General features: G+C 43.1%; 4 protein-coding genes across 5 annotated transcripts; 2 read left to right on the top strand and 2 right to left on the bottom strand.

The window, feature by feature from the left end:
- Positions 1-33627: 33627 nt before the first annotated feature.
- On the top strand, positions 33628-50974 carry APCDD1L (APC down-regulated 1 like; the record flags this gene model as incomplete). Its single annotated transcript, XM_082490918.1, has 4 exons — positions 33628-33664; positions 46008-46137; positions 46562-47120; positions 49526-50974. The coding sequence occupies 4 exons, from the start codon at positions 33628-33630 to the stop codon at positions 50288-50290; spliced, it is 1491 nt and encodes a 496-aa protein (XP_082347044.1). The 3' UTR covers positions 50291-50974.
- Positions 50975-57754: 6780 nt separating this feature from the next.
- Positions 57755-92854, bottom strand: VAPB (VAMP associated protein B and C). 2 transcript variants are annotated; one of them, XM_082491034.1, is made up of 6 exons: positions 92536-92854; positions 76434-76586; positions 69090-69193; positions 65601-65681; positions 63870-64046; positions 57755-61558 (listed from the first exon to the last, which is right to left on the bottom strand). In XM_082491034.1, the coding sequence occupies exons 1-6, from the start codon at positions 92591-92593 to the stop codon at positions 61400-61402; spliced, it is 732 nt and encodes a 243-aa protein (XP_082347160.1). In that variant the 5' UTR covers positions 92594-92854; the 3' UTR covers positions 57755-61399. The 2 variants fall into 2 exon arrangements, with proteins under 2 accessions (XP_082347160.1, XP_082347161.1); XM_082491035.1 differs by lacking the exon at positions 63870-64046 and adding an exon at positions 64102-64155.
- An 8278-nt stretch (positions 92855-101132) lies between these two features.
- Positions 101133-118088, bottom strand: RAB22A (RAB22A, member RAS oncogene family). The gene is made up of 7 exons (XM_082491009.1): positions 117925-118088; positions 116102-116181; positions 111128-111209; positions 106928-106999; positions 106675-106781; positions 104702-104811; positions 101133-103320 (listed from the first exon to the last, which is right to left on the bottom strand). Exons 1-7 carry the CDS (start codon positions 117958-117960, stop codon positions 103223-103225), a joined length of 585 nt encoding a protein of 194 aa, XP_082347135.1. The 5' UTR covers positions 117961-118088; the 3' UTR covers positions 101133-103222.
- Positions 118089-122518: 4430 nt separating this feature from the next.
- LOC309678019 (serine/threonine-protein phosphatase 4 regulatory subunit 1-like) lies at positions 122519-142593 on the top strand (the record flags this gene model as incomplete). The annotated part of the gene is made up of 19 exons (XM_082490932.1): positions 122519-122528; positions 124451-124583; positions 124934-125040; positions 125665-125807; positions 126319-126465; positions 128108-128215; positions 129364-129429; positions 129998-130156; positions 130681-130874; positions 131235-131671; positions 133550-133782; positions 134842-134934; positions 135453-135638; positions 135925-136086; positions 136702-136802; positions 137950-138070; positions 138781-138915; positions 139690-139831; positions 140842-142593. The coding sequence occupies 19 exons, from the start codon at positions 122519-122521 to the stop codon at positions 140994-140996; spliced, it is 2832 nt and encodes a 943-aa protein (XP_082347058.1). The 3' UTR covers positions 140997-142593.
- Between the last annotated feature and the right edge of the window lie 1586 nt (positions 142594-144179).

Raw genomic sequence — 144179 nt, forward strand, 5'->3', positions numbered from 1 at the left:
AAATCATCAACAGGCTCCTTTAAACCACTGGCTAATGCCTCTGGTTGACATTTAATACTCTGCATTAAGGAAGAAATAGTTAACTGAAATACCACCTCATTTTTACAGTCAGGCAATATCTTGCACTTATTGTCATTGTCAAAAATTATTTCCACTTAAACTATGGGACTGCAGCACAGGACACACAAAAAGGAAAGGATTTACTGCTGAGTGCTAAGTCATTCTGTATTTTGCTATTTAAGGAACTAATAGAATAATGTAATATAGAGAGCACAGACTCAAATAAAAGTTTGTATGTTACTGCCAACTCCAAGCAATTTAGTTTTGTGACTCAGGCAGCATAATTGTGAAATTGGCTTAGAACTCATTACGCTGTTTTATTTTTATCTGTTTGTATGTTTAAATGCATGCTTGAGCTTCATTGCGTTTGCCTTAGCAGCCAAAGGTTCATCTCCGTTGCATGTTGAAGATTTTCAGTGTATCGGTATGGCTTACAAGGCTATTTTTTATTGCCGAGAGCAGAGATCCTCTCACAATTGTCTGTAAGCTTTGGACTGTAAGTAAAATGGTAAATGCAGCAAAACACAGTAAAATGCAGAGGACATGGGAACCCTTAACACGGACACACTGCGGCTCTGCCCCATCGAGCCTCCCACCCACCCTCTGCGCCCACAGTCTGCAGGGCGAAAGGGATGTGCAAAATACGTGAAATGCATTTCCTGAAAGGACAGTGCGTATGGACTAAACTCAGCTTGTCTCCAAACCCAGAGACAAAAAATGTGAAATTCTAAAACATTAACTACAATGAGGAGGGTGACAATTCTGTCTCGTGTTGGGTGCTTCTCGTAAGACAGCCTTTGCGACTGCGTGCGGGTGCTGAGTGTGTTCAAATGTAAATCTGATGGCAGGCTGCAGCCCATGTGGTAGATAAACAAACCGTCTTTTTAAACACAGTGTGAAATGTGGGGGCTGATGTGACCATTATCAGAGCCTCACGCGTGAGTTATGAGACATCATAAAATATTTTCATATTGCAGCAATGAGAACCGGAGCTGCGCTGTGGTAGGCTTGTTTGATCTGATAGCTCACCCGGCGCCCGTACTGGGTCTAGTGGGACGGAGAAGAGTTTCTCAATTTCTTACAAAGAAAAACCTTTCTTATGGAATGAACAATGAAGAGTTGGCTGTTAAGACAATGCAGGTGACACTTTCAGGGATTTAGGGACATTCTACCCTGCCTGTGAACTGGTCACCTTACTCAGGCTGAAAGACTTGACATGAGTGTAAATAATTAGGTCATCTCCTGTTATTAGATAGTTAATTAAATTATTTTATTTTGAAAAAGCATTCCTAGGGGTTCTTCAGACTCATGGTACGTGGCTGGATGGAGATAACAAATACAGTCATTTCATCTCCTTCCAAATAACCTGTCTCCACCTGACTTTGAGACCAATTCTGTAAATTCTCAATGCCACAAAGTTCCTTTTCCTTTGACAGTCTCTTTCATCTTAATTTATTCGATTGCATTCATTGTGTAAGTGATTATTCTTATTCTTATTTGCATTGCCGGATTATAGTTTACAGAATACCTGTATGTTAGGGTTAGAGTCTGGGTGCGTGGGTCTTAAGCGATACGTTTCATTCCTCCCAGTGACATTGATTTCCTGAATGATCTTGAACTAATCATCTGATTTTGCTGTGTTTCACTGCTCCTGCAGCAGATATTCTGCAAACACAGGAGACTTAGACATCTCTGCACTTCTCCAGACTCCTGTGCAAGCCCTAGTCCAGGCCATTCCTCCCAGCAAACGTAAATGCCTCCTTTCATAAAGCGAAGCGTGGGGGTGCGTGGGGCAGGGAAGCCCCGCGGTGCCGCTGCTGCCGAGATGCCCTGCCTGGCCGAGGCGAAGCAGGGGCATGCATCTGTGCCAGCGTCATGGGGGCATTTCGCACTCCGGTCAGCGGCGACCAGGCGTTGGCAAGTGGTCTTGGCACAGCTCCGGCCAACTTGAAGCGGTGGCAGCGTGTGGCCGGGTCTGAAGGGCCGTCGGTGCAGATGTGCCCACGCGACCGGCCAGTCCAGCTCTGTGGTTTCTGGCACTGAGAAAGCGACTTCATTGGCATGAGCCCACGGGAAGAGCTGGACCTTGGAGGGTATTGCCAAGAGCCTAATTTGTCTTCCTGTCATGGGCATGAGGCTCAATTACTTTTTCCCCCTTCGCTCTATTTATTGAAGAATATGATGAAAATGCATGCAAGTGGTTAAATATTGTGAACTTTTTCAGTTTGGCGGAATATCCTTCTCTTCTTGTCTCCACAGCATTTTACTCTGGGGACACACAGGGGGGTTGGAACTCGATGATCTTCAAGGTCCTTCCCAACCTAAACCATTCTATGATTCTATGACACACAGGCACACTGAATTCATGTCTGTGGTGCCGCTGCACCGAGCTGATTCCAGTCACCCTAATCACAAAGCTGGGCAAAGGAAAAACTGAATTTTCAAACTGATGACACATTTATACCAGAATTGTAACTTTATAATATTAATGTATCATTTAACTTACATGTATACTTTGGAATGTTTATAACTACTGTAAATCATAGGCGAGAGCGGCCAAGAGAGTGCCACACAACATTCCTAGCACAACTCGTAAAATAAATACAACAATCGCAGAGGAACAACATTCCCTGTTATGAAAGGGAATGCGTAGCCGCTCTGCTGCAGATGGGAAACATGCTCGGTGAAATCTTCTCGAAGCCCGCGCACAAGCCGGGGCAGCGGCGCGGTGTTTCCCCTGCACTGCCCCCTGTGCTCCTGCTGTGGTCTTCTGCAGAGGTGCCAAAGGACAGCACGCCATCGAGCCAGTGCCAGCGAAGTGTTGTGTCGCTGGGAGATGACACCAGACGTTTGCTGGTGACGCCACTCGCCATCATTGTTTGCTTCAGCGTGACAGCCCAGGTGTTGTGACACGGTCCTCCTCCTCCCACCCCAAGGGATGCCGAAAAGCCACCCCCACGCAGCGCACAACGCGCTGACCTCCATCCACCTTGTCCTGCAGGGCGCCTTGGAAAGAACAAACCCCTACTGTTTCCTGACCCATAAAATCCTGTGGCTGATTTCTGACCTATTAACCTTCAGTTTTTCTTTTAAGGTTTATAGGACTTTTATGACTTGACCAGTGGACTGTAAAATACACATTTAAATGCATTCAACTCAGATAACAATCTCATCATTAAAACAGCGTAGCTTCTTTCTTTGAAGTTAATCGCTCTCAAATTCTTCTGGATTCATCAGCACACTTACCAATACCTGTTTTTTCTCCCTGAAGTTGGCCACATAGCACGACACAAAGACCTTCCGTTCTTAAAAGACAGTAAAAAAAGATTGCAAATCTTATTGAAAATTCCCCTCAACTTCAGAGCAAAATCTACAGAAAAATGAAATCCCGATTTGAATTCGGGACGCCTTCAAACATTAAAAATGAATCAATTTCTGAGATTCAGGTGAAAGGATGACTTTTTCTAGTTTTATTATGCTAAAAATCCAGTTGAGCAAGCAAGCACAATGTGGTAACATTGCACAGGCAGCAAAATACCAAAATAACACCAAGGACAGGAGACTGTTTTACTGTACTTTCTGGTAAGTTATTTAACATGCTTTTGTTGGCAGGGCAGATGGTTTGGGGCTTTGGATCAGGCCTGGATTACTTAGAGCAGGCAGTAGGCAGTGCCTCTCACGTAATGGTTGTTCCCAAATACAGCTGAAAGCCCGTGAAATGGGACACTCAGTTCTGTTTCTCTTCTCTAACACTGACACCACGAGTATCCCAGCGCGTCCTTAAGTTGGGAAGAAACAACCCCCACCATTTCTCTGCAGCTGCAGGTGCTGACCTGGGTTCCTCATCTTACCAAGAGGTCCTAACTGCAGGAAAGAAGGACGGGACCCAGAGCTCTGTCCTGGGCTGCAGAAGCCAAATGAGTTATGCGGAAGCAGAGCTGATGTCAGAAATGGGTTGGCAGAGCCCGGGGCAGGCAGGTTTTGGCACTGCTGTCGGCCAAGGGCAGGTGGAGAAGAGCTGTGTCCAGCAGAACCAGCCCCTCCATCTGCTTGATGTAGCTGCTGGGTAACTTCACCCTGGAAACCTTCTGCCAGGTTAACGACCCAAAAAATGTGTTTCCTTTTCTCCCCAGTTGGATCATTTCTTGTTATGGCCAACAACTGAAAGTTTTATTTTAACACATTGCTGGATTTATAATGGGCTCTGTCCATCATACACAGAAATGCTCATTTTTTGAGTCAAATATAACTGTGCCTGTGTTCATACGCTTTCTCTGTGCAATCCTTGGCCTCTGCAGTTAAGAAACGTGACCCTAGGAGGTGTTTATAGAAGTCTAAATATAGGTTTATCTGTTCTAGTCTTTCCATGAAAGATCTTTTTCCTTCAACACATGGAGATTAAATACACGGAGCAATATTAGTTAACACTTAAGTTATGGCACTCTGCAAAAAACGCCAGGAAATTCCGTTTTGAACTTGACATTCCAGTCCTAACTGCTGTTGACTTTATATTTCTTTTCTCTCAAAGGCATGAACTGAGGATAGGGTGTCGCCTGAGGCTGAGTGACGCTGCTTCAGACAGGCGTTTGGAGAGACACCTCGCATTAATCTCTTTAGGTGCGCCCTGCGGGTTCATTCAGGCCATGGTGGAAAGCAAGAGCAAAAATCCCACTGTTCTCAGCAGCCCGGAACCTTTCGAAAGCAATATCTGCGAGTCCATTGTATTAAGTTAAATAATTGAGTTAAATAAAAGAAAATGAACCAAACTTGAGGGAATTTACGTCAGAGCAGCTGTTTGCGTGCATCTTCTGCTGGTCTTAACTCTCACACTTTGGGCTTTCCTGTTCGCGTCTACAATAACATTATTGCATCATGGTCCTAGTGTTTAATATTCCCTCTTTCAAAATATGAAGTTGCAGCTGACTCCCTGTATCCTTCTGGGATAAACACAGAAAAAGCTTTACTTAACAGCTGCTCTATATTATTATTATTACCTATTACATCATATCTTATTACAGCTCTATTTCAAGTTTCCCCTAAAATCTAATCACATTCTGAAACTGTTTACAGCGAAACTAGAAATGGGCTCGAGACATAAAGTTCACATCCCAGCATGGGTCTGAACTTTTCTGCAGTTCAGATTTATCCAGACGCAGTATTTAACTCTCTTGCTCCTGAAAGATGGGACCAACTGCAAAGTTTGGGTGTGCGGCGCAGTACCGCAGCTGTGGGCATACGCCGGGGGCACCTGAGATGTGCCTGTTCAGAGGGGATCTGACGTGGTGGCAGCTGACACAGGGTTTTACTTTCTGGTGTGTGCTCTGAGACCGAAAGGCAGAGAGACAGGCACTGAAATTCTGGTCCCATATAGGTGAATAGCAAAACTGCCGTTGATTTCAGCATAGCCAGAATTTCACTCAAGCTAAAGAGATGGATGACAGATAGACCATTGGGCAGATACTAATTATTTAACTCATTTGAACTAAGTTAGGCTTATTTCTTTAAAATGCAAGTGAGCACTAAGAGAAGTGCGTCACTGTACCTATTTTGAGCTGCTTATGGCGTGTGTCCAGGAGCCCAGCACAGGGAAGGACAGCGGGTTTGGAGTGGCTTGAGCCTCCCAAGATACAAAGTTCTTCTGCGCTCAGGTCTGCCGACTGAAAAGGGTCCGGAGCCTGCCTGAACCCCCAGGGACCCAGTCCAGCCCCTCGGGAGATTCATCACGACGCCCAAACTTCTCTCCCCTTCCCCTCCCACCCTCCAGCCTTGTGCAGACTGTGAAACAGCCCCTTGGCAAGACAGCAATGGTGCTGCTGCAGGGAAGCACCCGCACGGCTTCTCGTACAGGAGCAACTGCTGCTACTGTGGGTAAATCTTCACAGGATGGGTCCCTCGGCAGAAGTGCGTGCTCATAATGGTGGAGTAAAAACAATCCAGGTCACTAGCCTCATCCACACACTGACATTTCTATACATCGTTGCTTTACAGCTATGATATTAAGTAGTTTGGCTAACGTTTTAGAAATGTTACTATTTTCTCGACAAAATGTCGAGTAAGTTTTCAGGGGGGAATACTTCATAACTGAAGTATGTTTTCCTAAGGGCAATAAACCACTAAGAAATGTACTTTTTTCCCACCCAGCCTTTGAGCCAAAACTTTCACATGTTTTTCAAAGAAATAAAATTATAGGTGTTTTTCTGTAGTAGGGTGAAGTACCACCTGGGTGGCAGTGGTAGAAAGCTGGGCAAACTTTATAAATCTAGAAGGGGGAGATTGTTTTGGCATGACTTAGGGTTACAGCCTGGGTTTCCTATGCATAATTTTAAAAGGAATGGCTCAAAGCATCAGGAAACTCTTGCCGGTACACTATGCCCAGTGTACGGCTCTTACCTCTTTAGAGCCATGGAAGATTGCCATGGCTGAAGAGAGGACTTTTTCAGTGCAATGAACAGTGGAGTCAAGAGGCAGGCTTTTAATTGTTTCTGTTTCTGACAAACCCACACCCATGCACATACTGGTTTAAGAGACCAGAAGAATGTAGAGTGAATTGAAAATAATGAGTTGGTCAACATGGTTTAATTTGGCTTCTGTTCTGAGGTCGAGGTGGGTTCCCATCATCTGCTGGCCATGAGGAGGGCAGCACTCAACTGGTGTCTGGGACATCTCCAGTCTAATCTCAGCTCTGCAAAACCAACGGGAGAGTGTGAGGGATTTTTAATAATTACCAGTAAATAGCTGAGGGGTTGGAAATGCACTTTTGTTTTCGCCATTTTAATCTCTGGCATCACGCTGCTCAGAATGTGAGCAAATACTTTTTTCTGATTGAAGTAATACAGAAAATTAACACCAGTTTGTCCACAATCACTTTACATCAGATGGAGAAGGTGAGCAAAGGTGAAGGACAAAGAGACTTTTGCTCACATGTCTGAGTGGTGCAAGCCCACTCAGAGTTAAGAAGTGCCTCGCTGGGCTGCCTGGCACCCCGACCCAGCAAGCCAAGCCCCGAGTATTCTTTTAAATATTAAAAAACAGGCAACATAAAACCTCTCTCCTGGAAATCAAACAGAAGGAAAACTAAAGTAAAGCTACAAAGGAAACCTCGTTCTTTGGCCTGCTCTGCCTGCTGGCTTCCTACGTGCGGGGCTGGGGAAACTCTGAATCCTGTGGAAGAAATCCATGGAGAGGAAGCAACAGCCGTCGCAGAGCGTAAAAGATGGGGCTGGTTTTAATCAGGGCTGACTCTTCACAAATAACAAATGGGAAGGAGAGGTTAAAGTAGGGCATAAGGCTAAGCCAATAAAGCCTTTTTTGAGACAAAATAAGAAGGGCGTATTTCAATATGCCACAGTGGAGAGCGAGTCGAAGGAACTAACGTGTCCAGGATGTACAAACACTGCCTGACGCCAGCCTTGCGCTGCCTGCCCAGCTCGTGGCGAGCAGCACGCTCCTAATGTAGGAGCTCAGTAACCCTTGTCGGAAGGCGAGTCCCTTTGTGTAACCCGGCCAGATCGTAATTGAATTAGACATCTAAAATTAAACAGTGTGAACATCCATGCTCCCCCGACCCCTCCCCACCCCCTCAACATGCACATGCATCGCTTACCTGGGAGCCTCCTAGCATTTCTCAAACTTTATTGGGGGAACATAGGTTTTTCAGAATGTCAAATCAGTGAGAAAGGTGTGAATAAGAGCAGTGTTTGGCTCTGCCTGCATCCAGGATGTGGAGATCTTTCCTGCTCGGGTGGAAGCCGGGGTCTCCTGCCTGAGCGGGGTGGGTGAAGGGTGCTACCGGTGCTGCTGGTGAAGGCTTCCAGTGGATTTAAGTGTGATATGGATCCAGTGCACAGTTCTCCTGCAGCCAGCATCTAACACTAGCCCTTAAATTGCCATTCTCCTTTTCCTGAAATTCTGGTGTGTTCAGAGACTGGATAACCAGGCTGGAAACAAGCTACTGCTGGTGACAGAAGGCAAAATTTCAGGAGGTCTCGATCTGATGGCCACGTGGGGGGCTGACACTAAATCACTTCGTGCTGCAGCACCAAGGCTAAAAAATGATTCCAGCAAGCTGTGTAAATGCCTCGGGTACAAGCGGATGTCAGGGCCAAGGGAAAAAACGACTTTCTGGGTTTCTATAACAGACATTGGCAGCGCCTAGAGCAGAATCTTCCAAGACCACAATAATATTTTCAGTGCTTACTGGATTTTTTTCAGCATAAAGCTGTGGTTTGTGTGGGTTGCTCCTTAGTGTCTTTCAAGTAACTAGCCTGCTGCTAGGCAAACATTTGGGGTATGCAGTGGCCTGTGTGGATGCTGTCTTGATTTATAGTAAACCCTGGGAAGAACTCCTCTAGCACCTGAAAGCGATCTTTCAGCAACTCAAGGAAGCAGAGTTGACTTTTAATTCCCCAGTGTTCAGTAAGAAAGCAGGAAACCATTATATATATTTTTTCATATATATATATATGTGTAGATATACGTGTGAGATAGAGAAGGGCAGGGGAGTTATGAAACCAGAGATATTTAACATGCAAGCTATTAAAATGCACCTATTACTGGCTTCTAAATAGCAGGTGAGATCTTTTCTGGGTATTGAGGTATATTATCGGAAATTTATTCCACATTTTGCAACACTGGCTGCTCCATTAACTGATCTCACTAGGAAAAAATCATCTCATAAAATAAATATGACCCCATGGCGTGTGCTAGCCTTTCAAAGACTGAAATCAGTTCCTCGAGATCAAACAGTTTTCATAAGCCTGGAATTTTAAGGTCCTTAGAGGGTGAATCTCAGCGTCAATAATCTTAAATCAGGATCAAAATTAGCACAAAATTTAAAAGGATAATAAAAAAAAATCCACGTTTGCTTGATGTCTGAAAGAAGTGGAATTCCCTACGTATACAGAGATTTTAATAAAGTGGATCACAGCATTTTCCTGGAAGGAATTATATGCCACACTAAAGCACAGGTGGTTAAACAACAGGAAATTCAGAAAGCCGAGCAGAAAGTTAGCGATCGTGGAATGTTATATGGTCAGTTTAGCAACTCAGTTTTGCGTCGGACCAGATATACCAATGAACGTATTTTTCTGAGTGACTGAGAATAAAGGGATTGGTTTCTCGTAATGCAATTGCTCTTTCTGAATTTGATTTGGAACAGAACTTCCTAAGTATAAATCTTTTATTAAAACAGAAATCATTAAAAAATGATCAGATACCAGCTAGAACTCTTGCAGTGAGGTGGCGTTGCCTGTGATTTGCAGGACACCAGAGATCACCCTGGTCTCCTCCGCCGTGGTGACTCTCCAGTTTGCCAGAGCCCAAAGGCGTGACTCAGAGTGCAACAAATGAGGCATGCAAACAACTATTCATGCAGAAAACTCACTGGTGTGAGATTGTTTCCTTCAAAGAAAAGAACTTTTCCAAGTCTGGGTTTCATGATTCTTCACTCCTGAAGCAAACAATTTTCAGCAATAAAAAGAGGGAAAAACCAAGTTGGTCTGGAATATAATTTTCATTCATAGGACTGAAGGATGGACTCAGCCAAAAGAAAAAAGATTAAATCTGTCCTGAAGGTGGAAGGAAAGTGTGCAAGTGACACAAGCCAGTCCCTCACCTGCTCTCCAGCAGTGATGTGCACATGCTGTGGAGAGAGAAATCACAGGCGTGCTGTGAACCCACCATGCAGAAGGTGGGTTCCCAGAGCCCTCGAGGACTCATCTGAGCCTGCATTTTAGTCCAGCTGAACCAAGCTGTGTCCTCAGTCTGAGAAACTGCACTATATTAATTCCTATCATTAATCTTTCTCTGCATCTCATGTCTTAAGTGATTTCTGAGGAGGTTTGGTTTGGGTTGTTTTTTTCCCAAAGAATACAGCTTTGCACAGCACTAAGGAAAACATTCATCCAGCAACACCAGTAATTGGGATAGCGGCTCACACAGCTCCAGCCCTTCCAGTCTCTACCTGCCGCTGCACAGAGGGAAGCGATACGTCCTTGGAGGCAGCAGCTCTCCACAGAGTTACAGGCGCTTTTCACCCTGGCCGGGAAATCTGCACTGAGACCCAGGTATTAATTTAAGTCTTCGCTTTTCTGTGAACTCAGGTGTCCAGCTCACATCTGAGCCCAGGTGCTCTACGTGGAGAGCCAACTGGGGTTTGCGAGGGGGAGCATGAGGAACCATAGGTGCTGGGGAGTGCACCCACGGTTTGCACTACCCCTTTGCTCGCCCGGGACCGAGCGATGCTCCCCACAGAGCTGAGGACGCCCTGCAGCACTAGCAGTGGTTCAGTTAAGGTGTTGTTGAAGGAGGGAGACTATTTGCTTTTATCCTTTGGGTATTTGCACTGAAAGGGTTTATCCAAAAAAACATGGAAAACCAGCTAACTTCTACACCGTGAATAAAAAAATCCCTCGCGCTGCTCCTTCCCTCTGTGAAACATGACATGTGACCCGGTCATCTGGTTTTCCATCCAAAAACCCTGACCTCAAGTTCTATTTTCTTAGGCACGCTTACATTTAATTAAAAGGAAACTATCAGACGTAAAAGTAACCCTCTTAGATATGCTGTATCCAGTCCCAGGTTAGGCCTGTTCCTGACTTCTCCATGTACAATTTCCTCCAGGATTCCACCCTAAACTGAGACCCAGTGTGATGCAACACCACTTTCAGCACAGAAGATAGGGTAATGCTGGCTTGACAAGTGAAATTAATTATTGCATTCCATTAATTTTGAGTCATGCGCCCAGCCCATGGAAGCTAGGAGAACCTTGTGAAAAACAAACTCACTACATTGTACTGTAATATTATTCTTGGCTGGAGTTTCCGACAGCCTGCTGGGGTCCTCCTGAGCGCAGGACTAGCATGGGTAGAGCAGCTGCTGTCTTCAGAGAGAGAAAGAGAGGCTCAATCTTCATCCAGGACTATAATAAGGACAGCAAGGGCCTCCTCGGGATCTATAAATGCAAGCATGACTTGGGAAGGTGGTCATGTTGGCTCCTGACACTTTTGAGTGTTGAACTCCAATTACATATTTACTTGCAATTGCTAAGTGACTGCTTTGAGCATTTTCTGTGCAAAACCAAACTCCTGGAGCATGCCATGGGAATGGCTGCAACAGTGAAGGGACTTTGATCCTCCTGAGGACAAGGTGACCTCCATAAAGGCCTCGTGACAACTTCGTGAAATCTTCTGCACCACAGCATTCAGCTGAAACCCCACCGTAGCATCTTTCCAGTCGAAAAGAGGAATGGTTTAGTGTGACTCAGAGCAGAAACACGGCCCATCCCAAATGCTGTATTAAAATTTTGAGCGTGAGTCAGCCCGGTTCCCTCTGGGGAATACAATTACTGTCAGAGAGCATCTGCTAAGCAAGGCCCTGCTCAGGGATCACGTCCATGGGTTTCTCCCATGGGAATCTGTGCTGGAGACACCAGGTATGGCGCTGGCTTGGCACTGCGTCGGTAAGTCCGTGACTCATGGCGGCGGCTGCCTTGCAATACTGAGTTCATCAAACCACGGGGAGCTGATGTGGATCTACCAGACTTCAGGAGAATGGGATAAAGCAGAGCTTCCCAGGCTCAGCTGTAGGCTGAACTCATGTTGTGATGGAAAGATGGTTCAACACCTTCTCCTTCAGAAAGGACAGTGGCTAAGTACTGAGGAGACAAGACTAACGGATAAGCCTTTTGCACCGTTACATCAAGGAGCAGACACCATGTCCGTGGCCTGCAGACCGTGCCCGTCCCAGTCCACGCTCTTTTCTCTTCAGTCTTTTTCCTGGCAGACTGAACCAGGCTGGGCCTCTACATTAACTGACTTCACGTACTTTGGAAATCTCTTGCCCCCAGCTCATGCTTAGCAATTCTCTGGGTCCTTTCCGCACGTGCGGCTGGGCTGAGGAGACGCAAGCCTTGCCCCTCTCGGAGAGCCGGGACCTGCGACAGGCGGCTGCCCCAAGACCACCCAGGAGCCTCCTCGCTCCCCTCCACCACCAACGTCCACAGAGCGCTTCCCGCCCCACCTCTTTCCCTTATCACCTGCTTTCCCTCTCTCTCTGGCAGATAATGAAGTATATGAGTGCTGTCTCGTTTCGGGCATCTGTCTGGGGCATCAAAAAATCCTCCCTGCTGTGAATGGAGGTACTTTGACGCAGCTGAGGCCTCCAGCACGCAGCCCTGCTGGCTCTCCTCCTCACCAGCTCTCTGCGGTCGGGCTGCTCACTTTGTGTGGGAAGAGAAACGAGGAGAGCGGCCACGGAGACAAAATGAAGGGCACAGGCAGGCTGAAAGGCCTTTTGCTGAGCACAGGGACAAAGCCGGCAGGATTTATCAGTGGGAAGGCAGCAGTCGTGATGGACGGCGGTGATAAACCACCTCCATCTGCCCCGCTCGACCCCTCGGGGGGCACAGAGGGAGGAGGGGGATCCCTGTCCCCCCAGCACGGCCACCCCGCGCCACGCGCTCGGCACCTTCGCGTGGGGGCTCCTCCAGGCAGCAAATAGGCAGCGCGGACCCCTGACGTGGGAGGCTCAGAACGGATCCCACCGACACTGGCTTTCAGTGGAGAAATTTTGAGTTAGGAGTATTATTTTAAGGAGAAAAGTTCTCTTCTCAACAGGGTCCCACCTTTCTGAGAACTTAAAAATCTTTAGTCCTGTTTCTCCATTTTTTGAGTATGAAAACTCTCTGCAGGAATCTTCCATGGAAACCACTGGTGGTTTCTGTGTCTCTGGCTGCTTTTATCTGCTTGTCCTCAGAGGAAGAAGAAACAAAAGGACAACTTCCAGAAAGATAACAGGAGCTTCTTTTTGCTTTCAATGTCCCGAAGCAGGCTCTGCTCTTCTGGCTGTGGAAGATGCTGCGCTTGCATGCAGGGTCAGACCCCGCTCCTCAGGAGAAGCTGAAGCACCGCAGTAAAGGCCACACAGGGCACGCGGCTGTCGCCCACACGCCAGCAGGACGCACAGCCACGTGGGCTCTCTGTCTTTTCTGTCGCACCAGGGTGAATGATACAAAAGTCATCCTTATTTCTTGACTTTTCAGCTGAGCATCTCAAAGAAAATTTCACATCTGGACGAATAAAATTGCACGCGCTGTCTCCCACTTCGCAGCCAAGAATCTGAATCTGAAGATGACAAACCCAAACCACACGGAAGACTAAAGCCTGGCTCTTCCCATCACTGCACTAACCATGGAGCTGGCAACTGCCAGCCCCACAGCGCAGCCCTGATAGGAAATTCAAAGTTATAGTAGCTCACTAACAGTAGGGAGCAACCCAGTCTCCTGGGTGTGAAAATATGGGTCATAAATATTAATAGATCAAGGCTCTGAGAACAGCCAGGGAAAACAAGTCAGAGACATTTTGCAGAATCTCATTGATTAAAGCAAAATCTCATTTAAAATAGTCGATAGCAGTAGTTCTGCCTTTACCATTTCATTTTAGTCACATCAAAATGCTTCAGTTTGGTAAGAAAAAGCACCTTTATTTTAACAGTCTCAGTTGGATTAGTTCTGACTTATGTTACATATCAATCTTAGAGTAGGTACCTTTTTTGTTGTTGTTTTGTAGGAAGAACTGCAGTTTTCAGTATGCTGAGACAAATGTCATTTTCTGACTTTGCAAGCTCGTGCTTTGTCCAGGGAGGAGCCAGGACCACATTGCCCCTGGTAATTACAGACCTGCGACCATCCCGCCTGGGGCTGGAGCAGGGTTTTGCAGAATGTGCTGATGGATTTGGTAAATATTTCCCCCCATGCTGTGCAAACCACTGCAGAGAACAAACCCGGGGAACAACCGTGATGGAGTGACTGCCTGTTCTCTGACGACTCCTCACAAATCTCCACAACCTCTGTAACCACTGACCCAAACGGTGCCCATCTCTAAGGCCTTGGAAGACTTTTTGGGACATACAGTGGGATGTCCCTTAGTGGTTCCTGCAGCGAAACCCCGGCCTCTGTCTTGCCAACCTCCCACGCTCAACCGCCCACTGAAGTCGGTAGGAATTTAGCATGCCGAGGTCTCGTAAGGTCAAGGCTAATCTGGGTTTTGATCCGTCCTAGTCCCAGTTTTCAGGATGGAGGAGGCACCAGCTCACTGGACTGTTGGACACACACGTATGAGGCAGCACTTCACCTGGAAAGGTCCACAGAGGTGCCCACAGTGACATGCTGTTGACCCTTTTATGGGATATAAACATATTAGACTGTTGTGCAGTTGGAACTGATGGCAATAAAACTTGATGTATTGGGAGGACAAACAATTTTGCAACAGCCTGTGAGAAAAAAATTGTAGAATGACACAGATTTTACCAAAAGACTTGTTCTTGTTAAGTCTTGCAGAGATAAAGGCTCTGAAATAGACGGTGCGTACTGTTTTGAAAAAGGAGAAGATCACAAGCTACATTTTAAAACTTATCAGTTCAACAGCATCCTTGGTGCAAAGCAGCGTGTTATATTCATTAGCAGGTAGTTCCCTGGGATCACTCATCCAGCAACTGGGCATTTGAAGCAAATCTTTGACCGTAACAGACTGTCTCTTAGACTTCTTCCTCATGTATATCAGGCTTGAAAACACAGCTAATAAAGGCCAGATGGCTGCAGGCTCCTTCTCACACCCATAATATTGATGGGAACATTCTGGAGGGAGTGGATTCTGCCTGAGTCTTTGCCTTGTGCATGACATGATGATAACCACATTTCAGCCTTTGCACTGTTTGGTCCTAACTCGATGCAAATGTTTCCTGGATTTCTAGCAAACGAATGAAGTGCAGCTCAAAAGAAAATATATCCAGCCCTTATTAGAAAAGGTTGTACTCATCACGAACCGTCTAAATATCTCATTTCTGACAGGGGGAAATCCTTTTATTACTGGGTTGGTTTGGAAAGATTTTGAGTAGTTCATTATAAAATTGCATTCATCTCTGCCAGAACATATAGAAACCAGCCAAAGTCCAAAATCTGGCCCTGCTCAAGTCCATGGGATTTGGCATAAAATGGCAGAACTACTGGGCAGAATACTTTGACCTGGAACAAAGGAGGACATCTTACCTGCCGATGTAACCCACTGAAGTGTGCTCGCCAACACTGCAAAGGCCTTGCAGTTAGGTTCTGTCTCACTACGCTAATTAAGAAAACTAATTAATGCCAAAATATAATTCTCTGGAATGCTGCAGATAGCACAGATATTTCACGATTGCACAGGATATTGCTCAGGATTAGATACTGTCTCTGTTGGTAAATTCCTCACGGTTAGTAATCTCATCTTTTATATTTAGTTTTTAATAAGGAGCTGCCTTCATTCTGAAGCCAGCTCTGTTTAAAGCTGCAAGAAAAAAAGTAATTAAATCTGACAGGACTCGCTTTCATGACACGTATTGCAGGCTATCTCATGACACGGAGCTCTGGTCATATTTTCATTCTAAGGAGCTGATTTATTCTCACCAAGTATCTCTACTAGAATCGGAGTTTTCCTGAATTCTGTATTTCTTTGGCTCGACAAAACCCACTGCCTGTCTCTGGCTCTGTGCTCTGCAGCACTGCTGGCTGCACACCCTGTGTATGTTGACATGTAATGGTTTGAACATTTGACATTTACGTGTAGCTGGCATTCGTTTCCTTGCCTTGCAACCATCTGGTTCCAGAAGAAACTCATAAACTGGTCTTGAATCATGCACCCACCAGACAGCAAACAGATAGAGCTGTAGGACTCTGACTGCACATTGATCACACTCCTGCGACAGCCGACACAAACACTGCCCTGCACTGTCTTCTCCTGTCTCTGTCCTACAGCCCAGCGGGGTCTGCCTTGTAGAAAGAGCAGTTGATTCTTCGCAGCAGTGGGAGCTTGGGGCTTGCACTGACTTTGGCACATCCGTGCTTAGGCTCCCTGTGAGCCCGTGAAAGCGCTGCATGAACCAGCGTGTGCAACTGGGTCCCTGCATCTGGCAGTGGTGACAAGTCACCTTCCAGCCCCAGCTCGAGGGGACGACTCCAAAGCCCAGATTTTGAGCTGCATTTTTCCAAACTTTGGAAATACCAGGGGGCAGATTTCAAGTCAGAGCCTTTCACACTTGCGCATGAAAAGAAAATTAAAAATGTATAGCCCGTGCTGATTCTGGTGGTGGTGTGTCCTCAAACCAGGACACACACCTACAGCAAGGGGACTGGTGGTGACCTGCCATCGTCCCCTGCCTCCATCGCCCAGGCCAGAAGCAGGGCGGGGGGTGGGGGGGGATGGGTGGGGGCCAAGCCAGCCTGATCAGGTTTCTGCAGGACAGATACAATTTTGTCCATAATATTCTTGCCACGAAAGCGATGTCGTTTATTGTCAAGTGCTTTCTTGAAAATAGAGCAAGGAGAGTGCAGTTGCTTTTTTCGTGGCTGCGGTTTATTTAGGAGGACAGTGGCTCCCCTGTCATTCCACTTGCTTGTCCTCTCCTTTTTATTTCCGGTTCCTAAATCCCTGACATTGGTCTTGTGTCCATGGAGCAAAGAGATCACTTTTCTCAATAAACAAGAGAACTGAAAAATGCGGGAAGACCAGGTTATTAAATCCTAAGAACTTTTACTCACACATTATGTAATACCAATTTAACGAGAATCTTGTTCTGTAATTAAATCCCCATAACTCATCATATAACTGGTACCTCCTCTTTCCAAATTAAACATTGCTTTTCCTATAATTGGGTAATATTAGAGTACTACAGCAGTTTGGGTTAAGATTTCATCATTGGAATAATTTTTATTTTAAGCTTCCATAGATGCATGCACAAAGACACATTACATACTAAAGCAAAAGAATGACTTTTACTCTACAAAATTCAGCAAATAATAGTAGCAGTCACTGGAGGGCACCTGCCTCAAATTCTTACCTGGCTAAATATGCCAGAAAGGAAAAGTACTTAAGATGACTGGAAATCCTTCCTTTTCAATTCCAATTCGAAGTGCCTGCAAAAATGTTTTACTGCGTTCGTACTGGTTTTGTGAATTTTTAAGATATAGGTGTGTGCGGCGCGCATGCACTTGTGTGTGTATCGGTGATGGGAGAGGAACCAGGCAGGAGATCTGAGCGTGCAGCTGAGTGTTCAGGCCGGGTGACCACGTACAGAGCTGACCAAGGACAGCCAGGTCAGCACCTACACGAGTATTTACTCTGTTCGTTATTCCTATGTTAAATAAAAAAAAGAAATATGAGATCTGTAGGCTAAGGATTTCACAAACACATAACAAGAAGCCATTCCCGTGCCAGGCATCCTCATATGTATATGGACAAGACAGCAAAGGAGAGGAGGAATACAGAGGCAGTCACGGACGCAACGCAGGAACAGAGCTTTGTTATCAAGACTGGTCTGACCTTGACAGAGGCAGTGATTTTCAGTGCCCTTTAATGGTATTGGCTCTTCAGGGAGGGCTTAAAATCTTATTCCTGAAAAGCGCATCTCTGTAAGGAGTAGACAGAAATAGAGGCGTTGCAAAGAGCCAGGGAGCCGCATCCTTTGCACTATTTACAACAGCTCACAAGAACGTCTCTGCCTTCTGCGCTCCTTCAGGGGCGTCTGCCTCCTGCTCAGCTCAGCGCAGGGAACAGATTTGGTGGGTTTACTCTTTTACATCCTATACCAGAACAGTGCGGGTCACAGCACAGCTCATTGATGCTCCAGATTACACAGGTGTGAAATACTGGGCTGTGTAAATGTTCAGGGAGTCTTGGACACGTGAACTCTCCCAAATCTAAGCCATAAGAATGGCGTGTCCTGCTCTCTGATACACCCTGTCTCTCCACAAACCGGAGTTCATCGCATCCGGCATCGATAGACTTAGATAAACAGATAAAAGGGGCCAAAAGGATTTTGCAGGAAGAAAACTATTGCAAGGCAAGAAAGAGTGCTTCAACTGAAGGACATTGACAAGTTGAGTTCTTTGGATTTTGTTTTTATTTTAAACTATTGATCGACTATTTAATTTCTCCTAGTGCAGCAAAAAATGCACTTCTTTATTCTGCACACATACATTGGAACAGAACACTTATTAAAAAGCCAGTAGATGATTTTAATAAGCAGGGTTATTTGGCAGAATAAGGTATTTTTAGGGAAAAAACATGTTTACTGCGTTAAGATTAAAAGCTGCATATTAGTGTCTGGGATGCTGTGTGGGTCACCACTGAGATGTGCAGGAGGCATTGCTCGTACTTCCACAGAGCACAAAGTGCGGTATGCTTTCTACAGCCTCAGACAGGCACAGGAGTTCTGCCTGAACTGAGACTACGCTTCACATAGCTTTATGAAAGAAAAGCACTGAGAAACAGATATGGCAAGCAAATTAGGACAATGACTGAGCATCTGCTTCCATGGGAGTGTAGCGCTAGTGTCTGTGCTGCGGCTCCGCTTAGGCAAGAGGAGATTCGAGCCTGGCTTTTCCAAACGCCAAACCAAAGCCTGGATTCCTCTTGCACCACAGTTAGGCACTGGAGCACCTACACTTCCCTCCTTTCTACTTTTTTCTTCTTCAGGTGATGTTGAGCAACTTGGTTTAGCCCTTCCATGTAGAAGAGCACCAAGCAGAACTGCCCTCACCGGTGCCTCGTGGCCTCAGCCGTCTCCCACTCAGACTGCATTGAGAATATCCTCAACACCAGCTATATCATATTTTTTTCCTGGCCCCTCAATTTATTGAAAACCTTTGGTGAAACTCTCGTCACAGAGAAATGCAATGAAATGACTATCCACAGGGAAATTATTCATCTTTAAAAAACAAACTGAAAGGAAGGAGCTGTGTGAAACAAAGTTCTGGGAACTATTGATACGTCTGAGTTCCACGTGGCTGTAGCTGTCCCAGCGCTGGAGAGCTGGAAATATCTTTGGGTAACATGACAAGTTAGAGCAACCAGGACAGAGGGGAATTGCCCCAGCCCATTTTCCTCTGATTGCCGAAACTCAATTGCTCACTAGGAGGAAACCGCAGAAATGGGCATGTTTTATAGTGTTAAGTATTAGAAACCTATGTTTTATAAGCTTCGCACTGGGAACCATTATTGTCACTGCCAATACATCTTAGAAGCTGTGACTAAGCGCTGGAGTGGCGGCGGAGCGGTGATCTCTGGCGCGGCAGCGAGGGGCTCAAGAGGGAGCCGGCTCATGGCAGCGGCACCATGGGAAAGATGCCGCAGGTGCAACAACGATAACCCCCCAGCGGCGCAAATTCCTGCCCGGAGCAACGCCGCGGCACGGGGCTCTCACTCATGCCGTCGCCCCGCTGGCCGTGACGCCTGTTGCTCAGTAGCTCTCGGTCACTGAGGGATTCCAGGGATCCCCCTGCGGATCGCAGCAGCATTTCCCAGCCGAGGCCGGCACCGCGGTCTCTCCGCGGGCAGCACAGCTGGCGTGTAGACGCACAAACGCTGCGAGAGGATTTCTTGCTGTTTGCCACCGTGACATGGCAGACACACTGCGGTCCTTCTCCAGAGAAGAGGGAGCATTTCCAAGGAATTTCGATGCAGTGGCAAACCCCTCTACCCTGACTCTCCTCCTCCCTCTCGGAGGGTGTGTGAGCAGCAAACCACAACCGGAGAGGAATACCGGTCGTGAGGAGAGAAAAAAGACCGGTCTGGAGGCTGCGGTGCGGGGGGGCTGTGGCCGAGCCCTGGTGCGTGCCCCGCGCCCCGCGCGGTGCAGCGCCTGCGGGACCAGGCTCCCGGAACGCAGGGCAGCGCGCGGCCGTTGCACGGAGCTGGGGGAGGAGGGCCGCAGCTGGCGGGAATTTCTGAGCTCAGCCTGTGCGCTCTTGATGCTCTGCCGAGGCAGGTTACTGTGGAAATGCTAAACTATAACGTGCCCACCGCCCCGTGACTGCCACAGGGTCCCACACTCCCCAGGGGACGGACCCCGCGGTCTCTGAGCAGCAGAGCCAGCACAGCCCGCCCCAGTTAAACCCAGTTCAAAAGAAAAGTGGGATACCAGTTACCGGCTGGGACATGACTGTTATGCATGTGTCTTTACGTATGCATCTTCTCTTATCCTGTAGGCAAGAAAGCTTTAAAAATATTTATTGATATTTTGTGGTGATCCTTCCAAAAAAGTTACGCTCCTGCAGAATCCTTGTTATGGCCATGTAACTTTGGTACCAGAAACGTTTTGGTTTATTATTATCTCACTGCCCAACTCATTTCTTTTATAAGTTTCCCCTGCTGTATTTTTATTTATTTTCCTAATTTTTCTCTGGCTTTGTACTGAAGATAACAAAGATCAATGTCTGTCCAGTCTCCAGTAACCTAATAAAATATCTATTGATGCAAACAAAGGAGAAGTAAGTTCCGGATTTTTTTTTTCACGATCTTTGCAAAAGGAAAGACTGCAGTAATTTTTAGAAGTTGTTTTGTGTTTTTTTTTTCCTTCAGTTAAACCAGCCAACACAAAAGTCATTCTTAGGTAATATTTAAGGAGATCTTTCACTCAAGTTCTGAACACTCTTGGAATGTTTTCAAAGGAGAAAATGAAGGAAAGTCCACCATTAACAGGCAGTTACAGAAATTTTCAGATTACTTTCAGTTTCTTACTTATCTTGGCACTCCATTAAAATAATTACATTTGCTGTAGCAACAGAGAGATTGATTAGACTGAAATCTTTATTGTTAGCGTGTTTAACGTTATATTTACCCCACTTAGCAGCTTTTGACTCAGAGCAAGGCACTGCGTTGGGTGCATAAGCCTAACAATAAAAAATGGAAACTAATTTCTATGAGGAGGCTTCAATTTTAGCAGCTTCAGTCTAATCACTATAAAGGGGAACTCTGGTTTAATCTAATTTTTCTTTGGATTAGAAGACTTTTAATTATTGCTTGGAATCACGCTTTCTAGCCTTGCATGAAGCAACACATTAAAGCTGGGATTTTAAAAGAGCCTAAGGAATCCATCTATCATTAAAATTCAATGACACTGGCAGCTGAGCTCCCTGCCTCCTTTGAACATCTCTGAGTTTCCTATTAATAAAACAACACCTGTGAAATTTAGAAAAAAATATTAATTTTGACCCCCTCTGGATTTTAAATGGGCATATTGAGGCGATGCAAACCCATCCTCTGCTCCCGCAAGCCCTTCCTGCACAGTGCACTTTCCTGTGAGCAGTTTTCTTTAGCCCTTGGGGAATTTTTACTGCAGCCCAATGTTTCTTCAAAGTAGAAAACTTTCAGGACTGTAGTGGGTGGATTCTCTGATCATTTCCAGAGACTGATAGAAATGAGCATCAGCTTCGGTCAAGGACCACATGACGAGATGGCTGCAGAGCATCACTGAAACGTTTGGTCCAGAATGTGTCCAAGGAGGCAGCAGCGAGCGTGTGCAGGAGAGCGAGTGAGTTTGGAGGACCTGAACCTATGTTGGTGCTAAGGTCTTAACAGATAATGGTAATTTTACACTCCTGGTAAGTCACCCTCGTACTCCAGCAGACGCTCCCAAAAGCAGGCCAGCACGCTCCTTAGGCAATACTACTGCTGATCTGAGACCGGTCCCCAAGGCTGTGCTCTGCTAACCCCTACGAAACTCGCTTAGACAAAGCTTCTGCACTAAAAGTGGCATTTATCTGTAATTCCTTCTCCCCCACAGTTTCCACTGGATTCCCATTACAGGCAGAAAATTGGCAACTGTTCAGATTAAACACCAGAGTGAATTTCCTTGGCTCCAAGGAAGACATTTCTGTGTCGAAAGCTAAATTATGTTGCTGTTTTTCCACCTGTTAACATAAAGATTATATAATAGAGACAGTTTTTCAATTTATTTTTTTTTCTTCTTATGACTGCAATGATGTAGAAGGTGCAATCTTCACAGCTGCTTCTTTGCTTCATAGAATAACGCCAGTGCTTTTGTCAAAGAGATCAAAAAGTAATATTTGAAACCATGAGGATTTTGCTTGCTGCTTACAGAGCTGTTTTTAGTGGTAAATCTTACAGAAATTTTAGTCCAAAGCCATTTTTAAGGTTTAAATCTTTGGCAATACAAGTGCTCAGTCCTAAAATTTGGATGGTTGTGGGTAGCGCTGTTGCAAATCCAGATGCGTGGGTCCCAATTTGCGTGAGTTTTGGGATGCCTTGATTTCAGAGTAGCCAGCCTGCAACATCCTTTGAAACTCCCGACTTCCTGGGATGGTGCGGTCAGAAGATCTGAAGACCAGTCCCAGCACATAAGAAAGGGCAAGTGCATGTAGTGAGACCCCCAAGTCAACGGTCCTGACTTGCAAGTTGATAATGGGCTGTGTCTGATTATTTCCTGCAATGGACTCGAGCTACGCACACTGGAGCGGCGTGGATGTCGCATACTGCGTCCACTGATGCAGCTGGGCTTCATATTTTCAGACTGCTGTTGAATATGGAATGGCAATTTCTTGTTACTTTTTAATCTCTCGTTGAACAAAGTCATAGTTCTTACACAGTCACCTCTGAGACAGGGAGAGAAATATTTTCCTAACAATTACTGCAGTCGGCTTAGCTGGGCATTTGAAAGCAACAGACATTTAAAAATATACAATAACAGTAATCTTTAAAAATACTTTATTTTAAAAATATTGTTGGGGAAAAAAAGTCCTTGCTCCCTTTATTCAGCAGGAAATGCCACACAATTATCTTTATTTTCTTACTGTTTGTGGGGTGAACTGAAAATCGCTGGTTTAGATGAATTTACCTACCAGCAATTAACATTTAATTTCCTTTAAAAACATAGAAACAAGATTAAAATGCCCATTGGGGTCATTTCTCCTCGATTAAAATTTAGAAGTAACCAAAAAAAGTTGATGTTCAATGCATGAATCAAGAAATAAGAGAATGAAAACTTATATTTGATGTTCCAGAAGTGAACTCAGAAGTGGCTCAGAAACTGTTTTAGCTTATTTTTGTTATTAGAGAAGTAAGTGCTTTGCAGGCACGTGGGGTGACCATAGCCCACTGCGGCAAACAGCAGACTTTCCATCTAACCCAGTGGGCCTTGGATTGAGCACGGTCAGAAAAGTGGACTAATATTTGCACAATCAGCATTTTGTGTTTCATTAGATGTTAAAGGAAAGAAGGAATTCAAATGTGATAACCTGTGAGATTCAAATTCTAATATTACTTATCATGATCTGTATTAGTATATTATTTATTACTATGATTATCTGACTCTAACCTCCTTGTGACCCTGCAAGTCCTTGTCCTGGAGTTGCCTAGAAAAGGTAATATTTCTGTGCATACTAGAAGCCTTTTATCTCAAAGGCTCAGTGGGGAGATCCATGAAGGCCATTATATTCTGTTGTCACTTATTTAGAAGCCTTACAAACAGAAATAATAAGAAACCATCCCGTACCAATTCCAGAAGGAACTATGTCACTACTGAGCATAACGATGCATTAAGTAAGGTGGCACTGCCAGGATAAAGAATGGTATTTTTCAAGGGAGTGTATGGCTGCACACCCAGCAACATTTATTTATTTAATGAGAAATATGAATTTTACACCTTCCTAGTGACCTAGCTGAAAGTTGGAAACAGCACTTACAGTTGAAAACAGCATCTCCAAGCCTAAAAAGTTCTTAGAGGGTGGTTATGTCTTCACAGCTGCATCGTGCATGGCAGTCGATGCTTATCTCCACATCTACTGGTTTGTGCACAAACACTCACTGGGCCATCCAGGGAGCAAACACCAGAGACGTCAGCATGGCTGAACCCAGTGCTTCTTCTGCTGGAGGGACTTGTGGCAGAGGATTGCTGGGGGTTTTCTTGTCAAGAATATTCACCTCTCTGATTAATATATTGCTGACACAGTACCTGGATGAAGAGGCTCCTGTTAGCAGTAACTATGGCTGAGCAGGACGTCCTGAGCCAGTCTGGGTCGCGTCCGCGCAGGAACGCCCATCGATGGCAAGAGGCCATTTGCTGGAGCCAGTCCTCTCCACGTGCAGTGAGAGAGACGAAAGCAGCGCTCGGGCTCGGAGGCAACGCAGAGGAGAGTCCTCTCACCTAAGCAAGCCGGGGGCAGCTCACAGAGACAGCCAGAGGCTCTGCAGTAATGTCCCCGTCTGGATGCATTTTCAACCGAATGTGACCCCAGTTTAGATCAAGGAGCACCAACTTTCAGGTCATGCCTTTAGATCCTACGCATTAAGTCACTGAGATTTTTACCAGCTAAAGCAGAAAAAGAGCTTCTTCCTGTGTTCTTGTGTTGTCTTTCACAAACAAAAATGCTTTTGCTGACCGTATTGTGTCTTGTACACAGAGTGCGCTGTGCTCCAACAACCGTCTTTTCCATGCTGGTAGCACACTGGTATGCAGTAAACACCCCCGGGCCACTCCGACTTCTTCACTGAACAGTGACTGGATCTGTTTTAGCGCTGCCCATCTCTACAGAAACATAGAGGTGTGCGGCTCGTCCCCGTTTCTGCTCTGCCGGGACCCCGTGCAGCTCTCTGCACGAAGGACTGGGACCGCTGTGCACACAGCAGTTATGGAGTGCACACATAAACACGCAGCGGAAAAAAGATGGAGACAGAATCATGACATTTTTATTGCATTGTGACTCTTTGCAGATTGTCCGAATAATTTGGAACCTGGTCCATAAAAAATAACATTCCAGATTGTTCAAAATGCTCATGTAGTTGAATAATCGGTTCATATGTCCAATTATTTGACTTGTGAGTAGGCTGGGTAAAACTTGGAGCATGTTTTCCAGCATATGGCTGTACTTGTTTGAAACTTTCAGCTTGTTTGAAAGAAAATATGACCCAAAATCCACATAAATAACTGTCCCACCGTTTTTCCTGTCTGCCTAATTTTGTCTATTTTCCCCACTAGCAACCAGAGATCCAATAAACTATTGGAAGCTAAAGGCTGATGTAACTCCGTTTTTAGGGCAGTGATTTCAACAGCAGCGACTGTGTAAGAAGAGCTTTTTTTGAACTTGGGAAGAAGAGCAAACAGCTAGAAAAACAAAAATGTAAAGTGCTTATGCAAAAATCTGTCATGGACATCTGGACCACCCTTGTCCAGCTCAGGAAATGTAACACCAGCCATGCCTCTAAGTGAAAAGAATCGATTGCACTTTCTGTTTTCAGAGGATCAAAGGTGCCCCCGTGAGCTCTGCAGTTCCGCTGGGCAGTTGCTCCCAGAGCCGGGCCCTCGGTGCGGGTCTCCCTCCCCTCCCTCCCTGCGGCTGCAGCCTCCTGCCACCGGCGTCGCGCGGTGGCTCCAGCGTTTCTGTGGCTGCCACTTCTCAGCGTCCATGCGCTCGGGCAGCCGCATACAGCGCTGCAGGGGTGATGCAGAAGAAGGGAAAGGCTGGCACTGGACGTCACACAACTCACCTCCTTCTGCGAGAGCTTGGCTCCTGAGCCCGGCGATATCATTGTTCGCAGCATGTGTGCAACTCACTGAGATCCTGAGGTTTAAATCTTGCTTCTGTAAGCGCAGAGTATCTCTGCTTTGTCCCTAAGGTTTTGGGACATGCGGGTACAGAGGTCAGATTTAAAATCATCTTCTTTTTGGAACACCTACACTGTTGCTGAAGCGATAGACTGTATTGGCTCCAAAGGAGTATAACTAAACAGAGACACCATTTGATTTAAGATTAGACACTTTTGTAAAAACAAAGCTTTACAAAATATAAGATGGGGGGAATTTCGCCATATTTAGAGTTCAAATACCAAAGAAATCTCTCTCCCCAACACTACTGGGTTTAGACATCTGTTTTTCATGCTTAAAATACAAATGCTGTAACAGCAAACCAGTTCACAACTGCAGGAATTGAAGCTGTCTAGAAACAAGAATAAAAATTACTTCGCCTCCATGGCAAGAAAAAGCAGGAGGAAAAAAGCCTCTTGCAATTAGTGGTGGAAAACAAAATCAGGTTTTCAAAATTGTTACAGCCGTATGTAAGATGGACTCCCTCACTGCTGAAGCCACAGGGAAAACACAGTCTGGACTACTCTTCATACACTGATTCCTAAATAGCTGGGAATGATTGGGACTTTTTGGGTCATAAGGCTCACCGCTATCCCATACAACCACATCAGACAACGCCAAGAGAGGTTTTGCTGCCCCCAGCCCCCATTCCCCCAGCAGAAGGCCGCACATCCAGTCGAAAAGCAGTTCCAATCCATCTCCACCTGCCCGAGGTTCCATCCATCTTCTCTCAGGTCTGTGCTTTTTACAATGAACTATGCTCTCTGCTGAGTTAATCCTCATGAGAGTAATTGATTCACAGTTTCAAATGTAGCATGGATAACATGAAAAGAATCATCTATAAAAAAACACATACGGCCAAATTCACTGGCAAACCTGGACAATGTTCCTTTCAGTTTAAAGCCTCTATTGTGCTAAATACCCAGATGTTAACAATCTCTACTGGAGGCTATTGAATGCAGGAAGGACATGTTTTTAGCAATTAGAAAAATAGTAGTACGCTTACACATGGCAATATTTAGCAGAGCTTGTTTGGTTAACAGGCCGGCCGTTGGTGGCTGTTCTGGGGCAGCAAGGAGGGTTTGTGCAATGAGACGTCCTGGCAAGCACACGGAACAGCCACGTGGCCACGGGCCACTCGCAGAGGAAAGCGAGCTATATAATCCAAGGGGCTCAAAAGATACCCCTTATTCCATTGTTTCCTTCTACCTTTAAGAAAAAAGAAGCTTTGAAAACCCCTTGTGATGGGTTTGAACAGTGGCAGGGAAAGTGCACGTATATAAACCAGAAAAAATGCACGTGGTTGAATAGCGCTTGGGGCATATGAGGGAGCTACCTGTGTAAGTCTATGAACTAAAGTTCATAACCATAAATACTTTTTGGGTAGAGCAAGAATTAAGTAAGTGATTAAGCACCTTCCTGACGAGGGCACCAGCCTCGGCTGCTGTGTGCAGACCCTGTCGAGGGGCTCCTCGTGCTGCGCAGAATGCCCCGTGCGAGGGACGGCTCTCGGGCCGTCAGCAGGTGCCCTCTGGCACTGCTTCCCGAGTAGATGTGTGTCTGCCGCAACGATTTATGATGCGTTCCTCACAGTAGCATGAGTTTGGCTGGTGGCCTTTGTAATTTATCTTTGACGATATCATTATGTGCCTTGAGAACTTTTATCTTTCTAAATGTAAAGAGTAAATGATTGTTTTAACGAGGAGAAAATAAGCCTTATTAGAACAGCCCTGGACTCGGGACCACAGAAAGGCTTGGATTTTTAACACACTCCCATTTGTTTTAACAGCTGCTTATGGTTACTATAGCCACTGAACAGAGATATGGTTATTTTACCTGTCTTTATCGATGGCCCAAGTTCCCTCTCATTTTCTCTTTGCAGAATGGCAGAGGCTGCGCCTGGAGCCACAGACCTTTGCAGTCAGCCAGATCTGTGCAGTTTTCTGCATGCAGTGCTGCAATTGGCACTTCTTACATTGAAATCTTACACTGAAAATTGGATTACATCTCAGGATACAAAAAAGGAGCCATATCCAATCCAAATAATCCATCCATTGATCTCAGTGGTGGTTTCCAGCCTTCTAGGATTCATGGACCCCGATGGAGTCGCTGACAATAGATCTGCTTTTCTCGGTTATTTTTTGCAGAACCTTAGAATCAGTTCACAGTCGCCACAAGGCCTAGGGAAAACATCCATAAAATCACACATCTAAGGTGTTTATAAGATGCTAGCACCTAAATTCCTACAATCCGAATGGGTGAACACCAGTAAACCTTGAGGCAGTTTTATTACTTGCCCAGCAAACAGACTAGATCTACGACCGTGCCTGCTTGTTCTTTCTAAGCCACATGCTGCCCTAGAGAAACCAGTCTCAGCCCAGACTACCTCTGTACCTATAGTAGCTTCTCCTCTGGCAAAAGGCAGAGCTAGTGGTGATTTTGCAATCCATAAGAATAAAAGCAATTTCTTTCCAGATTGTTATTTTTCTCCCTTCCTGGGCACTGGAAGAAAGAGAGGAGACCAGGACCTCCCACTAATCTGAAAAAGCTAAACCCCAGAGAGGAGTAAAATGAAGTTTTGGTGAGGAATGGCATCTTCGGAAGTGTCACGTGTTAGAGTATGACGGTCCCAGCTCTCATGCCACTAGAAGGGAGAATGGAAATTAACGCTGGGCTGCTGGGATTGTGAAGGAAGCAGCATAACCACAGAATCGGCACCAATTTTTTTGAATACAGGCCCGGATTTTGCTCTGGAACAAGAACTTGGACTCACATGAATTGTGTGAGGGCTTGGCCTTGAAAAATCAATGGGTGCTCAGTATCTGGCAGGATCAAGTCCATGGTGAACAAGAAACTTGGCCCAGAAGTGAAACAACACTTCTTCTGCTTTCCAGCCCCGTGGTGTAACCACCAGACCACAAACGTCTTTCCCACTTTTTGCTGTTAAGAAGGAAGCGTCAGTTTTCAGGCTTGGAGAAATGTGGTGGACTGAGGGCAGGAAGGATCTGTCATTCATATGAAAACGTGGGCTAGACTTTCAAGATCTATTTAAATTTTAAATTTCCTTAATGCTGATAGAGTCCGGGGGCAGAAGACGGTTCCCTTGCCTGTGGCTCTCGCTGCAGCGTGCAGCCGGATCTCTGCTCTAGCTGCCTGATCCCAAACTAATCACACACTCAATTCCTTCACACTGGAAAACAGTGGCACCTTGCACCAGATAGAAAGCTGGCTCATTTTTGATTCTTTCTTCTTCCCCTAGCCCCAAAAGGGACCTCGAATTAATGCGCATTCCTGATTAGCATGCTGATATAGATCACAGCTAGCAGCTCTCACGCCGAGATGTGAAGGCAGCGCTCCACGGTGCCCTGCAGCGCGCGTATTCTCCACAACTTGCAGTGCAGTGAAACCAAATAAGCGCTCTTCTGCCCTAATGTGCTACACAAACTGTTGCAGTTATCTCCAAGGATGCGGAAGCTTTATCTGCTTCAAACCTTTGCTCTCGGGCATTATGAAGTTAATTATAAAATTTGCCAAGGGGGAGGCACGGAGAAACCTTGTTAACCTTTTCTTTCTGTGGTTTTCCCCCCTCGTTGCATTTACATTGGCCTTGAAGAACTGGGACATTTTGCAGATGGTTTAGGGTCTATAAATTCCTATTTAAATCATCGCGAGCCAAGTATAACAGGTAGCAGTCCAGACTTCTCTAGAAAGGACAAACCCCAGCTAAGCATGTAAATAATACCGCTGTGCTTTTTAGCATATAAATACATACGCTGAGCCAGGTACGCTGGAGGGTTTATTCACGCTTTCCTATTGTTACTCTGTGAAGTGCACTGGGTATGCACCGTATGACTCTGCAATATTTTTTTTAAACGCTACTTCTCCGTGAATAGCACAAAGTGACGGGCTAAAGGAAGGCGGTATTTCCTCGGCTGCTCCGCGGTCAGAAGGTGCTCAGCTTGGGCGGCTGACAGACACCATCTCTGCCCGCACCCACCCGCAGCCTCAATGGGCAGCGTGCGACTGGGCTGCCGCCGCCATGGAGCCGCCAGAGGAAAGTACCCGCTCGAGATCAGGTCGGCGTAAGAAACGAGAGGTGATCAAGGAGGGCAAAGTCACATCGTCTGTACTGATGGTGAAGCCTGCGGCAGCACTACAGCACGTGGCACAGCGCGGAAGGGCTGTTCTGTGCTGAACCGAGAGGAAGGGGGTGCTCATCACTGCACATGATAGCCGGGAGATGTCCCGAGACAGGCACCGGTGGCACCATCTACGTGCCTGAGCAAATTGCATCATCCCTGGCCCCTGTGTCCCTGTGGGGAAGATCATGCTGTCTTCTTTTGGCCATGTTATGAGAGTTAATGAATAAAGGCTCTGTGCATTGTATTTTTGTATGAGGAATCCTCTGTACATATTAACTGTTTTTATTTAAGAGCGAAAGAAATACAATCTGCATCTTTTTTTTTTTTTTTCTGAGAAATTCAAGAATCCTTTTCCAGGCTTGTTTATTTTTTATAGGTTTTTTATATCTTTTTTCTCTCCCCACCTGCCAACTCTGCATCGTGGTCCATCTGTTGGTGAGTCAAAGAGTGTTAAATGTATATAGCTCCCTCCAGAGTTTCCCAGTGACATTCAATGAAGTTTTTGCCATGAGGGATGCCTAGCCTTTCGCCCACAAGCCCCCCAAAACAAGGATTTATTACTCAATTCCATCTACTCTTGGCTGAGACTTGCCAAAAGAAGCTGTAGGTTGGAAGTCATTCATGGGCATTGAGAAAGATGTGGGCTGTACCTTTACGCTGACGCAGAGCAACGTTTTACAGGTGACCATCCATAGCAGCTGAAATTACCTGGATGAGAACAGAGTCTGAATGTTAAAAAAGATATATTTTTTTTAATATTGTACTGTCACTAACATTTTTGCAGTAGCCTTATGCCTAAACATATAGGCTGCCCCAGAAAGCTGTTAGGGCATCCTGGTTCCCATAGCTCCATAAAATACACCCCTGAAACTGAAATAGCGTGCAAGTGGTTCTACAGGGCAAACGTTAGCTGTAGATGCACATACTCAGCACTTTCAGGTCACCCCGTATTTTCAGCTCTGCAAACATTATATCCCTCAGTATCACCTCGTAGGGACTGACCTTCTGAAGCAGAGCTGCTATGGCGTACGGACGTGGCTTTCTGGGGACCCCAGTATCTCATCAGAGGATCCCTTTCTTCAGACAAACACTATATTCAGAGCTGTTGGCTCACTAATCTTTGGTTTCCTGGCCCGCTGCCTCCATGTGTGGTTGCCCCATCCCTGCTAGTCCGGCAAGGGGAAGAGAAAATATTTGGCCTTCGGGGGGCAGGCAACTCGTTGCCCCATATTGCTGACAAGAGTGCGTGATTCTGAGTTCAAGTATTCTGTACCTGTTTTGCACAGGAATGAGTACTGCTCAAGGTGCCAGGCAAGTGAAGCGTAGCTAATGTAAAAACACCTTGGTCTGGTTCCCAGTTACCCTGCAGCTGTGTTAGTATTTACAGCGTCGTGAGTAAAGTGCTCCTGAATCAGAATAGGAACAACTTCTGTTCGCTTTGAACGCGTAAATCAGGCCACATAGTTCTGCTGGAATTACAGGCTATTTGCAATCGTTTGTCTCCCTCCACATGCTTTGCCCAGCAGGTATTCTGTAATTATTTGATAATAAAAATTATAGGCATTTTTACATCGCTGGTCCTCTGCAGGAGCTGAAGATTACCCAGCAATTTTTACACGAGTTGAGAATTTAAGCCTGATGTCCTGGCAGACTTCCAGGTTGGAAGACTCGATCGCCTATCTAAATCCTGCCGGCATTTCTCACAGCCTGTGGCACTCCTCATCCTCCCGAGGCGGCGCGCTGCGAAACAGCTGCATCGCTCTGCTCGGGCAGAGCCGCAACACAACGGGGCAGGAGGAATTCTTCCAAAGAGAAACCGCTTATGACTTGGTTAGTCTGACAAGGTCCCTTGGGAGCTGCAGGGATGAAAGAGGCCATATGAATGAAAACTACCGCTATGCCCTGTTAGTCTGATGCATGATAAAAGCTCCTGATAATTTACATATGATTATTACAGTTTTCCAACACCTGTGTAAAAGTACTCTGAAATTGCTTTGGTTTTACTCCCCCCCTCAAAAAAGACGGTCTCAAAATACTCCAAAATAAATAAAGGAGATGAGCATTAGACATTAGAAGTGCCATATAAGAAGCGCATAGCCGAGAACTGAGTTTGTTACCAGTAGCAGATTACCTGTACCATCGTTTTTCTGTGTTTCACTGGACTGGGTCTGAAAAGAGTATGTCCTGCTTTGTAAGGGTAACTTCTGGCAAAATTATTCCTTTCTCTGTAGCATCATTAGAAAGGACGAATTTTTTTTTTGCCTATTATGTTTGATAACTTAATGTATTTGTAAATATAATAAAACTACAGTGGTTTGGACATTTACCGAGAATGACTAGTTTGGGGAATTTGAGAAACAAAAAGAGATAAAAACAACAGCTAGAAAAAGGAGTGCCTGCATTACAAATGGACTGTGTTATTTTTATCTTGGCAAGAATCGTTAAACTTTAATTCTTTATGCACCCATGACAGATAAGTTTGTCCCCCTTTGCATTAAAGATGTTATGCATTATTTTTGACAAAGTAATAAAACCACTGCACTGAGACCTCACCCCCATGTGCTGAAGCCCCCGCTCAGCACATACGTGCCTGCAGAATCGGCCTCCACTTCTGCTCCTCATTTCAATCAACAGGATTACTACTGTGACCTTGGAGACTAGCCTTTTCCCCCTGAAGTTTCCCTCTACCCAGTAAAACTGCCAGTTCCACGAGGAAAAGTGAGTTTGCAGGGTCCTGGGGTTCTGCTGAGGGTGTACGAGCATTTTGATTCCTTTGCCTCATTTGCAAAAACTGAACTTAGTTTTTCAGACTGGAAAAACGCACTAAACTTCAGCCTGCAGTGCCAGCACCAGCATGAGCGTTGGATCGTCAGCGCCATCGCGGCTCAGCCCCTTCCCCTCACGGCTTCCAAAGACAGCCCAGCCCGCGCAGGATCGGGTCGCTTTGCTGTGTTTGAAGGGCAGCGAACAGCCCGGTTCGTGGCTGATCATGAATAGGGACAGGGAGAAGCATTGTTTTGTCCTGAGACACGTCTGAGTTGGGATTTGTGCTTAGCTTCCTGCCAAGAGCCCGTCATCTGTCGCGGCTCCGTCCTTTGGGTCATGGAAGGCAGGGGAGCCGTGAGCGCGAGGGCCCAAGCGGCCGCCTCAGGCAGGCGCTTCGCAGTCACCCTCACAGCATCCTGTATTTTTTCAGCGTGGGATGTTGAGGGAGTTTTTTAAAGGCTTTAGGCTGTTCAGGGGACACACCGGTGTCTCTTGACGGCCCCGGCAGCGGAGGCTGAAGATGAAGGAGGGCTGCTGGGCCGGAGGGAGCCATGGCCGTGGTGGGCGGATGGGCCAGGCCGTGGGCCAGATCCCCAGCGAGGAGAGTCGGCCCGAGGCCCCGCAGCCGCCTCGGGGGGCGAGGGGCAGCCCCACCGCCACGGCTGGGGGTGAGGCGGGGGTGACACCCGCCCTGGCCCCGCGGCACAGCGCAGCCCACCGCAGCCGCGCCGCCCACGTCCAGGGCGCCCGTCGGGGCCGGGCCCTGAGGGTGAAGGGCCGGTGCCGCCCGGGGGGTGCCGGTCGCGGCCGGGCGGCGCGGCGGGGCTGCCCTCCTCCTCCTCCCCCGCCTGTGCGATGCGCGGCCGCATGTGGGGCGCAGGCGGCGGAGTCTCCACCTCTTCTGGCAACTCGAACCTGCGGCTGCCAAGCTCCATTAAAGCTATCGGCAGTCGGGGGGACGCGCTCCACAGCGAAGGCGGGCTGGGTTGTGGTGGGCTTTTTAAAAAATACGCACTTTTAAATACCCCCTTCCCCGCAGGACGCGGGGCTGAGCAGCGGCAGCGCTCCGAGCCCGCCCCGCCGCGCTCAGCGCCCCGCCGGGGGCCGAAGCCGCGGTCCCGCCGCCGCGGGCACCGGAGCGCCGGGGGGGCCATGGCTGCGCCGGAGGGCGCCGCGCCCCGCTGAGCCCCGCGGGCACCGGCGGCGATCGCGCCTCTCCTGCCGCCGGCCGGGCGAGGACACAGCGGCCACCATGGTGCGGTGCTGGTGGCTCGCCGGGCTGCTCGTAGGTAGGTGGCACCGGCGGCCGCTGCCGCTCCGGGGCGGGTGGAGGGGACGGGGAGCGGGTGCCGGGGTCGGGGTCGTCCCGTCAGGACGTTCCCCCGGGAGGAGGGGGCAGGGGGTGGCTGGGAGGGTGCCGGGAGTTGGCGTGCAAGGGGACCGTACGGAGAGGGGTGCAAGGAGGTGTCGGGGGGGCGAGGGAGGGCGGCAGGGGGGGTCCCGGCGGGGCCGGCTCCAGGACGGGGGTCCCCCGGGGTGTCGGCGCCGCCCCGGGCCCCGCTGGCGGGGGGCGCGCTCGCCCCCTGCCCGGCTCTCCTCCCGGGCGCCCGCCCGGACCGGGGAGGGTTTTCCGCCGAGCGCGGCCGGAGCCCGGGCAGCGTCCCCGGCGCCGCTCCGCACCGCACCACACCGCCTGCCGCCGTGTGCCCGCGGAGGGGGACGGACGGACGGACACGGGGGAGCCCCGGAGGGCGCCCGGAGCCCCGGGGGTGCTGCCGAGCTGTGGGGCCGGGGAGGGGGGCAGCCCCCCGCCGAGGGGGTTCCCCGCAGCCTTTCCCGCCCCCTCCGGGCCGGCGCTGCGCGGGGCTCAGCCTCTGCCCCCGCCCGCGGCTCCCGAGTGGTGGGGCCGCTGTCCCCCCGGTCCCTCTGGGGTTTGTCCCGCTCTTGCTGCCGCCCGGGGCGCGGTGAGCGGCGGGGCTGAGCTGCGGTCCGGGAGGGGCTCAGGGTGATCCTCAGCCGTGCTTCAGCGGGCATTGGGGATCATCCCGGGGGGATCCGGCACCTGCCCCGGCAGGGGACAGCCTCACAGGCCGTCTGCCGCTGCCGCGAGGTGCCGCCGAGCCGCGGCCGTGCAGACAGACCCGCGAGCGGCGCAGGCTGCATCGTTGCGGCTCCCTGTCGGAAAGGCATCTTTCAACCCCACAGTTCTTGGAACAGTTTCAGAAGAAAAGGTTCTGGCTTAAGAGACCATATGAGACAACAAAGACAACTGTGCTGTGAAAAAAGGCAAAATGGTTTCCGTTTACGACAAGGAGCAGAGCCCGGGGGAGGCTCCTCCATCCTTGGACAGTCTTTTCTTGGGAAACCCAAGGGAGACCCTTGGGTGAGGCTCTGCGCCCCTGAAGAGAAGGGGCAGGTGAAGGGAAGGGTGGGAGGGTGCCCCTGCGGCCCCTGTGCAGTCTGGACATGGGAAAGCCAGACACCTGGGTTTCCTGCTGCGAGCGTCCTTTCTGCCACTTGGTTTCCTGATCTGAGGTTTTGGGCAGCAAAATATCACGCTGACTTGCCTCTGCGGCTCAGGGCTTGGTTTGGTGATCATTGCAAAAGAATCGTGTAGGGACAGCTATCGGGCATTACTTACATTAAGTGTAAAGGACCAGACTGCAGAAAGAAATCTCTAAGCAAGGTACTTCCGTAGGGTTACTTTTCTGTTCTCCTTATGTGGGGTCTTTGTCATATGTTGTTCCCCAAAGATAAGGCTTAACAGGTTAAGAAATACATATTTTCCTTCTCTATATATTTTATTAGCTCAAGTTGCACTGCTTAGAGGTCTGTAACACTGCATTACCTAAGATTACTCACTTAAGTCTAATTAGAATACTTCTTTCTTAAATCTTCATGCAATTTATTTTAGTCCAATCAAATTTAAGCCCTGTGCTTCTTCCATCTGATGTCAGTGAGAGAATTTCCATTGACTTCAGTAAGAACAGAACCTGGACCTTAAAACTTATATTTAAATAGCTAAGTCAGATACAGAACTCATTAAAATCGAAGCAAGGTTTGCCAGTGACTTCACTGGGAGCAAGATCTACATGCTGTATTTTGCATAAAACTGAACATCACCATGAGCATGACACCAGTGCATAATTAGTTGAAAAAGCACTTTAGTTAGGTAACTGAATCTGATTTTGCAGTCTCCTCCAGCAAAGGATCAGTCATTCCTGGAAGTATCCCGAGAGGCTTGCTGAGTTTTACCTAAGCTTTCATTAAAGCCTTCACATTCCAATAACACCACTCTGATATTTTTCATGGGTAGCTTTTCCTATATGGCTTTAACATAAAAGATCTATTCTTGCTTTCGATGTTTAAGTTTGAAAATTACAGTGTTGGGGTAAGATAAGATCAGCAGTTGCATTCAATTAAGCGATTAGGAAGAGGATCCCATAAATGACAGTAGTACATTCAACAGAGATGTGTGTGTGCTTATATATATATGCATATATATGTGCTTACCATTAAATTAACATCATTGTTGATGGTTCGAATATGTGTTTGGACAATATTTACTTAGCTAATTTATTTTTACCAAGTTGGTGGGTTTTATTCTTTATTTCTCAAGCTGGCCAAAAAATCAACAACTAATGTATTATACCGGATCGTGTGATATGACTCTATTCCATAATTACAGGTTAGCCATGTTTCAAAGTATATGGATATAGATAAAAACAGGGCTGAGATGTAAAAAAAGCACAAGTGAAAAAATATCGTGTGGTTTCTATATTTTCCCCACAAGCACAAATTGTTGAGTAAGGAGATTTTCAAAAGCCAGAAATTGCTATGAAGAAAACCAAAGCTGGAATCCAGTGCTAGGGGAGGCTGCATCTGGCAGAACAAAGTTTGGAAAGAGATTTTGCTTTCAATGGGATCCTGTGTTTCCCCAGTTGTGTGTCATCTGTAAAGACAATGCTTTCATGCATGAGATACAATCACTGCTAAAATCAGCCTGAGAATTAGGAAGCACCTATACAATGCTGTTACGCAATTCCTTTGGTTTGCGTATTCGTTTGCTGAGGAAGATAAAGCTATGAAAACAGGGAATTCCTAACTGCATGATTTTATGATGGTGCATCTCAGATACGATAATACCAAGAAACTGACAGTGAGAATGTGAGAATTTTAATGTGTAACCCTTCTTTTGTAGGCTGAGCGCTGCCAGAAACTGAAAATATGATTCATAGAACAGCTCCTTCTTGACCTAGTTTAAATTGTGTAAGATCTGAGGCGTTAGTAATTTGCAATCTGTGCTTTTATTTTCTTTAAGGATTTAAAGTGTCTCATGCTCTAAAATGCAAAATTAGGACAGTTCTGTTTCTGTGTATTAGGAAAGAAACTCTGATGCCTCTTTGAAATGCCAAAGCTCCAGAATGTTAAGTGATAAAAGGGTTGAAATCCATCATTATTTCTGAGTTTTAGCAGGGTGATGGTGTGATAATCATGTCTTTCGTACTGATGTTTTCTCGTTCTCAGTGAATAGCTTATTAAATCATCACAGTTTGAATTCAGCTGAAACTGAGAGTGCTGCAATGAAGCTCGGCTCCTGTGGCACTGTTAGAGAGACATTTGGAGCAGTGCAACAACAGCTCTCGACTTACAGCTGCTGTGATGGTACATAAATCAACGGGAGAAGTCTCACCCCTGAGCGTTTGACGAGATCTGCTTGAGTTTAGTTTTTAAAATAAGGCTTTAAACTTGAGCCTATCCCTTTGGTCAATCATTGAAAAAGTCCGCTGTGGTTTCTACTGGGTTAGTAAGAAACACCGACAAAGGTGTGACATTTTGGCCTTGTCTAAGTCGAAGACGGAGATCCTTGGAAGCGGGCTTGTACCCTGCACTCTGCCATCAGTGTATACGCTGAGCGCCCCGCGGAGACAATTGGATTCACCTTGTGCACGCTCTTAGTAAATCCACAGGTGCTGGACACTGGCATGTTACAGCTTTTAAGTGTCTCTTTGCCCATGTTGATACAAAAATACAATGACACTTTCTTTTTAATGCTTTTCAGAGAAGCTTTTTCAGAGAAAAAAAAATAATTCTGAGTTAGACTCCCTGGAAAAGGTGGATGAAAATACAAATAACAGCAAAGTTTTGCTGAAAAAAAGCTCTTAAGTTTTGTTAGTTTTGAGTAGCACAAGTCCCGTTATTAGATTACGCAGCGCGTAGGTTGAATGTCAGCTTTGATTTTAGCATCTGTCGGCAGCATTTAAGAGAACTGGAACACATCAAAACTTGGCTAATGTTGACAGGCAAAACAGTAGACTGAAATTTCAGGCTATCTTGAAACCACACCCAGACCCCAAAACACATGTTAGAAGTAACTTTAATTCTGTGCTTCAGCTGAACAAGTAACCTTTTTCTGTGGTCGCTTGTGATTCTAAGTCAAACGTGTGCTTATTTCTGGTGTGGGCTATGTATCAGTTTACCACCTTTCTGCAGAGCTTTTTTCTGAGGATGCCTTCAGCTATGACTGCTTTTGAATGCCCTTCTCATCCCTGGCTTCGCAGGAGCCACGCAGCCTCGGACTATTAGATCCTATTAGATCCTATTTTTATTACTATGAACAGTATCCTTGCAGCAGCGCCAAGAATCCTGTTGTGTTAGGTGCTAAATAAGTAGAGAACAAAAGGATCGTTCTTGCTTTCGTGGGTTTATAATCTAATTTCCTGGACTTAGATTTTCAACGGTGAGTACTCGACATCGCGAGGACCTGCTGGGATTCCCAGCCGTGTCCAGCACTTCAGTACCGACTGCAGCCGCTTCTCTCTTCATGCACCTAAACGCCTTTGTGCATCCAGCCCCTGTTTCCAGTCCCACGGGGGCCAGGCAGCGATTTCCATGGGCGAACAATGTGCTTACGCAGGAGAGCAGCTGTCTCCCGTGGGAGCAGGGACGGCTCCGCGGCAGCACTCAGAGTATTGCGCCGACTCCTGCCAAGAGCGGGTTACTCCCTGCTGGACCAACGCTTTGTTCAGTCCCTCACAATCCTGCCAAGCAAGTGCACTTACACTGCCTACTAGATTGTGCCTCAAAAAGTTCACCCTGATATACAAGCCACATTTTTTCCTCTCTTCATTCACTCCCAACAGAACCTCTTTATTCACTGCGAGGAATTCCTTCCCTTCCTTGGTGTTTATGCTTTGTGAATATTTATAGGCTGTTATCATGTCTATCTCGCCCAGCCGTCCCTCAGCCAGGCTACGTGCTCTTCTAATCTTGCTTCGTAACTCAATCCCTCCCACCCCCTAATCATTTTTTGTTGTTCTACTCTCCACTCCTGCCAGTTCCAGTTGCTCATTTTGCTTTGGGTAAATGCTATATTTATGTTAATATGATGTGGTGGGTGGTCCTCTCTGCGCTCATGGTCCATGTGAGAGATTCAGACGTTTGAAATGAGGTTGGCGTTTTATAGCCAAGCCATGGCCTGATTACTGGTTCCGCTCTTCAAAGCGCTCCGGGAAAAAATATGCTTAGCCATCACTATTAAAAATGGCCACGATAGCCACTAATAAAGTGTCTGTGCAGGGCTTCAAGGAATTGCCAAAACTCCATGGGTGCTCTATACATTCAAAATGACGGTGTGCCATTAATTTCAAAACCATGTGCTGTATTTTCTAATGAGTTTCCATCTCATCTAAGTTGAGGAAGATAGAGGTAATATTTCCCATTTGGTAATAACTGAATTCCAGTTAGAATTTATCTGAGTCACGGTTGTACCCTCAGGGTACTGTTCAGCTTTGGTCTGAGTTGGTTTGCTTTTGTTTTTGAAAATAAATGCTTTCCCCGATGTGTTCTCACCGGTCTCTCACTGTCTGGGGACCCAGGGGATTAGAGATGGTCTCACTGTGGTCTCACCTATCTCACCAAATTAAAATTTAAACTTTCACCAGTGTTCAAGGAAGAAAGCTCTAGCATTGCCCTTCTTTCCTTTAGTTTCCTTTGCTTTTTGGTTATTGATTTCTCTGTGCCAAACTTCTGCAGGAATACTGATTAGGGTTTAACACAAGTCACCATATGTTAGTGTAGCCTGAACCCATTTGTTTTTTTCAGTGCTTGCCAATGCCGAAAAAGAAGGCACGTAGCAATTACCCCATTAGTTCCCACCTCTCCCGATGAACCGCCCCTCTTCCTCCAGACTGTCCTGCAGGTGTGTGTGGAGGTCGTGAGTTGACGCCGGGCAGCCCTGTGATTTCCCTGGTGTTGGCTCCTTGCAGGAGCCGCGTCCCGGCGCTCCTGTCCACCCTCCTGGGTGCCGGCGGGACTGCGCGGCATGGAGCTGGCAGCAAGACAGGGCTCTGTGCGAAGGGCCGGGCGCCGCGGGGCTGACCGCTGCGCTTGGGCCAACTGGGGCCATTGGGCGGTATGGAGTTGCTCAGCTGTTCTCCGGGAAATCTTTTGACGTTGACCAATGTAGCTGTGGAAAAAATGTAGGACTCCTCTTTCTGAGTCTGCATGATATCTTCTGGGAGAGGGGAGGAAGAAACACTGTGAAATGGCATCTTGGTTAACAGTAACTAACAGTAACTGTAGGAGATCTCTTGGGAAGATGTACTCACCTCCGCCAATAGTGCTCTTCTTTCTCATCACACCGCCAGAGTCCTCGGTGCCAACTCCTACACGTCTTGCTTAGTTCACCCCGTTTGAGAGTATCCCGTGTCCTATTTCTCCGTTGTGTCCCTTCGTTCTCCAGACGGAGTGTTAACCGTCGGGTTATGGGGATGGGCATTTCCTGAAGAAGGTGCTGATGCGGTGTTGGTATGGTCGTGGGATCTGTCCTGTTTATGGACGCCAATGAAACTGGCATCAAGCCCTGCAATCCCATTGACAGTGTTTGGCCTGGTCTTCTACTTCAAGATAAATGGCCAGAGAGGGCAATTTTAAGAAGCCATTTTATTTAAATGTATTTTATACTCAAGAAGATCTTTGGGGTGCAGGAGAGAATACCTTCTCCCTTCTCCCCTTCCCTACCATAAATCCCATCTGTCTTGTCATCTATGACACTTACAGGAAAAATAAATGATTCCATGATTCCAAGTGCCTTAAAAACCTGCAGTCAGCTCACCACAAGTGCTTCGCTATTTTAGTTGTGGACTTGAGACAAAATATGCAATGGTCACAGCCTCAGGATAAAGCTAAAGGTATAGAATATGGTGTCTGAACCTGTTTGCCAATGTGTTGAAAGTATGTGGTGAAACCACGTTTTGAAAATTTCTCTGAAATCCTGAGCTGCTTGGGAATTTTGAGTTAGCTGAGTTCCCTCTTAGGACCTGCAGAATTTCATATATTCTTAGGCTGTGTTATGCACAGGAAACTCGAGGTGATGCTCTACAGCGATAGCTAACGTAATACATTTATCGTGCCATCCTTAAGAGAATAACTGAGAAACACCTAGTGAATTCAAAACATTTTACAAATGGCATGAACTGAGCATCAGACTGGTGAAACAGCTATATGTAATTATACCCGTTTTACACACAAATAAGAGAAGGGTTGAATAATAGAAATACTTTTCCAGAAGCCAGACAGTACTCCAGTGAAAGCACTGGCATCCTCCCTCAACCACTTGACCACATTCTGGCTTCAATTCAGGGAGGCATTACTAATCAGGAAAAATGCTCATGCACTGGCTTAATTTCAAGCACATGCTTAAGTTTCACTGAAACCAATTAGACTTAAGCATGTGCTTAAGTCCTGTCCTGAATTGGGTTCAGTTTGCCGATACACAAAATGAAAAGTTCTGCTGTGAGACAGTTTTCCACCCCCAATGGGTTATATCTAAGTTTTATAACTTTATAATATTATAATGTAAAATGTATCTCTTCCCACGGAATTATTCTCTTGGGAATGCCTTATTCTGAGTGAATTAAAAGCACCACTAATTTAATCTCTACACAAATGCAAGAAAAATTGATTTGCTAAATACAAACATCATCTTTGCTTTTAAAAGAATGCTTATTCCTTTAGTGGCTAACCCAAAATCCATTCTGTGTGCTCTCAGGAGAGAAAAATGCTAAAGAAACACCATTTTGCTCTGTTAATGAAGTCTATGTGGATAACTATAATTCGCTTATGCAGAATATATTGATATATTTCTTATCGTCCATTTCATTCCAGCCTGAACATTCCTCAGAAAATATCAAAGGCTTTATGTCATCTCTAAATGAAGAAATGTGTAATGCTCCATGACTTCAGGCACTGATCTTATCCCTGTGAATGGGTGACTAACTGAAACATTAGAATTATAAATGGGAATAATAAATTCTGGCCATAGGAGGCAATAACACGTAACAGATTAAGCAATCTAGCTCTGGAGAAGAGTTGATCTACAGTAACTAATTTGGTGCAAACTGTAATGCATGCATTTTCTCCTCCATTTGTAAAGAAACAGATGTGTGACCCAACTTTGCTTTTTTCCAAAGTCAGTCTGCTCGGAGGAACACAAACAAGATTTGTTTCCAACAAGGCATATTACAGTTTTTCTGTCCTGGTTGGTATTTTTTTCCTTTAAAAGTGAGAAGTGGGTCTGAATCTGAACGGCAGTTATGCAGCACAACCCCACCGGCTGGCTCTCATTTTCAGGGTTGGCCATTACCTAGGAATCTTAATTTTACCAAAAATTTACTTTGCGGAAAATTTCCAGTTCTGCCTTTCTATCGTCTGATGCTGTGGGTCTGATTTTTCTGAAAGTCCCTTGTACAAGTAAGTGTATGGAAGAGTTGGTCAGTATTTGCTGCTGCCGTTGTCTCAAGGCTTGATCCAGTTTCTGCCGATCCCAGTGATCGGCCGCAGTTCCCGGTTACTGGCGTTCCCGGTTGCCCGAGCGCTTGCGCGGTCCCATCGCTGGGAGACTGTGGGCCAGGGCTTTGGATGCAGCACGCACCGGAAAGCTGGAAAAAGATACTGTTTTGTCTAGCTGCTGTTCTGAGGAGCTCTCTGGAAACGCTTGTGGTTAATCGATACAGACAGGCGGGATAACGAGCGAGTGGAAGAGATCACAGTTGGGGATTACTTTTTTTTAAGACTTTCCTATGAATGAGTATTTTTGTCTTGAAGATGAATTGTGAATAATTCCTTCCTCCTGCCCAAGAACTCTATAAAGCAGTTAATTTGTGTCTCTCTCAAGATGGAGAGAGGAGCTGCCCTGATGGGCTTCCCCGGGGGCTAACAGTGTGACATACGAGTGACAGCCACTTTATGCTGCTCTTGAAGTAGAGATGTGCCCTAACTACAGACTTTAGGTCTGGAATTGAACTTTTCCAGCTTGAAAGGATGTTTGGATCTGGTGGGGCTGGGCTGGAGTATTTGAGAGAGAAAAGCAGCCACAAAATTTGGACACAAGCCAATAGCTTTTGGTTTGAGGATGCATCCAGCTTGGAGTCTTGTGTACAGTTAAGTAAGACAAAATCCCTCGGAATTCCCATCATGTCAAATATTTACATTCTGGGGGCTTTTTCTTTTTTTTTTTTTTTTCCCCATGGAGTTTGATCCTGATTATAAAAATTCCCTTTTCTTTTGGATGTGTCAAAATGTAGTGATTGCGTTGCCAAAGTGTCTGTGCTCTCAAACAATGTAGACTTTTAGTGTTTCTGCCAAAAGTAGTAGTAAGGGTTTAGTCAACTATTGAAGCTTCTGTTGCAACAAACACGCACAAAGCGCAGTTAGCGAGTTGCGAACGGGCTATATTCTGTGCTGTTATTTTGGTATAGCTATAGACTACACCAACACCTCGAGAGTCCTTCTGTGGTTATGAGCAAGAGCAAATTTGATCCTTATAGTCCGTTACCTCTAATACAAGTACAGTTGTTTTTTAGTTTGCCATATTCTCTAGGATAACGATTTCATGTTTAAGTGTAATGCAGTTTAGACCGTCCTTGTACTGAAGGCTCTCCAAAAGCTTTGCCAGTAATTAGGCCTCTTGATAGGCCAGTCAGATGAAACTTGGCGTATTTCACAGGTGAGTAAAAAAAGACAGAGGAATAAGGAGCGCATGGGAGTAAATCTGCCTGAGGCCACAGAGGGTGAACCGGGTTCATGGCAGAACCGGGATGAGGACGCAGAGCCCCAACTCCTAATGGGCTCTACTAATTGGGCACCCATGGGGCAGCCTGCACGGACACTGCAGCTGCCAAATTAAAGGTTTAACTAATAGAAATGGTGTTTGTCATCCAGCATTTCCCCCTTTTCATATGAGGACTCATAGGGACTGCTTTTTACGAAACACTAGTGCAGGCAGTTGTGACGGAGCTGGCTATCCCTGCACGCCACATCCAGCCATCCAAGATGATAACACCAGTACAATTGCGAGTCTGCTCCAAAAAGAGCCCTTAACACTAATAATGCGCCTTTCCAGCTAGCTTATGCACTGCAGTGCATAGTGAGGGAACAGAAAGTCCAGGGCTGGTTTCACTGGCCTTTAGGTAGGTAGGCTGCTTCTGTTACTGCTCTCCTGCTTCACTTGCCGTGTGTTTATTCCCTTTGTGGCAGTTTCAGGGTTTGCATGCTTAAATCTACATAAATACATTTCAAGGACCCTGTTACTGTGACCTGTAAAACCTTTGCAAATGGCAGTGCCATAGTGAAGTGACTCCAAATTTGTCTGTCGTGTGTAAGTCGTAAGTTATATATTACTAGATTAGTAATAAGATACTCTCGGAGTGGAATTTTCTCTGCTTTGCCACACATCCAGGAGCCTCTGACTTGCACAGCTTAATTCCTAAGTTCCCATTTGACTTGGTCTAGGGCTTGTGTTTGAGGCAAACTTGGATGCTGAAGATTTGTAAGAGGGATTTAACCCTGTGTGTGTGTAGGACGTGTGGATGCCAGGGACGAGAGGCTGCAGTCGCCGCAAAAACTGTGGGAATCGGGGGAGCCTCCCTGGTAGACCCCAGCTGTGAATCTCATGCGGCGTGTTTATGTTTGTCTTATTTCCTGAGCTTGTGAGCCAGGGAATTTTGCTGACGTTGCTCAGCAGCTCGTAGTCTTGCCCATGGTTTGCAGCAGATCCGTATGCACTATAGCTTCATCTGCGAACACTTCTTGTTCGGAAGGCAATTGCCTTCTCCAAGCCGGGCACCCCCTCAGCTGTCACTGCTCTCACATGCAGGCAGGTGATTTGGGTTTCTCTTCCCAGTGAAGGGTTTGGTTTCGGCAAATCTCCCTCTGAGGATGATGGGATGGTTCAGGTTATTTTTTTTACTAGGGCATGTAGTGATAAGACGAGGGGGAATGGCTTTAAACTGGAAGAGAGCAGGTTTAGATTAAACATTAGGAAGAAGTTTTTCACTTTGAGGGTGGTAAGGCACTGGCACAGGTTGCCCAGAGAGGCTGTTGAGGCCCCATGCCTGGAGGTGTTCAAGGCCAGGCTGGACGTGGCCTTGGGCAACCTGGGCTGGTGAGAGGTGTCCCTGCCCATGGCAGGGGGGTTGGAACTCGATGGTCTTCAAGGTCCTTTCCAACCTAAACCATTCTATGATTCTATGATTATACAGAAGTATGTACGTGGCACATGGGGACTAAGAGTAGCAGATGTGACTCTGTGTCTCCATCTCATTGACCGAGGCACGGGCTGTGCAAACGTGTTGCATCCTCACTCTGTGGGAAGGTAACACGTATGTGTTAGATCTTTCTTTCCTGCTGATAGGGCAGGCTGGAAAGCAACCTGCAAACTAACCATTGGTATGGAGTGGATGGAAGTCGGCTTGAAGATTTCCAGCACACTGCTAGGCACGTTGCAAGCACAGCTCGAGCGAGTGAGCCTGGCGGGGCTCACAAACCCTGGGCAGCCCCGCGCTGGGCTGATCACCGCCCAGCGGAGGGACTGGCTCTGCCCGACGGGGCCGTGTATGACAGCAGAAAATCAGGAGGGGTCAGGAGGAGCTTCACTGAGAACTCATTTCATCCTGTTAGAAAGAGGCAAATCCCATGTTTCTCACTGAAGCAAACTGACAAGTGCAACAGAAGTGAATAGTGAAAAGAGTGAATAATACACAGGAATATATGTACGTATATGTGTGCATGCAAAGGTCTTCAGGATTTAGCTGAGCGTTCACACATTCCCTAAGCCAATAACATCCGTTGTTATGGGAAATGAGGTAAGTGACAGAATTACTGTCCTTATGGTGGGCGACAGGCGAGTCTAATGTTCCCATGCTGTAATTCCCTGTTTCGGTTACTGCTTCAACAATAGAGAGAGAGAGAGAGAGAGAACACGAACAAAGAGCGCTCAGTTCTGTTTGAAGATTTCATCTAAAAAATAGTTGGATTCAGATGAGGCTCAAGTTGGGAAACAGTGAAATAGACGCGTGTCCTTAACCGGGGAGCGCTGCGCGGGGCCCTCTCCCCGCCGCGGCCAACGCGCTCTCTCCCGGCGCCGCCGTTGGCGCCCTTTTTGCCGGTTCGGCGGTGGGGGCGCTCCGCGGGGGGGTGGGGCGGGTCCCGCCCGTCCCCGCGGCCGCGGAGAAGCGCGGAGCCGGGCGGGGGCGGCCGCGGGGGGGTGGGGGGTGGCGGGACACACACACACACCCCCTCCGCGCTGCCCCGCGGTGCTGACGCCCTCTCCCATCTCCCTCTCCCCCGCAGCCTGCGCGGCCGCGGAGCCCCCGCTGCGCTGGGAGCCGCGGTGTCGGCAGCAGCTCCGCCACCTGCAGGACGGCGCCGGGATCGCGGCGCGGCAGCCGCCCCGCCTGGAGGGACGCTGGGTCTCCACCGGGTAAGGCACCCCCGCCCCGCTCCCCGGGGCCGCCGGAGCCACAGCACCCCCCGCCCTCCAGCACCCCCCTGCACCCCCCACCCCCCCGCACACCCCCCATCCCCCTCGGCGCCTCCTTACCCGCCCCCCAGCACACCCCTGCCCGCCCCCAGCACGCAGCTGAGGCGCACCGGGAAAGGCTGTGTGTGCCCCGCGCCCCCCGCCCGCCCGCGGGGCCTCTGCGGCTTCAGGGCGGCGGCGCCGAGCGGCCTCCGCCGTCCCCCGCTCATCCCGCCCCGGGACGGGCTCCCGCCGGTGGGGCCGCGGCGGCCCCGGGCTTGCAATCCCCCCGCGCGGGCAGCGGCGCGGGAGGCTGTTCCCCGCGGTGCTGCGCCCGCCTTCCTCCCCCCGCGCCCCGCCGGGCCTCAGGAGTGCCTCCCCGCAGGTGCGAGGTGCGGCCGGGGCCCGAGTTCCTCACGCGGTCGTACCTCTTCTACGCCAACCGCCTCTTCAAGGCCTACCAGTTCTACTACCGCGACCCCTCCTGCCGCCAGCCCGCCTACTCGCTGGTCATCAAGGGCAAGCTCCGGCTGCGCCAGCCCTCCTGGATCACCCGCGGCGCCACCGAGGCCGACTACCACCTCCACAAGGTCGGCGTCGTCTTCCACAGCCAGCAGGCCATGCGGGAGGTGGCCTCCCGGGTCAACCAGAGCTCCGGCGCGGCCTGCGGCGGGTTCCTGTCCCCCGGCCGCGCCTGGGCCCCCGGCGCCCTCTACGAACTGCTGAGCGCCAAGAGCGAGCGCGACTGCACCGCCGCCTTGGGCTTCGCCATGCACGAGCTGAGCCTGGTGCGGGTGGAGACGCGCTACCAGCCCCTGGCGCAGCCGCAGCAGAGCGGGAGCCGGCGGGTGGAGGAGCTGTACCTGGGGGACATTCACACCGAGTGGGTGGAGAGGCTCCACTACCGGCCGACGGGCTACCAGCGACCGATGCAGAGCGCCGTGGTAAGGACGATGGCGTCACGCCGTCCCCTCATCGTGTCGCGGGCTTTGCCCAGAGTGGCCGTCCCTCGCTGGTGGAGCCCTCCCGGGGTGCCGCCCGGGTGCCCCGTGGCGTGAGGGGATCACTCCCGCCCCAGGAGGGAGGGGGGAGCTCAGCAAAACCAGCACCAGGAACAGGCCTGCACTGGCGCGGGCCTGGAGTTAACGGCTTTGCTTGGGCTCTGCGCGCTCCTGGGCAAGGCCGTTCCCGAGTTTCCCACACCACAGTCAGGGAGGGCTTCGGGCTGCGCATCGTTAGAGGCTGCCTGTTCTGTCCTCTGTCTTCCGCTCCTCTCTTTCGCTCTTTGTGGTGTCCAGGTTGAGAGGGGAGCAAAGAAGCAACGTCTGTTGTTAAATCATTACTCCTTGGTGTAATGCCATTAGAAGAGGAAGTTGCCCTTAATAAAAAGAGGTTATTACACAGAAATCGAACTTTCCCTCTCACGTAAAACTGAGCAGGAGACTTGGGTGTATTTTTTTTTTTTTACTTTATTTTGTTAATTTAGTTTTATTTTATTTTTTAATTTTATTTTATTTTCTTTTGCAGGAGGTTAGTTTATTTCCAGGAAAGGACCTTTCTATCTGAATCATAGCTAATCAATTCAGAAATGATTGAGCAGTGAGACGGGGCCAAAAAAACCTCTCTGAACTTTACTAGATAGAATTGAATTAACTACAAAAAAAAAAAATTATTATTTGGGGGGCAACATTTCCCCACACCCCAAACTGCACCAACTGAACTCTGAAAAACACAGAGCAACACCCCTCTCCCCCTCGAAAGTAACATTCTCAAAGTGGTTAAACTTGTGTTATCTTGGGCCAAAACCATATATATGAGCAAAACCAGATGGTAAACATAAACACTTTTAAAAGTTAATTTAAAACCAAACCTAAAGATACTGAAATTCACTCTCTGAACATAGCCCTGTAATTAATCAGCTGACAGCTCTCCAATGGACCAGCACATGATGTCACCACTTGGCGATAATTAGAAGCTGCCATACATTAGAAATAACTTCACACGACTGGTTTAAGCAAGTAAGATTTTTGGCTCCGTGTCTATAGTGATAATTTTATTGGGCACAGGATTTTTCTTTCTTTCTTTTTTTTTTTAATTTTGTTTCCTGAACCAACATCCATTTGCTTGTGTTAGTGAGGGTTACACAGCTATGTTAGGAATTATTTTTTAACTCTCTCTATGAAAATATCACTCTTTTTTCCCTTAAATTTATATCTGTTTTAAAGAAACCCATTCTCTGAAATTACCTTTCATTATCAAAGAATTTCCTGTCTAAGGAGAGCATATATATTTGCCAGCTTCTGGGATTATTTAGCCATAATGTACTGTGTACTGTCAGCACTCATTAACGTGACAGTAGCAGTAAAGCAAGCTGAAAATGACTAAATTACAGTTGACTCCAATCAACTCGCATGTAAATTACCCACCCTGCAGTTAACTACTGAGTTATTTAACCTTGTTGCGTACGACAATTCAGTAAAGATTAGCTCGTGTTCTAGAAAACGATACGATGTTCAAACCCCAGTTATTTAAAAATAAATCGGCTGTGATATGTGAAGTACAAGACGAAGCCCCGAGCTGCACCGGAGGCCGTGGGGCTGCTTTGACTCCGAGTTCTGCACCGAGCGCAGGCGGCAGAGCAAAGGTGCGGTGCTCCTCGGGCAGCCGGTCCTGTCCTCGGTGCGGTGCCGTTGCGGTGCCCCGGCAGCCCCTGCGGCAGCCCCTGCGGCAGCCCTGCCTGCCTCGCATGCCGCCCGGATGTGGCCTGCGGGCGCGGGAGCCGGGACAGGGGCTCCCTACGCTGCGTGGAACGGGGGCGAGAGTGAAGCAGAACGTGCCCAGCCGGCCGTGGTCCTCGGGGGCTGCCGTCAGTGAGGGGTAGCCCAGACACAGGCGCCGCCCCGCTGTCAGGGTTTCACGGCCTCTTTGATTGCCAGAAAGACTGCATCAGTTTTTCTGAACCGGTGCAGAGGTGCAGTGGTGTGGGCAACTTCTCTCTCACCCTCACCCGTGGGTGTGCGCAGCAGGTTGTGGTGGAAAAGCTGTGGGGGAAGAACCTGGACAGCCCGAGGGAGCGTTCCCTGTGCCTGCGGCTGCTCTGCCTTCACCCTCCCCTCCTCCTGCCACACATCGTAGCGGCTCTGGCACAGACCTCTGTCCGTCCCAGCATACCCGAGCAGCAAAGACCCCAGGCAGCGCGTCATCTCGCGTAATCTGCCTGGATGTCTCGGGCTGAGTTCACTGCAGTTGAACACCCTGGTGCAGGAGAGGGGAGTTTCAGCTTTTAAAATGTCCTGAAAGGGTTTTTTGTGCATCAGTTTACAAAAATGTTACTTTTTGTCTTCTGCAGCACCATGTGCATCCTTGCCCAGCCTGTGGCATCATATACAGAGCTGATGAGCACCACCCACCCATACTTCCCATCAGAGCTCAGCTGCCGATGCAGCTCAGCGGCAGCTGGGTGAGCACCCACTGCGAGGTCCGCCCCGCCGTGCTTTTCCTCACCCGGTACTTCATATTCCACGGTAACAACCACACCTGGGAAGGTTATTACTATCACTACTCCGACCCCCTCTGCAAACAGCCGACTTTCACCATCTACGCGTCTGGCCATTACACCCAAGGCATCCCTTCCTCCAAGGTGAGGGGGGGCACAGAGCTGGCTTTCAAAGTCACGCAGGCTCGCGTGACGGCAATGGACCAGGTGACGGTGATGATGCTGAACTCCTCAGAACCTGGAAGCTGTGGGCTGACAAGCTCCTGGAGGGCTGGGGTGGAGCAGGATATAACACCCACAAATGGATGTTTGGCTTTGGGCATCAAGCTGCCCCACACGGAGTATGAACTTTTCAAAACGGAGCAAGACACGGAAGAGCACAGCCTGCTGTACATTGGCGAAAGGCCCACGGACGGATCCAGTCCCGACAGCCCGGCCAAGCGACCCACGTCCTACCAGGCACCCCTCATTCAGTGCGCCGGAGCGCCAGGGGAATTCTCTAACTATCTTAGTCTAAAATACGTGGGGGGAAAAGGTGCTAATGGGAACGAAGCACTAAAACCTTTGCCTGTGGCCTTTTTATTGTTTATAGCACTTCTGTTTTTAAGATGGGACTAGTAATCTGTTCAGGTACAGCACAGAATTCAGACAGTCTTGGTGCTAGTGTGACTTTTATATCCTTCAAATGAGCACATCTGGAATCAGTTTTACTCAGATTTGGAAACACTTTTTAAAAACGCCCAACAACGGTGAACAAAGCCAGGAAGATATGCCTGACTACACGCTGTTTGTTCTGTGGCTTTATTGCCTGATCGCCCCTCTTCTTTGCGTGCAAATTTAATGTAGTGACATGGATGCACTGCACATTGCAATAGATAATTTAGCAATACGGGAGGGGGGGGGAGCGACATCAGTTACAAGTGCTGCTTAGAGCTTTTGACATTGCTAAGATTTAATCAAGAGCCCGATTCAGATGTAATTCTAACACCCGAAGTGTCGGCTGCTGAGTTTCTTTGAGGCTGAGTTCCCTCCCATCATACTCCTATTGCTGTTCTTGCAAATTTAATCTGCAGAGTCAGTCAGCAATAGATGAACAGTCAGCAAGTGCTCTTGATAAGGGCACAGTTAATCGTGCCTTTCTCAGTTTACAGAGGTTTTCTGCAGTTTTCCTGTGTATGTACGCACACCAAGACGCAATCTTCCACTTGAGTATGTACAAAAAGCAGCCCTCGCAGCGCGGTGCCCTGACGGACTGTTATGCCTGACCCTGGTCATAGGAGAAGATACAGGAGATGGAAGAGGCTTTGGGGCACAACTGCTCCGACCTTCAGCATTACGCAGCTGCAGACACTCCGTCTGTGCTGCATTATTCCAGCTTTTCCAGCGCGGCACTGACCTGCGGTTCGGTACGTCGGCAGTGGCCCCATGTCCCTGCGCGCCTTGTGCGCAGGCAGAGGCTGGCGCCGCTCCTGTGCGCCGTGCACCCAGCAAAGCAAAAGATCACTTACAAGCCTTCATGGGCCACATATCTTCGCTCTTTCCTTTCTAGTAAGTGTACTGGAGTACCAGTTGTTAATCCAGCTCTCCTTTCCATCAAACTGTCACTTCCAGCCTCATTCCTGTAAAGATGTTTCATAAATCTGCCTCCAGTGAACACCGAGCTGAGGAGACACTCGAATCAGACAGCACAGTCGAGTCAAACTGATTTCTACTGACAAAAAGCACAAACTAAGAAATTCTATTCCCTGTCTGCTGCAGCTGAGAAGCAAATAATTTACTTGGAGAAGACCTCCTCCCAGTAGCTAAAGCCTCTCCAAATAAGCCTATATATCTTACACACAAAGGATATTTGGTTAAACCAGCTATGCAATAGCTATCTTCTTAATGCTGTATTTATGAACTTGCAGCTTGTACTTAAATAAATTATGGGTTTCATAACATAAAATACTTTTGGGGAATCTGTACATTAACTAATAATTCAGATGACATGCTTATTAAATGCATACAATTGTGACATAATGTTGTCATCGTGTTCGTGTGCTCCAGGTGTGATCAAATATTGATCATGTGCATAAGCAGTTACGCTTCTAAGATGCTACACAAAAAGGCCGAGCTTGGCTCCCTCGCCTTCGGTTCCCCATACGGTCAGTGGAGAAGGGGACTTCTCCAGGGTTAGTTCAGCAGGCAAAATACCTCCCTCTGTTTCCAAGGGTGGTTGTGTTTTGTTGCCAGCTGCCGCGTGCAGACCCACAGGCAAACACTGGAAGAACTGGAAGTGCATCTTGGAGAATGGGGCGTCTCCTTTGGGATGTCCCCGTGGAGCTTCTGTGAATGGGAGTGAGGCGACGGTAGCACAGCCGCATCGCACGTAAACCATACGCGTGGCAGAACGTTTTCTTGGGCAGACCCGTTTGCTGTCACCGTGCAGGAGCCGTTGCTCGCTGCAGCCTCGAGGAAAGGCTCCCGGGACTCGACTCAGCAAGGCTACGTGTTTCTGTGGGACCCACAGATGTCCGTGGCCAGAGCAGGGAACAGCCTTCTGCTGTCTATGGAGGGTGGGTGGAGGAAGGGGAAGGCAGTTCCTGCTCTACATTTACCCCCAGGAATGAGATTTACGTGCAGATACTTGTTTGTTTCATTTACGTAGTACGGAAATGTATCAAACTTAGCAAGTGTTTGGATATCACGTGGTGTAAAAACTCCAAAAGCGCAGATCCTTTCAAAGTGGTGGGGGGATTAACACGCTGTGAAAAGTTACGAGACAACATCACCTACTTATGCAGCACCACTGGAGAAAGGTCCCACCTCCTCCCACAGCCAGAGGACACCACTCGGCCCCTGCAGCACTGGATGCTCAGCCACAGCTCCGTGACCCCGTGCCACAGATGGGCTACGCCAACTAAAGCTCCCGGTGACAGCCTCATCAGGAGCCTCCTTGTCCTCTTTAGGTATACTCCCCCCTTTAGGTATACTTCTGAAAGAAAAAAGCCATGAAAAAGCTATTTGCATAAATATCATAACTTTTATTGTTCTGTTCACAGTTCTTTAGAGAAACATTCCTAAATTACACAGTTATTCTCTCTCGAGAACTTGTTGCTTTTTTGCCTTTTTTCCAATTTGAATTTGCCTGGCTTCGATTGCCAGTCAGTGATTCTTGTTGTGTTGTTTTTTTTAAGATCAGAAAGCTGCAGTGTTCAGTATTTTCTCCCCGTGAAGGTACTTGTGCACTGTAAACCAGACATTCTCAATTCTGGTAGGTAAACTCAGCCAACTGAGTTTTCCCTCTCTAAGGCATTTTCACACTCCACCAGTGATTTTTGAATGTTTTTTTGCATCCATTCCAATTACTCAGCTTCTCTTTTAAAATGTAAATATCCAAATTGCATCCAAAATTCCCAACTCTCACAGCTGAGACATACAGAAGTATAATCACTTACTGCTAACGATAATTAAAACCAGGAACACATTCTTATTCATTAGTCTTTCACCCTGGGACTGCACTGGGGACACGTGGAGCTCTTACTCTGGTTCTGGGTGTGGATATTTTTGTCCTGTTAACATTTTATCAGCAGTGATCTTTTACCTGTTTTCACCAGTGATCTGTAACCACTGAATCGTATCGGCTCCCAGCAGAACCCTTCTATCCCCCATTTCATTATGGTTCTGTGAACAACCTCCTAAAAGGTGTGATTGTCAGAAACCACCAAGCTTCGCAGGGGCCCAGATATGCTCAGTTCACACTAATCCCAAAGAAAACTGAAAACCAAAGACAGAACGAAATGACTTACATCACACTCCTTCATTAACATTCACCTCCGTCCCTGTCCCTTCCCGGGGGTGACGAGCTAGCCAACCGCTTCACCTGGGCAGTCCTGCTCCCTTTGGCATCCTTCGCATCCACAGGTCAGAGACTGCCCCAGGCATCTCCCTTAGGAGGACTGATAGGAGGTTTCTAGACCTACTGAATTTAAAAATCTTAATTTTTAATATTAAGTATTGCTAATGAATGACACCACCTTTCCAGTTCTCTTACGTCGTCACTAGCAGTTTTGCCACCTGCGTCTAGTAATGGTCCTTACCCTACCACAAAGGTTTCCTCTGAACTTCATCACCCTCTCTTCATCACCCTCTCCGAGCACTCCAACTCATACATTTTTCTTTTCCTTTGGCTATCGCTTTCCTTATTAATTTTCTACGTAACTCTCATTTCGAGTTGATTGCTGTCTGCTTCCCCTTTTCTTATTTGTTTTGTATTACTTTACATCTAATTTTTCCCTTCGTTTTACCACTGAAATAGGACGGACGGTTAGCCAAAGTTGTCCCCCTTCTTGATTGCAGAATTCTCGGGGTTTTGGCCATTTAACGGCTTCCACTTAGAAAAATGCCAATTCTAATTCAGTTTTCCATCTAATTTTTCCTTCACTGCCAGGTTTGCTAGGAAATTTGCTCAGCTATGCCCTTCTGAAGCACCAATGAGATTTATCAGCAGTTTGCATGGCTGTATGCCGAGCTTGAATGTCATCAGGATTCCGCGGCAACCACCAACTTCTAGTTCTGCGATTCATTGATCTTTATCTGACATAAACAAGACAAAACCAAGTAAATTCATATTTCATGTCTAACTCTGCATTAGAAAAGCAAGTCTAGGGCACAGACAACAAACATTAGTCCTGACTACTGGATTCCTTTCAACTGTAAAATAAATATATACCTTTTTATTGTAGCTGTAAAGAAAAACCAAGCCAACAGGTGCACTGGCAGGCTAGTGCCCGAAAATCAGTGGTAACAGGACAGAAGAGTTGGAAAACTCTTCCCCGTTCACTTCTTACATAATACTTCTCAAAAGTTTAATCTTTTTTAACCACTCCAAAAAGCAGGGAAAAAGAAAAAAATAATTTCCAAGCACTCGGAATGCATTTAGCAGCCTCCTGCCCTGAGCCTGAGCAGGAAAGGCTCTCGCACCCTCTTTAGTATGGTAAGCTGCTCAGACAGGTTGCCTGTGCAATTTTCTGCTTCTCTAGCAGCCACGGAAATTCAAAGCATGAGCTGACTTTGCTGGACAAAGAGTCGTGGGCCTGATCTCCTCGTCACAGCTCAATTAACAGTAACTTATTTTTCCAATTAGCCACCTTCGTGCCCCCCTGTGTAAAATGCCTTCGAATGTGATTTTGCATTCTACATTTCCCAAACCATTCTTAAAGAAAACACACAAAAAAGTTTTAAACTGCTTTTGGATATATTAACAGCATCGAGCTAGCGCCTCATTTGATAAACAAACCACACTGAATACAAAAGCATGCTATTTACTGTAAATAAGTACGCTGCGTTGAAGCAGCAGAGAAAAGCGGGGGACACAAAGGAGACGGCTGACAAGACTCATTTCTCCAAACTCTACACAGAGCAAAGAGGAGGAAGGAACAAATCTGATAAGAGGAGCAGGAAGGCGAGCGGGTCCCGGGGTGGGAAAAGCAGCAGCGGGGCGCGCTCCCCTGGGCCCCGAGGCTGGACGGGCAGAGCAGGGAGAGCGAGACAGGGAGGGCGATGGGCAGAGAGAGGCCGAGATGGAAAATAAATAGGCGGCAGAGAAGAAAAGCCATTTAAAGATGCTCGGCTGAACACTGGTCTCTGTGCCAAGGAGCAGCGAACAAACAAGGATGACTTGGACTGAGCCAGAGGGCTGAGGGGGGAATGGGGTGAGATTTGACAGCTTCAGGCACAATAGATCAGAAAAGAAATTGGGCAGGAAAGTCTGCAGCCTTCACAGAAACACTCTTTTGGGCTCAGAACCGAGGCAAAAAGTCCTGGCTCCGATCACACTTCTGTGTGGCCTCCCAGTGAAACGTGAAAACAAAAACTGCTGCTTCAGCTCAAGGTTGCTCACCACGACATCGGATGCTTCCGTCAAGAACGGGTGTCTGTACGCAGAACATAAAGGATTCAGTCCTCACACACACGTGGGTTACACCCACAATGCCATTTCTGAAGTTCAACTTTTAAAAACCTAATTATACGTATCTTGAGAGAACGGAAGATCTTCTTATACCAGGCCAGGCACACCAAGGTGGGTGGCCTTAGACACCTTCTGGGCCTCCCCTCACCTCCTGACGCGGTACCGAAGCCTCGAGCGGGTACCGCAGTGTACTCACAACAAGAGGCCAAACTAAGAGTGCACAGACAAACCGGGTTTTGCCATTTCCTAACTTCTGAGTGCTTGACTTTTACAGCCTTAAGAAAGGTCTTTTAAGAGTAGTTGCATGTGGATAACGATGTGTGGGAATTTTGCCAACTCAAACATGAGGGACTTCAAGAGGCTTTTCTAACCTTGTGGGTTTATCCACTGAAGAAAAAGATTTGATTAAAAAAATGAAGTACAACTAAACTGGGAACAATCCTTTACTACGGGGCTGTTCCTCACTCCTTCATAGGCACTTCGAAATCTTGAAAAAAACCCCCACAAAATTAGGAACTTATTAAATAAGAATGAAATGTACCAATGCAGAAACATAAACAGAAATGCCAGATGTATAATATCAACTTGTAATACGTGGCTTCTATTAGTTCTTCTTATTTCATTTGTTTTCTTAACTTCTTTTGTTTTACCATCTGGAAAAGGCCATTTCCTAATGACAGATCGTAGGAGAAAAGATCCAAAGTTCAAGTTTCCTTCAAGGAAAAGCAGCGTTGTTTCTGTACTCGCAGACCCACAGCTCCTTTTTGTAGTTTTCACTCCTGCAGAAGCTTCAGGACGAACTTAGACCTGGACCGGGAGGCAAAGAAGATCTACGTGGAGTTCAGTGAAGTTTTCAAAAGTTTTACTCCTCAAAGTACAAATATGAATGGAAACGGGGGAATAAATGAGAGGCGTGTAGTCACCCGGGAAGTGTGCATGTGCGTGCTTATTAGAATACTACATGTAAGAGATTGCCGGCTGGCTCTTACTTGTGTTATTTTAAAAAATAATCTACATTTATCCAGTAATAAAATCAACCCGTTAATAAAACAAACAAATTTTATAGTTAAGCACATCTGAGTAGCGGAAACACACAATTACTTCATCCTCTGCAGCTAATCAAAATAAGAGTAACGGTACAACGAGTAGTGTCGCTTTTGCACTGACACCCGTTGGACAAAGTGAAGCCGTCAGCATAACATAACGAAATCTTAATTGGGCACAGTCAAAGGGTCAGCATTGTCCTGCTTGAACAATAAATCCCACTATTTATCTGACAGATGATTTATACTAGCAGTGTATCCCATTGTCATCGTTTCACCACGTATACCTAGAGAACAGCGGGGTTTCACAATATGAGCGAGCGGCCTTGCGCAGTCGTTGCTTTTCTTTCTAAAGCGCCTCAACGTTGGTTTATACAAATGTCTTCTGATCAGTAAATTAAACTTGTAGACGTGGATCCGATTACGAAGAATAGTAACTTCCACATATGGTATTGAACTTGTCTCACTCCTGTACGGATTACTTTCTTCTTTTTATATTAGGGTCTCTGACTCAAAAAAAAAAAAATCTCAAATACGTACACTGAAATTCACTCACCACCTGTCCCTTCTCAACTCGCTCACTCGAGGATTTGAGTAACGGACACTAACCCGTTCCCGAACGGACAAAGCGGCTCTCCCGCCCCACGCTGCTCTCGTGCTGCTGTGAAGCGCCGCGGCAGCTGTAACGGAGCCACAACACACGAAGTTCCGAGCGCCTGCTTTACCTGTTCTTTCATTTCAAACAGAGGGATTTGGGGTTGTGTTTTTTTCCCCTCAGTTGCTTTATATAGAAAACAGAACTCAGGATATGGCATTTCTGGGCATCGTGTAGAGCTAGAGAAGTAGTTTCAAAACCTTAGACTACTACAGTTGAGTTACTAACATGCCCCAGAATTAAGGAAACGTTCCAATGAAGAGGTGAAAGTGTCATACACATTTGCTAAAGAAAAGGGATGACAGAGTTTTCTTTCATTAGGACACTGCAACATCCAGTATCTTAAGACATTAACGATCCATTTTTGTGTGCACACCGCTATGTAAATATGCTAAGTCACGATTATAATAAGAATTGCAAGTTTACATGTGCCGTGAATAGAAACCCTTTATAGTTTATTGGTGAGAAGAAACTCTAGCAACGTTCAAAGTGAGGTTCCAACTTTATCCCACTAACAGCATTTCAGGAGAAAAAACATAACATGGAATACCACCACCAAGCTATTACAATCCCGTCTTTTTAGACAATTACGTGATGGTACATCAGTCCCTCTCAACGTGACGCGCACGGCATTACCGTGCTCTTGGATCCCTAAGGCTCCTCAGCAGTAACTCGGAACGGGGCGCCGCGCCTGCCCGTGCAGTCGCTGCAGTTGTGCATTCCCGGCTGCCAACTGCCAACGCAGAGCAGTAGCTGTGACCATTCCTGCACGGCGCGTCTGCTTTAGGATAGGGATAACTACACAAAAATAGCAGAAACCATTTTCCATTCATTTCCCAGTACTGGGCTTCAAGACACTTTAGATACCCGTTTATACCAAATTTGCCCAGAGTGCAGACAGGACTGTAAAGCTCCACAAAGGGAAGACCACCTAAGCAGCCTCTACTGCCTTTTACAGAAATTAACAGTAAACATATATGCAGAACAGTATGGACAATAATTTGATTAACAACTTGATTTGTACTATCATGTATCAGTTAGTTTTCTAGTATCTGGTGTTGCGTGAGGACACCAGACAATCTTATTTAGAGACTATATGTTTCATGCACAACTTCCTAAGATATACAACGCCCTCCAGAATAATTCACTTTCTATGAATACTTAATGAAAACAGTTGCTCTGGTGTCATCACGTAAGGGACAACTTACAAAAGACCCAGGTGGCTTAAGAACATCTATCCAATGCATTTTCTGCAATGTATCAACAGACTGGCCTTTTAGGAACCTTGGAAGAAAAACCATCCTTGGTTTTCTTTCTCCTGCACATGAAAGGGTCTGGTCAGACAGGCAGGTGATAAGATTCCACTGATCAGTCATTTTATTTTAGGCAAAAGCAAAGCATTATCCAGACAATTCAGTGCTATTGTCTGTTCAGGCTCTTATCAGAAATTATTAGAAAAGACCTCAGAATTTTGTTAAGTTCCAAAATATAAGCAGTTAATTTAAGAGTCTTGTTTAGGACTGACGGTGTGGGTCAGCCCCAACTGCAGACCATAGTTGTCACCAACAGATCCTTAACCGAGGTCCTTTGTGTGTTGGGTCTCTTAATCACAACTTGTAAGGCAGAGCATGAGAGTGTTCCTCCGGGACCTCTGTAATCCCGGAGTGCAAACAACAGGAATGACTTTGCTCACAAACGACGTCAGGTTCCAAGCTGTCACAGGTTATGAAGGAGTGACTATGGAACACTGGGAGGAGGACACTCCTGAGCCAGCAAAGTCAACGTGCTAGCCAACAGTGTGCGTAAAGTTTGCCTGAAACGTTGTTACAGATATACTCACAAGAGACCAGTTTAAAGCTTCGATCTTAAAGCAAATTAGGAATTTAGCTCTTCTGATAACACATTTTTAGCGAGATCAAGATGTTTACGGCGTCTTAAAAAAATACTGCATAGCTCAGTCTCCTTCAGTAAAGGCTTTCTCAAATATATTTTTCAAAGTCACGAAAACTAATTTTGCAACATCACTTACAAACTTGTCTTTCTGAAAAGGTTCTTTTAAAATGTTTCCGGTAAAAGTTTTCATTAGCTTCTACTGCCTGGAAAGTAACATCTTCTTGACCAGGTCTGCCCAATTTGTCACACTGAACTCACTGCTTCATTCTTTCCAGCTCATCTCCCATCCTCTCTGCCCTTTCTAGGCATACTTTTAATTGCTTTGTCACTTCCATCCTGAGCAGACAAGGCACTAGCATTTTAAAATGCTAAAGATACACCTCTTATTTCTGTTGAATCTTCTAGAAGTACTTTGAGTTGTGTTCATAAGCTGAACGCACCAATTAAGATTTTTTCCTCCTATTTTCTTATTAGACCTCACATAAAATTCCACTTATTTGCACTTGTAAAGCAGGAAACCCTTGAGACACAAGTGGAACAAATATAAAGGTCAATGAGCGCAGCAGACAGGCTGCAGCCCAAACAGCTTTCTCAAGAAATCACAGGAATAATAAAGGAATGAAAGAAGTCACTTTTAAAAGACATACCTTAATCCTGAAAGGTGTTACAAAAAACTTCTGTCACCGATGGTTTCTGGATCTAAGAATATATGGGAATTTACCTGCTCAACAGCTATTTCACCTACTGAAGTCCAACATGTTAAAACACATTGAGTTTATGTATTTTGTACTAAAAGTATGCTTAAAAACAGATTAGCTGAACCTTACTTTCAATATGCTGTCAAGCATCTTAACTACTGAACCCAACTAAACTGAAAAATGGGCCGTCACCGTGTACCTCAGCAGCCAGCACGTTACCTTGAACAGCACTTCGGTACATCAGGCTCATGATGGGGTGGTTTGGATCGATTTTAAAATTAGGCTGGAAAAAAATTTCATCCTGAAACAAGGCTGCAAGTTCCCTTATGCCATGAACAAACTATAAATTGACAGAAAATACTGTTTCCTCCTCCCCTCTAATACTGTGAGAACATGACAAAAGTAACAAAGGAAACATTAATTTGGGGGCTTTATTTAATTTTTCTTTTCTTTTTTTTTTTTTTTCCTTTTTGAAGATGCTACATAGTCAAACAGGATTGGTCTTTTACGGCATAGGACTAGTTTACTACTTTTATTTTTTTCCCCTAGATACTTATTTACATACAAAAACAGTTTCCTGACCACTGTTTCTCCAATACTCAGATGATGAAAACTCCCAACAATTGTGTAGTGCCCAAAACACCAGGAGGCAGAAGAATCTTGCATCACTACAGCAGCAAATTTTTAGTTCTAGTCACTGGCTTTAAACAGGTGCCTTTTCATACCATATAGTATTAGTCAATTTTGTGACAGTAAGGAAACATGAGATGAAATACATTAAATAAGTTAAATATGCATTAAACATCTCTGAATAACACTTTAATTCAACTAAATGAACCAACAGCAATGTAGCTTGGTCCCTTTACGAGAGCAAGGCATTGACCTTTATTCCAAATGAGCGTCATACCAGTCAATATATGCCTCTTAACGATGCCTAGCACATTCAGCATTGCCACATACAATTCTTTTCAGCTTCTCACTATTCATTTAAGTGCCAAGAAATCGGTAACTTGCACAGAGTTGAAGACACTGACAGAAACTGTTAAATTTATGAGCAGAATGGTGGATTAACGTATTTTACAGAAGTTATCAACACCTCCTGCCTAACCCAGCTCCAAACATCCAATAGGGCCAGCTCCAGCAGTGGAGGAATAGTTTTTTTTCTCGTTTTCCCTTTTTTTTTTTTTAAAAGAGGTAATCAGCAACATGTAGCAGGGTCTAAGAATGTTTAAAATGACATATACAATATTCCATTGTAGTGTTAAATCATGATTTTCTCTCCCCTTTCATCACTGAAGAACATTCATTCATTCATTGTACATTTTAAACTTTCTAGAATATGTTACATAGTATTTGTGCAGGGGTAATTTAAAGGCAAGACCTGTGAGATGTCATACATTTTTTTTTTTTAAACATTGTTATGAATAAATTTAATCCAATGATATGGCAGAACCATCAAACCAATTTACAATTTCCAGCATGCTGCCTCTACAAGGCTATTTTTCCTATAATTACACCAAAGACAAAGAACAAAACCACCAAAGCCAGTAGTCTGGAGCTGAGCCCTTCGTCCTTGACAGCAGCTGCAGAAGCAGATATTGGGTTGTTTGTCTGGGGTGCCTTCCTCATCCGCAGTCCATCTTCTTCCTAAAGAAATATATATTGATTATTTCTACTGAAACAAAACATTTTAAATATTATCCCTTATCATATTTGTTTTAAATAGGCATAATAAACAGGCAAAAGCTAATTTACAGCTCTATTTCTGGAAGTGTTCGAGGCCAGGCTGGACAGCGCTCTGAGCAACCGGGGCTGGTGGGAGGTGTCCCTGCCCAGGGCAGGGGGGTGGAACTGGAGGATCATTAAGGTCCCTTCCCACCCAAACTGCTCTGTGATTCTGAGATTCCTACATAATCCTGAGAAGGAAAGGGTAGTGAGGTAGAAGAGGAGTTATGTATCTACTTGACTAGTAGAGCAAAAAACCATGCTCCTGAAGTTGCCTCCTGCTGACTAAGGGAACAGAGGAAGCGACAAGGAAGGCGGCAAGAACACTTGTCCAAAGTCTGGAGGCAGCTCCAGAACTTCAGAAACCACTGACGGAGAGAATGGCATGAAGATGCTTTTCTTGCTCTGTAAGCAAATATAGTGCTGCTGGGGAAAATGCTTTGCAATATAACTAAGACAGGTTGTGAAAAATATGCGACTTGAGGGCAATTATACTTGTCATTCCCCTAGTTAGATGTCACAAGCAAATTTCAGCAGCATTTGAAGGGAAATCTGTTTGCCACATCATATTATTGCTGACATTTCAACATGAAACTAGTGGCAATAATTAGGATATTCTCTAGCTCTCTTGACTTAAAGATGCATGAGACAACAGACAAAACATCATTGTAACACCAGATATTACCATTTCAAGTGGAGACGATGTTCCCCACATCTTGATCTAAACTGTTGTGCAGCACAGCTTTGTGTTAGCACACTCCATTCCAGACACGCGCACACAGAGCACTTCAGGAGGTGGTAAAGTGAGCTTTTTGTGACCTAACTTGTATACAGCTGAAGCAATAGTGTTAGATATTTTTATGTCATGCAGTATTACAGTGCAGAAGTACAAGATGCAGAAGCAAAAGCCTCCAGTCTATACATAAAAAAAAAACACTCCAGAAATAAAATTGTACTAAAAGTTACTGCAGCCTTACAAATTGTCAGATAATTGAAATTCAAAAGGCTCAGTGTATGTCAAGTGTTTCTCACTTTTGAATTTAAAGGGGCACCTAGGGTTCTGGAGGAAAACATTATTAATTTATTTTTTATTATTTATTTATTGAAAGTCACAGACTACCCGATACCTCACTACTACTGTAAGTCTGGATGGGGACAACTGACTGTTGTAAACAAGAACGCTGTTTACCTATACAGTAATTTTACTGCTAGAAACAACACATTTTCATTTTCAATATTTCAACTTCCTTTTGACAGTGACTTTAGCCTGACACTGACAGCACCTGGTCGCTAGCAGTAATTTAACATTGATTTCTGATGTTTTACAGATGTTTCTAACACTTCACAAAGGGAACAAACAGCTCATCGTTTTAAGATATTACTGTAAGACATGAGACCAATTCTGGGTTATCTCCTGTAGAGTGTTTATTCAAGACTGATTTGCAAAAAAAAAAAAAATAAATTATATAGTACTTAAAGTATTGTGAGACTGTCAAAACAAGAACACAAGAAGAATTTAAGGTCATGTCTCAGCTTGTGCAAAACAAAACTGGTTTCCAAAATTTTAAAGAATTTATTCATGCATCAGGCAGCCAAGCAGCATCAGAGCTGACAGCAGTGAATTCCTTCTATTTGGCTCCAACAGTCACAAACTGCAAATTTTCATTGGTCCTGTTATCTATGAAACTAGACATTTACAAAAAATAAAACTACTCTAAAAGGAATTTTTCAGCATGGTGATAAAAAGCTTCTCAATTACTTGATTTCACAGTGATGTGCTGGATATGACAGGAAGAATATTTCCTATTAATGTCTTTCTTTGGTCATTTCAACTGCCTATTATAGATGTGATTACTAAAACAGTATTTGCCCAACACTGCTCTCAAGCTCCCATTGGTCTGAGAGAGCAGGGCCAAATGCACACTGAATGCTTACCTCAGACTGAGAATATTAGGTGGGAAAAGAAAAAAAAGAGAGGGAATGCATTGCTTTGGGTTGCTATCCAATCAGTTTCTGTGACTGTGTGGCTTGTACACTCCTTTCAAAGAAAGCAATGATTTCAACACTTTTTTCTCAGTTTACAGAGAGGAACCTGAATCATCTTTTAATTTATAGACAACATTAAAATATTGTCCCAAGGTCAGGTAACCAAACCTTTAAGTCAGAAGCTTCTTTTTCAGAAAAGGGGTAGATCTGGGGAAAAAAAAAAAAAAAAAAAAAAAAGTATCTTTACCTTAAACTGTTTATTCTCCTCCCGTAACCTCTGAACTTCTACTTGAAGCCTCTTATAGTCTTCCATTACTTTCTTAACTTCAGTGTCATCCAAAGAAGAACTTATTGATTTAGACATTACAGAGGAATCTGTCTTTGTTGCAGTTGTGGATACAATTTTATTTATTTCTATATCATGCTGTTAAAAAAGGATAGAGTGATTTTTGGTTAGTTATTAACACCACACCACACACCTGATATATAGGAGGAGAATCAGGTAAAATTGTCTGTGCACACCTGAAACGTGCCTGTATCAAAAGAAATAAACAACACATTTCTTCCTGTAACCTCTCCTTCCCCTTCCCGTTTCACAGAAAACACCAGATCAGCAGCAATAAGTGCAGACAGAATGACCTCGAATTTTCAGTCCCTGCATATATGGAAAAGGAAATACCCTTAGACCGTGTCCCACAGTACGAATAGAACTTACTGGCTCGGTCTGCTTATGGAGTACTGGTGCTCTCCTCCCCTCTCCCTCCCCAGGCTGCTCCAGGAGCGACCCACCGGCTCCGCGGCAGCCCCCCCTCGTCACTGCCCACGCTGGCTACCACCTCTCCGTCCTTCTGCGTCTCTGTGCAGACGGAGGAGCCCGCAGCCCACGTCAGGAACAAGCTGTAGACCTCCGAGCCCTCCTCCCTTTCCTGCCCCTGGATCCTCTCCACATTCTGCACTTCAGAACGCAAAGGGCCTGTCTCTCACAAAAAACCCAGACTGCTCTCTCCCCACCCAAACTGCCATCAAAGTGAAGATTTTATTTATATGACTGAAGTAATAGGATCTTGTTACTACCTGTGCTTTGTTTTGCCCTAATGAATTGCAGGGACTGTAGAAAAAATTACAACTAAACAGAGTAGCTGTTCAGTTTCATTTAATTCAGATTTTTTTCCTTCCTCTCATCACACCTCTAAGCCGGAGACACGGCAAGAACCCTTGCCCAAAACAAAAACACCTACTTTTACAGCAAATGCTCCCTGTTTGGAGCAGGTAGAGCAGACATAGTGAGACTACAATAGTGACACTATAACAATACGTGATGGTAACTGCAAGCTATCCCGTTCAAGGTAGAATGCTTGCACTTTCAGTACCTGCGTACTAGGAAACTTTTTTCAGCTTATTCCATCTATTATCAGTTCTAAATTTGACAGTACCTACTTCCATTAGAAATTAATCAGTTCTTTCATTATCCTAGCAAAAAAGGATCCTTCAACATTACAGCTGCTAATTGCAATATAATCCCTAACTGCATTTGGGTCTTCCTTACTAGCTTCCTACCAATTTACTTGCTAAAATCAGTGTTGTACCAAGGAAGCAGAGGGGAGCGTTGGACAGGCAAATTTGTTTTGTTGACGGTTATAACTTCTTCGGCATAAACTCCAAGCTTTATGACCAATCAGCATCTTTCAAAAATTTTTTGAAATATTCTTTATCCTATGTGATCTTTCATTCAATGAAAACAGAACAACTCAAAGATTTCTTTGTACTCGTGTTGCACTTAGTTCAAATTAGCTGCTAGTTATATTAAGCATCACTAAGATTTTAAATAGCTTTGTGTTTTCAAAGGCTGATGCCATTCAGGCAGTGAAACAGAGGGTTCTGTCTTTTGCTTATAAAGCTGTCTGCATAAACACACCATTTTACATGATTTACTGTGGTATTAAGTTAAAACACTCAATACGCATCTGTAAATACTCACAGGTTTATCATTTTCCGCTGGTAGCTCAAACACACACCTAAGTTTTGAATCCATGAGTTCTTCTGGTTTTGCTTCTTTCCACTGGAATAATTTAACATTGATTTACTATTAAACATATTAGTACACTAAGGCAGATGGAAAATGCAGCATATTATGTAAACAAATCATATCATCTTGCTCAGGAAAACACCCACAGGTGTTTATGTTACCATTAACCACATACATGACAAAAAATGAAACCAAATACATAACTGAGTGGTATTGTACAGAAAGACCAGATACTATGAAGGAAATAATTCTAAATAGTCTGAAACTTACACAGGTATTTTACGAGAGAACTGGGAACTGTGTAAGAGTAATTAGCATAGATAGGGGGAGCTATGGTCCCAATTAAAAAAACAAAACAAACAAACAAAAAACAACAACAACAACAAAAAAAAACCAAAACAAACCAACCCCAAAACCCCAAAGCAAAACAAAACCAACAAACCCCAGGCGCGGTGCATTCAAAGGAAGGGAAAGATAACAAAACCCCACATCAGTAACAGTGTTAGTTCTGACGTGTGTGCTCAGTGGAGTTCCTATCCAAGCTTTTCAAATTTTGCATGAGGTTTTCTTCCTGACTGGTATGAATTATAGGACTGTTCTCCCCCCTTCCCCCCCTTGTCTTCCACCTCCTCATTTTGCAGCATCAATCTCTAAACAATAACAGATGTGCTACGTATTGAAAGGGATAACTTCCCCTCTCATCCTTCTCTCCCCTTCAACTAGGGAGCCTACCATAATAAAGCTTCCGCCCAATATTTTTAACAGGGATTACAGAATCACAAAATCCCAGAATGGTCAGGGTCGGAAGGGACCTCTGGAACTCCCCCAGTCCCACCCCCCGCCAGAGCAGGGTCACCTACAGCAGTGGCACAGGACATGTCCAGGAGGGTTTGGAATGGCTCCAGAGGGGGAGACTCCACGACCTCTCTGCGCAGCCTGTGCCAGTGCTCTGCCAGCCTCAAAGTAAAGAAGTTCCTCCTCATGTTTAGATGGAGCTTCTTATGTTCAAGTTTGTGCCCATCACCTCTTGTCCTATCTTGTCCGTGGGCACCACTGAAGAAAAGACTGTTCCCATCCCCCTATCACCCTCCCTTGAAGTATTTATGAGCATTAATAAGATCCCCCCTCAATCTTCTTTTCTCTAGACTAAAAAGACCCAAGTCCCTCAGCCTTTCCTCATAAGAGAGATGTTCTAATCCCCTCATCATCTCCGTAGCCCTTTGCTGGACCCTCTCCAGCAGATCCCTGTCTTTCTTGAACTGGGGAGCTCAGAACTGGACACAGTACTCCAGATGAGGCCTCACCAGGGCAGAGCAGAGTGGGAGGATGACCTCCCTCGACCTGCTGGCCACACTCTTCTTGATGCACCCCAGGATGCCATTGGCCATCTTGGCCACCAGGGCACATTGCTGGCCCATGGTCATCCTGTTGTCCACCAGGACTCCCAGGTCCCTTTCCACAGAGCTGCTCTCCAACAGGTGAGCCCCCAACCTGTACTGGTGCGTGGGGTTATTCCTCCCCAGATGCAGTACCCTACACTTGCCCTTGTTGAATTTCATAAGGTTTCTCTCTGCCCAACTCTCCAGCCTGTCCAGGTCACGCTGTAAGGCGGCACAGCCTTCCTGCGTGTCAGCCACCCCTCCCAGTTTTGTGTCATCAGCAAACTTGCTGATGGTACACTCTATCCCTTCATCCAGGTCATTGACGAATATATGAACAGGACTGGACCCAGTACTGACCCCTGAGGGACACCACTCGTTACTGACCTCCAACCAGACTCTGCACCACTAACCACAACCCTCTGAGCTGCCAGCCATGAACAGTTATAAATCTTTGCTCAGTATCAGCTGTAACCCTGAACTGAAAAGACCGATTCACAGCCGTGATATACAGCAAGCAGTGTCCGTGTTTATGTGCCGGAGTTCTCACATGCTTCTCTTCACTTTGACCGTACTTCTGGTAGCATGGTATTGCTCAGCATATCTCAAGTAGGTGTCAAGTTATGGCTAACCTCTCTGCAACCTGAAGAAGTATTTGACTCATCCTAAATAGCTGAACTGTACTTCAGCTCTTCTGTGGCTGAAGTCAGACTTCTATTTCAAGCTCGTTGGCTGCCTGTGAAGTGTTGAAAGCTTTATAGTACTCCAGTAATTTGTCTCACCTGTTTATCCAGAATAGGAAGAAATTTGGAGTGTAGTAACAAAACTGAGAACTGATCAAGTGTTACAGGAAAATAAATCGCATTGGTCTGGAGAGCTCTGGAGAACTGCAAAGGCCATCTAGGTCCTAAAAAGCACTCTTTGCTAGCAGAATAACACTTTTCATAGTATGAAGTAACTCAAAAATGAGAGTTAGAAAGAAAGGCAGACTGGCTTATCTTTCTAGTGATGCAGACATTTTATTACTATTGCCATGTCTCCCCCTGGATCTTATTTTGAGGCCATTAAACAAATACAGTTTCAAATCTTTTTCAGAAGGGAAATTCTTAACTCCACAGAGTGATGCAGCTTTAAAAAGCTATTCAGAAGTAGCTGCATAGTGTAAAGACTACTGTAAAAAAGCCATGATATGTACTCTGAGGTTTCCGGGGGTTGTTTTTAAGTAATACACATACATACAAACACAGGCAAGCTCCACACTTCAGAGAAATGGCCTTTTTTTTCTTTTTTTATTGAGTCTTCAATAGCTACTCATTATTCTCCCAAGCTAACAAAAGCTAGACCAGAGAAAGCTTCCTTGGGCCTTCTTGCAGTAGTAAATCTTGCTGTTACAGGAAAGCCACCAGGTGACAAACTGGTTCGTTCCCTTCCAAGTTGTCTTAATGTAGCCTGACACCTTATTTCTATGTCTTTTGTCCTTCTTTGCTTCAGCACCTACATGCTTATATTACTCTCATTTGTAATCCACAGGAGGGCCTTTCATTTACCTAAGCCACAGCAGACATAGGTAGGGATAAAGAAAAATACAATACTTGTAAACCACCCTCCCGGTTTCTGCCAGGAAAAGGAGCTGCTGAAGGGAAGGCTCAAGACTGAGAGTAGAGAGGCATAAAATACAAAAGATGCCATAGAGTTAGAATATATTCCATATATTATTAGAATACATAGTTCAAGTTGGCCTTTTTAAAAAATGATATATTGAAAAAAGTTACAACTACTTAACATCTGTTCCGTGGCTTGGTATCCCGTTACTGACAGCAGTGTCCCCAGGAAGCAACCACAGACACCAACTAAGTCTTCAGCACTATGTCTTTCAGTGCAAGATTCCTGGGGCTCACAATAAATAGAAAAAAACCTTGCCATGCACAGGGACGGAGATCTGGCAAAGCTTTCAAGGAACATTCCAGTGTGGTTTGACAACAGCCCTTAAGCAACACAGAAAAAGATCTTCTAAAATTACACAATCAGAAAGAAAACCATTTTAATTTATTTCAATACTTACTACTGCTTCCATATCTGAAGTATCAGCTGGAGCAAACATAGACTGAACCATAAACTTGTGTTTACTTTTCTCATTAGGGTCATAGTCAAAAGGCTGTAGCATCACTGCAAGAAAAATCCCAAAACACATTATGTTAGTGCTGCTGTGATGCATAGTCATGCACTGATGATATAGTTATGATTTGAGAAATATAAACATTAAAATGGTTTCGAGTTGTATGTCCACTTGACCAAAGCAGCAGCTGAGATCAGGAACCTCACTTTAAAAAAAATTTTAAAAGAAGGTAAGAGAAACAGACTTCTTCAGTCAGTCTAGATTTTTGTCTGGCAATCTTGGAAATGCCAACCACTGTACAGTGTTCTATACACAACTATGGCAAGATAATAATAGAAACTCATAGTAAATAGGATAATTTACATCTCTTCTGGGACAGAGGGAAAAATTCGCAAAGAAAGCATCTTTTTTTCTTCCTCCATCCTTGGGGCAGAAGTAACAAGCTGGCATTTTGATTAGTTGTACACCCGGTAATGCTGATGGTTCCTGAGAAAAACTACAGAGGCAGTCAGACATTTGAAGCCTTGAGGTTCAATTCTCAGGATGGAAATTTCCTCTACAAAGTTTAAGAGTCTCATGGTATTTGCTTTATCAAGCACAAGTATCTCTCTTCCAAAAATAAGTTGCTGGAAGTTTACAGTTAAATGCTGTATAAACTTCGCCTCTGAAAAGGATACAAGAAATGCATTTCTCTCCATTAAAAAAAATCACAAACATTCCAGAATGTACTTATGCAGAAGATGACTGTGTTCAGGGGGCAGAGAGAAAGAAGCCGCAGGTTTGCAGAGTATGTGTCCTTTTTTAAATTTATTTTTTTAACATTAGGATTTTCCATGTCTTTTCGAGTAAAGAACTAACCTGTTCAAATAACTTGAAGAGGGAGAGTTATGTATTTAATTTACAGGGAATATTCTCTAATCCCAGTGGTCACTTAGAACCCCTACGTTTTGCAAGTGACACCTGGATATTCAACTACCATGACATTAACAAACACAGGTTTGGCTTCCCCATGAGACAGTACATATATGAAAATAAGCAAAGCAGTTGTCACAAACACGTTATTAGATATTGCAAAAAGCTACCACCCGCCCCCACTTTAAAATGATGCTTGCATATACTGCGATTACTGCTAACATAAAAAATAGGTTTAAAAAGTCACATTTTACTACCCACAAGGCTACTTCAGTCCCTCAATCCAATCACTATGAAGAGAAGCAGTTCAAGAATTAGGATTACTGTCAAGTGCTAGTGCTATTAACATTATGTGCCCAAATTCATATGCACTAATTGCAAGGGTCTGCTGTATAAAAGCAATAACCAAAGACCCCATTTATTGCAAACAAAAGCAAGTCAAACCAATTTGCCTCCTTGAATGAGCAGAATGTGTTATGGCTGTGCCATCTTTATCGTGCCCACCACCTGTGGCTATCAACAACCACATGTCTTTTAAAGCCAAAAGAAAAAGACGACAGCAAATTCTCTCAGATGAGGTGCTTTAAAAATTATTATACACTTTTAACACACCTTGCAGTAATCAGATACTAGTCCAAAATAAATGTTTGCAAATTAACAGGCTATTTTTAAAACCACCTTTCCAAACAGAAGTGACTGCACTGTGAAAGCACACGTATTTCAACATCACACGATACGTGACTGAAAAGCAGCAGCATGATTTTTTTCTCCCCTGTAGTAGACACATCACTTATTTCCAGTCTACATGACGTGTAAGATCCAACTGGGTACTGAAAGCTATCCACTGTTTATGGAACTTCTCCAGAGCCGCAGTTTTTTCAGTTTGCTCTTCTTGAGTGCAGCTATAAGCTCATTTTAAAAATCATTATTTCCCAAGTGATAGTGCCGAAGCCATTCTGGAACGCCGAATGATTGCTGCTCTGAATTCCATTCACCACGTACTTTTTTCAAGAGGAAACCTGACCATTTCAACATTTATTCACATACTATCGGGGTCTTCTGTGAAAGACCAGTTCCATGTAACTGCCCTCCTTGCTGGAGGATTTGCTCCTGTGAATATGGCTCCTTTGTTTTGACTAGAAATTCCATAGCTTGTGCGAGATCTATGTGAAAAGCCTATGTTCCTACACAATGCCTTATCAAGCCAGTCATCTCAGCTGGTCAAAAGTTTCTGACCAGCTTTCACCAGACCCCAGAGTTCTAAGAAACAAAATGATTAACATGAGCTTCAAGTTTACTAACGCTAGCATCCATTCGTATTTCCACCACTTTCTAAACCGATCACCCTACAGCTAAAGCATTGGTAGTATTCCACCGCAAGCAAAACCTGCAAAGTCGTTGACAGATGAACGGAATGAAAAGTGGCACAATTTATATTTGTTAGCCCACTTGTCTCTCAAAATCCAAACATGAAGGACCGACCCCACGTACATCCTGTTCTGAAGCATTTCCAAAGAAATGGATACCAGTTTTCTCACACACCCCTGCTACACCTCCCATACGTTACGCAAGGTCCTCTGTAGATGGCGAAGGAGAGGCGGTCACCACCTGATACGCTCTTTCTTTTTCCTAAAACAACTCACTGGCAAAGCCACAGTGTCAGAAGCATTAAACTCTTCTTGTTTTCACTGGAGTAAACCTGCTTTCTCAAGGGACAAAGGAAATTTGAGGCAAGGAACACTGAAGGCGGCAAAACTCTAGCCGTAACACACGCTAGGATCTAGCACTCCCTTCCAAGAGCAGAGGGAACAGAAAAGTCTCCCTGCTCAGGTAGTCAGCAACCTTCCTCCAGTTTCCATCTAAGTTTATTAATGGCCTGTTTACTTGGTCCTGGACCAATACTGCCCTTATGCTTAAATATCAAAGAAGGGGAAGAGCCATTTACCTCTGGTGTACTCCAAGACATCAATCACAATAACTCTTGGCTTTCTGGTAAACAAAATAAGCCAGACTCAGCGGGTCCTCTCGGGGCCAGGCTCCCCATTCATTCTCTGCACCTGCTCTGGCTTGAGCGCCTCTATATGAGCTACTCGACTTATACATCCAGGAAATTTTACTAGTGCCTCGGACAACAGCATTTGCACTCTCTTATCTCTTCCACTACCCAGACTGTTTGCACATACTAAACTTGCCCTATTCACAGCCACATTATGTCAGCATCTCAGTCACCCTTCGTTCAACAAGCCTGCAATTATAGTGGGAGTATTTTATTCTCCGGGTACATGATTTTGCAGTTTTTCTGATTAAACTCATCTTCTGTTTCTCTTACTTCAAGGACACCCAGTTCTGCTGTGTATCTTCAGCCTCCCAACACCATCAGGGTTTTTAGTGTACTCTTTGTGCCAGAATTGCTTATAAAAGCATTAAACAACATTAGTACCAAAAATCGTTCTCAAGAAACGTCACTAGTAACTTCCTGCTATTACATTTCCATCCACCACATCACTGTTTACTCTTAGGTAGCCTGTTCAATTGTCTGTGAATCTGTTCTTCTTTTCTAGCTTTATTGCTAATTTTCCCAAATGGCACTGCATGAAATTCTTTATGGTCCAGATAGATCCAATCTACCGCACTTATGTCAGGGCAGACCCACTGCGGCTGGAGCGAAGAGGTTGCTCCTGAAGGCAACCCAAGCTGCCTTTCCAAAGTCAGGCGAGTTTACAAAAGACTAAATATCCCGCCAAGAACATTCCACAGCAACCAAGGATAACATCAGCTTCTCCCCATTCTTTGGAAGCCTCTTCAGCCTGCTCTCTTCAGTGGGACAGCATGCATAGACGGTACCATCTGTACTGCCTCTCGCCCCCCGGTATACACCTATCTGCAGGCTCATCAGCATCTGCTTGTATTTTTCCACTTTTCCTTTGTAATCCATTCATGCCTTTTATTTAGATTTCAAGCTCTCAGAAGCCACAAAAAGAGATACCTGTTGAAATAAGACACGTTTAACAAAAATATGATGTGTGCAAATACCCTTCTTTTCAACGTATTTCAGATCAAATGCAATGAAATCAAGACAACAGCGCACACATATGCTTCCCGACAGTCACGTGCACTTAGCTGTTGAAATTACATGACGTATTACGTATCAGGTAAAAACAGGGGCTACAAACCTGACATCGCAGCAAGCAGCACATGCTGACAGGGCCTTAAACGCTGGTACTTAGGAAAAGCTGAAATAGGGCACACGAAGCCAGTATTTGACACTCCACTAGAATAAAGCAAGCTGTGCTGTTCTAGCATTTTGTATGTTTTAAATGAGCTATCATACTAGTATGAAATAAAGTGGAATAATGTTCCAATGGCTGCCTCTATCTTAGGGCAAACTATCTTCTCACATACTTACATCGTAATAGGAGAGAGTTTCACAGGAGCGTAAGAAAGGCACCTGGTTACTACAGCCCAAGGAAGATGAGGTTGCCCCAAACTCAGCTACAGTCAGTAGAACTCTGAGAAACTTATAAATTGTTCCAGAGCATCACGCCATGACACCGAGGCACTGATTTTGGAGAGCCACGGTGCAGTACCAATGCAGCCCTACCAAGCGGCTGTGTTAAAGACAGCTGGCAATGCTCAAGACGACAGCTTGCGCAGAGTAAATACAGCCCAATTAGTTCAAATGTCCAGAAGTTATTACTGAATTAACTATATTCTAATAATTTCTCATCAATAGTATTTTCACTAGGTTTGGAGGAATTCAAGTCCGATTTTTACGCCCTGTGCAAGACTTGAATTACATGACTGAAAAATAACCAGTTCAGAGGCAACGAAACAAATTCTATTTATTTTTCACTTCATTAACTCCAAAATCATCCCTCTGTTCTTAAGCAACTTTACTCCAAAGCAAAGTTTAAACACGTCTCTCCCCTTTCTGCAAATCTGAAAACAATTATGTTCTGTATGTTAAAGTCCCCTCTTCGATCCCCCCTATCCAAAATATCTCCTCTTCAGCACCAAAGACACTGCCATCTTCAAGTCCAAAATTAAGGCCCACGCATGGTTTAAAGGAGCTATCAGGAGTGCAGTATATACAGCGCTATTAAAGAGAAATTCAACCACAGCACAACATAAACACAGCTTCAGTTTAGAATGTTTTAGGAAGTGAAGAATTAACATTTATAACCCAAGAATTCTGTAACGTATCTACCTATAAATTTACAAGTACTGCTTCCATTTTTAAGTATAATGTTAATGTAAGGACTGGCCATTTGGGTCTTCGTTTATTATTACTAAGTTATTATCAGCATGAAAATATGAAGAATGCAAACATGAGCTTGTGATTAAATATACCACAGCTATTTGTAAAACTAACTGAATCATAAATCACTATAAAGTTATCGGGAAAGGGAAAATTTTCAAAGCTATGTAAGCAAGAGCAAAGCATAGTTTAGCGTTAGCACAGCAACCTCTCATAATGGTACACTTTAAGTCACATCTTGGACTAGATCCATATTCTATCTGGTACGCCGGTGGGAAGAGTCAGGCTGGCAAAGCAAGTTAAGACGTAGGCACGCCGGTAGCGTAACATAAGATGGCTCATCCAACACTCGCCCATACTATATTCTGCTGAAGGTAGAGCGAAGGGTCATCATAAGCAGACATTTAAGATAACAATGTTGAGATCAAGACATTTAAAAAAGCATGGTATGTGCCAGCAAAGGAAGAGGGCTTTTAATTTTGAAAGTTCATCTGAAAGATGAAAAGAATTCACAGCTTCATAGCATTAAGTTAATTTGTAGCTAGAAACCATGCTAATTTTCATTATCACTTCATTGATTTCTATGCATTTAATATGCTTGCCTCCAGCTAGTATAGATGACAGACAGCTTTACTTGGGAATTGTCCCACGTTTAAAAAAAAAAATAAAAATATCTCAATTTCTCTCCAGAGAGCTTTTTCATTTACATATTAGTCATTTCAGAGCTTACTGGATACATGCTAGCCTCCTCCTGAAGCAGAAGTGCTCTGCCTGCCCCACCTGTAGCGACAGCACTGCACCGGTTACCTCCTCACAGTGACGTTCCCCAGAGACTAACTGCACGCGAGGCACCACTCTGCAGTCGTATGCATGCTCAACTTGACACAACAGACATCCCAAAGACAACAGACCAATGAGTGTGCAAATGTAGGCATGCACAAGAAGATTTACAGGATTAGCCTCTTACTGTTGCAGCACAAAGTATTTTGGGGATCAGTTTTTATTTTGTTGAAGCAAGCTCTCCAAGGGTGAGGCATTCAAATATTTTACATTTTATGAAGTAAAAACATGAAGTCTTGATTTTTACATTTTGATTTTTTTCAAGTAAACAGCAGCAGTTTTAGCTCCCAAAGTTTTTGATTCCAGGCTAGAAAAGTTTGGTAAGAGACTAATGGCAAACTGCATAACCTATCAGTGATTTTTATTATCCTGCCAATATGAAAGTTTATTAAAAATAGTGAAACAAATCTGCACATTTATAGAAATAATTTTCTTAACTAGAAAGTCAAACTTCATTTAGGCAGCGTGCCACTACTACACGCTCTGATGGTATTCTTTATTAAAAACAGAGATCGGAGAAGTCATTGAGAAAATACATTGCTTTCAAGCATGCATCATCAGCAAGTTAATAATATACAGACATTCTGTTTATGGGAAATACTCAGCTCTTCATGCTTTCAGAGCAAGCCACTCCTTTGCTTTTCCATTACCAAACTTAGGCAAGTCAAGAGCTACTGACTCATTAGAGAAAATCATTAACCTTTCCTATGGAACAGCAAAAGATTTAGCCACTTGAAGATGCAATATGCTTTGGTGTTAGAAATGTCAAGGAACACAAAATAAGCATGGTTGGAAAGTAAATGTTTTCATTACTGGTTGTATTAGGCAGTTTGGCAACAGCCTACATCACTCTAAACCGGTGCGGCTGCAGTCCACCCGGTTTTATTCTTCCCTCGACGTGCCCATCCAAGCACTCGTCTGACCCTGCGCTGAGCTGGTTCAGGGAGTTAAGCTGGCAAAAAACGAGCCGTACAAAAATAATCCCACAGGGAGGGCAGGGCTGATTCGGATAGGCTGGCTAAGGCTGTCATTGAACTATACAGATCATTGATGTACTCCTCGCTTTTTTCTCCCCAAAACAAGATGTAAAAACAAACCTATTACTGCTAGACCAGGAATAAGGGAAGTAAGGATATGTGAAATGGTGCTTCTCCACGAAATCACCACCTCTTGCTTTTACAAACACTCAACAAGATACTTTCAGATTGCAAAGCATTCCAAGAAACAATTGATCAGAAGAAGCTATTTTCAGTCACGAAAAAGCTGCTTGAATGACTTACCAGAAACATTAATTGATGTTCCTGCATCGATGATTCCACTGTTAGGCCTTACACAGTATCTACGGGGTGCTGTGGTCTTGACTTTGAAGCACACATTTCTGTCTGTGGGGTTGCCGAGCTTCAGGTTTGTAGTGACAACATCTGTGAAAGGACCTGAGGAAGAAAGCAGAAGCAGACTTGAAATCACACAGAGAGCACTTTTCAAGCGGAGGCTAAGCAGGCTCTAAATCTCTGTTCACAAATCTTATAAAGTAATTAGATGTTCAATTTCCACCTATGGCACGTACAGATAATCGTGCACGCAAAGCTGTGGACGCAGAGAGGCCTCTCAGCGTTCTGACATGCGGGACGCTCCAACACTCACAGCACAACAGATGAAGTTGATCATTAATAGCAAAACAAAAAGGAAGAAATCATTTATACATGGTACCAACACAACAACATGGCATTCAAATGATGCCAAATTCCCTGCTGTATCACAGTTACTCCATTCTAACCCCTGAATCCCAGCAAACCCGGGCTTAGAGATACCATATATACCTATGTTACAGAGGATCAACAGGGGAGCGCAGTACAGCACATTAACTACAAAGGGAATGATAACAAAGCGGCCGCTGCAGATTGAGCTGCATGTGCCAGCCGTGCCTCTGCAGAAGCGGGATTCCACCGGGCGTTCAGGAATGCCGTACTATAACCAGCAAGATAAGCAGTCAGCATGCATCCCTTCTTCCTACCGAGTTTTCCTTTTATTTGTTTCTTTGTTTTCATAATTCTCATGGCTACTAGAAACGATAAACCAGAAGAAATCTTCATAAAATAGCCTACCTCACCCAAGACAGGAAATAACCATGTGGAAATAGGAAAATTCTTGGACGCTGAGAGCACTGGCAAAGATTTCTATATTAGCAAAGCCAGAACCAAACCATTGTCAAGTTCTGCAACACCAAGTGCAGGCAGATCAACTCCTCACAGCTCACTACCTAGTCGAAACTGCCAAAAGCCCTCAGGTTAGAGGATAGGCTAGTCACTGATTTTCTACGAGACACTGATAAAGCAGACAGGCAGCACACAACTGCCATGCTTGCACAGATAGCAAAGAAGTAAAATTAAAAGAAATATAACCACACTTTGATCAACTGTCTGCTTCATAAAAGTAATTAATTTGATGCCTGAACAAAATATCTTCATCTATCCTCAGGAGTAAAAGCAGATTGGTCAAAAAAAGCATCAAACCTTTGCCTGAATAAATGACAGCCCTAAAATTTATAAAGGTGAATGATGATGATAATAAAAATACTAGCAGGTAACATTCCACCATCCTCCTCCTGCAGCATGGCTGGCTTAAAATAATTGAAGTTTACTTCCTTTTCTACAAATTTATCACACCAATTTGCCTCCTAAGATGAACATCTAATACAGCCGTAAAAGTATTAGTCCTGCAACCTTTATCCGTGATCCTATTTGTTTTAAGTAATTAGAAGGGAAAAACCCCAAAACAAGCACACACACACACAAACCCAACCAGACAGCAAAGTAGCAGCATTCCTGCCTGCACTCTGGCAAGCCAGCTTCCCATTTAGAATGCAACTTGGTAGCAAAAAAAATTGAAGCAATAAAATTTTGAGATCCCATGACAAAGATTTCACTAAACCTGTGCCAGGTGAAACACTGAGATGTGAAAGAGAATGAAACACAGCTGTCAAGTTTTCTCTGTGCTCTGCACGCAAAGAGAGACTTTAAGTCTAACGGAAAATAACTGGGCAGAAGCAGCCATGAGTCATTAAAGGGGTGAAACAAGCCGAACTATCAGAAAAATCCAGCAAACGTTTAGGTGTGCAAAGGCAGTAGCAGATCTTCAAGACAGCTCTAACCAGGAGAATCCTGTGTAACATTTCAGAAGAAATGACTTGATGCCTAAGCGTTAAGGGTGTGCCTTTACCAAACAAGTACGCTGGAGGTACTGCAGCAGGGGGGGAGGGAGGGCTGTCTGTACGCAGCCCTACGCGTGCGGCTGCGTACTCGACAGAGCTGTATGAGCCCGCGTGCTGCGACACGTTTCCTGCGGGAAATAGCATGTTTTTACTTGGCTGATCCATGAACACGAGCGGGATTTGTGCACCCCGGCACAGAGCTGCTGTTTGTAATAGTAATACCACAACAACCCGGTGTGCAAAATAATTTCCAAGTGGGTTACTTATTGCTAACATACAACACACCAAAATATCCGGCAGCAAAACCTTTCAGCAGACCTAACTAATTTTGTCTTGTCTGCTTGATGTTTCCTCTTCTTTCCTGCCCGCTAAACTTTAAACAGTTTCTTTAGACACATTTTCCCCAAGTTACAGGTTTCGCAGATCCTGCGGCACAACCGCACTAGAAGGCCGACGGCCGCGTTCAGCAGCGGGCATGCTCCTTATGGCACTGCTGTTCAACTACCGCAGCAAAGCAAAACGGAGCGGACCAATGCAGGATTAAAGTGCCATTATAGGTATGTAAGAAAAGAAAGAGACAACAGAGTACTACTCAGGGGTAATTAGGGCATGGCAGCGAAATATTACCAGCTTGGTTGGCCTGCCAACTCAGAACAAAACCAAACCTCGATAGCCTGTTATTAGACTACTAAAGCCTAGGCTGTACTTCTGGGGGGAGGTTGGGGTACGCGGAGGAACTGATCCCAGGATAAACACAAGCTAATTCTGTACTGGAGACATACCTTGGCTTTCCAAGGTCTGGATTTGAGCACTGCAGGTAAGGTTACTGAGGGTACGAGCAGTCATATGAGACACATGTCTACCCTGGAGCTTCATTTTTCAATGCGAGGCATTAGGACTTCGGGAATCATACCCACAAATACAGGGGGATAAAATGCTCTACTCTCCTTTCCAACACCTTTGTCCTCACTGCAAGTGGATGGACTACTTATACAAGTACAGGCAACACTTGATTAACGCCCATACCCCTAAGGTGGGCTGTAAGCACAATTACAATCAGTCAGATCGGTGCATCTGGATGGCGCTTGGCTTAAAAGCCACAACTTGACTGCAGTGAAGACTGATTCCTACTGTGTGCCTGAACAGAAGCCACACTCTTAGAAAACACCACCTTTATTTCGTAATGTTCAAAACAAAATAATGTATTTTTGATTGCTCTTAATATTTCCATATAAGTGAAACATATTAAGGCAGGGTGCTTCCCGAATGACAATTTGCACTTCTCAAATAAAGAAAAAAAAAAAAGGAACAGTTTTTCTCCTGTGTTTTTAAAGATCATGAGAAAAATGCCACTGGTGTCATCCCGAGGACAAAGTTATGGGAAACTCAGGGTCTGTACATGCATCATCTGACACGGGGTTGTCATGGGAGCAAGCTGTCTGGAAGGAAGAATTGAATTTGGCGGTGAAAGTTTGGAATATTCCGCAAGGGCTTGATGAGTTTTTCCTGCTGATTAGAATAAAATCAACTTGTACTGATGAAAACTGGGGATCTGTTCATATACAAACTAGCAGTACTACTTAAAGAAAAGGAAACATCACCTCATATACCCATGTAACAAACAACAGTAAGAGGTATCACAGTTTTTCACACGGTCACTTTTCAGCAGGTTTAGTTTCTAACTACAGCTGTGGCCTTCCACCCAGGAGCTACGCACAGAATCTTTCACATTTGAAGATCACAGCATTATCTCAGAATTTGCCACGCTCCACTTCCTGTTCAAACACCAGTGCTGTATCAATCTTTCCAAGAGTGCCATTCTGCAGTGTACTGCATTACAATATCCCAGATCATTTCAGTAATAATACAAAAGCCTGAGAATTAGGTCAAAAGAACATGATGTCAACTCTATTTAAATTTTAAATACCTCTCATTGCAATAAAAATTGCCCATAATTGTACCAGCAAATCCAGGCTGATAACTTTTTGCTCAGCGGAGTACTCGCTGTAAGTTTCTTGCCACCCGCTATTCAGTAACCGCATTACACAGATACATCATTTGTACCGAATCTTAATACAATCGTTCTCACCTTAACCAAGATTCCACGCTTTAGCATGGCAAAGAAGCAATCCTCATACGCATGTACTTGCAATACAGCGAGAACACTGCTGTGGCACGTGAGAGAAGTTAGCGTCAGTATCGGCAGAGGTAAAGCTTTGATGGCACAGGCTTGGGCAGGAACAACAGTCCAACCGAACAGGCACAGCCCTCTGCAGATTTGTACATGCAAATGCTACTACATCTTTATAATTAACTACACACGTTAGTTGGGCCACAGGTTGCTTTATTCCCGCCTCTGTCCGTCTCACTGCTGAAGGGGGAGGTGGTCCGACCTCTCCTCTCGGCCACCTGCCCGTGCTACCTGCACAGCCTTCCCCTGCTCGCCCCGGGGGCTGACCATTAATCCAGGTACAAGACAGTGAGGGAGGGGGCAGTGGGGAAGAGAAAAAGGAGAATCAGCTGCCAGCCAGATCAAGCAGCACTCAGACACTGGCATCAGGGAAACGGCATCTTTCTGCACAGCGTTCTGCCAAATTAAGGCAACAAGGTCCCGCAGTTAGCAGGCTAAAGCTCGCGTATCTGGGCATACGGGCTGCAGTCTTGGCACAGTGTCTGGAAGTAATTAAAGCCCATGCTTAATTTTTCTGGGCTTAAACCTAATACAAGTTCTCATCTGTTTAAAGCCAGGCATCCCCTAAAAAATTTAGTGAACGGGTGCTTTTCAGAGCAAAAGCACGGCAGGAGCACTTCATACAATCGTGGTCATGTTAAACTGGCAATTGTTGGATCAACCAGACTAAGAGTAAATTCTCACCAAGCTGCCCGTGTTATTCCCAGAATGTTTTAGATACACTTTCATCACCTTTCCCTAAACAACTTTTGCCACTCCAACGCAGCACCAGACACGTATCCAAAGACAAGGTGACTGGGAAGAGGCAGAGATACAAGCAGAGCTTCTACTGGGACAGCCCCTCTTGTACTTCCTCTGTGGAAAGCAGCAGAATGCAACAGTAGGAGGGAACGGCCATGGTTCAATCTCATCGATGTGTCAGATGAAAGTCATTAATCACCTGACAGATTAATCAGTCACGGAAAGGTAACCAAGGAATCTTTAACAAAGGAGATGGTGGAAAGCAGCGGAGAGGAAACTGAAATTGTTTTGTGGCTATTCTCAAGAGCCCAAATCCTACACGGTGATGGGCTCCCACTAGTAGATGTCCACACGGAGCAATGATTCATCTGGTGAAAGAGTCATGTCAACGCTGCACGCATGAGTGGAGAGGGTGGGGGTTCCCTTCCCCATGGCACACACCACACCGGCTGCGCTGCCAGGGCGCGCGGGGCCTCCCCACCAGCATGGTCAGCCCCCAAACTGGGGACGCACCTCGCCCTGCTCTGGCATGCACGGACCTACTGCAGAGTCCCAGCAAGAGTCCATCAGCACCGCCGACAAAACAACCACCACCCAAGAAGGCAGACGTCTCACCATCCGCACATTTCGGCCTTTCTACTTCCAACTTTTCTATCATCATATCGGAGTTATTTCTCAGTTCCTTTACTGTGGCTCTGACGGTACCAAGTGATTTCATTTTATTCCCACAACTTCTCCCGTTTTATTTTTGGGGGTGTCTATCAGCAATAGAGGGATAGTAAAAATAAAACCACTAGCTATGAGCAAGTGGGCTCATAGGGCTTCTACACTTGTTAGTGAACAGGTGTAGAACGTCACTTACTGTACACTTCTTTTTAAAGTTATACATAAAGTTGATGACCTTTGAAGATAAACAGTAAAATGAAAAAAGCCGAAATGTCAAGCAAGACATCTTGAGCTATCAGCCAGGTGCCTGTGAATCAAGAACACCCAAGATCCAATCAAACTCTCCCACTATCTTACTTGTCTTTAGACAAATCACTTAAGGGCTTGATTTTCTGCTATTAAGAGCCTTAAGAGTTGACAGCAACTCCAGAACAGGAGCAGGTTTGGACCCTTATAGTTTTCCTCTCTCTGAAGTCAGGAGAATACTTATCTAATTACAGACAATCTTGTGAAGATCGGTGTTTTAAAAAGTACTTTATGCCAAGTTTTAATCATCATCATCATCATCATCTGGCTCTAGAGACATTCATAATTAAGTGAGGATACGCAACTTTTGAAATCAAAGTCAGCTAAGAATAAGAAACAAGAAGTGCCTGTGTTTCATAAACATCTGATTTCACAAGCAACTCACCAAGGATCCAACAACCCCAAATTTGGTAATTATTTTTAAGAAAAACTCAGGCCTCTCTTAATCCTTGTGTAAACCACTCATAAAACTTTCAATCTCAGCTCAGATTTTAAATGGAAGTAGCTAGAAAACCCTGCCCCCACGGAATCAATTTCTCTACTCTTACCCCGATGATCCTCACCCAAAAGAGCCCTTGAAGCAAAGTGATGGGAGGGAAGTGGTCATTTCCACTTCTGCTGTGTCAAGCAGTAGAAGCCTTGACAAAAAACCTATTACAAAAATAGAAGTGCCATCCAAATCACTCCCCATGCAATAGCTGACGCAGTGGAGTAATTTTTTTTTTAATGTAATCAATAAAATGATCTAAGAGAAAAAAAAAGATGTAGAAAACCAACAAAATTACATGATCTAGGTGCCAAAGTTGGAGCAAGGTTGGCAGTAAGCTATTCCATTGGGATGGATTAATCCGTGTCCTTCACCGGCCTATTTTGGCACAAACTATTTTTGCTAGAGCATGCTTAATGAGAAAAAAATAAAAAGAGAAAAAATAAATACGAGACTGAAGACTATTTTCAGGGTATCTATTAGTATGTAATTTTTTGTCTCCTTTTATTCCTCAGAGAATCATTAACAGTTTGACTTCACAGTTGTAAGAACTGTGAGGCCACACAGAAGCTTGCCAAGAGAAATGGAATATGCCCTTGAAATCATTTTGGTACCAGCGTCATTTGTTTTTTCCAACTGATCTCTTCAGAGTTTTATTGCACCCAAACATTACTTACAGCAACCTTCAGCAACAAAATCCCACAACATGAAAGATTTTCTCTACATCCTAAGTTTAAGCAGTTTTCCACACACAATTACATAAACAAGAGACCGACAGCAGAGCTGGCTAGGTTTTAGAGGTGCATCTCTCTTCCAGCTGTGCTTTCATATCCTTTTAGAACCAAACGCCAAACATATCGTATTACTTTGTTCATTCCACTCACAAATATCGCACGTACCAATTCTCTCCAGGTATGAGAGCAGCTTAGAAAATAGTGGCATACTCTCTTTTGATACTGCAATAGTAGCTACGTCTCCTTCAATAAGCATGAAGGAAGACCCACTTATTGCAAGACACCTACTTATTGCATGTGGCTAGAAGCCTCCTTCATGGGGGTTGCTGGGTGGGTACCGAAAGGACACGGAAACAAAGCACAGGCCCCCAGGGATGAGCGGGGATGCAGCAGCGGAGAGCAGAGCGCAGCACGGCGATGGCCTGATGTGCAAACTTCCCTGGCAAAAACAGTGCTAAAGGCTTAAGTCAACAAGCACCGCCCCGGAAGAAGCATCGTGGTTTTAATCACCATCCCAAACCGGGCTTTTTCTCGTACTCCTTGTGAACTAATTTTTCCTGGTCTAATTTCATCACTAATTTCCATTTCAGATGCACATCAAAATGGTAGGGAAGGAGCAACTTAACTACTCTAATTTTATGCTCATATATACTCTTTAAATAGACAAATTTGATGTGTAACTTAAATAGCAACTGAGCAAATATTCTAAGTGCAAAACTATGCATAAATTGCAAAGACTAGAAGAAACAAGCAAAATTAGAGATTTTGGGATGCACAATGAGTAGCTGCTTTTCTAGTGATTTTAAAAAAAAATAAATAGGCAGTAAGAAACTAATTACAGCTACAAATAAGGAAGGAATCCTGAATTTACCAAGATACATTTCTGGGGAACCACTTGAAAACTGGCCTTTCAGAAACAAAGGAAAAAAACAACCATACCAAACCAAATCAGAAATTTACTCAGAGGCAGTGAGAAAACTTAATAAGGAAAAAAAAATACCTGACAGCTTATACTGTCTGGCATAGAACAAGATACAATCGTGAAGTTGCGTTCTCCAAACCTAAACTTCTGTAAGCATTATCTGCACCACCGTCCAACACCAATAAGCACAGTGTAACCAACAGCTATACAAAAAAAAGAAAAAAAAAATAAAAAAAAATCTTACTGCCGTTACACCTTTGCTCCTAGTCTGGTAAAAATGCAGGAAGGCCAGAAGAGGAGACTTTGCAAACCGGAGGAAATTATGCATGCAAATACTTTGAGAAGATGCAAAATATATTGTTAATTCACACATCACAAAAAGCAGCAGTTGCAAACATAAACAGGCAACAGGAGCAGTCCAAACATGAAACCGCACAGGGGAGGGCTGGACTCCTGCTTCTGAGAAACATTAAAAGCACCAGTAAGGATGAAGTAACTGGTTCAATTAAAAGGAGCAGTCATGGGAAAAACAAAAAAGTACAACTTTCTTTTTTTCCTTAAAGAATTACACAGTCATTTGACATGCCTTCTACAAGCACAACTGACTTGAATTAGGTCTTTAAAATTGTTTTCAAAAACATAAGGTTTGGCTCCATAGCAAGCCCCACACCTACACGATTTTATAATTCGCATCGTAAGTAACTGGATCAGCAGGCAAACCTCCCCCTTCTCTATTTTTTCCACCCCTCGTGGAAACCAACCAAGAAAACAGGATTAAATTTAGAACGATAAAGTCTTTAATCCATAGCACCACGGTATGAGGGACTTCGTTTACAGCTCAGAGAACTAGACACTAAAGTAGTTTAGTAAAGAGATTATTTTCATAAAGTATTTATAATAATGTGGGATAAAGTACTGCAGGCAGCAGCAGTACCCAATTTGTACAAATGTTTTTGAGGTCAGAAGAATTACAGTTGAAGTAAGCAATTTTCAGAACAGCTATAACACAGAAAGTATAGATTCAGTCAACTCTCAGTCTGGGTTGTCTTGCTAGCGTAACCGCTCGGTCACTTCCATCCGTGCGCATTTTAATCCTGCACTGAATTAAACATGGGAATGGTGATTTGCTTTGCATACATTTTCAATGACAGCAAGACTGTGACAGCTGTTCCAGACTGATGGCACAGATCTCTCTTTATGAAAGGCCTAGCAGGCCAAGTTTTAAACTCAACAACATCCCAGACACATCAGAAAGTATCCTCTATGTCTCTACAGACATCTCGGTCTACAGTGCAGGCATGGAAGGATTTAGGTATTGAATGGATACTGGATCAAACGCCAGAGGAAGAGACTTGGCATGAGCCTGGCCCCTAGTTTAGACAAAGTGGTATTTAAATATTTATGTACGTATGTAAAATGGGCTTCCTTTCTGCCTCTGGTCATCGCAGAGGAAGACAATAAAAGGAGGCTTCAGTGCTAGCCGTGGCAGGAGCCGTCGCACCAGTGTCAGCCCCTCATTCAGAGGGGAGGTCTAACTGGGAAAGAGCTCCCGACCGAACCAGCTTCTCACTTACATCAGCGAGGATTTATTGGAGGAGAAAAACCACCTTGCAGCAGCACGATAATAATGTTAAAGATCGCCTTCCCTACAAACACAAAGGTGAAATTTAAGTCTGAAACAACAGCTGTTACCCAAACAAAGCTGTTGCAAACATCATCAATAAAGCTTTCAAGGCCAACCAACTACACTGACAGAAAAGTAAAAAGCCTGGTTTTGTACCAACTCTGAAATGCATTCAGTAGTTATGAGTTGTCCCCTGCAGGGAGCACACACGGGACCTGTACGGTAACAAGATGGCAGAAGGAGCGTGACCGCAAGACACGGGCGGAATTGGCCGGAGTCACCAGGTCCCGCGCGGTCCCTCGCCAGGCAGAAAGCCCTCTTTGGGGGCATTCTAAAAGCAAGAAACAAGAGAAAGCCTCGGTCACCCAGTGTTCTACAAAACCTGCACCACCACATCTGTAGAAGTGGCTCGTTTGATGCAATCAATACCTTCCAGAGCTGGGTGCATACAGCAAATTAAGCTTCTTTTAAAATTGGGCATTTGTTCATAGATGTAACCTGACCTGAGCTCATAAAGTTGGATCATTTGCTATGGTGACGATGCCTTTTTTCCAGTTGAGTTTCAAAACAGATCTGACTATCTATTTAAAGGTTTGTGCTCTAATTTTTACAATCCTAATTCCGAATTAGAGTGCAATTAAACAGAATTCAGCCTTGTATTCAAAGGCAGCTAACCTATTTTAAAAGAAATAAAGCATTGCATGGCTACTGATAAATTTTTAATTTATAAAACCTGTGAAGTGAGGGGAAAAAGGCAAAAATTTCATTTCCAATAAGAAGAAACTATCAGAAGCTCCTATGCAAATTTCTATTCTGTATTCCTCTTTCACAGGCGATAAGACATTGCACGTGGCACACAGGGCAGCAGCTGGTAAATACAATTCGCTGGTAAGCGTCTGCGGGAACCCACGCCCACTGGGATACATTACCTGTGTCTTTATTTTGACACGCTAGCCATGCTCCTAGGACTTAAGACAGCCACCCCTTACCTTATGTTTACATACGTGTCTTCAATATAATTTGTTATCAGATATCTTTTCTGAAGTGATGAATAGAGGATACACCCCATCAACCAAATCAGACCGGCAGTCCGCCACCCTGATGGGCTTCAAATAACAAACGACAAACTTTTTCACATATCACTGCAATGGTTCCATAGCTCAAAGTGAGCTGAAAATTGGTGCACAAACACGAGACTCCCAAGGAATATTATGGGATATTATGAATGTGCGTGCCCCACCCCTTGCAATGAAGGCAAGCAGTTGATCATATTAAAACCACAAAATCCCACAAAACTAAAAGAAGTAACCACCAAATAAGTTGCTTGTGCTGACTTTATCACTGCATTAGGACCTTCCTTGAAATAGTAATACTTTGATCCAAGTAATGCTCATTACTTCAACTGCAATTCTTAAAATCTATGCAGTAAAAAATTATTCAAAGGACCTTAACCCATAAATCACATTGGCCAAAGCCTTCAAGCAGATTGTGAGATTTTTGGAAATAGCCTTGGGAAACTTAAATACTTTAATTATACTTAACAGAAAATGCAGCTAAACCTCCTTGACTGCTGTATGCATCTCAAATGACTGTTATTTGGCTCTCTAACCACCCTATTCAAAGTTTCGCACTTCTGTTAGCTCCCACACGTACAATTGTTGCCCCCTTTCCCAGTGGGGCTGTTAGTGTCATGTCTCGCGTACAGGACACCAGCAGACTAAGGAAGCTCAACAGAAGCACCATCTTCAACTTATTCCACCTTTCAAAAAACGAGATGTGTCGCGAGACACTCGCAATGCATCGCTATCTTGCTTTTATCTCCAGTTCTTTTCCTCCAAACACTCTCTTTTAAAGAGTCTACGTGAAGTGATGAAGTAATTATAAAAGTAATGGTGCGTGCGAAATTATAATAATTCAGCAAGATGCAGCAAGTCTGTACAACTGTAACAAACACTTAATAGAATAAGCTATTGATTTTAGCTAAGCTGCAAGAATAGCGAGCATAACATGAACTGCAAATACTTAAGTATCACCAGAAAATGACTAATTTTGTTTGATAGCTGGGCTACTTTGTACTTAGACTTGTTTAGACTTAAGAAGCCTGCCTGTTATTTAAATACTATGTCCTCTTTTTAAGTGTATAACTTGATAATCAAATTCAAGTATGTGGAGAGATGTGAAGGTTTACTCGCATTTAATGTGGTAACAATGATTTTACTAAGAATCAGGCTAAACGAAGAGAAGCACGGACTGGTACATTTTCCAGCAGAAAAGTAGATAGCCATTGACACAGCAGCCTTCGAAGAGTAAAGAAATCCTACTACTGACTGCATTATACTGTGAATACCAGGAGGGCTCTAATAGTTTAAAGAAAACAGCATGTAAATTTTCAGCTTAAAAGATGCATGTTAATTATACTAAACAGGCAACTTCTCACAACACTGTCAGTATTTCATATTCTTAAACACAGCCTGTTCCGGTGGCAATGACCAGAAATCCCTATTTATCCAACAGGGAACAGAAGGAGCACAGAGTCAATCCCTCCAATGCCTCCAGTGCAGGAGTGCGTCAGTCGCTACGGACAGGTCATGACAGGGACGGAGATGGATGGAACCGTAGAGTTTAGTCACAGCATCCAACTAAGCCCCTAACCTCCGAGACGCGACAACTGCAGGTTCAGTAAAGACTAATCTTACGTCCCAAACGTTACTGAATTGTTGAAGAGCCTCAGCCTGGTGTCTGGCAAGACCTGGATATTCACGTCAGATGCGGGAGGTTTTGCACACCTACACCGCAACGCACAGATCTGAGTACAGTTTACACAGACTTACCCGAAAGAGCTCAAACTATCTTATTCTGGAACAGCAGCCACCTACCCACGGTAACGCAGATTACACAGGCTGCGTGGGATTGGGGCTAAGTACTGTGCCCTCACTTGCAGCGGGGCAGAGAAAGGGTTGGACCAAGCACATCTGTGCGGGCCGAGGCCACCCCTGGGGCTGCAGCCCCGGCGCAGCCCGGGGACTCGCTCCAGCCGTGACAGGGACAGGTTGGAAAGGGCACCGCACGGCCTCGGCCAGGCAGGATCGGCACGACGGGGACTGGAGAGCAGCGGCTGGTCCGGCGTATCACCATGCCCTTGGCAGAAGGCGAAGTCACAGTGACCTACGGCATAGGCGCAGGTGCAGAATCGCACACTGGGAGCAGGACACAGCATTTCCAAGCGGCAGCAACTTACCCCGTTCTGCAAGGAACGAATCCTGCCTTTGGCAGTACTGCTGTTTGCCACTCGGGGAGCACTGCAACGGAGTGCTGAGTCATAAGTCCAGCCTAACCTGTAGCAAACCTCTAAAAACGTCGCTGAAAGGTACCTCAGCCTATGCCACCTCCGGTTTCCTGCCTGTCCCCTACCACACACACTCCCCTGACACTCCACGTCTGCAAAGTATGCGGAAGCATTCCAAACACCTGAAAACCTGGGCACGTTCTAAAGTAAGTTTATATATTCTAACCAAATTTTACTAGCTGACATTAAAAAAATGATCTCTATTCCAGACAGGCCCATTGGGCTGAAATGACGCATCTGCCTCCCTGGGTAGCCACCCTGCGATGTGCACGGGTGGCGCTCTAATTAACAGCTGTGTCAAAACACACCTAACAATAGGGGCCAGAATTACACACCCTTGTGTAAATGTAAGTTTTATAATTCCCTAGAGTCAGGCCCTTGAATACTGTACCCTACCTAATTCTTGGCAGACTGTTGGATGTTGTCTCCTAAATTAAAAAAAAAAAAAAAAAAAAGAAAAAGAAAAAAGAAAAAAGAAAACATAAATGGAAACCTTGTCATGTATAACAACAACAGTCTTTTTCACCATTCATTACCAAAGAAGTCTGAACAATAAGCCTTTAGTTTCATGCTGTCTCACCTAGGCTGCGAGCCTACACCAACCAAGCTGTGGAGAAAGCCACTGGCAAGACAGCAAAGCTCCCATTTCACATGGCACCGAGGGCCAGAGCAAGGACGGGCACCCCCGGGCACCCGGCGGTGGGCAGAGCAGAGCGTCCTGCCTCCCACGGCTCACAGCTGCATCTCAGCACAGCACATGCTGATGCTATTTTGGAGCATGTGTGTGATGCTGTAGGAGATGCGAGGCGGGGAGGAAAGACAACCCCTGCTCATGTTCACATGCTGCGAAAAAAAATTCTAGCATGAAAAACTTTGATATTTTTGCAAACAAGTCACAAACACAGTATTTTGAAACAGAAAGCCAAATGAATATAGAAGATCACTGGAAACCGAGGTGCTGCAGAAGCTTCTTAAAAACAGTCTTCAACTCCTTTACGAGTGAAAGTGCTGGCTAAGAGAGAGATGGCTGCAACCCCACGGTGACTGGGACACGTCACAGAGGAAATCCTTGCTTCGGTATCTTACTCCCCACGTCTTTTTGCGAACATCATACCTCTCTCTAGATTTTATATCCAAGAACTACACAGAGCACCTCAGCAGCACCAGAGCTATTTTCTGCTTTTTCTCCCTGTCTGCATTCTGACAAAGACCTTGATCCATTTCCAGTGCTCGTGAAACTTGGTTTACAGTCCTGCCTCGTTGACACTGCTGCCCTACGTTAAGCATCAGCTCTCTCAGCACACAGCAGCGAGGAAGCACAACCGTACCAGCTCACAGCACAACTGACCTCTGTCAGTTCGTATCTACTCCTACGGTGCAAAGCAATGCTCTGGAAATAAACACCACTATTTACAAAGATGAGAAAATCATTACTGCCATATTACAGACAGTATGCCATCACAAAACCAGTAGGACAAGAAATGCTTAGAGCAGAATTTACTTCACGAATACTTCAAATTGGCCTTTCCTGAATGAAGGACAGCGGTCAGCACTGCGTGTTAGAAAGGGCTGCAAGACAGAATTCATTGCCAAGGCATACAAATGCTATCCACAGCATTAAGACTGTTGGAACATTAATATTTAATCATACTTTTAAACTAAGCCATTTATTAGCTGCAGTTAGTCAAGTAACATCTTACGCTGTAAGGAGTATACGTCGCCGGGTAAAGATTTGGCAACCAAAAGCGACACAGTTAGTTGATTTACCTTCCAATGGTTGCTGATTTAGCCCAGAACCTCAACTGAAGGACAGGCAGCCTGACAAGTTACCTTTATTTCCACAAAAAGCAGAATTTGGTTGGGTTTATACCCACCTGTGATGAAGTGAAAAACAAAAAAAAAAAAAACAAAACAAAACCTCAAACCCCAAATCCCAGTTATGTCTCACTGCCAAGTCCGTGCCAATTCAGGCCCCACTTTTCGCCCACCTGAGTTTGGATTCACTCGCTTGTTGAAAGAAGTATTGTTCAGAACAAGAGCTCATTTTCATCGTCATACTTAACGTGAAGGATGTTATAACAACAATAGTTTCCTTCTTAAGCCTGTTTGATACTGCTGCCATAACAACACGCAAATACTTCAGTGGCAACAAAGACACACTCATTCCACCCTGCGTTTATTACCACGCTTTTTGATAAGCCCACTTTATATTATTACTTCTAACATATTTACAAACAAACACAGGTAAAGACTTCCTCTGCATTTGAAAATGTACACGAAAGCTTTTTAAAGGAGTATTATTTTTACCAGAAGCTGGTAAATAAGTCACTATTTTTTTAAAAAAGCATGTTTGCCAGATATTCAAATGAAGCTACAGAGCACCTCTGACTCTGGTGGCATAAATAAACGTGCTGAATGCTTATTGGTAATCCCAGAATATTGTGTTACAGCGGTGCTCTCCGTCGGGCTACAGAAGGGGCATTTCAACGCCAGCAAACACGCAAACCCAGTCAAGATTTGCATTTCACGAAAGGCCGGATTTTCGCCCAGGCCGCGCGTTCCCGATTCACTCGGGATTCACAGCGGCCCCTCGGGTCACGGTACCGGCGCGGCCCCGCACCCCGACCGGGCCCGGGGTCCGCAGGCGCACCCGCAGCCCGGGGAGGGCTCGACCTGGCCGCGGGACCCGGCGCCGCCGACCGCCGCCTCGACACCCCCCCCCGCTCCCCGTCCCTTCCCCGGCCGCGGCTCCCGGCGGGGGCCCAGGGCCGCTCCCGCCTCGGGTGCCCCCCCTATCCTCTCCGGGCGGCCCCTCCGACGCGGCGGGGGAAGGTCGGCCCGGGGCAGAGACGGGCCGTGCCGGGGCGGGAGGCGGCCAGCTCCCCCCCCCCCCCCGGCGCTCTCCCCTCAGGCCGCCCGCGGCGCGGCGCGGGGGCTGCGGCCGGCAGGGGCCGGGGGGGCGCCTCCCCCCCCCCGGGGCCGGCGAGAGAGGCGCGGCGGGGCGGGGGCCGGCGGCGGCGCTGAAGGACATTTTAGCGGCTGGTGCCCAGCCCCGGCCCCCGGAAAATGGCTGCCGCCGGAGCCGGGCCCGAGGGCGGCCGCGCCGCCGGCCCTGCGCGGGGAGCGGCGAAGGGTGGCGGCGGCCGCCTCCTACCTTTGAATTTGAGCTCGTGCTGCGGTTCGAGGCTGAGGACCTGCTCCGCTTTCGCCATGTTGTTCCTCCTCCTCCTCGGCAGTGGCGGCACCCGGCGGAGAGAGGAAGGGACGGGGAAGGAAGGGGGAGGAGGGAAGCGGGGGGGAGGAGGGGAAGGGGGGGAGGCGCGCCCGGCTGGCTTATTCGCTCCCCGCCGAGCGGCCCCGGAGCGGCAAGGGAGCGGTGCGGCGAAGCGGGGCCGCGGCGGAGGCGGGTCCGGGGCGGGAGCGGAGCGGAGCGGGTCCGGGACGAGCGGCCACTCGGCGGGTCCCGGCGCGCGCTGCCCTGGCGGGGACGCGGGCGAGGGCGGGGGGCGGGGCGGGGGCGGGGCGATGCGGCACGGAGCGGCCCAAAGCGAGGCTGCGGCTGACGTCTGCCGCCGGCACCGCCGCGGGGTCCGGCCCGGCGCGCGCCGCCTCCCTGCGGCTGCGCCGGGGGCAGCGGCAGCGCTAATCGGGAGCGTTGATGACGTTTAGGCGCCGCTGGACGTCGCGGTCCTTAACAGCGCCTCGTTCTCTCGCAGCAGCCCGGTACCTCAGGGCTGGCTCCGCGCGCCGGCAGCGGGTGCGGGAAGGGCCCGCTCTGGAGGGCCGAACCAGCCCTGGGGGGCGTTCCCCGCCCCTCGCTGGGGCGAACCGTAACCGCGGCTGTGGGCCGCCCGCGTCGGGCTGGGGGGGGGGGTGCTGTTGTGGGGTCGGGGGGGCTTCTGCTGTCGTTTTTCTGCTTGGTTGGTTGGGTTTTTGGTTTGGTGTGTGTCGTCCCCCCCCAAATAGCATGATTTAAAACATTTTATAAATTTACAGGTTGTTCTAATATAAGGTACTCTGCTTTATTGATAGCCTCAGGCCAGTGTAGTGACAACAGCACATTTCTCCCCCCTCGCCTCAGGTTGTTTTAAACATTCTAGAAGTTCATAAGGATTTGTAAAGCATTGCTGTAACCTGTCGAATTCAGCAAGGGGTAGCAATGAAGCAGCAGTTTGGGACACCCGTGTTACCAGCAGAAACATGCTGGTCTTGGAAACTGGTAACTTACTTACACCAAAAATTATTCATTAGTCAACTGGACTCCACAGAGACAGGATGTCGGGAGGAGATGCCATTTGCAGAGATAGAAAGCAGTTGTATCGACACTGATCAACTTCCAAAGAACAGCAACTCAAAGCATACAGTTAGGGCTGATCAGTAAACAGGTAAGAGGTAAGTAAAAATATGGTTAACAGTAAAACACTGAAAATTCATTTTATCACACCAGTACAACCTGTGCGATGCGGTGTATCTCACCTCCATATATGTTCTTCATATCATGGATCTTGTTTTACTTCATAATTGCCAAAAATGAGTAAGGTAGCTAAAAAGATCTGGAATGCATAACAGGAGGGTTGGTCTCATTTCCGGCAATAAAAGCAACAGCAAGTGACAGATGCATATGTTAAAATCAACGCCGCTAGATGGGCTGATGGCATTCAGTGCTCCAAGCACATCTGCAGTATTTGTACCACTTCTCAACACTTCAGCTGCTCTTGTCCATGCCAATCCCTATTTTTCAGCTCATCTGCATAACCACCTCAGATCCTGTTCCATCTTTTGTTTTTGCCCTGAGATGTCTTTCATTCCATGCCAAACCAAACCAAATCCATATATTTGTTTAGTATAACTCTTGGTTTTGCATAATGCAAGTGAAACCTGCCAACTCCTTCCAGCCAATACATCAGGACTAATTTTTAGAAGCTTCAGCAATGTACAGCAACATGCTCAAATAATGTACTGCTGTTTTTCCTTAAATCCCTTCTCTGGTGGAGAAAAGATGGTCACATGATGTCATAAAGGGGTGCATTTTCTTTTCCAGGTCCCTGTTACTCTACTTGCTTAGTTAATTAGATTTGGAGCCTAGGATGTTCTTGGCTTGCTATTTTTGCTACTTGTGGGGCTTTAATTTATAGCATAAACTATGGATTATGTCATAACATTTTACTAGATTTCAAATCAGGCAAGAATTGAGTTCATTGACGCTTTGGAGTAGAGCTTTGTTTGGCTGATACTCTGGAAAGGTTATCTTCTTTCACGTAATCTCTTAGGCTTTATTTTTATAAACAGATTCTCTCACTGAGCTAGGCATTCTCAGTCCAGTAATTAGTGGAAAAGCTTCATACATATCTGTGAGTTAATTGGAAACTAAATGTGAGGAGTAAGACAGAGGAAACTTTATACAACATATAGTCATACATAATAAAAAACCCCAATGTAAACAACTGTTCAGTGTTGCTGCCCAGACCTTTCCAAGTTCTAATTTTCCTGAAAGAAGTACAAAGTACACCCTTAAGCATTTCATGATCCGCACCTTAAAGGGTTTGCCAAGTTGTGGCATCTTACCACAAGTGACAGCTCTGAACTCTCCTGCTTGTATTTGAAGTACTCGCCCACATTTTCATCCAGGCTGAAGTTTTTATAAAGCACAGTATTGTTTAAAATTTATGAAGTCTAATGAATGTAGGCTGTCAGGTGTTTGTTATATGTAAGTAATGTGTGTACATTTAATATTGTGCAGATCAGATTCATTGAAATAGGCATGCATGAAGGCTACCTGCAATACTTCGTCCTTATCAATGACATGAACCAACCCTCACTTAGAAACAATTCAGCCATGGCAAGACTAGAAGGTACCTTGTTGCCAAGGCAGGTTTTTGGTTAACGGGGATGAACACTGCAGGGAAGCTCTGAAGAGCACCTGAAATATTTGTACTGGAACAGTTTTAAAGAAGTTTCATCTGTTACAAAACTTTCACCTCAAAAGCTATGAAAGACTTGACCCAAGTAAAACATTCTTTCATACTGTGTGTGTGCAAATTAGGTGGTTTGCATTTAGTTATCTAGGTTCCCTATGCAAACACATGTAAATATGTTTTTCTCTCTATTCTAGCACATTCCTTGTGTTTACTGTTCCTATGCTCTCTCCGGTGCACATTCATACCCCCTTATATGAATTTATACATATTTGACACTCTTCAAAAGCAGTTTACACACTTCTAAGAGGATAACTTGAAAATAGCAGGTACAGAACAGTAAGTTATTCCAGGTCTCTGGTAAGAAGATGACAGTAAGCGTTTTCTGCACGTGAACTGCAGCCAGTTGCTTAGTAGAAACTTATATCCAACATTTTCAGGGTGAAATAGCAGTATCAGAAACAGGATTTTTTTTCTTTTTTTTTTTTTTTTTTTTTTTTTGCTTATTTACGCTTTTGAAGGCTGCTATTAACTGAACAAGTTAGACTTGCATCACGCATTGAAACAAGAAAACTACATCTTTTAAGCATCACACAAGACAAGTAAGATAACTATAACCAACTCCGTATTTTTGTGCTCTACATAACCACCAAAGCAAAGGTTTAAAAAAAGCTACCAACCAGCTGGCTTTGTTAACAAATAAGAAAGGATCTCTTCCCAGCATGACAGGCCCCCACCACACCGTGCAGACATTAAAAGCACTTTACAGTTTTGATTGACAGCAACCTGGCCTAAGCAGGCAAGAATTCTACATTTCATGCAGTCTAAGCTAAAAGCAATGTATTAAATAACTTGACCCTGGCAGAATTTGTCAGGCCTCGGGCTGGTCAACAAGCCTGCGTGTGGCCCACAGTCTCTCAGACACCGTGCGGCAGAGAAAGGAAGCATTACGCAAAAGCTGCATTCTCTCCGCTGTTTTCCCCCCATCCCCTCTTTGTACAAGTTCATCTTCTGCCTTTGTCTGTGCATACATAAACCAGGAAAAAGCTACAGTTTCTGAATGACCAGTAGTCAGTACTTTTGGAAAACAGCTATTCGAATCATTTAGATTAACTTCCCCCATGGTACTGCTTACATTCCTCTTCAATAATTCTATTACTATAAGGACTATTTTTTAAGATGTTGAGAATTTTAGAACCATTTATAAACAAAGCCAGCACACTTACAAACAAAGCTTTTTATTAATAAAATGTTTACACCTTTTTTTTTTTTTGCACAGTACATCAGACTGGTAGTGATTTAGCATGGTATTAAACTATAAAAGTTTATTATGAATGCTTAAGCTGAGAAGGCTGTTTACATTATGCCAAATCAATATTTCTTTATTTGCATTCTATGCACTATATGGGAGTGTAACAATTCAAACAAAAAGGATAGAACAAAAGCCTGGTTTTCCTCATTAGCATCTACAAACCAACAATACAGACAAACCTGTACACACTCTCAGGACCAGCCCAAGAGAAGACTTAAAAAAAGTCTCAAAACATTCATAAGCTTGGGAATTCATCACTACAATATTTCATCACTAGTAATCCGACTACATTTCATGCAGTGAAGCAATGGTTGTAAATTTGTGCAGTTTACAGTGCTGCAAATGCTCTGTAACTTTGAGCGGCTTAAGTTTGTTTTAGTAAGAGATACTATAATAAGAAGGCACAGACCTTGCCACCTTTGTAACAGGTTAACCCAATCCTGTAATGAAAAGGCAGAATGTTCTTAAGAGGGACAAGAATTGCTGATACAAAGGTTAACCTTCATGCTTCATTTTACAGGCAAACATTTATTACATTGCAAGAGCTATATGCATATCAGGTTATTTTTGTGCCCTGAATACACAAATGCAAAGTTTCTTGTTTAGAGAAAACATTCAGATTTTTTTTTTTTTTTAGTTCATTTCACTGGGGGTGGGGGATACCAGGGGGAGGATTGCCAGGAAGTCTTAAGTGTCTTACAGCTACAGAAATGCAATCCATTTCTGTGTCTTAAATCAATTGACTGTGTCACAATTTCAATGTTGGATACACAATATTCAGAAATACAAAGTACAAAAAAAAAGGAAGTTAAAATATAGAAGTGCTTACATCGTGGTACTAGAGCCTTACAGCAGTAATTTGCTCCCCTGGGGTGAATGTGCTTTTAGCCTTTGTTATGTGGTATACTACAGCAGTGGTACATGTCTCAGCTGCTTGTTTTCATAACAGTTTCATAAGGGCTGTACTAATGAATTACCATTCTGTTTACAAATATTTGCTGCTGTGACAGATACTTCTAGAACCCTTGAGAGGAAAGAGACACTCGCCACCTATTCTTGGCTAAATCCCATAAGGAAACAAAGAACAAATTGTCAAGAAAACATTATGGATTTAATAGGAAATACATACTGTAACAGGAGTAAAAGTGAGGCAAGATAGTAGCGGTGAATCTATCGAGGTGTCAGAGTTACAGCATATCCAAGTGCAACAACTGGATGGAGTATCACACTCACACAGATAAAGAGCATGACAGAAAGAGTGGTCTGTGTCCTTCAACATTTGAAGAAGTAGCAGTTGGTTTGTTGAATAACACATACATGAAAACATTAACAGAAATGAAGCAAAGAAAACACCAACCTTCTTAAAAGAGTACCTTTACAAAGGTAATTAGCTCCTTGAATAAAATTCATTGTTAGTGTTTAAGTAAAAATTTAAGAACCCCAACTTGCAGGATAATGAACGGGAAAAGCAAAATTGTTTCTTCTAAGTGGTCTTTAATCTATAATGAGAGCAGTTTCAGCAAATGCTGTCCCAATTTTTAGGGGGAAAAATCATCCTACTGCCTTGATTTTCCCACGTAAAATAGGAAGCACCAAATGACTCTAAGCCACGAGAACTTTTCTAAGTATTTCTAAATAGCTGTTTATAGCATGTATGCTCTGACAACACTATGTTAAAAATTCAGGGTTGGGTGGGGTGGGGGGAAATGGGAGGGGGAAGGAAGAAAAAGCTGACCCTAGGATCATTTTGGCATGTCAGAGACTGAGCCCATCAGTACTCTTGGGTTTCAGGAGTGTCGTATATCCCTTGAAAGATCTGTTTCTGTGATACTTTATAGATGAAGTTTAGTAATGCTTGTTTTATTTTTCCGAGTCATGCACTTTTGACTCTAGCTGACCAAGAAAGGGTTTGCATTCAAATTTTTGAGACCTCCAGAATATCAGAAGGGATTTTTCAGAAACAAGAACTGGTGTCAGAAGGCCTAATAATTTTAGGGAAATATATTTTGGCACCTGAATTCTTGTATGAGAAACAAAGATGTGGTTTCAAGCCTATTTCTTTTGACAAGCTGGAGCCATATGACTCTAAAAAGGACAGCTGACATGACTTTTTTTAAACTAGAACATGCATTTCTATCTTAGATCGCAATTCATGTTTCAGATGCTTTTTTCTTCTTCTATGTAACTATTGCTGCTTATGAGTGAGGTTCACTACAGAATGACTAGCTACACAGTTCAGACAGCTTCTGTCCTGTAAATCATCAATTCCCAAGATACTCTTTGCAGATTGCTGACATAGCACACCACAAATAGACTACACCATCCTTAATAAACCCTAAAGACTGTGTAACAAGAAAGTAATTCAAACATCACTGCTAAAGCTTCCTTTTCCAACTAATACTCAATAAGTTACACTGGAAATTAACATTAAGCAATAATTTAGGATTAACATTGTAACAAAAATCTTGTTGAGGCCAACTTTTAAATCACTCAAGGTATTCAGCCTGAATTAGTTTTTGACAATTAAAATAAAGCTTTAACCATGAATGTAGGCAGCTCCCAATGAATCCCACACCTCTCAACCAGGTTAAGGGATTAGACTTCCAAATCAGAGAGTAGGCATCGTCTCCTCTCCTCTTATTCTCTTCCCAAGCACGTCCGGAGCAGGCTGGTAGCGTTACACTGGTATTAGGTACACCAACTCAAGCCTGCATAAAATGCCCCTCTAAACTATTAACTGTCTGATCCTCCAGCACTTAAAGGAAGGGTCTCACTGATGTCAGTAGGGATTTGAAGTGCAATGAATTGTTTTGTTTCAACATGGATCTAATAACTTAAAGTCTTTACTTTCTTGGCAACCGCAGAAGTTGTTAGAATTGTTGTAGAACTTTTCAAAGCACCTATAACAATTTTCAGTAGTTTGACCACTAGATGCTTCTGTTATTAAACATAAGCTTCCAGATTTCAACTACTTAGGCATTTAGTATGCCAGTTTTCAGCATGTATGTAAAATATACTACAAAACTACCTACAGCACAGATCAAGAGCCTGGCAAGTTAGAGACTTGTAATGTAGAGGGTCAGATGAAGACACCCTCAGGGAGCATATTTAAGTTGCTCCAAAGCTTAAGAGCTAAACATTTATCAAATTATAATTTGGTACAAATCTGTAACTTCCATGGGAAAGAACTGGTGGTGTTTAGAAGCTGAAACAGTCATATTTTTTCAGTTAAGAAATGCTCTGGATCAATGATATGACAGGCACCTCATTACATTTTTACATACATGATAATTCACCCTTCCAAACTTGTTTTGCAGCGATTAATTCCCTTAGAGGCCAGACTTTCAGATACTCTCAACGATGAGCTCCATTCACTAAACACAAAGGCACAGTGGAATGAAACTTCAGGCCTGAGCTTTTTCAACAACTTCTTAACAGAAAATAAGTTATTAAAAATTTAGCTGGAATGGTTGATAATCAGCACTCCAAACACTCAAAGGCTAACGTATCTCCAAAGAGAGAAGCTATGTTAGGACAAAATATAATCAATTTCAGCAAGCCTAGTGCAAGATGAAAGCAGATGGCCTCACAAATTATTAATACAGAAGAAACCATTTTTCTCCAACAAAAATGAAACAATGAACATGTGCCTCTCATCTAGGGAAGACCGCATTCCAGCTTTCAGCTAGCGCCAACTGATCAATAAACAGTTATCTTGGCTCAAAAGAACTTACATCAACGGTCTGTCATTTTAAATACGCATGTGTTAAAAAGCAGCCTCACTTCAGTGTTTGTAGTTTGGACAATCTGAAACACTGGCTATTTCCATGTTTGCATTAGCTGCAGTAATTCAAGATCAGACCTGCAAAAAGGATATGACATTCCACTTAGACTTGTAACAAAACAAAAGGAGTCTGAGGCATTAAGACTTAGCTACATTTGAGAAGGGCCAGGTTGTTGCTGCTGCTTTAGTGTTTTGGGGTGGGGTTTTTTTTATTTATTTGTTTTTAAAGTCTACTTTTGGTGTACAGCATATACATGAGGATAGATCAGAAAGCAGTTTATAAAGATTTACTAAGATCTGGAGAGAACTACAATAATCTCAATATTAGCCTAGCTCTCAGTCCTGCCTAGAGTCCAGTATTTTCTTCTCAAGTCAATAAATTTTGGATAAATACTATTAACCATTTTCGCTATCTCACTGAAAAACAGATTTAAACTCCATTTTTACCACATGCTAACAGGCAATAACAATAATTTAGAAAGTCTGAAATTCCTTTTTCCCAGTATCTGAGACTTTCATTTTCCTACTATGATCTTTCCAAGTTCAAGAATTTCCAGATTTATTACTAACCAACTTTAATAAAAGCAGTATTTTCTGTATGACAGTTAAGATACTAAAGCATCTGATATCTTGGTATATTCAGTATATTCAGACTTCTGAAGTGCTGTGAACATAAAATGTTTTAAAAACCTAGTAGAATTAGATAACCACACAATTTATTTTTTTTTAAAATTGCCAGGAGTAAGAATTGAGATATTTCAAAGAAATTAGGGATTTCCATGACTGCCACTGTGAAAGTGCTACATTTAATTGTTAACCTGCTTTTTTATAATTAAAAATAATTAAAAATCTGCTCAAGAGCAAGTTTACTCTGGTCTTTCTTTACTAATTTTATTTCCATCAAGCATTTTGCAGGAGTACTAAAAGTTTTCTGTTCATGCTTTTGAGTGACAGAAAACAATATATCCTACATCAGGCTGAACACCAAACACGTATCTGTCTCTACTATGAGATGCTATGAGGACCAATGTTTCAAAAGGGGCTTCAAACAGTCTTTCTTGATGAAGATTTACTTCTCGGGCTCTCTATAAGCATGCAGCCTCTACAACTGTGGCAAAGAAGGCATAATTGAGAATGCAGGGAAGTAAAAGGCATGATAAAAATGTAGTCACCAAATTTCATTAAAATATACTACCCATTCAAAAATCTAACTGTAATAGTTTACCTGTTTTGCTCCAAAACAGCTCTACAAGAATTTTCACTAATAAAAACTGATCTGAAGTACGCATCCTTTCATTTCTTAATAACTTTTCTACATTTCCTTCAAAGAAAATATTTGAGATGACAGAAAACCAGATTACAAACAAAGAATAAGCATCATCAACATGACCTCATTTTGATACTAAAGCTAAACAGCATATTTTAGTATATACTCAAGTCTATTAAGCTCTCTTTCTTCAAAAGTATAAAGTTTCTCACTAGTGCTTGTAAAAAATAAATAAAATAGCACGAATGGGTATGGTCAACCTATAGTTTAATTGAAAGCGTACTAAAACGAATACAGAGTAAGCTAAACACTGATTTGCTAAAAACCCCTGACAGATGAAAAAGCCCAGGAACCAAGACGTAACGATCTACATTACCATACATCTTAAGGTTACTTCCTATTTGTATTTTTGTGCCCAAAGCAGGAAAAACTGGGTGCACCACAGATGAAAACTTGTTCAGAGAGACCCCACGCTACACCAACAGCATTCTCTATTGGCCCTTTCAAATGCAACTGAAAGAATTTCAGTCTGCCTCTGGATGAACTCACAGTGACAATATCTAAAACGCAGAAAAAAAAAACTGATGGAGGTTCCCCAGGAGTTTATCCATAGGTGTGGAATGGAAGGAGTGTATACGATTGCATTATTTTTTACTGGTTTTACATAATTTATAATACTTTAAACACTGGTCTCATAAATATAATATGAACACTTTACACATGCCAAACCATTAAAAGCTTTCCTCAAAAACTCTTAGGTCTTATCAGAACCACTGGCAACATCTGTTTACAGCATTTGTTTTCAGTCAGTAACCACTTAATTTAGTCAGAACTACAACTAGGTCTTCTTCAACCAACACCTTAATGTTAAAAAACTTGGAATAAAAAAAGACGCCTATAAGCATACCAGTTTGCCTTAAAGCGATTAAAGTCAGCATGAAAAAAAGATTGTCTGTGGTTTAATATGTTGCTTGTGTCCCCACCCCCGGCGCATATTATCATTAAATAAAAAGTGCAAATGGGATTTGGGGACTGGATGGACTGATTTGCCTATTGTCTTCAGTTGCTTATTCTGTAGCCACCTCACATCAATTGTCCCATCATACTTTGGATTAGCTACAATTAAATTTAAAATAAGGCTCACTGAAGAAAAGGAAGGAATGACATCTAACTTCCAGACTCCTCCCACCCAAAAGTCCCACAAAAGTGCTCATTTCCCTTTTTACAAAAAGAACCCTAAAATCTTGATTACAAAACTATTAAACATTTTAGTTCTACCGTCCATATAGTCACCTTCCTTTCAAGCAAGGCCAAAAAAGTGATGATGGATTCCCTTTGAATGCAAGAGATACTACACTTTTTGTAAGTAAACAAGCTGACATTACGATTGCAGTCTTTTCTGCAAATGTACAGATGTCAGATGAACTGGTCCGTTTTTGAGGGACCTCGGGTGTACGAACACCAGCAGATAAAGATCTAAGACTGATAATATAAACCCAACGTGAACTATTAACTTCCAAGACCACCTACTGTATAAACAAGTCTGATTTTCTAAGGGATCAGTCAACAGCAGCTGCGCTTTGTCGCGGATGGCTGTCTTCTAAGTTTGAAGCCCTTACCACTAGATGGGGGGTTGGTGTCAGTTGATGGAATTCTCCGACCTACAAGGAGGCAGAAAAAAAGATTATAGCAAACATTATACTTGAAACTAATTCTAAGCATTCAGTGTATGCTTTGTGTATAAAAATGTGTCTTCAATTGGTCATACATCATTAATGATGACATTCCTGTGTAACAGAAGGATGGCAGTTACCAGTCTACACTATGTCTGTAAGAGGTATGGTTCCACAGGAGAAGAGTAGAGGCAGTTTTAAACTAATTTTGCAGTATTTCCACTTCAGGCTCATCTAGACTTGGACAGCTAAGCTATAAAAGCACCCAGAGAATATACTCCGCAGGTTGCAATACCATCTGAAATACCTTCATTGACAACTACCATCTTGGCCTGTGTTTCCACAGCAGATCACCTGCATCAGGCTTAGCACAGCAGTGCTTGTAAAGATAGCTGCTTTAGTCATCTAATCAGTCCTAAAAATTGGCAATCCCCGGTTGACTATTCTTTTCTGTAGAGGATTTAACAATTTTTTTTCCATAGTTTATTGAAGACCAATTTTAGAGAGCGACTATTAAGTCAGTAAATCAAGGAAGCTAATCTACAGCACATAATTTTACATCAGCTTTAATATATTCAACTGCTTGTAAGGTCACCCACCCCCCCTTTTTTTTTTTCTGAAGTCTAATGTTTCTGTGTTTATTCAAAGCTAAACTGCAGTGCACAGACACACTAATGGATTGCTGTTTGTCCTCTTTTCACAAGCAGGCTGACACATCTGCACATTGGTGCTGCTGCCTGAAACATATCCTGTAAATAATATTGCATGGAATTCACTTTGGAATGCTGTCAGCTTTTCATTCACACAGAAAAAATTGTCATTGTTGTCCCTGCCATGAATAAGACAGAGAAGATTTGCAGTTTAATTAAAAAAAAAAAAGTGGAAGGCATCACAAAAATACTTGTGGAAAATGTACACCCAATCATTGCTATTTCCCACGCAGTAATCTGGCATTTATGAATGCTTATATTTTTGAAAACGCACCATTTAGAATAAGTACAAACACTAAGATTGAGAACTTAATTCCTTTCCTCAGCGGTATAAAGTTTGGATCTTCCTCATGCCATTTCCTTTCCCTTCCTTAACCTTGGAAGTACTAATTGAAACTTTCAATAACAGATACAGTAAGATGACACTGACTTCGGACATGAGCGCTTGCTATTTATCCAGCAGCATCGCAGTAGGAATATTTAGAGGTCATTAGATGACCAAAAGTTATACAGCTTATTTAGCTGTTTGTATTCATGTCCGATTGTAAGAAATTTGAGTCAGTATACTCTCACCTAAATAGCACAAAAACTAATACAGTAATGAAATTCCTACATGAACATCCTTCAGAAGAAAACACATTAACTGTTTAAATACTTACTAATTTCTATAAAGAGTTCATTAATGTTTATTGCATTTTTCGCACTCGTCTCTACAAATATTGCATGAATGGAATCTGCATAGTCTTTAGCATCTTTTTCCATGACTTCTCTGGAAAAACAAAGCAAAAAACCCAACTGTGAATGCAAAAAAAACCCCACCCCACATTATTCAAAATATTAAGGGATAGATTAAGCTTTTAAGTGTCTTATTAAATGAGTATTTTGCATTTTACCTGTTTGGTACCACAGTGCTCCCTCATCCTGAAGCTGAGGCTCATTTTTACTCTGTGCCATCTCCCTGCCTTGAGTTACGAGCATCACTCCAACACAATCATAAACTAAACGAGGCCTTAATCCACCTGACAACATTACAGTGGAGTTTGTTTCTTGAGTGATCTAAGTGTAAGTTTGCGTTCAATCATTAGGGTGTGCTTTAGTCTTCACACAAACAAGTTTTAGATGTACTGAAAAGATCCTAAAGCATTATTTCCACTAATCCAGTGGATTTACTACAGCTGTTTACAGAACCAAGTATCTCACAACACTGCACAGATCATTAGCATAGCATTTACTTGACAGTAAGCGTGAAGACGTAGCTATAAACAGGAATATATTTAAGACTGAGCACACAACAACAGAGCCAAGAAGTAAAAAAGTTATTCTGCACCCCTGAGTAGGCAAGTTGATAATGAAGTATTGTTCCTTAAACATGAAAAACCAAACCCCAATGTGTGGAGAGAAGACTAGAGTATACGTTGTATCACTTTGCATACAATTTCTAGAAAACACAGGCTACTTTCAGTAACAACGGCCTCAGGATATCACGAGCACAGACTTTGGATCATTGACTCAAATATTGCCTGTGACTAAAGTACAAGGTATCTTGCTCATTAGCTTGAGTAGCAACGTTTATAGAATTTATAACGCCACCTAAGCACCAAAAAATAAGCGTGTGCGACTTAATACTTCATGCCTTATATTTGTTTTCTAGGGAATTTTATGCTTTATTTCCTTCAAGACTCACACTGCTTCTAACAAAAGTTATTAGAGCTCACTAGATAACTGCTATATGTTAACAGTCTGTAAAACTATGCTAAGAACCGACTGCAGTGGTTCTTAAAATACATAACCATCTGTCTCCTTTGAGACACCAGCTGTGGTACCTTTTCCAATGAAATTTAAAAACAACAAGTTTGCCCGCACCGTCTTTCTAAGTTTTGGCTTATTTAACCAGGACATCAATAAAAAAGGGCTTCTTTTGTTTCTAGTACATGCCTTCCTGAAAGTTTGGCTCTTCGTAAAGCTTCTCAAGAACTTTTCCTGCTCCCTGCAACTATTTCAGCCACAGCCAATTCCACCCCAATATTTAAGTAGGGAAGGAAGGCACCTGAACAAGCAAGTGAGAGAAACCTACACAATGCTTTCCAACAGGCTTGAAGTTTTTTCCTAACAAAATGAGGTGCTACAGACTGACAGGAGTATGTCTTACAAAGTGAGGTAAACAGCTTGTATTACACTGTAGTTTCACAGGCAGTTCAGGCTTGTGTAACTTGGCACTGTCACAAGAAAAGGTAATCCTGTCTCCCTGTAAACTGCTCGTTCCTAATCCTGCTATCCCACCTCTGTCATGCCAGAAAGTGTTCATAGTGTGAGAAAGATAAATACACTTGGACCGGTTTTCCCTTTTTTTTTTTTTAAATAGTTAGTTTTAATCTGGATCCATTTTACAGCCTGATTTACTGCCTAATCACACACATACTCACACCAACACAGGGCAGGAAGTGGGCAAGACTGTCCAAGGGCCGACAAACCAGATCTTCTGACAGCAGAAACAGCTCAGACCCCTGTGAAACTACAATGTTGGTGCAAAACAGCTTAAATGGCTCTATACCTTTCACCTGCTCTGAAATCTTAAAAATATGTAGGACTACGAGCTTAAGTGAAAACCTCCAAACTGTCAACTGTTATTTACCTTACATCATTAAGATCACACTTATTTCCTGCAATAGCTACAACAATGTTTGGAGGTCCATGCTGTCGAAGCTCTTTAACCCAGTTCTTTAATGTTGAGAAAGTTTCCTGATGTGGAAAAAAAAAAAAAAGAAAAAAGAAAAAAACACAGAAGGAATTAAGAGTCAGAACTGGCCCATGAAAAAAAAAAACCAAACCAAAACAAAAACCACAACCCAGAAATTGTAATGCTGGGTCAAGATCAAACTTCTTACCTCTTTTGTGATGTCATACACTATAATGGCTGCTGCTGACCCTCTGTAATACATTGGGGCTAAAGCACGAAACTGAAAGAAAGACACCATACATTATGAATCTGATCTTCCACTGACCTCCACAATTTCATTATTATTATTATTGAAGAAAGTGAAAACTAGCTTTAAAGTTAATATTAGTGGAAAACTTTACAATTACAGAGAGGCTGTGCAGTAGAGTACATAAACTTCCACAAAAGTATCATTTTACAAGTACCAACCAAAAAATAGTTTGGGGATCAGCAGCACACCTACTGCAAAAAGCAGGAAGCCAAACTTGACCTTATTTTGACTAGATTAGAATCTCTCATTTAAAAGACTGTAGATTATACACAGACACAAACCCGCAGGATATATGCTCAACTTTAAACACTGAGCAAAAGAAAAGTAGTCAAAATTGAATTCGCTTCTTCCTTTTTAAGGCACTCGTGCTTTTGGACAAAAAGTAATTTCACGAAAACTAGCATATATTACTGCTGATCTGAAATGTTCAGAAGTTGGTGTGAACCTCTAGCCCCACAGATCGGTCATGGCACTCTTAAATGCTAGAAATGTTGGTTTCTTCAAAATCTAACTTATGGCTTTAGAGACTTTGCTTAAATTTTTCCTCAAAAGTTAGAAGCACGTTTAAAACTAAAAACTGCAAAACCCCACAACTATGTGACCTCTTGCAAACAGAGCTTTAAGGAGCACGCTAGATAGTAAAAGGCTACAGTAATTTTATTGTAATTTTCAGAATCAAATCTGCAGCAGGCATATTTGGTTGGTAGTACATTTGCAGGGTACAACCCAGACCTTTGTATGGGCAGTGTGTTATGAATCCAGGACTGAAAAAAGTGATACAGCACATGATTAAAATAACAATCAAGCATTCTTAAAAAGTGTGATATTCTGCCAATTTAAAAAGAGCCAGACAACTAATCTAGCAACCAAAACTCTCAGTCCAAGCATGAAGTAAACTGTACATAAGCATATGTGATTTAGAGCTTTTGTGCATCTTATTACTCAAGATAAAAGTCATGTATAAAATAGTTTTTCATAAAGGCTTATTTGGTTCTAACAAAAAACCTATTTCCTTTTGCTTAGTACAGTTCAATTGAGAGCAATATTATAAATCATAAAAATTTTGCTATAAAGCAGAATTCCAGACCATTTACATTTGGCTCTCGAATTCTGTTTTGAAAACATGATTTTAAATATTTTTGTATTCTGAACTTTGTGTTTAATAGTGGGAAAGGGAAACATGGGCAGGCATTCAGTTCACGTTGGGACATAATCCCTCTTTTCCTCCTAAACACTAAGATGTTAAAGAGAAACCTATTTGGTAAACCACCACTTGGACTGGTTGCAACCTGGCTTTTTGATTATTTGCGTATTTACATTGGGAAAAAAACAACTTTCACTTGCTGATTTTGTGTTACTCTTATTTCCTGCCTGCTAACACTTAGACACTTTTTCCACCTTAGAGCAGCCGGCAGATAAAATACATTAACAAAACAGATGTTACCAGAAACACTGAATTTTCCTTTTGCTATTTTTCCAAAGACTTCAGCTTGCCCTCCAGCCTCCAATTTGTGTTTTGACAGAATTATTAAGATGACACAATGTAATTAACCAGAGAAACTGTCAGAGTTGTTAGGTAAGGACACAAAAATCCTAACCGCTGTAAGTAATCTACACTGAGTAAAGTTGGTAGGAGAAGAAATGAGAGAAGAAATAAGGCACGTGTACAGGGAAGTGATCTGTGTGAAGTGAATTAGTGCACAGTTCTACCTTGGGAGCGAAGCTAGCCTGCCACTCCCTGAAGCCATTTAGAACAAGGGGTTGCCCAGTGTAAGACAGAGCTATTTGCTGCTGGGCTTTTGAAGTAGAAAATAGCAAATGCTCCTCATCAAGAAGCCAGGACTACAAATTCTGTGCATTACGCACCATAGCCCAGCAGAAACACTTCAGTTTCAAGAACAGTGTGGACATTTTTGGTATTCCACATCACCATGGAGGGCATCCCTTCCATAATTCATTGTCCGATGTGCTGCACAACCAAAAAAGCGTGCTACAGATTTCAGGGCAAGGCAGGTATACTGCTAGTCATAAGTGGTCTGTAAGCGATAGTGCTGTTCTGTTTTGGAAAAAGAAACATCTATGAAAATACTGACATCATTTCAAAGTAAATATCCTTGCTCTCATTTCACTGGTTTCCTTGGATATATTGGGTCCTCACTGTGACACATTCTCAGGTGTGGAACATAAGCTTCCCAGATACCACAGCTCTTGGGTCAGAACGCAGGTAAGACATCTCTCCTTTTTCAATTTCAAGAAAGATATCATGCAACTTGTATGGAAGAAAATGAAAGAGATATCATTCAAAGTCTAAAAACAGAAAGACAAGGAATGCTCAAGTCACGTACAGAGATGCTTCCTCAGATTGCAGTGTGCTGAAAGCAAATTACGGCGCTCTCCCATTGCTTGCAAACGCAGTTAAAGTGAACAGGACAGAATGTGAGCATGTAATGGATGTTTCCTGCCAAGCTGTGGCAAGCATGTTTATAAAGCTTTCCATTTAAGAATACTAGGCTCTTGAAATTCATGCCGTACCTCTCAGAAGACTCACATTCCAGCATTAACATTTCAGAATGGGCCAGGATGTTCACTGAAGATAAACTATTTACAGCAAGTGCTGACTGACGGCTAGTAATGGAAGGACTCGGATATTTCTGATAACATGGATACTATTGGACATATCCCTGGGACACATCCCTGACACATAAGTTTGTTTTATATGGTGCTGCTGAGAGGAAATAAACTGTCATTCAAAAATCTCGAGTACTGAAACACAGTACAAATATACTTGAGTTACTTCCTAGCCATCGAGGCTGTTATCAAGCTAAAAAGCTAGCAAGTCAGTTGCACCAGGAGTCCAAAAGGTCAAGTGACTCTGACCAGGGACGACTGAGCCTTTACAAGGTGGGGTTTTTTGTTGTTTTGGGGATTTTTTGTTTGTTTGTGGTGGTAGTGGGTTTTTTGGTTTGGGTTGGTTTTTTTGTGGGTTTTTTTTTTGTTTGTTTGTTTGGTTGGTTTTTTTTTTTTTTCTTTTTTTGGCTTGGGCTCTCTGTTTCTTGAGCCAAATCTGAAAAATGGTACAGCTGCATTTGCCAGTTATTACCCAAAAGTAACAACCCAACCTGATCAAACTGACTCTTACTGGGGACAGCTCTGGTGTCTACCTTTGTTAGTTACCTCACATCCTAAATAAACTCATCATGAGTAGTTGACAGTTACCAGTAGTTAGCAGTCAAGAAACTGCAAGAGTAAGCATTATTAATACAGCTACTATAACTTCTATCAATGTTACTAGTAATCCATAAAGAAGCTAGTTAACTAGCAAAGTCTTCCTTTTAAATTCTAGGTAAAAATAATGCTTATTAATTAACTGTGATTTAATCTGACTAGTCATTTTCTTGAAAGCTTTTATTGCCTTCCCTCAGAACTATGCATGCTGCAGAGATCAAAACTCTCACCTACCAAATTAAAATTTAAATTCAAAATAGTTTTTGACATAGCTTTTAACACCATCAGATTTGAGAAGTAAAACCTAACAAAATAATAAAAGATCAGTTATCACCCATAACACTGCTTGAAACTCTGGTTTTGAATGCCTAAACCCACATCCTACTCATGTTAATAACCTTAACACTGAAGCTAACAGAATGTGTTAGCAGTTGTATATTTTTCCAGGGTCAGGGCCTTACTTGCACTACGAATATCTCACTTGGATTCTCCTGTTGCCAGTGGCACTGTCTGCAAATACTGCAGTGGAGTGTTTAAAACTCAACCATAGAAATGGTACTAGAAACAGCTGCTGGCTTCCCCCCTGCCTTGTTTTCTTTTGAAATGGCACTCCTTTTCAGTAAATCTAAACCCAGCCTTTTGTTTTATAAGCTCTTCTTCGGTAATCATTTTTAACTTTGTACTTTAACCACAATAACAATGAAAAAATAAAAACATATTTACAGAACCCTTATCTTGATAGAAACCTGCATAGAAACAAATGTTCCAACAGATATTCCTAAAAACAGATCACATTGTGACTCTCAGGGTCAGGGTTGAAATGCAACCCAAGCTCTAGCCAGAACTATCACCACACATATTGGTTCTACTTACCCGCTCCTGTCCAGCTGTATCCCAAATTAGGAATTTATGCAGCTCATTTTGATACTGTACAGTCTTGGTCATAAATGAGGCTCTGGAAAAAAAAAAAGTTACATCTTATGCTTTTCAGAATATAAACACATTCTTATAACATTACTACCATGAACTTTTAAAAAAGGTTTACATTCCGATAAAGGTGCTCCCCCCAAAAAAAAAATTATGAAGATTTTCATACATAAAGGCTGAAATTAATGAGGCTAAAGGCCTCAGAGAATGAAATATCCTTTCAGATGATGAAATGCAACTAACAAAACAGAAGGAACATGAATGCAAATTATAAGTTTTTATTGTTCATAAGCTTTTGATAAAAATAAAGGATGTACAACCAAAAAAAAAAAATTAGAGTGATCAGCCTTTTTAACAACATTCTTCCAGAGTAGAGGAACCATCACAGCAGATCACTTAAGTGTATACCGGAAACTTCCAGAGGGAAAGAGATCAAATCCTTTCCCTTTGCATCAGCTTTTTCTATCTCTGTACTAACATTCAGATAAATGTTGGTAAGTCCATACTTTGGAATAAAATATGGGAGATTCATATCACTACTGGTAGGTGTTAAGAGGACAGAGAAATCAATAATGAGTAACTTGCTTGCTGTCTGCACTCCGTACAGCTTCCAAATCCTGCCTGTCATTATATACATCAGTCTGCAGAAGCTGTTGCACTTCCAGAAGAGAAACAACAAAATCTGTTCCTATGCTCCAGCCATCCCCCCAACTTCTAGATGTTTCACAAGAAAACATTGCAAAATGTTGTAAAGTACTTCTATGCTTTACTTGATCTACTTTACAGGAATCAATGTATTTCCCACAAGAACAGGAATTCAGAGACCTAATCTTTTACAAGAGGGAGTTCTTTGCTATATCTATTACCTGTAGGCACTTTTTTTTTTTTTACTAGAAAAGCCACACACTGAATTCAAATCCTTGTAGAACAGAAACTATAGATGCCATAATTATTTTAAGCATACGAGATCCTACATTATGATCTTGAACATCTTTTGTTTGCTTAATTCTTGTCACTTGAAAATATTGCAGACTTCCAAACTTGTTCTACTGTCAGTTTTGGACAGGATGCAGGATAAGATCCTGGAGGTGGCCTGTACTAAAGCTTCTTACAGGACACTTAAGCTTGCAGTAGATTCAAAGTCAGAAAACAAGAGTCTTTCAGCATGATCAACAACACTGAATACCAGAATCCAAGACTCTGAACTTCAGTTTATCTCGGATCTTAAGTACTACTAGGGCATAGATTTTTAATGATGTCTGTAACACTTTTGTCGTTAATGTAACTGGAGTCTTTGGACACGTTTCGATGTTATAGGAAGACAAATCAGCTGTCTACATTTAAAATAAAGAAATGGAGCAATTACACAATGCTCTTCGCTGTTAAGAGGTAACATTCTCCCCATTCCTTAAGTTCAGATGGTTTGCCAAATAGCATGTCAATCTCTGAAGTTGATTACTCTTTTAAGAATACAAATATAAGGTTGCAGGATCCCTAAAAAGATTCTAAACTGCAATGCATTTCACCACAGTTAATTAAATGATGTACTTTAGCACTAATGGAAAATAAAGTGATAGGAGTACCTGTTGTAAAGCACAGCAAAGACTTCCACTTCGTTAAGACTGCTGCAAATTAAGCATCAATTCTGAATTCTCTAGCCAATATGGAAACAATTTCCTAAATCATAGATTCTCACTGAAAATTTATCTTACTTGGTTCTATAAACCAAAACATTCCTGTACAGTCAATTTGAACTGAACAGCTGTGTTGCTCTAATTCACATCACAACTAAATATATCAAATGGTAGCTGGCAATAGAGGTTAAATGCTACTTGAAATTCTTTGACAAGTGGAAATTTTCATTGTGAAAGACAACAAAAAACAAACAAAAAAAGAACAAACAGCTCAAAGACAAACCACTTCTGGGTCAACAACAGCCTCCAAACAAGAGCTATCCTCGAGGACTTCTAGTGAGAAAACAGGCATTATCCCTACTGAATTTCTTAGCTGCTTCTCCCAGCCACGCAAGCACTATAACTACCTGAACAAGATGCACCTGAAAGTCATTTTATACCCAATTCATAATTCCTTTTTGATGCTATAATGAAAGGCTAAATATTCTGGAGTACCTAGAGCTATATGCTGGTCAGGCAAAGCAGAGTATATCCTCAGCATCCTGAGAGGACAGAAGTTGCAGAATTCTGACAGGGTTTCTACAGCCGCCCATATGTGAACCTGAATGATGAACATTCATGACAACAAAGTATGATTGCTCAGGTAATTCTAAGAGGACTAGAAACAGGACAGGAAACATAAGATTGTATCTCACAAACTCAAAAGCCCAGGAGTAAACAGAGAAATGTTCTCAGCTTTAGTTTTGCAAGATGCTCAAAACTCCTCTCTAACCCTTGCTTTGTTCTTTCCACCTCCTAGTCCCAATTAGGAAATAAAAACAAGGTCTAGAAGAAGTTTCAAAATAAATTTTCTTGAAGTGTTGGGGCTATATCTTATTGGAGCCTCACACAATCCCTGCATTTGGGAATGTTTTGATTCATTTATACTACTATTGCAAACTACCAAGACACCAAGTCCTCAGACCGATGAACGATTTTGTTAAGACTGCTAAAAGACGCAGATTTTTAGTCTGTCACTTCAAGAAAGCAAACTAATCCCGGTACTGTCATTAAATCCATGACAAAAAACTCTATTCTACCCATCAGCCTCATTACCACAACAGCTAGCATCTTCTAATGGCACCTTAAGTTACTATATAGTATCTGTTACAGACCTTCCCCCGGGAAGACATATGTGTGTGATCTCCTTGGGTTCCTGCTTTCAAATAGATAGGTGCTACACCAGAGGGAGGCAAAAAAAAAGGAAAAAAAAAAAAAAAGACATCAGCTCACATGCCACACAGCCAGAAACCTACCAGATTAAAAGAAAGTGACTTTGGAGGGAAGACAAGGCTTGATGAAGTTCATTCCAGTCTTAGCCCTTCCCCAGGAGGAAAGCAAAAAAAAACAAACCAAACAAACAAAAAACAAAACAAAAAAACAACAAACCACCACCACAAAACCCTCTCTCATGAGTTTTCTCTAGATTAGAGAAAATTATACTTTGCCAGGATAGAAGACTCACAGATCACAATCTGTGCTCTGCAGCTTTAGACAGTCTTTAGACATGCAGAGCCTAAAGCCATAGAGCACAGTATTTTAGAATTTAGACTCTTGAAAGCAAACTTGAGAGGCTGCAGTTCATAAGTGATTGGAGGAGACATAATGCAAATTCCATACTCATATGTTTAAGCCATGTTGTCTAGCTGGGTGGCGACATATGTCTAACAATAGAACAGAGTACCGTGACCAAATAAATAGGCACCTCTCACGTTTGCAAAACATAATCTGTGCTCCCATACCTGGTCACCTACCAGTTAAGCAGATTATAATATCTTTTTCCCCCTCCCCCAGGAACTGCATGCATGAACACGGTGGGTAACTTTGCACCACTGTAGATATCACTGATATCAGCCAACTATTTGACAGACTCTCATTCCAGAAGTATCTGGATGACTAGGAATGAAGACAGATAACCAATTTCTCAAACACCTCAGGTAATAAGAAAAACAGCTGGATCTTTCAATAGTGTCCACCTGAAGAAGTTTTGCTTGCAGTTGATATCACTATGAGCAGTAGGTCTGAACTTTCTAGACAACTTGAGGTTAAATGTTTAAGACAGCCTGCTCCCCCAGTTAAGCAAACAACTATATGACTACTACCTACACATCACTTTCATGGTCCTCCAAAAAAGAACTTCTACTGTAGCTAATTTGACAGTAACTAAGAACGTCCAACCCTTGAAGATTTAAGAAAACTACTTAGCAACCTGTCTTAAAGGCTACCTTTGTTGACGGGAAATTAAAATAAAAGCATACTTCCTGCAGAATATCTTGCAATTTGATACCAGTATTTACACTCAAGGAAAGAGGTGGGGAGCGCAGCAGGGAGGAGAGAGCGAGCTCAGGGGAGCCATGTTTGTTTTTTTTTTTTTTTTTTTAGGAGGACAGGATGAGACACAGCTCATCTTTAGCAGCAGGATCTTTTCTGGTCAAAGCTGTGGTAGAGCCTGCGTGACACCTGAGACAGGAAGCTGCACTGACACCCCCAAAGGCTTCTCAGCATCAAGTGAAGTCATGTCCTCCTCTAAGTAAGGAACTACTTCTGGACAAAGCAGCCCGTAAGGAACTTGCAAAGCAAAAAAGACATCAAGAGATATAAAACGATCGAACCACTCCAAGAATTCCTGATGCTCCCCCTTCCATCTAGAAGACTTGAGCTCAATAACATTGCTACTCTGAACATTAACTTTCAAATACCCTGAGACTGACTGCACTAACAATTTCATCAGTTACTTTTCAGTGTGTATTGCATATAGATGTATAACATTAGAACTCATTCATGAAGAGGACTAGAACCTGAATTATTATGTTAACCTCCTTCAAAAACCTAGAACTGTTACTGTACTTGACTCTTAAAAAAACCAATCATGTAACCGCGTAATAATTAGACTTTCAAATTTAAGAGCAGTGCATGAGAAAAGCACATTGTTCCTTTAACCAAAGCATCTATAGTGTAATTTATTCATAACCCAGGACTCCTAGCAGGATTTTGTTAACTTAGATTAACCATACAAAATGGGTCCACATCTTACACGTGAAAATGGAAGCTGCAGGAGCGCAGAATACACTGCTACGTTTCCTGAGGTAGCTCATGAGCTAATTAAGGCTGCAGTCATGTTTGTTACCACATTTAGCTGCCATACATGGAGAATCCTCAAGTGATCTATTCTGAAGGTACAAATATATAGTAATACAGTTTGGTTTTATTCTTGAATAAGTCACGTTAACTTTATTTAGCTTCTTACCCTATTGTTGGGTTGATGTTGGGATCAAAGCTATCTTCTACAAATCTCCACACAATACTTGATTTGCCCACACCAGTATCCTATAAAAAGAACAGAATCAGTTGAAAGAGACTTAGTTACTATAAAAAGATGATTCTTTTTGTCCTCAAATCTTGCAATACACTGTGCATGAATAACATGTTCCTGCAGAGAATGTCAGAGAAGTTAGATCCTGAAATACTTCAGGTATTATATTCATTTAGCAGAAAAATGAAAGGTCTCTGGTAAGTTACAGTTTTCTAAACAAAATTGTTAAGATGTTTTTTATGAAGGACTATAAAAATCTGCATTCATGCTTATTATCAGTTATTAAAACTTTTTTCCTTTTTTTTTTCCCCCCAAAGCTATGCACAAATTGCATTTGAACAAGAGAGAAAGACTGTCTACCACTTTTAGTAAAATATACAGCAATTGAGTATGGTACTCCATTACTCCATCTTTGCAAGCCAATGGAGCACATTGAAATGTGTGTCACACTTGTATAATTTAATCTCTGACTAATGCCGTCCCACCCTGCTTAATGAAAGACTTCAAATTTCTTCTGTGACACACCTGAAACATGTTTCTCATGCAACTCTACAGAGCTATAAGTGGTAAAAGAGCAAAAGTAATATGAAAATTCTGGGTCACGTACGTATTTGCACCATTGATTCCATAGGTAAGAAAAAAAAGATTTGTAGAAAGCATATTCAGGAGTTAAATAACACAACAAACTATATAGCAGTAAAACTGTTTTCAATAGCAGATGGACATTTTAAATGGTCATTTAATTAAGACAGTTTTAATGAAGTTTTATGCCATTCCCGCGTTTTCTTGAATCTTCTGAATATCGTAGTAAATTCGGGTACAATGTGTATGCTTGTGTTTATCTTTTTCAAGCTGTCTTCCTCCCAAGGCAAAGCACATTATCTCAGTTCAGTATTTCATAAAGTTTGCAGTCTCAATAAGGAGAGCAAATCTTAGAAAGAGCAGCACGGGTGCAGTTCGCGGCTGCGGGGCTCCAAGGACCAGCCTTCCTGGGCGCTCTCCCTCCTTTCCTCACGCGACGGACGGTGCCTCAGGTCAGGCGAACGCCAACAGCAGCAGCAGTTACCCCACATGCCTTCCCAACACGAAGGGCACAGAAACAGGCCATTTGCTCTCCGAAGGGCGAGGCGGCCACCCGGCAGCAGGGCAGAGCTCCCGCGCAGGACGCGGACACGGGCGGAGACGCCCCCGCCCCCCGGAGCCCCCGGGCAGGCCTCGGGCCGGGCCCGCGCGCGCCGCGGCACCCGCCGCGTTGTTAACCGTCTGCTACGGTTTACACTATGTCTCCTTCTTCCACCACCTGCAACACTTCGGGCACTTTCAAAGCCTACATATTTTGGTCTTAAAAAAAGTTCTGGCCCCTCTCCCGCGAGTCTGATTTCAGGTGCTGCCATTTATTTATTTGTAAACTCAAAGCCCGAAACGGCTTGCGAGGACGAGGGAAGCATACACTGGGCGTTCGTGCTTCCTCTCCTTTCTTTTTCAAAGCAAAAAGACCGGAAAAAGAGGAGCGACGTTTACCTCTGGAGAAAGCCCCCCCCTCCCCGCGCCGCCCGGTCTCCTCAGGGGCCGCGCCGTCAGCCCCGGCGGGGGCGCGGCCCACCCTCCGCCCCGCGAGAGGGGACCCCGCACTCGGAGCCCCTGCGGGGCTCTAGCTGAGGCTGTCCGCCACCAGAGCGAGCCTTTCACGCCAGCCCCTCGGCAGGCTGCCTCCCTCCCGCCGCGGCCCCACGGAAAGCCGGCCGCAGAGCACTTACCCCCAGAAGGCAAACTTTCAGCTCCCTCAGAGCCATGGCTGGGCAGGCTGCGCCTTTAACGAGCGCCTGACACGCAGCCCAGAACGATCATAGCCCTTCCCGAGGCAGGCGCGCAGCCGAGGCCTGCGGGGGCAGCCCCCCGCCTCCCTCACGCCGTGGTTACCAGTACACCTTCCTCCTCGGGCTGAGCGGACGCGGCGCCATCTTGGGCGGCCCGCCGGCGTCACCTGACCGCACCCCCCGCCCGCCGCGGCGCTCTGCGCTCTCGGGAGGCGGCGGTGGCTGAGGGGCGAGTCACCCCCGGCAGCAGCGGCTTATTGAACCGGCGGCGTTTGGGCTGCGCGGGGGCTGACCCGGGGGCAGGAAGTACCGGCGGCTCCTCCCTGTGCCCTCCCGCTCCCCTCCTCCTCCTCCTCCTCCTCCTCGCCCATGTCCATTCCAAGATGGCCGGTAAGTGGGGTCGGCGGGCGGGCGGGGGGCGCTGGGGCGGCTCGCCCGGGGCTGCCGCCGCCCTCGCCGTAGCCCTCCGAAACCAACCCCCCGGTGTCTCTCTTCTGTTTTTGTTCGTAGGGATCCCTTTGTATTTTGTGGATTTGCAGGATGACTTAGATGATTGTGAGTAACCGGTTTTTATTTTTCTGCTCCCTTCTTAGGCCCTCCCCGCTCTCCCATCCCGGGTCCTTCTGCCGCCCTCCTTCCCTCTCCGCGTCGTCATCCAGCTCAGGGCGGAGGGAGGCTCTGGAAGCTGGCTGTGCTGGCGGGCCAAGGCTTGCAGGGCGTTGGGGACGGCGGGTTCGGAGCGTGTGTGTGTGCCCGCGGGAGCGCCGTGCTGACAGGGCGGGCGGGCTCGGTCCCTCCGGCAGCGGTGGGCTCTGCCGCTTCGCGACCCGCTGGGGGGAGGATGGGCTGCCCTCCCAAGCGGGGTCTGGTGGGGCAGCCGCCGCCCCGCCGGCGAAGGAGGACCCGCGAGCGGGAGGCAGGCCCGGGGCGGCGGCTGGGCCGGCCTCCCTAGGGACCCCCGCGCTGCTTCGGGCGGCGGCGGCGGGGCCGCCTGGTTCGGCGCCAGCAGCACCGCTAGTGGTGGCTGCCCGCCGTGCGGCTCTGGGGAAGGACAGCGGGTCGGGCCGGGGGCGAGCCCCGCGGTGGGAACCGGCCCGCGGCGGCCGGGGGAGTCCTGGCGGCGCCGGCCCAGGGGGTGAGGCTGGTGCCCGCCGAGGGCGGGACGCGGCCGCGGGGAGAGCAGAAGCGCCGCTCACGGAGCGCGCGGCCCCGGGGAGCGGCGGGCGGTGGGTCCGCGCCCGGGTGGCGGCTCCGGCGGCGGCGGCCGGGGGGGTTAGAGCCGGACACGGCCCCGAGAGAGGGGCGGCGGAGGGGGCGGCTGTGAGCGTCAGCGATACGCGCTTGCATTGCTCTAGAGCACGGCTGGGGGGGGAGGGGGTGTCATTGCCGCTTTGAGTGCTGCGGTGACTTTTCCGCTGAAAAAAACGGAAACTGAATTTGTTTCTTGCGAGAGGCTCTATTTAACACAACACCGTTGTTTAATAGTACTTGAAAACGTGTAACAGATAGATTCCTTCTCCTCCCCCCCAAGTCTAGCATAAATAAGCTAATTTAGGAAGAAGGTGGTCTTCAGGAACAGCAGGGGACATGTTAGAACAGAAGTGAGATCTAAAGTATTCCATTGGAAGGATGCGCAGGGCCAGCGCCTCTGCGGGCCGGAGGTCGTTCTGTGGGATTTTGTTAGTTGCTGCTCTTTGGTGGTGTTAGTATTTGAGGTTTCTGCATTTCACTAGTAGGTAGTAAAACAAACAAAAAAAGAGGTGTTGTTTGTATTTTAAGTTTTGAAAAGTTTGGGATCTTTTTCGATGTAAGTGATGTATAATTGGTGAGATTAATTGTGTATGTAAGAGTTCTTGGTTTGTTTTATGTTTGTGTTTTTGTGTATTGCAAAATATCTTTAAAGTTTCTCTTATACAAATAAACTGTAACTGTGAGTTTTAAAGAATAAATGTGAAATTGTAAGGCGTTCTCCTTCCTTAATACAGTTATCTATTTGAAAAGCTAGAAATCTAAAAAAATGTACTGTGTGGAGGGTAGTACTTGAAATACATGTCTAGTATATAAGGATTTAAATTTTTGAAAACACCCTAAGAAGTTGCTTAAAAAGGGGTACTAAAGGTTATCAATGTTATCACTTGCTGCAGTAAATGTCGGAAGTTTGTAAGAAGTCATCACCTTAGATGACAAAAAGCATGTATGTGTTGAACAGGATTTAAGTGAGAAGAAATTAACTGGCATGTTTCAATGTGCTTATGCTGATGTAAAGACTGTCTTGCAGCGAGTTCCTCTAGCAGAAGAGCTGCAACAGTTGTTGCTGTAGTACTTAAGAGTTGAAAATATCTTTCTCTCTCTGTCTGAATTTTAAAAAGGAACCCCCAAAAAATGCAAACAAAACCCTTGATAGTGTTAATGAATGCTTCACTATTTGAATTGATTGGGTCTTTCTGAATTGCTCCCAGTTCCTTTTCCAATTTTCTCCTCTCTGTTGTAAGAAATAAGACCCTAAAACTAGTGTCTCGAGTTCAGTTTGTCAAGTGCGTAAAGCACAAGCAGTGGAAATAAATGCAAACTTCCCCTCGTGTTCTTTGTGGGTCTTGGCCCTGAACGGGGTGACCATCATGAGGACTTAGGTGTTCCTTCTCCATTAGTGTTCAGGCTTTGGCCATTCTGTTGAGACTGTAACAGATTTGCCTGGTAGGGTGATTAAGAAGTTTCATGTTTGTAGGCAAAACTTTAGTTGGAGTCATGAGGTTAGTAAAAATGCTCAGATAAAGAAAGTTTTGCTGTAAACAGTAATTAATAAGCTTTTTATATGGGTCACTTAAAATTTGTGTAAAAGAAATGATCCGTTACAGGATGAGCATGTAAATAAAGGGACGTGCATTTTAGAGCATTGTTGAAATCTTATTTTATGATATAGAAGTATTCTTTATTAAGTTAATTAATTTCACAATGCAGTTGGAATTATGGCATCGAAAGCTGTCTATTTGTGTTACAGCAGAGTTCAGATGTCCTAGATGTATCTAGATTGAGATATCGTTGTGGTAGTCCAATGAGTAGTCTCGCAAAGAGGTCATGGTGCATTTTAGGAAAATCTCAGTGAAATAAATCACTGGAACTGGATTTTTACTTTCTTAACTAAATTGGTCAAATAGTGTTATGCACATTGAAGATCAATTCCATTGAAGCAAACGGAGAGGCTGGGGGATTCCTTTGAATTTGGGGAAAAGCTGTAGTAAAATCTACTTGAATTTGTTGAGTACAATTTGAAACTTGTATTTTGTAAGGCAAGCTATTGCATCACCCAGAAAAATAATTAGCTTAATCATGCCCTGTGTACAATAAATGTATTTTAAAAATTGTTTTTCTGTCTAAAAACAGCAGGAGAGAAAATGACCTCCTTGAGCCCCTGAAATCATTGCACTCTGCGCTAGTATTTGTTGGTTTGCATTGGCAAAGTGGATAGTCACACTAGCTAATGACGTTGAATTGCACAGTTAAATCCTGTGACACGGTAGTGTTTTTTACAGGCTCTAAGCAACTTTTGAGCCTAGGCCAAACTAAGGCATGGTGAACTTAAGTTCAGCTGTGAATACTGTTGCATTTATTCCTGTTTGTAGGTGGACAGATTTCAAGCTTGCTTCTTTGCTATCATTAGAGGGAAAAATACTGAATGTTTGATTCGCCTGTGAAAGAACAGTAGATAAGTCAAGAAATACTAGTTCGTTATTTTTCTGTAATTTATGTTCTAGTACTCTGGTGTATTCTGAAACTTGTAAGTACCTATGGCTTCTTATTTTACGTAAAAAGAAAATTAACTTCTTGAGAGAGGACAAAACGGATTCTGCCATGACTGTTCCTTACTTATGTGTACTGAGTGTGGAAAAAATTTCAGGTATTTAACTCTCTTGATCCTGAGCATAAGTAGTTTGTTCTGTTGTCCCTCTGGTCCTAGAAGCACTGCTGTGTGCTTAGCTAATTTAAATGAATAATAGAATCACTCCAAGTAGTAAAATTAAACATGTTCATCGTGTGTACAAAATTAGTCCCAGGCATAGTATTGTAGTCAAACTTAGAATTGAGGTTTACTTCATTGTCATTTGAATTGGTAGGAATTCTGAAATATTTGAAGTGAACTGATGAGAGCCTTAAGTTTCGTAATTGAAGAACAAGTGGACACTAGATAAAGTTAATGAGAGGTATATTGATTTTGAGAGGTATATTGATTGAAACCCTAATAAATCTTTCTTTGTATAATTTTTGAGGCTAGTCACCTGTTATCTAGTGAAAGTGTGTCCAATCTGTGTGGACTTTAAAATGTGCATACATTATAATTGCATAGATACAAGGATGGTCAGAGTTGGGTTTGGATATGGAGAGTTTGTTGCAACCTCAGAAGGGAAATCCGCACTCCTACATACGCTATATAACCTCCTGTGAGCTTTCAGAGATGCAGTAGGTTTCTTTTGAAGCAGCAAATACTGGATGCGACCTCTTCAGATACTGTGCTTGGTGGGAAAGCTAGCCCTAGAGCATGGGGACAGGTCAGTCCTAGACAGATCTGTGCAGTGTAAATTATATACGCTTGTGCAGATGGATGTTTTGAACCTGACAGAACCTGAAAATACACAAAGAGCAGCCACTAGAAATAATAATGACCGGTTGAAAGGAGATAAGGGTGTCAGTACAATACATAGTCATTATAAAAAGCTATGAATAATTAGCATATGTTTCTGATGATGTAGCTTTAGGTTCACTTGTAGTATCTGTGTATGCATCTGAAATGTGAGTATTTAGTCTAATCCTACAGTTTTCTTCTGTTTGAATCCTGTTGAACTCGTTGGTCAGAGCATGTTGTCCGCAAGAATTGAAGAATTCAGAATTGCTCTAGTCTTTTAATTTAACTGGGTTCCTTGGAGACTGTGCTTTCTTAAATCAGTCTGTATTTTATTTTTTTCCCCTGAAGACCGAGGTATAACATTTTGCTCCAAGTATGTTCAGATGATTTCTTCTTTAAATGAGCTGTATTTCTGAGAACGTTTTGGCTCATGTTAAATAGTTGGAAAGCAGAGTTTTAAATATGAAATGGAAATTTTTTTGTAGAAAAAAAAAGCTGTGGTTTGGTACATCTCAGTAATAAGGATATTTTTTTTTAATAGAAAAAGTTATTTTATAATTGGTATTAATGTAGTTTAGAGCCAAAGTTCATTGTGCCAGATCTTGGATTAAGGGGTTCTTTAGAGGAGATTGTAATATAAAACTGGTAAAGTAAGAGTGAAGGTAGACCTGAAGTTTAATTATCCTGATTAAGGTACAGCCACTTAAATCCTGAAGAAACTGTTGTATCAGAGATCTTAGAATTACATATACACATAATTTAACCCACTAGCAGTTTCAGAGTGCATTGTGAAATAAGACAGACTTTCCTTTAAGGTGTGCAGAAGCTTTGTACTGATTGGGATGATAAATTGGGAAGGACTGTAGTTATTTTTTTTTTTATTATTAAACTAGAATGCTGAAGTCAGGGGTTATGTAGTACTTAATCTTTAAAGTGTGTCAGTGGGAGAAGGTATTCTCCTTCTTCCCATTTTACAAACAGAGGAAACTGGTGTTATAAATGAAACTAGTCCAGGTTTGCTTTTAGTTATTTCACCAAAGCTGTGCCATTTTTTAATATGGAGGCATCATGTAAGTTCTGCTGCCTGAAAACAGAAGGTCTCTGCCTGTATGGTAAACATAACCTAGAGCGCCTAGATTGTAGTCTCATAGGCACAGTTTCAGATACAGCCTGTTTGGCTCTCATTGTGCTTTCAAGATATTACCAGTCTTGTGCTTTCTTTACTGATTTAAAAACCTAATGTTGTGTCCTGCCAAGTCAGAAATTGGCTTGTTGTCTTCAGTGGTTGTCACTCTCAGCCCATATGCTGGTTTGAGACTACCACTTGCATATGAGAAGCAGTTTTGGGTCAGTTTGCGTGTACTTTAATATGATTGCAGTTGCTATATTACTTATGTGAATAAAGTCTGCATAATTTGAGGTGTGCTTGGTTGGGAAAGTTGTGAATGCAAAGCAGGAATGTTAGCTACTCTAGTGAGTCTCTTTCTGTAGATGCGGTTGCTGTGTGACCCAAGAATTTGAGCTTTTAAAGTGATACAATTTGGGATTTTCTGCCTGTTAAAATTTCAGTTTATTTTAGTGGCACTTACTTCCCTTTTGAATGTGTCTGTCAGTTTGTGGCATGCAATTTTATCAGCTGAGCCCTCTTAACTCAGTGCATGTGGTTAGCTGACTCCAATTGCCAAGTAAAATGTGTTCAAAGCCAAGAATTTTCTGACAGGTGAAATGAATTACATTCCAAAGCTTGAATTTACAGGTCTATATGTGAGTGTTGCTGTTGACTTCATTAGGTACCACTTAAGATTTTAATTTGTTTGTTTGTTTGGGTTACTCTTCTTGTCTTTCAAGTTGGGTTTGAAGATTATGGACCAGACTGTGATAGCATGAGGATAACGGCATTCTTGGATATTCCTGGACAGGATAACTTAACTCCACTGGCTCGTCTAGAAAAATATGCCTTCAGTGATAACATATTTAACAGGTAAGGGTACAACAGTTACGCTTGATGATAACTGAGCCTGATAGCATTGTGGAGGTTAAGGTGTCACTACTTTTGTTATTACTGTCCTAAGCGAATGCCTTATACTATTTCCCTTTGAATAACTTTTATATAACATCTCCATAAAAAGAGGTTTTCATTCTTGGTCATCTGAATAAGGTTTTTCAACGCCATCTTTGGGTTTTGGGGGATGTGGAGAAACTGTATAACTGGTGTGTCTGAATGTTCATAGAAGAGCTCGATCTTTTTTAAAGGTACCCATGTACATTTGCATCCCATCTACATGTCATTGGCGGGATATTAAGGCAATTAATATGTTGTTCACTCCACAGGCAAATTATTGCCAGAGGTCTTTTGGATGTCTTTCGAGATTTCAGTAATAATGAAGAAGACTTCCTGACTGTAATGGAAATAGCGGTCAGGCTCTCTGAAGATGCAGGTTTGAAAGTTGTTCTTTTAGTTTGTATTTTTGTTTGTTTTTTCATTTTATTTTATTTTTCGTACCTTATTTAAAATAAGCTTCAATATAGAAGGCAATAACTTTCAATTTTGACAAGGCAATGAGTGAACTAAAGAAATTAAATCATCTAACAGCAATATCTATCAGTGAAAATGAGATCTTTATTTTTTTCCTCTGTATTTGAAGTATTTTCTATGGTATATGTATAAATGAAAGGCTCTTATTTGTATAGGGCACGAAGTAATATCTTTTTTTCAAGGAATTCATCACATCTGAACCTGTGGTGTATGTGGCATGGAAGAGTTGTGCATTTTAATACTTCATATGCATACATTCATGGCAATTGGTTTTTCAAACTAGTGCTCTTATTTTATCTGATCAGGGAACTGATTCTGGGCTTTGATGATGTATATAAGGCTGTTCTATTTTATTCAGCTTTCCTCTAAGAACAGGCGATCTCAGTGGTGATATTTCTTGTTTTGAGTATTTTCATTTTCCTCTGTTGTGAAAACAGCAAACAAAAAAAATGCTACTTTTTTCTTAAGGTACTTTATCTTTATTTTGAATTTACTGATGTAATTTTGACTTTCTTTTTATTACTAGAACCAACTGTACGTACAGAGCTGATGGAACAAATACCTCCTATTGCCATTTTTCTGCAAGAAAGTCGACCAAACTTTCCAACAGCATTTTTTGAGTACCTTATGCCCATAGTAGTGAGATACCTCACAGATGTTAACAATCAGGTAGGAAAAACAGACCATGTGGATTGAATGGTTGGAAAATTCTGTGTGGTTCAGTGAATTTAAGGCATGAGGAAGAGACAATAGGAAATTCCATGCTGATTGATACCTTGCTTGTGTGTAGTGCTTTGTCTTTATTGGTTTCAGCACACTTTGCTAGGGAGGTCACAATTTTTTTTTTATGCTTTCCTTAGCAGATAATGGGAAGCTTATAGGATTTGCCTAGCAGCATATTGACACCTTCCGTTATGGCAGTCATGACTTGCAAGTCCTGTCTTCTACTTCATCTTTCGGATTTTCCTCAGAATTAGATGAAATGTCATCTAATGATTGTATTAAACTTTAGTATTACTAATTCTTTATGATGTTAAAACTGAGAGGGTTTTTTCTTTTTTCTTTTTTTTTTTTTAAACTTGTACCTGTGTGTTTATTGAAAACACACCTTTTGTGGTTCTCCTACCAGAAAATGTTGTTTTTACAGTGATGTACTTTTTCGTTTTGTTTGTATTAATAGGTTAGAAAGGCAGGTCAAGAAGCCCTGCTTATACTGCTAGAACAAGATCTTATTGCGCAGAGTGACATTGAAAATAAGGTGTGTCCAATTCTGTTGGACCTCTCTGCCCCTGACAGTGATGATGAGTACAAGGTGGAAGCTGTGAATGTAAGTGAATTTGGAAGAAATCTTACTTTTCTTTTCTTTTCTAATAATTTTTGTTCTCTTTGAGCAGTGCTTCTGTAAAGCTCTTTTAGAATATAACAATTTTGTGTGAGATTTTCATGAGCATAAACCCCAGAAAATAAAAATTGTACTTGCATTCTTAGTGTACTGAGACCTTTACATTAATCATTGAACTTAAACTTTCTATACCATTACTATTTCAGTTTGTTTTATTTCTTCTCTTCAAATGCAGTTGGTTCTTGGAAGCTTTGTTTTCATTCTTGTTAAGATCATTATGTTCCCCAACAGTTTCTTTACATTTGCTCTAGAAGGTTTCACAGTACTCTTGCAATAGTATGAATGATGACCTGATCTTAATTCTTAAGTGTTGTGAAAAAAACATTCCCTGTTCACTTTCAAGAAATCAGTTGACTCCACAAAAAAGTACGGGTGTGTAATTACATTTCAGCATGGATATATGACACTTGACCTGTAAAATAGTTCTGCCCTCTAGATTTTCCTCTTCCTTGTTTGGGAGTTGGGTATTGCTTAGGCAGTTTTCCAGGGTGACATAAGAGCACCAGATGCCTTTTAGGAGTTTGAAAATTTGTAGGAAAGTCGTTGATTGGTGTCTTCCTTAGTTCTTATTTAGCATTCTATTGCAAAAGCAAATGTTTCTAGGAACAAAGCTTATTTTTATGGAGGTAGAAAGCTTCAATAATTTTGGAAAAATAAAAATAGAAAGATGAGTACTGTTAATCTGGCAACACTTGTGTAAGCATTAAACTCCTGGTGCTGCAGGCACAACAGTTGAGTAGGAAGGTGCATGGGAGCCCCTTCCTTTTTACTGTTGCAAATAGAAGAATTACAGCAAGTTATCTTAGAAAGTGGGAGCTGAAAGGAAACATAAAATCCAAAGCACCTGATTTTTCACAGCATAAATGTCGTTTGTAGTGGTAGTTGAAATTGACAGTCCCTCAGAGAAAGCTAAATTAATGAGTATGTTAATAACTTTAATAATGCTGCGATGGTAACTCCTAAAATTTCTGAGGATGATTCCTGTAAAGTGTGGATTAGCTCACATATATCAGTAGTTTCTCGTACACTCTCTTTTCTCTCCTGTTGGATGTCTGACTTTCATTTTTTTATCTCATCGTCTGAGCCTATAAAGACCCAGGACTGATCTTGTGTGTTAAATATCTGAACAGTCCTGTTAAAGCCAAAGGGCTTACTTGCATGCTTTAGCTTGAGATATTTTTTATGTGCTTAAAGATTGTGAATTTGTATGCTGGCTAGTACAGTGGAACTTCTGTTTCTCCATACAAAGTACCAGTGTATGCCACATTGTAAAACACCTTGAAAATGCCTTTATTAATAAAAGTCTATCTAACCAGGTAAAAAAGACAATAAATTACATGCAGAAATGTTATGCTCAGGCACAGTGGCATAGAATGATTTTAAATAAAAACTATAGTTGTGCTTCACGTAAAACAGGTGTATGAAAATACGAATAATGTATAACAGTTAAACCTATTTGATGGTAGTTGCTATTTTGGTCTTGGAGGTAATTTTCAGGAGGAATATTTGGCTGTGCTTACAAGCTTCATAATTTTTTCCTTATATGTATCCCCTTCTTGATTTTTAGATAATCTGTAAAATGGCTTCTATGTTGAGCAGAACAACAGTTGAGCACATGCTACTTCCTCGTTTCTGTGAACTGTGCAGTGATGGGAAATTGTTTCAAGTCCGAAAGGTTGGTGTGTTTTCAACCCTAAACCACTTTAAAATGAATTTATTTGTTGCTGTTCAAATGCCTTCCTGAATAATTTAGTTGTAACTTTAGCTGATGAACTTTGAAAGAGTCTGGAAGAGCAGTTGTAATTTATTGACGTGGTTATAGTTTCTGTAGTTCAGTAAAGAAACAGATAACAGTCCTTGGTGAATAGCTTTGGTGTAGCAGTTAAACTGATCTTGCACATCTAATAGTTTTGCATAACCTTATTTTTAAGCCACGATGCTTGGTTATAGGATGCAAACAATTTACTTGATTTCTGCTGTCTTATTTCAAAACCAGCAATTCAAAAGTAATACATATTTGAGACAGACATCTTTAAAAAAAAAAAAGTCTGGTATTATTTGAAAGGAGAAATCCCAAAAGTATAAGACCGATTTTAATTCGTGGTGGAGTACAAAAGGAAACTTGTAGCATAAGAAGTCTTAAAATATTTCAGTAGACTTAGGGGTCATGCAAAGCTTCAGCTTGGTCCTTAACATAAGCTGCATTTGTTGGAATTTGAGCTGCATTATAACCTTCTAAATAAGCATATTGAATGAGTAAATTGTATAGTAACACAGTCCTATCTTAATTGATTTCAAATTTTGGCAACGTCTTTTTCCAACATGAGGGAATGTTCCTTTTGCCTTAATCATAGCATTTGTAATGTACTGTAAATGGCACTAACTTGAGACCTTGATTAAACTTAGCTTCAGGAAAGTACTTAAGTCAGTCTCAGCCATAGCAAAGATAGTTCTGTCAGTACACTTAAGTCCTGACCCTGGTATCATATTTTAGTCTGCTTTGGTTTTGACAGCTGCTGTTCAAAGTCATTTAAACTTTCAAGTAGGCTTATTGTCCCTTTCAGTGATTACTGAAATAGATGATGCTTTTCATGCAGAAACCTTTATTACTATTGATTGCAAAGGCATGTGGCTTATGGAAGCTTGCTCTGATGAGTCTTTGTTCAGGATGACTTAATATTACAGGATGTAGTTACATGGCTGAAATTGAATAGTCAAACATGCAGTTGTTACATGGGATAAATAATGCATGGTGAAGTTGATAATAAAACTAATGCACTTAAAAGAGCCAGAATGTTATTAATGAATTTTTTTATTTCTTAGATTTGTGCAGCTAATTTTGGTGACATTTGTAATGCAGTTGGGCAAGAAGCCACAGAAAGACTGCTGGTATGTAAAAATCAAAATCAATTTACAAGACTTGTATTTCTCAGTTCAACGGGTTTAATAATGAGCTCTTCTATTGGCTTCTCTGTAAATTAATCAGCATGCCTGCGGTTTTTAATTGATTTGTCTAAGGCTTTGGTTGAAATTACTTAGCAAAACTGGGAATGAATAGAAATGCAAAGTTCTTATTTTGCAAAACATTTTTTAAATGTAATTGACAGCATATATACACACACACTTTGGAATTACTGACTCTCTTTTTTCGCTGGACTAGATGATCAGTCAAATTACAATTTCAGGAGAAATAGGCCATTAATAATTCTTTCTGTTGTTTTCTAGTGCGTAAAGTTATACATAAAATCCTAATGAAGTAAATGGTAGACGGGTTTTTTTTTCCAATGTCTTCAATTAGTAGATGTTTTTAACCTGGCCCTCTTTCTTCTATTCCTCACTTATTTTATTCTCCCTTGAGTTATCATTGTCTTCAGTTTCCAGACAAATATCTTGACAGTAAGTTGTTGCAGTCTTTGTTTAGTCTTTAATTAGTCTTGGTTTTGCTTATTTTTGGCAGATTCCCAAGTTCTTTGAACTCTGTTCTGATAGTGTTTGGGGAATGAGAAAAGCTTGTGCTGAATGCTTTATGGCAGTGTCTTACACCACATCCCCAGAAGTTCGCAGAAGCAAACTATCCCCACTGTTTATCAGTCTTATTAGTGACACTTGTAGATGGGTAAGTAACTCTATAATTGATGCATCTTCCCAGGCAAATCATACACAAATAGCAGGCAAGTCAGAAGTGTGCTGTAAAAGGTCTCTAAACTAAATTTGCCAAGATTAATGTATAATCTACTAAAATCTGATCTCCTCTAATAAGATGGTATCTTATTTTTCCTCTCTCTCTCTTACTACTTAGAATTTCTATCAACAGGGTGTGGGTTTTTTTGTAAGTGTGAACACTTTTCTGAGAATAGGTTGCTTGTGCTAAAGGTATTAGTTGAAGTAGACAGTGATGTCCTTCAAATTTATTATTCTTAAAAAAATTTCCTTCCTATCATTGTAGATACATGCTTAATATTCTAACACCCTTTGCTTAGGTGTCGCTTATTAGATAATCGGTTATATTTGGTATTAAATGAAGCTGTCATAGAAAGAACCAATTGATTCTTACTAAAAAATTGAACCAAATTTTTTTTTTTCAGCATTAACTCTGTGGGAGTTGCGTGAATCCTGCCTCTTGTGTTTATACTATCGCAGGTTCGTCAGGCTGCTTTTCAGTCTCTTGGCCCGTTTATTTCTACCTTTGCAAACCCTTCAAGTGCTGGTCTTTACATTCGAGAAGATGGGACGCTGAGTATCCGACCATCAATGCAAGATGTGGATTCCAGCTCCTGTCAGCCAAGCAACAATATAACTTTAATGTCCTCCAGTACAAATACTACATTGTCCAGGTAAAATCATGGGAAAGATGTGGTGTAGCAGAAGAGAGGAAGAAAAGATAATTCTTTTTATTGCTCTTCAGGGCTAAAAATCTCAACTTGAGAATGTAGTTTTAATAAAGGTATGAAGAGTGAGATCACGCATGTGTCTATTTGAGTGTAGCCGCTTTATTGAAAAAATCAGTTTGATGGCTTCACAGGAGGGTAAAGGGAAAACTGGTGAAGTAAAGCATAATGATAACATAAATTCTGTCTTTCTGCAGAGAAAATAAACTTCTGTAGTTGATGCTGTCTTTTATGAAGTGTTTCACTGAAAACTATTGTTAGAGTAATTTAAGTTTTATTTGGATAACTGTGTGTGTCTGTTACCAGTTCAGAACAACCAATGGAAATCAAACCAGAATCATCGACTGAGGAGACTTCAGCTGAAGTTAATACAAAGCTCTCAGTTGAGAACCAAAATAAAGATACACAGGAAGAAAGTTCAGATTGTTGTACCAATCCTGGAGAAGATGTGTCTCGGTTGTCTCAGGGTGACAGAGTTGCTGCTGGTGTCATAGAAGTCACTAAGGACAGCAGTTTTCCTGGAATGAACTCAAGGCTACAGTCTGCTGAGGATGTATTTAATACTTTTCTATACTGGCGCCCTCCTCTGCCTGATATAAGTCAGGATCTGGAGTTGCTTCAGTTCAAGACTGAAAAGCACAAAGATAGCTGTTCTGTGCCATGTAATAACTGTGTTGCTAGTAGTGAAATAAAAAAGGTTCTAGAAAGCTTACAAGAGCATTTAGATGATCCAGATGTTCAAGGTGAGACTCTGTAACAGTAAAATGTTTTCTCTGAGCACGTTTTCTCCTGGCCTTTACAAAACCCTTTACTGCATTTTAATTGGCTTGATATTCATAAGGTGATGAGACTTCCTTGAGTAGTAAATTGTAGGAGAAAGTTGCGTAACAGCCTTTTTCACAAGATCTGATTTATTTCTAGAACAGCTGGGGAAGTGTTCATAGGTCCTGTTCACATGAGAAATAAATTGGATCTAACTACAAAAGAGAAAAGAGCTTGTTGAACTTTGTTAAAACTGTCTTTAAGTACCGTAACCAGGTACTGTGGCTTTAGGGACAGAGCTACCTGTTATCAGCTGAATTCATCTAGTATTTGGTTGAGTGAGAATGGCCTTAATTTCAAGTCATCTTTCCTCAGCCTTTCCATACAAGCCCGTTGATGAACATACTGAACTAATGATAAACTGATAGTGGGATGCATATGTGTTTCCTGGGCCAAATCCCTCTTGACAAGCCCGTCATCCTTAGCCAGCTCAGTTTCTTGTCCCACAAAATCTCTTGAGTACTCTAGTGAATTAACAGTTTTTGTCTGCCTGTTTGTTCATCCTTTCTCTGTATGCAAAGTTGTATCTGCAGGAACTGCAGCATCATTTGCAGTCCTTACTGCAGTAATAGTGAGTAGTAAGCCAACTGGCAGCATGGCATATTTAGGTGGCTCCCCATGGTCATTCGGAAAGATACCAGGAAAATAAAAAATTCTTCATGTGTGAGAGGCAAAGGATCAGGAAGAAAGGGAAAGATTTAAAAGAGCAAGAGGCGAAAAAGTTAAAATTTAAAGCAGTAAAGGAACAAGCGGAAACTGAAATGAACTAATGAAAAGATAAAAAATGGTGTAAATGAGTTTTGGAAATAAAAAGCAGAGAGTAAAAGCAAAAGGAAGAGATTATGTAGAACTAACATTATGTAGAACTAAGACAAATGGAGAGATGTTAGCTTGACAGCTATACAGTGAGAAATGAGGGGTTTGGAGAGGTATGGGAGAAAACAATGAAAAATATTTCTGCTCCCCCCCAACTTTAGCAGAACAGTCCTGCTTTCTTTCTCAGAATAAGGAAATGTGGATGTTAGTTTCAGTTTTCCTCCTGCTCTAACTGCCAAAACGCTCATAAATATGCTTGTGATCTATTCTTCTGCCTTTTAAGTTGTCCGTTCACCTTATTTCCAAAGTATTCTAGTATTCTTCACCTTTAAAGTATACTCTAATGTTGCATCTTAAGACTGTACTTGTGGTATGTTTGTGCAGGTGTAGCTGTCTCAAAGTTTCCGCATTCTGAACTCTAGTAACTTTGTGTTCCTAGCAGCAATGTAGCATAATGCACAAATAGTTTGTCCTAACTTTATTGGTGATACAGTGGTAAACCCGACCTTTTGTGTTCTATCTACTTCTGCAAAACAGTTCAGAGGTGGTTTGACTAATTCCCTCCTCTGCATAGAGTTTTTCTCAGAAGTGTTTTAAATGTACATTGATGTATTTTCTAAGCCATAGACTCAATTGAAGAATATAACAAAATAATTTGTATTAAAATGTTTGACAGTATGAAGAATGGGAGGTGAGCCAGTATGCTGATACTTCATTACAGGGGGTTATTAGAAATACCATTCAATAGTAGAAATTGGTAGAATCATTCTGCCGAAAATGTTAATACATCCAAATCGCTGCTTTTAATTTGTGATGGTTTTGTGGAAGAGTAATGGGTCTTTTCTTTGAGAGCAAATGTTTGCTAGCGTAACGTTTCTGTGCAGCTCACGCTGGGCTTCTTTTTATCTTTTCAGATTAACTAATAAGTTTAATGCATTTAAGTGCAGAAAGGAGACTAAATAGGCATCTTTTGCTTTATACAGCTCAGGTCCAAGTGTTGTCTGCTGCTCTCAGAGCTGCTCAGTTTGATTCTGTTGGTGACTATGAGACCAAGAAAAATGAAGAAAGCAGTGTCAAACTTCAGAACAAAACTATTTCAGATGAAACAGCTGTTTCAGATGCTACCTGCAACCATGTGGAGGAGGATGCTTTTTCATCCCCTGCCTCCCAGGGTAACATCAGTGACCAGTCTACCACCAGTATACTGAAAAGCACAGTAAGTATGCATTGTGCTCCATGTCCGAAATGAATTCTTACCTGCTTAAGTACTGTGTGTGTTCATGTAGTCCCTGGTATAATTTACCCACTTCTGATCTAAAGCTGTTGAACATCACTACTCCATAACTATCATACGCTCCTTATTTTCATTTTATAAAAGAGAAGCTATCAAGGGCTATTATTTATTTGTTTGCACGCAAATTACTTATGAGTTAAAGTTTTGCAGTAGTCTTGTAGGTTGGTGTTTTTTTTTTTTTTTTTCAGATGAGATGTACTGAGTACAGTCTCACCTCTTCCTGTAACACATCTAAAATTAGTCTTTTATCTCCAGACAGGAGGCTGAATCAGGTGGTGACACATACACAGTTCCTCGTTACTATTTCTTGATTATAATGTACAGATAGGAGTAAAAAGGATTGTTTGCACAGTATCTAATGTTGCTGGAGCTAATTGTGAAATACAAAGAAAAGCTCTCCTTGTCTGTGAACTACAAATAAAACCTGTATGAACAAAAACGTAAAATACTGTGTGAACTTTCAAACTGTGTATGTTTTTGGTCTTTCAAACCTTTTAATTCTTTTGAAGTCTTCTGTTGATATTTGGGGAGAGGTGTATGCTTCATAATTTGGTAGACTTGGGAGTTTCCAGCAGTATGTTCTAAAATAAGTAAAGCTTTTATCATGGTATTGACTGCCTTGGAGCAACTGCTAAGCTGTCTTGTTTAACATAATTTAAATTCATGCCAAGAAGAAAAGCTATTTAAGAATATAGTAGAAGTAGCCATCCAAAATCTGTATGAATATTGGGTTTCTGGTGTTAAATTAGATTGCTTTTTTTAGAAGTAAATCTAACTACTGTTGCCCTTGTTGCTGCTATGGTCTTAATAGTGTTTGCCTTGGTGTACGACTCTGTTGTCTTTTTGTACTTGTATAAGCACACTGAATAAGGCTTTGCCTGTACAAGGCTATTCTGTATCTGAACTGTAGTGTGATGCTTTGAAACACCCGGCACAGCAGTAAGTCTGATTCATCTCACTAGCTAGTACATCCTTTTACAGGACTTGGAGGAACAACACAAAGGAACCAGTCCATTTTTAAAGAAAGAACAAGAAAATAATACACCATTTGAAGATGACAAGTCAAAATTACAGGTGATTAAAATAGCATCTAACTGCTTTAGTGAAGGACTGGATACAGTTCATCTTACCCTTAATACAGCGATAGCTTTTTCAATTGATCAGTTGCAGAATGTTAAGAAATGCTCTGGGCATTTGAGGAGAACCCTATTTTAAATGAGAAAGCTAGAAAAATTCTGTTGCCTTTTTAATGCCCGAGAGGCGATCTGTGCAACCAAGGTAAGTGCTGGCTGTACTCTAAATCCAGTGACAAAACTGTTTTGTCTTCAGCAAAGAAGAAATTTTCAGTTTGGTTTGATGCAACATGTTGATAAAGTAATAATTACTGTTCATTGCTGATTGCTCTGTCCTAATGAGAGTACAAATAACTACAGGGATTGTTTACGCTTTGTAAAGCTAGTCCACAAAAGGGGCGTCTTGCCACTGTGCTTCACTGCCAGCTGGTTGATAGCAGGAGAATACTGTAGCACCACAGGTGTATTTTCTTTCTGATCTTAAAGTGTGTGTTGCTGATGTACTGTCTCCGTCTATAGGATATCATACCTCAACCTTTATTAGACCAGTACTTGTCAATGACCGACCCAGCTCGAGCCCAGACTGTTGATACTGAAATAGCCAAACACTGTGCTTATAGTCTTCCTGGGGTGGCGTTAACACTGGGCAGGCAGAACTGGCACTGCCTGAAAGATACATATGAGACGCTGGCCACAGATGTACAGGTAAAAAAAAAAAGGGTTTTAATGGTAAAACGGAATTTCTAGTAGCTTTTTTGTTTAGTTCATTACACTGAAACTATAGCATCGTATACTTTCTTATAAGGGATTAAATATGCACTAAAAATATAAAATTCAAGATTTAAATCCGACTTCATAAATATGATTAACACTTTCTACTGCTGTGTAACTAGCCCTGTTTCTTCTGTTCTGTCAGTCCTCACACGGGTGTAGTTCAAAAGCCACTTTAGTTATGGTGCCTAATCTAGTTCACTTCTTAAACTGTTTGCAGTGGAAGGTACGTCGGACGTTAGCTTTCTCCATACATGAACTAGCAGTTATTCTGGGGGATCAGCTGACAGCTGCTGATCTAGTGCCAATTTTCAATGGATTCTTGAAAGATCTGGATGAAGTCCGTATTGGTGTCCTTAAACATCTGTATGACTTTCTAAAGGTAGGAAAGTGTAATTTAATTTCTCAAGATAAAATTTTTTCCAACTCCATTATACTAAGAGAATTTTCTAATGAGATGTGCACTATCACTATCTAATTACGTATTTAGTTTTGTGTAATGCCATTTTGTGTGTGTGTCTATCACTTTTTTAAGGTCCCTCTCTTCTCTTCTGTCTCATATGCCAACAAAGTATCAAAACTAAATGTGGTTGTAAACCCTCCTAGCTGTTGTAAGGGAATTAGCATTTTGTGCAGTCCAGCTGGAAAGTTTGTCTATTAGTAAGTTGCCTTTGGGGCTGGGAGTGAAGAGGGCAGATCCTGGTGGGCTGCTGCATAATAAACACAAATCCTTAGTTGTTGGTTGCTCAGTCTCATGCCCAGAGATGGTGCTGTGACGGGTATCCTTGCAGAAGTGATGACATAATGTACTTTTTGTGGATGTCAGTCTTGTGTGTCCAGACACTCATCTGATTGTGCACAATTTTTAGTAAGCATCTTGTGAATGATCAGTTGTTTTCAAGTAGGAAAACGCACATAGGTGTGAATCGAGTAATACACCAGAGAACTGCAAGTATTGAATTTTATCAGTTCTATACTAGTAACGTTTTTTCTTTAGTTACTTCATGCAGACAAAAGGCGAGAGTATCTTTACCAACTTCAAGAATTTGTAGTGACTGATAACAGCAGGAACTGGAGGTTTCGTTACGAGCTCGCAGAGTATGTAATTTTGTTAACTTCTGATTTTTGATCCATATTACTAACTTGGAAATAAATTAGTACACCCTAATTAGCTAAAAGATTGCAACCATTCTGTATTAAGGAACTGAACTTAAAAGCCACTGGCTGTTAGGGTTTCGGGGGGACTTTTGGGGGAGATTGTGTGTGGGGGGTGTTGGCAAGTTGTCTTGTAATCAAGCATGACTGAAACGCCTGTGATTATACCAAAACTGACATCTTGTTTGCTTGCAGCTTATGTAATATGACAATCTGATACATACTGTCCAGTGAGGTTTCAGATTTTAGTCAGTTCTAGACTGCTTTGTAAAAATCAATGAAATGTGTGCACAGTCACTTTTCTAATGCGTATGAAAGAAAAAACAGTTCTTAAAAAAATTATTCATTTATTGCTATATGACTGGGTGTATAATGGAGATAAAGTAACATCCTACAATTCTGTTTCTACAAGCCCTGTTGACGTTTGAAGCACCCAAAGAACGTTTGTAGGCATAGTTTGCAGCTAAAACCTGACCTTTGTGCTTATCTTGTTGCTTTGTTTGAGCTGTTGAGGGCTACTCTCTGTAGTTTGGCACGACAAACTAAACCTCTCTCTGGTGCAAGACTGTTGTGCAGCAGTTCCCTGACATCTAGTGGAGAGCTGTTGCTTCGGGGTTGATTTGTGCACAGCTGCTGGTAACATACTGGCAGCGGTGTGACTAGAATGAGCTCTGTGTTTCCTAGATACAAACCATTTCTGAAATGTAGATTTCTACACCAAAATAAATCTTTCATTTTCACTTTGCAAGAATGTACAGTATATTGGTCTGAAGTTGCAAAGAAATTTCTCATTGTACTTCTGTTTGTAGCTTATGTTATTATTTGGGATAACTTTGATTCATTGGTACATCTAGTTTGGCTAAAAGCTTCTTTTGGACTCCTTGATGGATTAAAGAAAGCATGTACCTCTTCAATATAAAAGTGTGTGCACCTTTATAAAGTAAAGAGAAGAACAAACTGTTCGAGTGCCTTGTAATAACCATGGTATTTTTGAGGCTCCAAATGATCCTTCCCTACATTTAATAGATGGTATAATCGGAGTAGGTTAGTGTTGCACTCGCTGGGGTTAATCACTTTACTTGTGTTTCAGGCAGCTGATCCTGATACTGGAACTCTACAATCCCAATGATGTTTACGACTACTTAAGACATATTGCACTAACTCTCTGCTCCGATAAAGTTTCAGAAGTTCGGTGGATCTCCTTCAAACTGGTAGGGGATTTAGTTTGCTTCCTGGCAGGAGAGGAGGAAAATGTTCCTTGAGAGGGATGCCTGAAACCACACTGTTTTCTTTCAGACAAATTGGGCGACTAGAGACATGTTCTGATAAATATGGTAAACAATATGGAAAAAAGTGAAATGAAAACTTAATAAAATATTTTGAGTTATCTGTGTTCCACAGATCTTAACATCTTTCTCTGCTGGTTGTATGTGAATGATAAATGTATTTTTAACTGGATGAAAACCAGGATATAGAAGATTTGAGAGACCTTCCCCCAGTTTAAAAAAAAAAAAAAAAAAAAAAGGAAAATATTACTGATCTTTCTCGAAGATTATTTAATTTATAAACTTCATAACACCATCATCCCATAGATGTCCTGAATGAGTAGAAATTTTTTTTTTTTTAAATTTCTTCTTTTTCTTCATGGCACCATGGAAAGGAGCATTATTTTAATGGTTGTTTTAATATCTTCTAGTGTGTTTTTTGCTTCACCTGAGCAAATGGCTTTTTAAAGCTTATGCTTTCTTTTCTGCAGAATAAGCACAGTAATTAATTCTGTAAGCACAGCTGATTACACTGAATACATTTTTGGTGTCCCTTTGTAAGATTCAAATGAAATGATGGTTTTTAACATTCTAAGGGCTACAACTTAAGTTTTATCTCTTACGTTTCTTTCCACTGCCTTTCCTTTGCTTCACAGGTTGTAGCAATTCTGCAGAAGTTCTATGCAAACAGTGCAAACGCACTGGGATTAAATTTCATTAATGAACTTGTAGTGCGGTTTCGTCACTGCTCCAAGTGGGTTGGAAGACAAGCTTTTGCCTTCATTTGTCAGGTTGGAATGTTCTCTCTCTGTGTTTCTGTGTTTACGCTTAATTTGGAGCCAGTTTGAGGCTTTACACAACATGAGCAAAACTGAAATTTGGACTCAATTTTTCTGTCATTCTTTGGGTTCTGTGATTCTGTGGGTTATCAAAAGACAGTGGCAGAGTTGGTCTGGTCTCAGTACTAGCGTGTGGCTATCCAGTTCTGAAGCTGCGGTTCTTGTTTTGTTCTATGCCTCCAGCTGAAGTAGCTGATCCCTGCATTTTCTGGCATGCCAGTAGCAAAGTCAAGAGTTAAGTCTTAAACTGAGATGCATTTCGTAATACTTTGACATGCTAAGATAAAGGTTCACAAGAGCTCTTCAAACTACTAATGGGTGCTAGATGCCAGGAGCTATTTCCATCTTTATTTCCACTACCCACTCCCCTCCAAACCAAAAATGCTGCTCAGTAGCAATGAGGAGCAAGTGTTGAATGTTGAAAGGCAAAAAGGCAGTGACAGGCAAGAAAGCAGTATTTCCTAAAGTACAGTTGGAAGAAAACTATCTGCTCCTGTTGGGTCATCTTCAGGTGAACTTTAGAATGGTAAGACCTGTTTTCATAACAGTATTTCAAAGGTTATAGTTATTTCACCAACATAGGTTGTATTTGTTCAGAGTTAAATACTGATTTTTTATTTTTTTTTTTTAATAGTCAGGCAAAATTAAGGACATGATGGAAAGGAATGGCAAACAGTGTATTTTTAACATAAATCTTGCTTTCTTGTGTTCTGTGTTTTCCTGTAGGCCGTAGTAGAAGAAGAATGTATGCCTGTCGACCAGTTTGTTGAACACTTACTCCCCAGTCTTTTAAGTCTTGCTTCAGATCCTGTGCCAAACGTAAGGGTTCTGCTCGCCAAGGCTCTAAGGCAGACGTTATTGGAGAAAGGTGAGGTCATTAATTTCCTTTGAAAGAACTAATGGCTCATGAAAGCTGTCTCTCCTCTGCCACTGCAAATCCTTATAAACTGACTCAATTGGTGAAAAGGCTGTTTGGTTCTGTTTATACTGAAAACAGAACTATACGTAATAACCTGGGATACTGCATTTAAATTCAGGTTTAAGAATATAGATTTAGGAATGTATACTGCAGTGGCGTTTCTGCCTTAGAATATTTGATCACCGTTGCTAAAGGGCCTGAAACTGGTATCGATGATCTGACCGATGTCGTATTCTGCCCGCTGGAGGGCAGTGACATCCTTGTGTTTAGCAAGAAGTGCGGCAAGTACTGGATGTTCCTGCAGGTGGTTACTTTTCGTATCCATGATGTGTGTGGCAAATACATTTTTCTTAAGCATCAAATCAGATTATTTTGATATATTTTAAACCTTTATGTTAAAGAAAGTCATCTTTGGAGTCCTTCAGATGAAATGTTACGCTGCCTTCTGAAATGGTTTGCTTTGTCATTTTAGTGTTAAGCTAACAGTTGTCCTAGGAAAGAATGTAATTTTGTACGCTGCTACAATTTCCTGTATTACAGCTCCTTAAAAACAAATAAATGAGATGATTTCTGATTATTCAAAGGAAGACGCACAGAAATGCTCTCTCCTATATTTTTTTTCAGAATAAAATATAGAGAATGTTTTGTAAAGCATTGTACAGTGGCAGCTTCCTGAGCTTGCTTTTACATGTTGATACATTCCTGTGCAGGGCTCAGCAAAAAGAATTTCTCTTAGAAATACTGAAGTATGTATTAAGTGAGTAAGCAGCAGCATATTTCTCTTTCTGGGTCAGCTTCCTTAGCTTGGTGCAGTTTCTCTAAGGAGCCAATAAATTGGATGAGCTACCTCAGATGTTTTTGGCATTCTCTGTATTTCTGCACTACTTACGCCCTAGGGTTTATTCTGTTGGCTTTGATTAAAATTGTCTTTTTATTGTCTTTTTTTCCCTTTATTGTAGCTTATTTTAAAAGTGTTGGCAATCCTCATCTAGAAGCTGCGGAAGAGACCATTCTAGCCCTGCAATCTGACAGAGATCAAGATGTGTCCTTCTTTGCCACCATAAAACTAAAACAGGGTAACATGGACAATGCTGCCATCGGAAAACAAAACTAATGTGTTTTTCTGCAGTAAATGCTGAAATCAAAGTGCTTATTCACCTTATGGTCATGGTCAGTATGAATAATGTGGACAAATAAGGTTTTTGTTACCTACATGAGCTGGAAAGAATCTGTTGAGAAATGTCGTGATCTTCATTTCACAACCACCTTTCATCCTACAGCTGTGTGTTTCTGTCCCATATGCATGAGTAATTAATTTTGGGTTTTATTTTGTAAATGTGGGTGATAACTCTGATCTTGCGTGCAGTTAGGTATTGTATGTAAAGTCTTACACCATACGCAGTGTTTCAGTGTAATTGGAATTCATATTTCATTTTTTAACAAAACATTTCCAGTAGTAGAGCAGTCTGCTATAAGCTTAAAACGGTTTCTAAATCTTAAACCCTGATCATAGCAAAGTTACATGAAGATATTATTTCCTCACTTTTATTGTAGTTTTTGTGTTGTTACAAGTACTGCATTTTTACTGAACAAAAGTGTATATATGTGAATAGTTTTGAATTTTAACAAAAAACAATCAAGAACTTAATTCTGTGTCAGTGGAAAAAAAGCTCAAAAATCATTTCATTTTATAAAGTAGTTACTCTGCTAGAATTAAGGCATGGTTCATTTTTACTTAATATGACATTTTTTCAAAGCACAGAGAGCTCAAGATTCTTTGTATATGGTGACTTTTCTATTAATTTGTTATTTCTGAGCTATACCCTTACAGCTGTCACCATGGCTGTTTTCGTTACTGCTGTCTCCGGTAGTGCTAGGTAGCCTTAATTTCCAAAACTGAAAATTACTTGTTCTGCCCTAGCAAAGTTCAGTTTGTGTAAAGGATTCAGTTCCTGCAGCTTGTGCTGGATCCAGAGAAGGGTGTTACAGAATTTTACAGACATCAGTTGTCGGCTGTGTTTTTTTTACATACACACATCATTTGAAAAACACCTTTTAACTGGTCCAATATTCAAATCCCAAACAGCACACTACTTTGTTCCTAAGAAACGAAGGACCTCTAAATTCTGAAAAACCCCAAATAACAAATGTTCAGGGGAAAAGTGTTGATGCAGTTTGCTTTGTAACTTCTGTTGACTGTATGGTAATGTTTGGGGCAAACAACAAATGAAGGTTACTGAGATCCTTAAGCTTCAGTAGGATGTCTTCTGGGTATTTAAACAGCTGTTTTGGAAGAAAGAAAGTACAGATAGAACACAGTTCTATTAATAAAATCAGACTGCTTTGGACCACTTTGAAAAATTGCAAAGCTAATGTTGTTTTGGTGGATCCTGTCTTCTGTTGTGTCCCAACTCTGCAGATAAAGTGGGGCCTGGGAAATAAATAGTCTTAATTTTTTAGATTGTGGTTTGGAACTTTGTCCTATTGAAAATCTAATGCTTAAATAGCAAAGAAATAGTTTCACGTAATAACAGTTACTCTCTGTGAACACAACAGGATATCATAAATAGACCTGTGTAAATACATCCCCTTATTTCACTATTATACGAGTAAGTCATTCACATAGGTGAAGGTTTTTACAGAAGTTACTTCTTTCTTTTTTGTTTTGTTTTACAGCTGGCTCATCAGCAATAAAGCAAGTAGGTTCCTCAGCTGGGTTCTGAATTTTTGGAGGGCTCAGTTTTGTATAAGTTTAACTTGTCTTGTATTATAATATGTACAGTATTTGTAACAAATTGCTTTCTTGTGAGATCACAAAATGCTTTTTGGAAGGTGCAGGCAGAAATATACTACTGCTGTCACTGCTATTACAGCAAACAGTATAAGCTCTGTAAACTCTGCAACGTTCTACACTTAATTTTTTACAATTTTTTTATAATTTAAAGCAAATGCATCTTCAGTACGGACTTTTTAGGATTGCAATTTCTTAACAAAAAGACCTCTCAAGTTAATTTTTTTTCTAGTTCTAATATCTTTTTCTAATGCTGGCATTATACTGGTATTTTCTAACCGTTCAAATTTTCTAAGGCCTTTCTGACAAGGTTTTACTTCTGTTTTTTATTATCAGTTCATTAAATTTCTCAGCACTGAACAGATTTTTTAAGTGTGTGTGTATATGTAAGTATGTTTGAAATGTACTGTATATAAATTAAATACCTTGAACATTAGCGCAACCCAGGTTTCTGTTTGTCAGATAATCTTAGTCACCTTTACTTGCAATAATCTACTGGAAAACACAAGCTTCCATATGTTTTAGCATGTTTGATTAGTGTTCATCAAGAGTTTTTCATTAGAATTTGTATAAACGGTAAGCCACCAGCTATAAAAGTTCACTAAAAGGCTAAACAACGTTCTTTGCTTTTAACAATATTTTGGTACCTCTCTGGCTCCAGAAATCACATCTGCTTTAAATGATATCAGTAGAGCGTTTTAAAACTTCTGTTAAAACTCTGCAGCTGCATGCACTAATGGGGGGACATAATGGCTTTGGGGTGGGGTTTTTTGTAGACAACGTGCAGGTCTATTAATCAGATTTACCCTCTACAAGATTTGTCTTTTTGGTTTAGTTTTAAACTAGAAATTATTTTGGCATGACTAAAGACCGCACTTTATGTCTTGTACTAGACAAATGTATGCAATGATGAGTAAAGCGGTGTGTTCATGTACAGTTCTTTGGGTTGTTTAAATTATGCAAAGATATGTATTTTAAAAGCCAGGTGGAGCAAAGTTAAGGAGTTAATCCGCTTCCACAACAGCAGTAAGAATATCACTTTTAAACATTTCTAGCTAAGGAACATGAAAATAACACGAGTGGGTGCAATATTGCTTGGATGTTACAGGAATTTATCAAGCACTTGTAATCCAAAGCCGGCGGGTTGTGTTGCTCAGAACGTGGACTGCCTGGCGCGTGGGGCGTGCTGCAGCCTGGGCGCAGGTCGCTGCTGCCCGAGTGGTGTCTGTGTCTGTACGTGGTGGTTAGAGCCCAGTTAAGTGGGGACACGCTGGAAGTGTCATTCATTTGTCAGAATGGAGTCTATGTAACTTCCTATTTGTATTTATCTCAATAAATCCTGTGACTGTTTTGTAAACCAACTTGTAACTGACTTCTGTCATAAGTGGTGGGATGCGGATGTATTCTTTTGGTCCATGAAACCTCTCTCTAGCATGACCACTCATCTGTCAAGCCAGGGTTGAGTGTGGAATGCATCACCCTGTAGTACAGGATCCATTAATGCCC

Source organism: Vanellus vanellus, assembly GCF_965231255.1.
Source record: "Vanellus vanellus genome assembly, chromosome: 15".
Classification (NCBI taxonomy): Eukaryota; Metazoa; Chordata; class Aves; order Charadriiformes; family Charadriidae; genus Vanellus; species Vanellus vanellus.

Excerpts from the sequence above, each read along its gene's own strand:
- VAPB (XM_082491034.1), bottom strand. The coding sequence starts at position 92,593 with ATGGCGAAAGCGGAGCAGGTCCTCAGCCTCGAACCGCAGCACGAGCTC. Across the intron at positions 69,194-76,433 it reads AACATCAATTAATGTTTCTG|TGATGCTACAGCCTTTTGAC; the intron begins GTAAGTCATTCA and ends TTTTTCTTGCAG. Across the intron at positions 61,559-63,869 it reads AGGAGAATAAACAGTTTAAG|GAAGAAGATGGACTGCGGAT; the intron begins GTAAAGATACTT and ends ATATTTCTTTAG.
- RAB22A (XM_082491009.1), bottom strand. The coding sequence starts at position 117,960 with ATGGCTCTGAGGGAGCTGAAAGTTTGCCTTCTGGGG. Across the intron at positions 116,182-117,924 it reads TGAAAGTTTGCCTTCTGGGG|GATACTGGTGTGGGCAAATC; the intron begins GTAAGTGCTCTG and ends TTCTTTTTATAG. Across the intron at positions 103,321-104,701 it reads TGAACTCTTTATAGAAATTA|GTCGGAGAATTCCATCAACT; the intron begins GTAAGTATTTAA and ends GCCTCCTTGTAG.